The 143,041-nt window shown below is 45.9% G+C and overlaps 3 protein-coding genes and 1 long non-coding RNA gene across 5 annotated transcripts in view; 2 read left to right on the forward strand and 2 right to left on the reverse strand.

The window, feature by feature from the left end:
- Nucleotides 1-6,402: 6,402 nt before the first annotated feature.
- On the forward strand, nt 6,403-103,687 carry LOC125396733 (aldehyde oxidase 2). Its single transcript, XM_087902250.1, has 36 exons — nt 6,403-6,632; nt 9,728-9,794; nt 11,757-11,850; nt 13,015-13,123; nt 15,258-15,384; nt 17,653-17,714; nt 20,256-20,339; nt 25,991-26,071; nt 28,566-28,710; nt 31,121-31,213; nt 36,438-36,589; nt 37,339-37,432; nt 40,674-40,783; nt 43,287-43,471; nt 44,568-44,754; nt 46,563-46,655; nt 48,095-48,264; nt 49,156-49,270; nt 50,667-50,789; nt 57,041-57,137; nt 57,540-57,664; nt 59,498-59,631; nt 62,481-62,568; nt 65,829-65,915; nt 66,038-66,229; nt 69,152-69,379; nt 73,486-73,581; nt 75,554-75,682; nt 76,531-76,605; nt 85,842-85,894; nt 87,326-87,440; nt 91,215-91,280; nt 91,803-91,991; nt 93,924-94,091; nt 101,418-101,492; nt 103,609-103,687. Exons 1-35 carry the CDS (start codon nt 6,576-6,578, stop codon nt 101,469-101,471), a joined length of 4,044 nt encoding a protein of 1,347 aa, XP_087758376.1. The 5' UTR covers nt 6,403-6,575; the 3' UTR covers nt 101,472-101,492; nt 103,609-103,687.
- Nucleotides 103,688-112,294: 8,607 nt separating this feature from the next.
- On the reverse strand, nt 112,295-119,426 carry LOC146889410 (uncharacterized). The gene is made up of 2 exons (XR_015000077.2): nt 118,932-119,426; nt 112,295-112,482 (listed from the first exon to the last, which is right to left on the reverse strand). It is a non-coding gene; the product is annotated as an uncharacterized LOC146889410 (long non-coding RNA).
- A 33-nt stretch (nt 119,427-119,459) lies between these two features.
- On the forward strand, nt 119,460-133,347 carry Bzw1 (basic leucine zipper and W2 domains 1). 2 transcript variants are annotated; one of them, XM_087902461.1, is made up of 12 exons: nt 119,460-119,617; nt 120,588-120,661; nt 123,901-124,077; nt 125,435-125,529; nt 126,861-126,926; nt 127,572-127,707; nt 128,597-128,706; nt 128,821-128,991; nt 129,929-130,075; nt 130,729-130,867; nt 131,259-131,381; nt 131,961-133,347. In XM_087902461.1, exons 2-12 carry the CDS (start codon nt 120,598-120,600, stop codon nt 131,990-131,992), a joined length of 1,260 nt encoding a protein of 419 aa, XP_087758587.1. In that variant the 5' UTR covers nt 119,460-119,617; nt 120,588-120,597; the 3' UTR covers nt 131,993-133,347. The 2 variants fall into 2 exon arrangements, with proteins under 2 accessions (XP_087758587.1, XP_087758588.1); XM_087902462.1 differs by lacking the exon at nt 126,861-126,926.
- A 4,156-nt stretch (nt 133,348-137,503) lies between these two features.
- The window catches only part of Clk1 (CDC like kinase 1), a 9,190-nt gene continuing 3,652 nt past the window's right edge, over nt 137,504-143,041 (reverse strand). The window contains exons 5-13 of the mRNA XM_048428724.3: nt 142,869-142,935; nt 142,063-142,179; nt 141,815-141,981; nt 140,061-140,155; nt 139,836-139,965; nt 138,741-138,823; nt 138,526-138,605; nt 138,197-138,287; nt 137,504-137,854 (exon numbers count right to left, since the gene is read on the reverse strand). Of these exons, the coding sequence (XP_048284681.2) occupies nt 137,711-137,854; nt 138,197-138,287; nt 138,526-138,605; nt 138,741-138,823; nt 139,836-139,965; nt 140,061-140,155; nt 141,815-141,981; nt 142,063-142,179; nt 142,869-142,935 (974 nt within the window). The 3' untranslated portion in view covers nt 137,504-137,710. The remainder of the gene's footprint in view (nt 137,855-138,196; nt 138,288-138,525; nt 138,606-138,740; nt 138,824-139,835; nt 139,966-140,060; nt 140,156-141,814; nt 141,982-142,062; nt 142,180-142,868; nt 142,936-143,041) is intronic.

Consider the following 143,041-nt stretch of genomic DNA (forward strand, 5'->3'; position numbering starts at 1 on the left):
AAGCCTTTGGGGACTCTGGATGTGCGGGGGGGGGGGGGGGGGAGCCCTCTCTGGGCTCCTGGGAGTGGCTGAGAGCTGTGTCTGCATTCGGGCCCCCTCAGTGCAGATGTCTGCCTCCTGCATGTGCTCTGGTTTGAATGCCGCTTGTTTCCAAAGGTGGGCGCTGGGAGCTTAATCCTCAGTGTGGCCGTGTTGACTGAAAGATGCAGAATCTAATCGAAGCAAAGAGTCAGGGGATGGACGCTGAGAGGGAGGAATGGGGGCGTTCCCATGCCTGGCCCCTCCTCAGCTCTTGCTTCCACCCTGCCTGTATGAGCCCTTGTCAGCTATGAAGACAGAGAGGAGGTCCTCACCAGATGGGCAGTCATGTGACCTAGCCTTGCAACGAGGAGCCGGAATAAACCTCTTTTCTTCATGAAGCATCGCGCCTCTAATGCTTTGTCGTGACAACACGAAGCAGACGGAAAGAACCATCCGAATAACTACGCTCACCGTGAACTGTGTACGTGATAGAGCATCTCCCCGCCTAGAAGACCACACTGGGCTGAGCATCAGCCCAGGGTCACTCTTGTGTGGTTCTGGTTTGGGATTAACGGCTAAAGGGTGAAGTCAGAACCACCAAAATAACACAAATCCACAAAGTTCTTTATTTTTTTATTCTTTCCCCCCCCCCACACACACACACATACCCCACCCGAAACAGGGTTTCTCTGTGTAACAGCTTTAGCTGTCATGGAACTCGTTCAGTAGTCCAGGCTGGCCTCAGACTGCCTCTGCCTCCTGAGTGCTGGGATTAAAGGCGTGTGCCACCACCACCCGGCTCCTTTGCTTTTTGGTTCCTTTCTACCCTTCTTACATTGCATCTTTTCCAAGGAAATGCATCTAGGAGCTCTCTTGGGAACGTTATCCTTTCGTCAAGGACCTGTGGACTCAGCAGTAAGGCTTCCCGTTATCCAGCCTCTGTAGGCACAAACGACTGTAGCTGTGTTGTTAGCATGCTTGAGACCAGGTCAAAAGAACAGGTTGGGGGCCAGAGAGGTGGCTCAGAGGGCTCAGAGTGTTTGCTATGCACACATAAAAACCTGAGATTCTGGCACCCACAAAGAAAGCCAGCCAGGGCTCATGCCGCCCCAACCCCAGCACTGTGGAAGCTTTGGGCTTGTTGGCTCCCAGCCTAGCACTAAGTTAGGTGAGAAGGCCTGTCTTAAAGAAATAGACGGAGAAGAATAGAATAGGATTCCCAGTGCTCTCCTCCGGTCTCCATGAATGCACACACATGTGCGCGTGTGCACACACACACACACACGCATATACCACATTTACACCAAAATAGAAAGCACAGACCAGCAGGAGGAAGGCTCACCAGCTGCTGCATCCCACTCCAAGGTGTGGGTGCCTACATGTGCCTTTAAGTATTTAATCTTTTAATCCCCCCCCCCAACAATCTACACTTCCTGGAACCTAGCCCGCAAACTCATTCCCTCTGGACAACAACCATAATCTCATTACATAACACGCTTCGGTCACAGAACACAGAGGAAAGCATTTGAAAACGGAATGAAAGCCTCCTTCTGAGGCTAGCCCTCTGAGGGAACTGTGCTAGGCGCTGGGGGTGGGGCTGGGGATCGGCGGTCGGGGGGGCGGGGCATCTGTAGTCATTCTCAGCTGTGGCTCTTCAGAGCAACGGTGCTGGCAGCTTCCTTCCATGGTCCCTACCGCTGTGTGTCTTTGTTCTATGCAGGGATGTTTTTAGCGCAGTTTGCTTTCCATACTGATCTGTTAATCCTGCTCTACTAATCTGGTCTGTCACCCGAGTTGCCATTCAGCTACAAACTCACCAAGGGGCTAACCCTTTCAGGAAGTCAACATCCTGATGATCCAATCCCCTCAATAATGCTACCATAGAGGGGCACCCCGCACAGGAGCTGCGGGGTTCATGTCATAGATAATAACTGTAACAGAGGATTCTTCGATACAAATCACAAGACCGTTTTAACAGCACACGTTCAAGCACCTGGGTCAACAGAGAAGTTTCACTCACCAAATAGAGCAATCTGTTGAAAAGCGAAGAAGTTTCGGTCTAGGATATAACTGAGTGGGAAAGCACTTGTCTCATAAGAGACTTGGGTTCAGCTGGGTGGCGGTGGCGCATGCCTTTAATCCCAGAACTCAGGAGGCAGAGGCAGGTGGATCTCTGTGAGTTCGAGGTCAGCCTGGTCTACAAGAGCTAGTTCTAGGACAAGCTCCAAAGCCACAGAGAAACCCTGTGTTGAAAAAAGAAAAAAGAGAGAGAGAGAGAGACTTGGGTTCAGTCACCAGCTAAACACACACACACACACACACACACACACACACACACCCCTTTAGTCTACCTTTAAAGAAGTACAGTATTCATTACTGAAGACACAATATACTTTGTTTATTAGACATAGAGAAGTCAAGCTCAAACTGACTTGAAAATCTCCCCACTGCTGGCTTGTGCCCACAGCCCCGTGCAGACCCCTGGGAAAAGAAGCCTTCAGTGGTATTATCCCGACAGTGAGCATTAGACACCTCAATACTGACGTGCCAAGCAAGATGTGCCCGTGGTGTAATGGTGGCGTGAAGGTTATGGGGTCACCCACTGCTTTCTCATTCTATCCGAGGCATGCCCCACATCAGGGAATTCACCGGCAAACCTGGTCAGAAGTCTGTGGCTGCAGACATCACAGGCCCTAGGAGAGAGCCTACTGCTATTAGTTAACTAAATTTATATGTTGTCAAACTGCCTTCTCATTCTCTGTACTCCCAGATTTGTGTTGCCTATCTGTGTTGGACAGCAGCCAACGCAGAGACTATTAGCTGGCCAAAGGGCTGAGAATTAAGTGACTTTTGGGTGCTCGGCCCTTAATGGGGCATCTATATCAAACCTCTCCCACAAGGCCCAGGGAACATTTCAGAAAAGGGAGTAGCACACTGTGAAATGCTGTTATGAATATGCCTCGGGCATTATACCCATGAACTCACAGCAGTTATGGTTGTCTGCATAGTTATGTTACCTTATGGTGTGAGATCAAGCCAACAAAAACTGCTCAATCTTCTAGGACCTCTAATTGGAGTCAGTGGGTTATAAAATTCTGAAAAGTTAAGGCTATACAGGTGGGAAGAGTGGCGTTCAGGACATAGGTGGGAAGAATAGAGAGGAGGTTGGGGTAGTGACAATCCAGATGCATGGTAGACATGTGTGAAATGGTCAAAGAATAAATAAGAGGTTAAAAGATTTTAAAAGTATGGAAAGCAGATGGTTTCTTTATCGCCTTGTCTTAAGTAAGACCTGAGAGTAAAGACAGACTTAGAAATTATATTCATCTCACCCGCTCACCACAGAGCCTTTTGCTCGTTCTAAAGTGGACAGTTTCCAAACTGAGCGGCCGGACACCCTGGAAGCTCATGGCAGGGGTGAAAGCCAGAGGCTTGTGGGCCTCACCCTGACTACAGCTGGACCATTTCCCCCAATCTGTTTCTATCCCAAGACTTCACGCAAACAAAAGTTTTCTTTGCTTGAAAAACACTTCTCTGGAGAACTTAGGTCGGTTTTCAGTTTCCCAGACTTTAATCCATTTGTTTACCTGAGTACTTTCACACCACCTGAATCTAACACCTTAATCCAACTTCAGTGCACAAAGTGTTTCCTCCTCTGAAGGCCTACCCTTGGAGGGTTTGTCATAATGAGTACTTTTTGGATCTCCTCAATACATACGCTTCTATCACTAGCAGCCTGGAAACTCCCATGCATGGCAACCCTGTGTTCTTTGCAGATACAAGTTGCCCTCACCCAAAAGGGAGGGGGCTGAACAGCATGTGAACCCTTAAAGCAACCCCTGCGTCATTTCCCCTTACATGAAAATGACCGTAGGAAGGACAGAAGTCTCCATGGCTCCTCTTCCCAATCCTGTCTCCTCTATTCTCAGTTCTCAGGGGTCAATGCCCATTTACCTTCCAGGGTTACTGTCTCTTCCTCATAAGTCCCCTCTGTTCTGGTAGCAAACAGGAGTGTGGAAGCAACCAAGTAGAGACAGAGGAAAGTCTGTAATCATTGCAGATGTGCGGGAACCTTGTCCAATCATCTAATACTTACTTCACAGACCCTGGGCATGTGACAGAGAACTGAGCATCACATCCCCACCTTCCTGGAGCTTCTGTTCGAGTGGAAAAGGCAAAAGAAAATGGTACCCAGTAACCATGTTAAGAAGCAATGAGAAGGCTGGGCGGTGGTGGCACACGTCTTTAATCCCAGCACTCGGGAGTCAGAGGCAGGCGAATCTTTGTGAATTCAAGGTCAGCCTGGTCTACAAGAGCTAGTTCCAGGACAGGCTCCAAAGCTACAGAGAAACTCTTTCTCAAAAATGAAGAAGAAGAAGAAGGAGGAGGAGGAGGAGGAGGAAGAAGAAAGGAAGAAGAAAAGAAGAAGAAGAAGAAGAAGAAGAAGAAGAAGAAGAAGAAGAAGAAGAAGAAGAAGAAGAAGAAGAAGAAGAAGAAGAAGAAGAAGAAGAAGAAGAAGAAGAAACAGCAGCAACAATGGGAGAAACAGCCTGGAAGACCACACCTTTAATCCCAGCACTCTGGAGGCAGACTCATAGTGACAAGGGTCCTATCAGGTGATCAGGAAATGTTCAGTCCCAAGTCCCAAGAAGGACCCCAGCCGTGCCAAACCCTGAGAGAGAAGTTGAGTCCAAGGGAACAAGATATACCAAGGCCCTAGGCCAGAAAAGAGTTAAGTCTACTCCATAAGCAGGAAAGGGGCCAACATGGCAAAGAACGTGAATGAGGGAAGGAGTGGGTTACGAGACATTCTGAGAGGCGAGCGAGGCCAATCCACAGGCTCTCCATGGCAGGCGTATGGAGTTTCACTAAATGTAATGGGAAGCCATTGGAAGAGACTAAGTAGGGAAATTCCTTCCTAAGCAGAAAGAGGGTGAGTGCTTGGGCTACTTGGGGGGACAAACCCCCACATACACACACAGAACAAGAGCATTCTGAGTACAGAAAGAGAAGCAGGTTGGGGGCTTAGCACACTTACTGAGTTCGGATCTTATACCCCAGGCCTCAGCGAGCTATCGTGGCTTTTTGAACAGCAGGACATGACCAAACAGCCAGCCTGGAGATCCTGTCTCTCTAATTCACAGAGATCTCCAACTTTCCCTCCCAAGACCTTAGCCCAATTTGTTCAGCAAATCTTAATCTGTGTGACTCACACACACGCCCATGTGTCTGTGTAAACCGGGAAACTTGATGAGCTGACCTTTAAAACTGTGAAATGTGGGTGCTGACAGCCACATTCGGTCAAGTGTTTTCTGGAGTGACTCTGTGGCTGGAGGGAGTCACACGTGAAGAGACTGAGAAGGAGGAAGTTCTCAGTCAGCTAGGTGCAGAGGAGCTGGGTGCTTCTGACCTGAAGCCACGTCACACAGTCAATGTTCATCTTAGCATCGAGGTTTTCCTTTAATGTTGGTGCTGGGGCTCAGTACCTCGTGAAGGGTGTTCCAGAAAAGAGAATACTCCTCATCTCTCCTAAAACCAGACCACCGAAGCAGCTACTTGCTTTACCCACACTCAGCAAGCTTTGGGTGTCACTTTAGTTAACCAATGAAAACAGTGAAATTTTAAAGGTGGATGCCCAGTTGAGGGGATTTGTGTCATCGTGGGCTGGGGACTTCTTATTACTTAGGACTGAATGTTTCCAGATCCCGTTGTCATTATGGGTCCTCCAACCTGCCTTTTTTTCCATGGACAGAATTCATTGTTATTGTTGCTGTTCCTCTGTTTCCTTCTCCTCCTCCTCCTCTTCTCAACAAAATCTCCCTGCGTTTTAGCCTTGTCTCAAACCAGGAGACCTTGGCTCAGTCCCGGGTCACTTCTGAGACACCGAACCGCCAGCCTTTTGCCCGGCTAGCCTCAGGACATCTTCAAGCAATGTACTTTTCCTACAGAGTGATCTTGAGCAGAAAGAAGAAGCAGAAAGCACTTAGAGGGGCCAAGGGGGGGGGGTTGACACCCCACACCTTCACCTCAACTTAAGCACAGACTGAATCCAACTCTGTGTTTTCCTGCGAGGCATCCCTTTACCTGGAAAGAATAAGGAAGAAGCTGGGGAAAGTGGGGCGGCAGGTGGGGGGGGGGGTCTTAGGAGGCCTACTGCTCTCTTTCTGAGAAGGGTGGAATAAATACATCCAGGTTGGAGGAAGGATGCCGAATTGAGGCGGCGGCACAGAGTATGTTTAAGCTCAGGTGGTTGTGGATGTCACACCATGCTCTCAGATTTCAGAGAAAGCAAACAAGAAGAGGTTGAGGCGGCCTCCTGAGCGGGCTTCAAAGCCAGGGTTGGTGGGAGGTGAGGGACCGGATTAGAGGAGGCCACACAGGGCTCTGGACTTTAAAAAGCCTCAAAGCAAAAACTCCCCACCCCCAGTTGCTCCTGCCAGGACTGCGGGCTGCCTGCTTCCACTCAGGGAGAAATTCTTTTGGTTCACTTCTGTAGCTGGCATTGGGAAGTGTTTCTGCCCGGAGCCAAGAGGCCAGACTTACTTACCAGAGCCATGCCTTGCCCATCCCAGAGCTCAGATGAACTCGTGTTCTTTGTGAATGGAAAGAAGGTAAGGGATGGGTAGAGTGATCGCTGTCACTGTGGCTTGCAGCGGGGGACCCCTGCCTCCAGGGGGCGCTGAGGAATCTGGACTGAGACTCCCAGTTCAGATTTGGAAACCCAACCTGACTTGCCTTTTCTCCTCTCAGCCAACAAGGGTCCTAGCAATGGGGGGAGGGGGGAAGCAGGAAAGCCTTGGGATTCTTTGCACAGCCCTGGCACTGTCAATCAATTCACTGCCCTCTCTTGCATAACTTGACAAATGATTTCACCTCCCTGAGCTCGGAGGGCTCCTGTCTGTCATCTGCTTCCCACAGCTATTGTAAAAAGGGAAAGAACAAGGGTAAGGACCCGGCATGCTGGGATTTGGAGTCCAGACCAAAGCAACTCCCAGGCCAGAGGGCTGGGATGGATGCCAGGGGCTGGGGCTATGCGCCCAACTTAACACTGTCATTGGTCGGGAAGCAGTACAGAAGCCATGCACCCTGTAACACGGTTCGCGGCTCAAACTCCATTTTAAATGGAAACGGATCCATCTTTGTTTTTCTATGTATCACGTCAGTTTCTCTAGGGCAGCCATTCTCCACCTTCCTAATGGTGCGGTCCTTTAAGACAGTTCCTCACGTTGTGGTCACCCCAACCATAACAGTATTTTCGTTGCTATTTCGTAGCTGTAAGTTTGATTCTGTTATGCATCGTAGCGTAAGTATCTGTGTTTTCCGATGGTCTGAGGGGATCGCTGTGAAAGGGTCATTCGGCAAACCCTGGGGCGGACCAGCCTCGACAAAAATACCACTCGCCAGGGTGGGGGCATTAGGATTTAGAAATATTGGTAAAGAATACAAAGGCGCGAAAATAATAAGACAGAAAAACATAGAATAGTACTGGGAGGGAGTGCCTGTGAATACTGAAATCACCCACGTTTGATTTCCAACTGCTGAAAACACCCCTGACCCCAAAAGGTAGTATTAAGACAAAAAAAAAAAAACCAACAACAACAACAACTGTATTTAACGTGTACAAGGAAATGACCAGACCAATTGAAGGTCGCGGGCTACAGTCATAGTTAAACATTCTGTTACTAGAACAAAACAAGTCATGCTCACACCCTAGATCAAAACATTCCATAGGCAAACCACTCCCTGGGTGGAATCCAATGTTATCTCCTTCAGGGAACTGAAACTTAGTTGGATTCTCAGACTTCTGTTTGAGGTCGAAACAGATCTACTTCTCTATTCCTGAAAAACAAGGGCTGGATATTAGCCACACCTTTGAACAATCGCCTTGCGAGAGCAGACCTCTCTGGTCTAAATCTCGGTGGGACCTTTGTTTGAGGTAGAAACACAATAACCTTGAAGGACTAGAGGAAAGTTCCAACTCTCTGAGGGTTGGCCGAGGTAGAAATAGGCTCACATTTTTGGGCCTCCATAAAACTCCCCCAAGGGGTCACAGCCCACAGGTTCCAAACTTCTGCCCTGTTGAGTCCCCACTATACAGAAGTATTAACGTCTGAGTGCCGTCAGTCTGAAGGGCCCTCTTTCCCTGGGTGGCAGCCTGTTCTGAGGGAATATATAGACATACGGACATGGACAGAGTCTCTCAGTTTCTTTTCTCTGAAAGCCTCCTTCCTGGCCTCACCACCCCCGCCACACACAGGACGCTCATGACTTTTAAAGAGCCCAGAGCCTTCTAGTTGTGAGCTCCGTTCTGCCTTCCAAGGGCACATTGCTTTTCTGGAGTCTTGCCACCTTCCTCCCAGAGCCTTTCAAACCTCAGACCCAGCAAACCTAACCAGGACTCAATCGCGCCAACTGCACCTCAGACGCCGACCCAATGAGGCAGCCAGAGCTATCTGCCGGGCTCCTTACTGACCTGCACACCTTCCCTCCTGAACACAGACTCCCCAGGCAGCCACACTACCTCTGTCCGCGGCTATCACTCACGAGCTGAGTTATAAATGGCTTTTCCATTGGCCAAGGCTTTGGAGACCCAAAGGGCAGAGGGGGTTCCTTCCTCTATCAGCCCCAGACTGAACTGTGAGCCCAGAGTGACATGGCTGTAGTCAGAACCAAGAATAAGAGACAGACAGGAGGGGAGGGGAGAGGAGAGGAAACTCTGTGGTGGGAGTCTGTGGATATGTCTATGAGGGAGGAGGGATCACATTCTCTGTAGGCCTGGGGTGAGAGTAAAGGCCACAGAGAGGTTTTGTTGTTTTTCCATCCATGGGGCACATCCCCAGCTCCAGGGAATAGTTCTCACCTTAGAAGTATCTTCCTATAGATTACTATTCTTTGAGGTACACACTATTCTTTGAGGTGTGCAAAAGCTCTTGTCTCCCTTCTGGGGAGAAAGAAAAGCTTGTGTTGCCCAGTAAACCTTCCTTCCTGGTGCTGTGACTGCCCGCTCTCCTGTCACACAGCACAGCGGAGAGAGGTGTTCCCATGACATCCCAAGGCGAAAGCAAAGTGACCTCAATGGGGAAAAAGGAAACAAGAAAGTTCCCAGGTGACTTTCCGTGTGAACTCCCCACTTTCCAAAGGAAGATATGGGGTTAGTCTAGACCCACTCGGGGACTGGAGAGGGTGCCAAGGCTAACCAGCAGGCCACTCAAATGTTAGGGGACCAGCAGGCTCCAGAGCCTCCCCAAGATAACAATAACTGTCCCCAGTGACTTCCTGCGGCCCCTGAGGTCATCAAATGTGACCTACAGCTGTCCCAGAGATGGCAGAAATGTCCCACCCAGCCTTCCTCCCTATGGGAGAGTTCTAAACAAACACAATCCAAGTTTAAAACACTTCCAAAGACTCCGCTGGGAGGTTCCACGAGGGCAGAGGGCAGAGCAAATGTGGAAAACGCAGAGTGCACGTCCCAAGATACCGTCACACCTCAGTGAGTGGCTCCTGATCCCTGCCCCACAGGAAAGTCCAATGCTACACTGGCCGCGTGAGGCTCCTGCCCTGGGAAAGCCCATGAACACCGTTTGCCCTCAGAGCAGGTCTGGTCAGCTACAACCCGTCTCCTACATCAAACAGATCAAGCAGACCACCGCAGCCATTCCGCTGAGTCATCCACCCAACCCCATAATCCCTCCTGTTTCCAATGCAGGTGACGGAGAAGAATGTGGACCCGGAAGTCACTCTGCTGGCCTTCCTGAGGAGGAGCTGGATCCTTTTGATTGACGTCTCAAGCACGCCTATGCGTGCCTTACAGAGCTTAAGAATTTAGGCCGCTACAGCTGCGGCAGCGAGAGGTGATTGGGCTCTACCGAGCCCATTGGCCCTGGCTTGTTATTTGCTTTTGGCAGTGGCTTGAAGAATATCAGATTAATTGGGCGTGGTTTAGAGAGGAGAAAGTTTCCCAGCATTGTTTGTGTGTGATTGAATAACATGAAATAGAAGCTAAATGATTTGCTTCAGCTCTGCTGAGTCACGGAAGTGTTACATAATAGAGACTCTGGTTGTCTGTGACCTGCCCTTTAAGAAACCAAGTACTCAGGCTGGAGAGCAAGCTCAGCCAGTAAAGGCTAGGCTCACAACCAAAAATATAAGAGTTCGGTTCCCAGCACCCAGACACCAAAAAAGAAAAAAGAACCAAATTCTCAGATGCGGGGATTGACTATGGCAGAGGGGAAGATCTCTTTACTTTATATCTATTTTCTTCTTCCAGATTTTCCCCACCACCTCACATTCTGGATCATAGTTCTTCATAATGATAAATGTATTTTAATTAGAAATTCTGATGGATTGCTCAGGGAAGCCAAAATGTAAATAATGAAACTAAATGGCAGGAATAACATATTGATGAAATTGTCCTCTGAGCAAGTTTTCTTTGGTTTCAACTTAGCCGTCAATATTTGAAAATCACTGTTAGGAATAATTCCTAAAGTGAGCTCCCTGCCGACGCAAAATTCCCAATCAAGCCAAATCAAAACAAGTCAAATTAAGAAATATCCAGGTTTAATGGGAGTTCTGCACTCTAGGGTGGCCCTGAGGGGGAAACCGGGGTTCAGCAACCTCCAGGAGGAAGAAAGGGAGACCATGTGTTCCTCTTTTGGGGGATCACTTAAATACCCAGAGAGGGGTCAGGACCTGGCCTGCTGGGATTTGGAGTCCAGACCACGCCTGGGGGCTGGGATAGATGCAAGGGGTAGGGGCCTACGCTCCCAACTTGACAATCACGGCATTTTATGTTTTAACCAATCAGGACTTTGTTGTGGCAAGTAGGGAGGTAGCCAATCCTTCACACGGTAGGTGTTCTTAGAGCTGAGTGAGGGATGTCTGCGGACTTGTCTCTGAAATGAGGCTCGGGATCTCAGGTTCTCACCCAGGTTCCTCTTCACTTGTGTAAAATCTCTGATCCACGTTTGAAGTTGTGGATCAGCGGCCCCATTGCGGGGGGGGACAGCAGAGAATAGCAAGAAATCGATGAGTTTAATGTCTTTCTAATCACAACTGATCAAATAACGTTATGAAAACACAGTGAAGGAGAAGAATCAGTGTAGAGACAGAGCCAAGGCAGAGCCCGGTTTCGGGATCACCCGGAAAGTTAGAGCCCAGGAACACTCGCCATGAAGGCAAGGATACGAGGTCTGGCGTCATCACCACCTTCAAATGCAATGCAGCCAGAGGAGGGTGGAGTGCCAACGCCTTGCTTATTACAGGACAAAACTAGCGATGCGTTATCATTAAAAATAGCTCTTCTCAGGGCTGGAGAGATGGCTCAGGGGTCAAGAGCACTGACTCCTCTTCCAGAGGTCCTGGGTTCAATTCCCAGCACCCACCTCGTGGCTCACAGTCATCTATAATGAGATCTGGTGCCCTCTTCTGGCCTGTAGGCATACATGCAGACAGAACACAGTATACATAGTAAATAAGTCTTTTTTAAAAAGTAGTTCTTCTCCCCCAGTTACATGATTAGAACCAGAAGAAGACGTAAGAATACCTCCTCCCTTTCAGCAAACAGAAACAAGCCAGAAGGGACTCATATGTCCAGGGCCACACTGCTGATCTGACGGCTTCTCCGACTACGTCTCAACCCACGAGACCTCTCACACTAGGGACACCCTAGCGGGGCAGGCACCTCAGAGGCAAAATTTCCACTTTGCGTCTTTTCTTGACTTCTCCCCCTCCAGTGCGTCTCACAGGAACCAAGTACGCCTGTGGCACAGGAGGCTGTGGGGCTTGCACCGTGATGCTGTCCAGGCACGACCCAGTGTCTCGGAAGACAAGGTAGCTCCCCAGGTCCAGAAGCCAGAAGAGGGATCTGTCTCTGGCATCTATTCTATCCTATAACTATAAGAGACCAGATCCTCAGTGTCTCCCCTTCTTAGATCCCCATGAAAATCCCCACAAATGCCGTGCGCCCTCTACTATGGTCATGTATGAACTAATAGCCCTCTGCTATGGTCATGTATGAACTAATAGCCCTCTGCTATGGTCATGTATGAACTAATAGCACTCTGCTATGTTCATGTGTGAACTAACAGCCCTCTGCTATGATCATATATGAACTAATAGCCCTCTGCATATCACATGTGAAGAACCATGATCCTCCCAAGGCTCATCCATGTTCTCCAGGCTAAGAACCAAAAAAAGCCAATGGTTTATTTCCTACTTGAGGAAACTGAGGCTCAAAATGAAAAGGAGATGTGTTCAAGGCCATATAACCCCGCTGATCAACAACTTGAATACATAGTTTTTCTGACTTGGAAGCTAATGCTCTCTCTCTCTCTCTCTCTCTCTCTCTCTCTCTCTCTCTCTTTCTTTCTTTCTTCCTTATTTGCTTGTTTGTTTGTTTGTTTCTGGTTTTTTTGTTATTGTTTTGAACTGGGACCAATCTTTGAAAGGAAGCATCTGAGTCATGATCCCACCCCTTAAGAGTCAAATTCTAGAACTTGGGCTCCATCCACATCATCGGTCCATACCAAGACTGCTTCAGAACACAGATCACCCCACACCATTAAATGATGTTTTATGGAGGGACCTTAAATTAATAAGGAAACAAATTAAAATGCATTGATGAGGGCAAAAGGCAAATAACCTTTGCTTGTGATAAGGTCATTGCTCTAAGAAAGACTAATAGAAGCCCAGCCACCCTTCTGGCGGCCTGGGACCATTCTTGCTGCTCCTAGGTAGATCTGTTTAAGACTGTAAAGATTTCCCAAAGTTAAGAACATCTGAGGTCACACTGAGGACCCCCAGTTCTCATAGATGGCACACAGTGAGCAGAGAGGGCTCCCACCCCTGTGGTCCCCCAAATCTGTCAATACCCTACAGTCCTCAGTCACCCGTCAGAGACTCTGGGGGGGGGGTCTCCCGCCCTTCACAGTTCCTGGTTCTCCACAGGGCAGTACCGCCTCTTCACCCGGTTTTCTTTGTGTTTCTCATACAAAGACACTTCTCTGTCACGGCATGTCTGGTGCCCCTGTGCTCCCTGCATGGGGCTGCTGTCACCACCGTGGAAGGCGTCGGAAGCATCAAAACCAGGCTCCACCCCGTGCAGGTAAGCGTACATTCTAACCTCCTCGTTCCTGAGCTTCATCTTACCCAATGCATGCAGACTGTGCCACCTCCGCCTTTGAGGTCACGACCAGACACGGGGAGTTTGGAGCTCTTGATGATCAGGGAGATGACATCCACTCAGCAACTTCAGAGAAAGCCGAAAATCCACCTGCATTTGATTAAATGCATCTCTCATTACTGTTTTCTACTTATAGAAATATAATAGTATTTAGATAGTATAATACAATAGTATCAAGATTTTAAAAACATTGCCTGATACCTATTGTACTACAAAATGGAGAAGATATTGAACACAAACTATAGCATAAATGTCTCTGAGGGGCTGGGAATGTAACTGTTGATAGAGTGTGTGCCCTGCATGCATGAAGTCCTTGGGACGACATACAAACCTGGCATGAGGTACGTATTTATAACTCCAGGGCTGGGGAAGTAGAGGCAGAAGAGTCAGGAGTTCCAGGTCCTCTTCCACTACCCAGAGAGCTCAAGCACAGCCTGAAATACAAGAAATGCTGTATCCAAAGCCACACCAGGGCTGGAGAGACGGCTCAGTGGTTAAGAGCACTGGTTATTCTTCCAGAGGACCTGGGTTCAATTCCCAGCACCCACATGGCACCTTAATCGGCCTCTAACAACAGTTCCAGGGACTCTGGTGCCCTCTTCTGGCCCCTATAGGTACTACACACACGATGCACATGCATTTACTCAGAAACACACAAACGCATCAAATTTATATAATATATATATAGAGAGAGAGAGACAGAGACAGAGAGACAGAGAGAGAGACAGAGAGACAGAGAGAGAGAGACGGAGAGAGAGAGGGAGAGAGACAGAGATCGACAGACAGAGAGAGAGTCATACTAAAAAAGTAAGTCTCTAAGGCTAAGAGGATAAAATTTGGAGACTGTTTCCTGTAGCATAGAGGTTTTAGGAGTAAAATCAGAATTTGGATACAAGGTGGGGCCAATCATTCACCCCACCAAAAAAAAAAAAAAACCTCTTAGCCTGCTGCTGCTGAAGGAACAAGGTTGGATTTGAGGGTAGCATGGCATGCACTGGCACCGATGTCCCTGTCATTGTCACAGAAGTTTGGGGAGTCACAGTGAGATCAACCCACATTCATTCCAGGAGCAGCCCAGGTGTCTCTTGTTTTAGCCATGTGAGATTCGATCCCAAAGAGAGCAGCTAAGATAAAGGGCCCAGAAAAGTCTCCCTGAGTAGCTGCTAGGAAGTCATCTAGGACATAGCAAAGTCAACACACTGGAATCCTGGGCATTTTACTCTAAATCTAGAGCCAAGTTTCCCAAGCTCTGGTGTTCCCAGGAGTCACCAGGACCTTGCTGAGAATTCAGATTCTGAGTCGAGACGTTTGGAGCAGGGTCCTGAGTGCCGCCCTCCGTTCCGTTTCCCGGAAGAAACCAGTGATCCCAGACCACAGACCACACTTTAAGTAACAGAGACCAAAATCCTCAGGCTTTGGAAGCTGAGCTCCCTTTGAGCCAATGCAAAAAAAAAAAAAAAAAAACCAAAAAAACATTAAAGAGGGGGACGCATGGGCTTAGCGATGGTCTCCAAGCCAATCAAAACCAAACAGCCTCCTATAAGAACTTAAGAAGTGAAAGATGAAGCCGCGCGGTGGTGGCAGAGGCAAGTGGATCTCTGTGAGTTCGAGGCCAGCCTGGGCTACAAGAGCTAGATCCAGGACAGGCTCCAAAGCTACAGAGAAACCCTGTCTCGAAAAACCATTAAAAAAAAAAAAAAACGAAGTGAAAGATGCAGGTACTCACGAAAACCAGTTTTGACTTACCCACGCTATAATGAGAGAATTAATAGTTCTCTCCTGCCTGGAGAACTCTTCCCACACGGAGAGCTGGCTACACACTGCTAACTCTCAAAGAGAAGGGCCAGAGTATTTGGTCCTGAAAAGCAATTAAAATCATAAGATGTGGCTTCTGAGTCAATGCCTTTGGGATGCCTGAGAAAGGGGTGTGCAGAAATGAACAGAGGTGAGGCACATTTGCCCAGAGAGTGAGTTCTACCACCAGAAGGGCTGAGACCCTGGAGATAACTGTTGGCACCAGGAACGCAGGGCTGTGACCACAAATGTACTACTCCAGGAGAGAATCGCCAAGAGCCACGGCACCCAGTGTGGATTCTGCACCCCCGGGATGGTGATGTCCATGTATGCCCTGCTCAGGAACCACCCACAGCCCTCAGAGGAACAGCTCATGGAAGCCCTGGGGGGTAAGTCCAACCCGGGAGGCAGGCAGAAGGGAAAGGTACTTCCGGTTTCCCCTCCGCCGGCTCCAACGTCGTCCCAGCTCCGCTCAAGTCCCAAGCCACGGTTATTTCTAAAACAGGCCGTGCAGACACGGCAAAAGGTGTCATCTCTGCACACAGCACAGGGGCCACCAGGCTTGTCTCTCTCAGCACCTGCTTCCCAAGGGCCTGAATCCATTTCACAAGCTTGCCCAAAGCACAACGAACCGGCCAACTCGAAACACAGGAAATTCTCCCGCAGTTCTGGAAGCCTTAAGTCTGTGTCAAGCTTTTCCGCCCTGTCTGTGATGTCTGTCAGCTCAGAGGAGAAGTCTTCCTTCTTCACCTCCAGCCTCAGAGGGTGGCGGCTAGACCTTGGCGTTTCTGGGCTCGTGGCTGCAAAACTCTAATCTTTCTCTCTCACCTTTCTGCCTTGGGTCTCTGTGTCATGAATCTTCCTCTTTTTCAAAGGCATAAGCTGCTGGTTTAGACTCATCCCAATCCAGGACAACATCATCACAGCCTGATTCCATCGGGAAAGATCTTCTTTTCCAATAAGGTTCTGGGGATTAGAACATTGTATGTCTTTTGGGGGGCATATTTCAATTCATAATAAGCCTCCCATCTGAAAGACTCTTGTAGATTTGCAACAGGTTTTTTTTTATTTATTTATTTTTATTTTAAGTGCATTGGTGTTTTGCCTGCGTGCACATCTGTGTGAGGGTGTGAGATCTTGGAGTTACGGTTGTGAGCTGCCTTGTGAGTGCTGGGTCCTCTGGAAGAGCAGTCAGTGCTCTTAGCTGACTAAGTTTTAAGTTCATAAACATACTGGATTAATAAGCATCACCTTCGTATGTATCCCTAAACAATCGTCAGTTTGTAGGTTGAAGACAGACAGGTGAGATGAGGGCAGGTGTGTTCCTTATCTGCCAGCTGCTGGTGGGGCACTCCTGTTCGTTCTCTCTCTCTCTCTCTCTCTCTCTCTCTCTCTCTCTCTCTCTCTCTCCTGCTCTTCCTCTCTCTCTCCCTCTCCCCCCACTCTTTTTATCTGTCAGCTGTTGGTGGGCATTCCTTCTCTCTCTCTCTCTCTCTCTCTCTCTCTCCCTCTCTCCCTCTCCTTATCTGCCAGCTGTTGATGGGCATTCCTGCTCTCTCTCTCTCTCTCTTCCTTGTTCTTTTAGCTCTTCTTTCAAGTGGAGAAAATCAGAGCTGAACACAAGCTCAGAGATAGAGTGACTGACGGCCATGTGCAAAGGCCCAGGGCTCAATCCTCAGCAAAATAATAATTAATAACAACAACCAGAGATCATATTAATTCCCCTAACCTTGCCTTCCATGGGTCCCTCTTCAGCAGCTCCTCAGTCCTAAAGCATGGCCAAGCCCAACTTATCATTCTTCCTGTTCTACATGACTCCTTCCAGACCAGGCTCCACCCCATCCTGAAATCCTACTGCTCTGAGAATTCTATCCGTTCTTTACTAACCCAGTAGCTTTCATATCCTTTGAGCCCAAACGTCTCAGTCAGGGCACCCTAGATGAACTCCTCCCCCACGACCCTCAGGCCTTCATCCTTGGAAACAGGAGGATTCCAGACTTAACCATTCAATAGATTGGCTCTCTGGCCTCTTCAATGCGGGGTCTTGCCTGTCTCCAGATGTGCAGGCTCCAGAAAGTCATAAACTAACCTATGTTAGTCATATACTAACATATTGGTTATGTTAACCAATCCATCCAGGTGAGTGGGAGGCAGTACCTTAGCCACACCAGGTAGACCATCTACCGGCACCTTCGGAATTGCCTGAATTTTCTGTTTTAGGATCCCACTGTCTTACATAATTTGAAGTACAGTTATTGTCAATAGCTAGACATCAGGGCTAGAGTCATAGCTCAGGAGCAGAATGTTATCCTAGCATGGCCAAGGCCCTGAGTTCTATTCTCCAGGACTGAAAAGAATGTATTGGATCAATCTCAACTTTTAAAAGAAGCCAGTAGGGTGACTGGAGGTATGAGTCAGTCATTAAAAGTGCTTGCTGCTTTCTCTCCCAGAGGACCTGAGTTCAGTTCTCGGGACCCACATGGGGTGGTTTAGAACCACCTATACCTCCAGCCCCAGGAAATCCAGCACCCTCTTCTCACCTCCAACCAAGGACATCTACACACAGACACACACACACATACCCATAAATAAACAATAATCTAAAACACCAGTCGGTAGAAACAAGAGGCTCACGGTCATGCTTCTCCTTCAATCAGGTAACCTCTGCCGCTGCACCGGGTATCGGCCGATTCTGGAGAGCGGGAGGACCTTCTGCGCGGTGAGTACTCAAGAACGGGTGGGTGGAGACGTGTCCGACAGAGCAAGAATGAGAAGGGCCCGTGGCCAAAGCTGGGGACACAAGAGTGAGGTTTGTAAGACCATCACAACCGACCGTAAGACAGACAAAGTCATGAGGCAGGAGGAGGGGGCTCACTGGAATGCTGAATATTCCTGAAAACCAGATGGGCGTTACCACCACCTTTGGTGGTCTAGATCCATGGAGGGAAGTCAGTTGGGCAAAGCATCTATGCAAGGCAGGCAAGAGGATGCCTCCAAATGCTTGGAGTCAACCAAAGATGTGTTTCGATGAAGAAAGTTCCTTCCAAAAACCCAACCAACTAGGAATTTGCGAACAGATAAGGAAGCTGAAATTGCGGCATCGAAGCCAAAATCCACTCCAACCAAGATCACAGGGTGTGGCCTCCAGAAGTGAGGGTGCTTCCCTGGAGAAAACCAAATGGGTCTCATTTGGCAATTAGTCAGAGTTCAACAGATAATTATAAGGTTGATAATGCTCTTGGCAATGTGGCTAGCATTTGACAGACACTCAAGACGGGCATGTCCGATGACCCTCTGCTGAGAACGGGCTGGATGTGAGCAGGAAACTTAAGACAAAAGGAAAGACATCTTGGAGGACCTGTGGTCTTATCCAGGTGTTCTCGAGAGTCCATAGCAACAGGCGATAAGGTTTTTCTGGACAAGTCTCCATACAGGGCTTCGACTCCACTTTTAGGCCATTTGCAGCCCTTTCTGAGAAAATCAAGGGATGGTCTTAGGAGCCAGCGTCTGCAAACAAGATCAGAGGGTGATCATCGAGCAACACCTTGTGGAGAAAGTGGACATTGGACTTGGGTATTCACACGGGCATCTGAGGCCACTGGAGGGATGTATAGGAAGAGAAATCAGAGGCCACGAGTCAAGATTTCTGTTTATATTTTTTCCCTCAATTCCACACATAGTAGAGATACACCTAGAAATGCACAACAGGCTTGTTCCACGTCTCCAAAGTTAGGCAGGTATTCTGGGCATGTGTGTCCCAGATTTCTATTGCCTCAAGAGGAGACCAGAGTAGACATGCTCAACAGTGAAAGGAACAGACTGTAAACCCAGCAAATCACATCTGTAAGTGTGAAAACATGCACGAAATCCCAGTAAACAGGCTGAGCCAACTCCTTTCCCCAAAGGTGTAGGTGTCATCTGCCTCTCCTGGAACACAGATTCTGGAGATAAAGCCAAAAATGAGTTTCAGTAGCGCCCCCTATAGTCAGACAACCAGGTTCATGATACTTTACTGGGTGAAGGAAATCCAGCCAGACGGGATACCTAAGGCTTTTTATTGCCCTCTGAGCCCAAAGAAGCCCAGCTTTCCTCAGCCACCGCTGGCCTACATCCAACTCTGAGGGTTTAAAGGGAGCAAGAAAATGCTGCTTGCTCAGCCAATTGCTCTTATTTCTTGGACAGAGTTAGCAAGTGACTGCTCAAAACACCAGGGAATACAAAGTTGGGAGGAAGTGCTCCACAAGGCGCAAGGAGGGAGAAGCCATCCGAGGAAGAAAATGCAAGGAGGTGGTTTGCAAGGGATGGAAATGGAGGCACTAAGTGGGAACCCCTTTAAAAATCGCTGTCAGCTCTTCCAAGTGATCTCCCCTTTCGCATGTTGCTTTTCTCTTTCTGAGAGGTTCCATGTGAATGATAAAGAACATGTTCCAAACCTTATATGTGCTACAGCGACTGTATTGTGGTCATCCTGAAAAATACCATAAAAATGTATTCTACCACTAGAAATTACCCTAAATAACTCAGATGTGAGCATGATGTTCTGGCCGCAATGAACGATGTTCACCTACTAATTACACTATAGAAATGTAAGCTATAAGTACACCAATTCCAAATACAAAATGCCAGAGGGCACTGATTGTTTTTTAAGACTTCTATACATTGTGTTGTTCTATATACCTTGTTTATATGACATATAGTTTATAAAAAGTAAACAATGTGGGCTGGAGAGATGGCTCAGGGGTTGAGAGCACTGGCTGCTCTTCCAGAGGTCCTGAGTTCAATTTCCAACAACCGCATGGTGACCCACAGCCATCTGTAATGAGATCTGGTGCTCTCTTCTGACATGAAGGTGTACATGCAGGCAGAACATTGTATATGCAATAAATAGATAGATCTTAAAAAAATAAACAAGCAAAGCAAAAAAAGAATAGCCTTGTGTTATCTGTCTAAGCAGAAAGTGACTTCAGAGGCTGAAGTCTCGGATATATTGTTTACACCTTCAAGGAACATCCTTCTTTGCCTGTCAAAAATATTGTTCAGGGGCTGGAGAGATGGCTCAGAGGTTAAGAGCACTGCCTGCTCTTCCAGAGGTCCTGAGTTCAATTCCCAGCAACCACATGTTGGTTCACAGCCATCTGTAATGAGATCTGGTGCCCTCTTCTGGCCTGCAGGCATACATGGAGGCAGAATGTTGCATACATAATAAATAAATAAATCTAAAAAAAAAATATTGTTCATCTAAAGTACTTCATGTTCTCAGGAGCCAAATGGTTGTCAGCAGAAAGGAACAGGAAAATGCTGCTTGGATCAGAAAGAAGATGATTCCCTTGGAACCAAAAGTGACGTGAGTCCCTCTGTTTTATTCCCTTGCTGTGTGTTTCTTAAGGCTGACCCAGCTCTGGAAGCAGGTGTGTGCATCCGAGGGGCTGCTCCCCTCTTTGTTTGCAGCCTTCCCAAGTACGGACAGGAACCAGGCACTTTGCAGAGTGCTCACACAAAGACCGCAACCTGATTTTCCCCTTCGTACTCTGAAAGGCTGGAACAAGAGGGAAACAAAAACCTCTTAGATGGCAGAAAAGAACTTCTACCGCTTGAGGGATGAGTCACCTCCTCAGCTAGAAACGGAGTTCTAAAGCTGTCCCTGCTCACACTGCTCTCCTCTGTCCCCGAGCTGAGGCAGAGACAGCACTGCCAGCTCAGGAAGCTAAGATAATGACAGCCACCCAGGAGTCCTGCTCAGTATCCCAGCACCCGCTTTACCCTCTGAGAGATGCTCATTTTCACAAAGGTCCACAGCCGAGTTCTCGCAGGAGTCAAGTAGAGAGGCTGATGAGCGCCTAAGTCCTAACCCACCCACCCCATAGACTGTGAGAGGGCTCAGAGCCGCCCTGGGGAAACCGCCCCTTGTCCTCTTCCTCCGTGTTCCTGTCCTTCAGATCTGCTTGTCCACACTCACCTCTCTAAAGAAGGTGTGCGGTGGAATAGAGGGGTGTTACCCGCAAGGAGGCGAGATGCACACCCCCATAATGGCTCACAGATCAACACTTGGTGGAGCCAATACTTCCCAAAATCTACTCCCAACCTTGAGGACTTGGGCATGCAATTGGAGCATCCCTGGAACGCCGGATACCGCTTGGCTTACATGAAGCCCAGTGAGTCTAGATGTATTTCAACAAGAATACATCTCGGTATTCGTTTTCACAAGGAGAAATGCAAGTATAGAGTAAAGCGTCATCCTTTCTTTACGGTAACACATACTAGGAAATAAAATTCTGTGGAGGAGGCCGGGGGCTGGACGAGACACGGCAGTTCACCGGGGCATCCGCTGCCTGCCTAGATGTCTGGCCCTGACGTGCCCTTACCCTTATTCTCTGGCCATTTTCTGTCTGGACAGCTGCTACGTCTTGGCCTAGATCCTATTGAGAACTTTTCATTATTTTCATTATTTTCACTGTTTGGCACTTTGATTCTTTACACTCCTAAAAAGACAGAAACAAAACCCTTCCCCAACCCTAATTTGAGGGAGGTTCTCTTCTGACAAGTTATATCTGATCAAATGAAAAGCCTTTGTTTAGTTTTATAGGTTAGTTCAGATTAAAAGGCCATGGTGCTTAGTGAACCGTCATCTCTTCTAATTAAGAGGTGTCTCCTGTTCAAATCAAATCTTTGTCAATTTTTATGGTATCCATAGCCTTTCTTTTGTGGAAACAAAAGCAAAACCCTTTCCCCACCACAACACATGTCATGGTTTTCATTCTGAGGTCACTGTATAAAGTATATCGACTGATTTAATTCTGTAGTTTTTTCCTACCATCCAATGTCTCTGCACAGCTGTTGTTTCCCATTACCATTTAGAAATTTCAAGTTAATAAAGAATTATGCAATCTATTTCTAGGGTATTTCCAGAAATAGATTGATCATCCCTTTCTGTTTATTTAACATATCCTTTAGACTTCAGTTTGATCTTTCTATAACTGCCTGGCTAGCCTGTAGGATTGTGTGGTATACCTGTAATATGTTTTATATTATAATAAGCAAAAAACTGCTCCATTTTCTTAGACACAAATGCTGGAGCATTGTCTGTCTTTGTACAGGTTATACTCATGATGGACATAGCTTCTAGCAAACATGTGATTAGCAAATCAGCCCTTTCTGAACACAAAGCAGTGTCCCATTGAAACCCTGGATAGGTATTAGTGGTGTGGTGTACATATTTTAGTTTTACGAATTTTACAAAGTGAAACACATTCATCTGCCAGGTTTTCTTCTGTTAGGTGCCCTTTCCTGCAGGCAATGGTGCTTGGCTGTAAAAAGAACAAGAAGGATATTTCCTTATAATTTCCTTGGCTTACTGCCACATGATGGAAAGTCTTTTTTTTTTAAACATTTGCTAATGACATGATTTTTCTTTTTGAAATTCTGAGACCTTCAGCACACTTCCAATCAATACTTGATCGATTTTTCCATTACCTTGTGCTAGAGGACCTGGCAGACCTGTATGAGATCAGATGCACATTGTGTGTATGGGATGATTCCTATTCCTGATTATATCTTGTAACTAAATAAATAATAAAGTCAATTCTGGATTATCTCGTATAAATTCAGAGGTTTTGATTTGCAAAACTACTCTTTCTACATATTGTGAATTGTTAAATACGTTGAGAGGTTCTTTAAAATCCCTTAGTATCATGAAAATAGCAAATAATTCTGACTTTTGGACAGAATAATAAGGGCTTTGATCCAATTTACTTAAATTGTATGATTTGTACCCTGCCTTCCCTGATTTATTTGCATCAGTATGGAATGTACGGGTTCCAATTAATGGTGTGTCACTTAACAATGCAAGGAAGAATCCAATTATTTCTCTTTATGAGTTGAATTCTCTTGCTTTGGGGATAGTTGTTGTTAATCTCTCCCAAAAAATTACTACAACCTCTTTGCCAGGGTTCACTGGCTTCCCATAATTTCTCAATCTCATCATTATTAAAAGGTACCTGTACTTTCTTCTGGGTCTATTCCTGCTAATTGATGAAATCTCAGTTTTCCTCTGAATTAACTCAGAGACCTTTTCCACATAAGTTTTTAATTTTTTACTCAGTTTATGTGGCAAAAAAGATCCATTCTAAGATAATATCTTCCCTATCTATTAAAATTCCTTTAGGGGAATGTTTGGAGGGTAATATGACCAGAATGCAGTTAAGATTTAGATCCACATGTGCTTAGAAAAAAAACATTGTTTCTAGGAATGCCCTATCTACAATCCCTTTGAAGGTGACCTTCTTTGCCACAATTATAGCAGCTGACATTTTGACTTTTCTTCAAAACACTGGAAGTCACCTCTCCTACCCAAGCATCATCATGGTCATGAGACTCAGTTCCTCCAAAGGTGCTGACCTTGCCTTTAACAGCCTAATTATCCATTTGCATAGAGAACTGGCATTTTCAAAAGCCAGAGGTTCAATTATTGTTTGCCTAGCTCCTAAATTTAGTATCATTCTATTTACTGCTGAAGTCAATCTTCGTAAGAAATTTATAAAAACTTCCTTTGGGCCTTGTATAACTTTAGTAAAGGACTCAATGTTTTTTTCCTATTTTTCCAATTCTGTCCCAAACATTCAAAACAGCTGCATGGCATAAATACAAGGTGTGGTCATCATACAGTGGTTGCCTTTCTGTAGTAGCATAGTCTCCTTCTCCAAGAATTTGGTCTTGGGAGATCTCCCTCCCTCTAGCTTTACTCCGTTGTTCAATAATCTTAGCCTCTTCTCTGAACCAGGTATTTAATTGCAACTGTGGACCAGGCTCTAAAACAGCTTTAACCAAGTCTCTCCAGTCTTTAGGGATTCTTCCATTACAAACTGACCACGAGTTTAACATTTGCTTCACAAAATGAGACTTTTGCTTCCTTGAATCTCCTTAAGTCTTTCATTGGCACAAGAGTCCATTTAGCTGTAACAGAGCCTCTGCCATTTGGCAGTTCCTGCAATCTTCCTGGATATATTTTAAGGTTGCTTGTTTGAAATTCTTAGGCTGTTCCTCTCTGTTCTTATAATGCAATGCTGAAATTGGTTCTCCGTTAAATTCCTCTGTCTGGAATTCGTCTCTGTGATCTGTTTTATCATATTTTTCTAAGGCCTGTATGTTAGCACTCAGATTAACCAACTATTTTAGTGATAAGACAAAAAATGATAAAGTTGATCGTGTTTACAATCGACATTACAAAAATCCCGTCTAAATTAGACATCCTCTCATGTATTTGTTCCATGTTCAAACTGTCTAGCATATTATCATACAGAGACCCAAATTCCTCCATTGTAATGGTTTTTCCTATTTTAATGTGGGGGGAAAACTCTCTTTTTAAACTAATTCCTCTCTTCAAGAATTCCCAATTGTCTTACCAACCCTACCGACAATATTGATGAAGACGTGAGGCTGATTGCTGCTGCTCAGAACAGTAAAAGCCTGACTGCATTTCAAGGCAGCCACCTAGTTTGGCAGCATCCCAAGAAGGAGGTTCAGGGAGAGCCGGCAATCCATGGTGGAAGGGGAGAGAGAGAGAGGGAGAGAGAGAGAGGGAGAGAGAGAGAGAGAGAGAGAGAGAGAGAGAGAGAGAGAGAGATTGCTCAGAAAAATCACACATGGCAGGGGACTGTCTGAAGGCAGAACCAGCTAGTCTAAGGTGGGTGAGTCTTGTGGCGTTTGGAGCCCAGGTGCTTCTGGAGTTTGGGTGGCAGTTGGAGACTGTTTCAAGCTAGAGGAAAATGGCATCTTCATGAATTTGTACCCCCAAACGTTGGACGTCAATTGTAGCACCGATAATAAAAGCCCAGAGACAGACATTGGGGTTCATCCTGAAGATCAGAGAAGCTAAGCATCCAAGTCACTAGAGAGCTCTTGTCTCTGTGAAGTCTTCAGACTGAAAGAGAGCAGTCCTGTCTCTTCCCTCCTTATATTCCTCTCTGGTTCAGGGATTAAAGACATGCATGACCACTGCCTGGCCTCTACGGCTGACTAGTGTGACTGTGTTACGTCCTGGTCTTCAGGCAAGCTTTGTTTATTCAAACACAAATGAAATATCACTACAGACATTGGCCTACAAAATCTCATTCTTCAGTCCATCAAAGAGCCTTTAAGAGGAACAAATTATAGTTCTTTCTGGAACCTCACAAGGCCGTAGACAGACAGAAAAAAAAAAAAGACGAGATATGGAAAACGGCAAATGTCAGGGCATTTGAACTAATCATCACAAGCACCCTTCAACATAAGCATTACCTCCATTTACTCTTTAGAAAGGTTAAGAGACTTTTCAGCGAAATGTCGTGGGGGGCAGGGGTTAAAAGTGACCCAGACCCATCAATCCCAATGTCTGTCACCCTCCTCTCTACTCAAGGACACCCACCTGCACCCCACGCCCCATAGTCTCGTTCTCTTATCTCCTCGCAAATGTTTCCTGGCAACAAGTGTCTCTCGAAGCTAAAGCAGGTGTGAGTGAGGCAGGATGTCAGATGGGTCCATTTCCTGGTAGACGAAAGGGAGATTACAACTTTATACAATCATCATGACGATTAAGTAACAGTAATATGTATAAGAGCACTCAGTAAGCAGTGGTGTTGTGTGTTTACGCAGAAAGGTACGTTTAGAGTCATTTTCCCTGACACTGTCGGTTCCCCCCAGAGCGTTCTTTAGGTTGTGAAGGAGGGGACAATAAGCACCGCGGAGGTCCCCAAGCTTCTTCAACATCTGGTCGTGTTCACAGATGTCTTGGCATTTCCCAGGATGCTCTCTCCAAGAGCTAATGACCTTCCTTCCTTCAGTATCATATGAGTGGCTAGTTAGTCTCTCCCAGCAATCACATTCCCCCTTTAAGCTGCTAATGAGCTCCCTGCTCAGGGAAAATGAGAGACCCGCGCATCTTGCCTAATTCTGTCGAGAATTCCAGTGCTCTTTCCAGTTCAGCTGAGCTGACACAACCGTCTGCCTCTTTCTCCTTTGAAGATCTGCACAGAGCTATTTGCGAAAGAGGAGTTCCAGCCCTTGGACCCGACCCAGGAGCTCATATTTCCTCCAGAACTCCTGGTAAGACCGCGCGGGTATTTTACATGCTTGTTTAAACACATCCGATTATAAACCTGGCTTTGTAAATCTACCATGTCCTTCAGGCGGCATGTCAAATTGGAGAAGTAGTGGCATCCAGAAACCTGCTTCTTCCCAGCTCTGGCTGACCTTCCCTAGGCCTTAGCTGGGACTTTTTAACCATCATTCCACCATTATCTTCATCACTGTGTCCCTGATGGCGGCTTTGCTAAGCATCTGCCATGGTTTTCCAAGAACGCCACTACTCTGAGTTCAAGAAGCAGCTTCCTCTCTCCTTCCCCTGCCCCCTGTTTTGAGGGCAGTTTCTTCACAGCCAGAAACAGGGGCGCCCCACTCCACGCTACCTTCATGGGTGTGTTGACCCTCCTTCTCAGGCATCCGTGCCTCTTTCTATAAAATGCTTTCCTCTCTCTTAGTAAATGTTTAATTCTAATTTTAATGATGTCTTTGCCGGTGTGTCTGTGTGCGAGTGTGTGCACCTAAGTGTCCTTGCCCGTTGTAGAGGTGTGGATCCCTGGAGCTGGTATCGCAGGCAGTTATGAGCCACCCTACATGGGTCCTGGGAACCAAAGTAAGGTCCCCAGCAAGAGCAGGACATGTTCCTAGCCCTCTCCAGCACCCTTTTCTGGGAGAGCTCTGGCATGCTTACTCATTCATATATATATATGAATTCATTTATATTATATATATTTATATTCATATGTTACACTATATGTAGTATATTTATATTCATATATTATATATAATATATTTACATATTACATATGAATGTATATATATTTGAATGAATGTGTGTGCGTGTCTGTGTGTGTGTGTGTGTGTGTGTGTGTGCGCGCGTGCGTGCGTATACTCATTCAGCTACATGCCAACACTGTCCTAAGTACCAACTCTATGGCAAGAAACAAAACTCACAAAACACTGCCCTAGGGGAGTTTATAATCTGGTAAGAGACAGATAATAAGCAAAATAAGAGGTAAAAAATAGTATATATAAGTTGGACACAGTGGCACACTCCTTTAATCCCAGCACTCCCAAGGCAGAGAAAGGTGGATCTCTGTGAGTTCAAGGCCAGTCTGATATATATTGTGAGATAGATAGATAGATAGATAGATAGATAGATAGATAGATAGATAGATAGATAGATAGATAGATAGGAGAAACATCACCAAGCAGATAACGAAGCTAGGCTACAGATGGTCTCTCTTTTCAGTGATATGGCCATAGAAGCCATCTCTGAGGAGGCAATGTTTGAAGAAATTCTAGAAGGAAGGATGGAGCCGGTCATGAGGAGATGTGATGGAAAAAACTATCTGGGCAGTGGAGAGTGAGTGTGAAGGAACCAGAAGCAAGATAACAGCTGGCCTGAAACTCAAGGACCGTGCTGAGCCAGCCTGGACAGAGCAGAGCAAGAATAGACGGTCAGAAGCCACCAGGGCAGGTCATGCTGGACTTCCCACTGCTTGGCCTCCGCTCCGTGGAAGAGCCACTGCGAGGGAGGTTGCCTAGGGGAAGGTCACATTCCTACAGACATCATATCAGGATCCTTCAAGCTGCTGAGCCAAGAAGCACCCCAAGCAGGAGGCAAAGGAAGGGAAAAAGGATTGTGCCCCATCAGGGGATGAACGCCATGCAGAAGGGCAGTGGCTAGACTAGGCTAGACCCCTGGTACAGGACTCTGGGCGAGTCTGGGAAGAAAACCACACAGCTTGCTGATGGATGTGATGTGATGTGGAGAAAACAGGAGTCCAGCCTGACCCCGGAGCTGCGCATAGCTAGAGGGTACCAGTTACAAAGACGGATAGACCTCCAGAGCGATGGAGGTTCCTTTGGGGGTTCCATTTCAAGGGGTTGAGGGAAGGGCTGGGCATGGGAACCTCGGTTTGGAGCAAATTAAATGTGGGATGCCCTGACACATCTAAGAGCGGACAGATATCAAGAACTCACTGAGGAATGATTTGAATATTAGAGGGAAAATCCAGACTGAGGTGGTTTTTTCTTTTGTTTTTCTTTGTTTTTCATTTTTTTTTTTCATTTTTCGAGACAGAGTTTCTCTGTAGCTTTGGAGCCTGTCCTGGAGCTAGGTCTTGTAGCCCAGGCTGGCCTCGAACTCACAAAGATATGTCTGCCTGTGCCTCCCGAGTGCTGGGATTAAAGGCACGCACCACCACCGCCCAGCTCAGACTGAGGTTATTAATTTAGGATCATGAGTGCAGCTGCCGTCTTAAAAGTCAGGAAACTGGATTAATGCTGACTTAGCCCATGCTAGGCGATCCGTGGCAGGTGCCAGTTCACAGTATTAATTCTTCCTCAAAGACCATCTGCTTACAAGAATCCAGGCTTTAGCCAGGGGACACAAGGAATATCTTTCTGGGTAAGTGGACCCGAAACCCTGAAGTCTTCCTAGAGAGACACAACACACCCAGGACCTGATGTGACCCAGGGTGACTGCTATACATACCCTATCATTTCTCTTCAGAGGATGGCTGAGAACCCAGGTAAACAAACCCTGACCTTTTGCGGAGAGAGAATTACCTGGATCTCTCCAGGAACCCTCCAAGACCTCTTGGCACTGAAGGCAAAGTACCCCGAAGCGCCTGTCGTTTCAGGCAACACGTCTCTGGGTAAGTGACAGCCATCTTACTTATTCTGTGGTTGAGGCCTGGTTGGGCTTCCCGGTCCCTGCTCCATCCCTGGTCTACTTTTTAGGCATGAAAGTTTTGTCCTGTTTCATGAATCCAGTGATCTCTAAAGTTGATTGGCACATACCCTAGTTATATTCAGAATGACCGAGGGTGGGTAAAACGCTTAAGAAGGTTTCTCTGTGTAGGACTGGTTCTCCTGAAACTCTCTTTGCAGACCAGGCCAGCCTTGAATTCAGAAATCCACCTGGCTCTGTCTCCCTAGGACTGGGATTAAGGGTGTGCGCTACCACCGCCCAGCTGTCCCTTGTTATCTTAGTAAGGTTAAATATTGAGTCGGCATGCGAGAATATTATAAAATATCTGTGGTGTGTTAATAAACACACCTAGTGAACTCCTACATGCATTTTAATAATTTTGTTTCACTTACACAGCTGTAACCCAGTGAGAGAAAGCTTGCCTAGCCTATCCAAGCTCTGGGTTTGATTCCCAACATTCCCCACAAACTTGTAGACCTCTGCAATAAAAGGAGGGGTACCCCACTGCTCCTCCTTTCCCTTCCCTCTTGATGGTGCCCTACAGCTGAAATGTGTTGGTCCATTGGCCAGTCTCTTCCTCATCTTTGAATCCCTAAGCAAGTCAATTAGTTTTGTACATACTGCACAAAGATCGTCACTATTCTTCTGAAATTTGTGTTTTTCAGTCAACACTTTTTTAAAAGATTTATTTATTTATTATGTATGCAGTGTTCTGTCTGCATGTATGCCAAAAGAGGGCACCAGATTGCACATAGTCGTGAGCCACCATATGGTTGTTGGGAATTGAACTCAAAACCTCTGGAAGAACAGCCAGTGCTCTTAACCTCTGAGCCATCTCTCCAGTACAATTCAGTCAACATCCTTGCCCTGAGAATCACTCCCTCTTTTTGCATGTACCTGAGTCCTATTCCATTATAAAGCACAGGATGGTTTTCCCTTCCATCTATCATGGGAAGGCAGCTATTGAAATAGCTTCAGCTATTGCCAGACTCCCAAGGTTTTATAAATGCCATTCTTTTTTTTTAATTGATTTTATTGAGCTCTACATTTTTCTCTGCTCCCCTCCCTACCTCTCCCCCCCTTCTACCCTTTCCCATGGTCCCCATGTTCCCAATTTACTCAGGAGATCTTGTCTTTTTCTACTTTCCATGTAGATTAGATCCATGTATGTCTCTCTTAGGGTCCTCATTGTTGTCTAGGTTCTCTGGGAGTGTGAATTGTAGGCTGGTTTTCTTTGCTTCATGTCAAAAAGCCACTTATGAGTGAGTAGATGTGATATTTGTCTTTCTGGGTCTGGGTTACCTCACTCAATATGTTTTCTAGCTCCATCCATTTGCCTACAAATTTCAAGATATCATTATTTTTTCTGTGTAGTACTCCATTGTGTAAATGTACCATATTTTCCCCGACCATTCTTTGGTCGGGGGCATTTAGGTTGTTTCCAGGTTCTGGCTCTGACAAACAAAGCTGCTATGAACATAGTTGAGCACATGTCCTTGTGGTATGACTGAGCATCCTTTGGGTATATACCCAAAAGTGGTATTGCTGGATCTTGAGGAAGGTTGTTTCCTAATTTTCTGAGAAATCACCATACTGATATCCAAAGGGGCTGTACTAGCTTGCATTCCCACCAGCAATGCAGAAGTGTTCCCTTTCCCCCACAACCTCTCCAGCATAAGTTGTCATCAGTGGTTTTGGTCTTGGCCATTCTTACAGGTGTAAGATGGAATCTCATAGTTGTTTTGATTTACATTTCTCTGTTGACTAAGGATGTTGAGCATTTCCTTAAGTGTCTTTCAGCCAATAAATGCCGTTCTTTTTCCACGCTGGGGATCAAACTCAGAGCCTCATATAAGCTCAGCTGGTTTTTACCACTGAGTCACGCAAACATTCTCTGTTTTGTTTTGATTTGGCTTTTTGATTGCTGCTTTTGAGACAGGGTCTCTCTATGTCACCTTAGCTGGTCCGGAATTTACTGTGTAGGCCAGGCTGGCCTCTCACAGATTTTGAACTCACCTAGCTCTGCCTCCTGAGTCCTAGGATTAAAACTGTGCACCACCACGCCCAGTAATGTTGTTATATGCAGCTCCGAATATCTTATATGCCTCTGTGAAAGAGTATTTTAAAAGCTTCCCCTTTTGGTACAATGTAGCAAGAATATAAGTACAATGTAGAAAGAATATAAGTAAGTGAATCCATACATTGGGCAAAGGGATATATGGGTCATTGCTTTCATATTTATACACATTAATTATCAAGATTTAAGCTTTATATGAATGTTTTTATGAGAAATTTTCAACGTAAAAGAAAAGGCATTTTTCTCGTTCTCTAAAACTCATTTTTTTTTCTATCAGGACCAGCCATGAAGTCTCAAGGACACTTTTACCCAATTCTCCTCTCTCCTGCTAGAGTTCCTGATCTAAGAACAGTGACTAAAAGCAGCGACGGTGAGTTCCTCGTCTTATAGTAAGAGCACCGTGAGCCCCGCACTCGCTGAATCCGCCCGCCTGCGTCTCACGAGACCCATCTCTGACTAATCGTTTCTCCGCTAAGGTGAAAGTGTATCTCCGCTGCCAACCTCACTCTCAGAGCTCCAGGGAGGAAGAGACGAGCTTCCTAATGGTTACCATTAGAGATGGGGTGCCCACTCGCAGGGTTCTAAAAGTGCCATGGTGTCCCAGAGACGACAAAGAGCAAGAGAGGAGAGATGGAGAATATCATGTGCTCCGGTGTTGTAGGAACAATGGCGAAGAGTCAAAGGGGACAAAGACCTACGAGCAAGCACGCCTATCTACTCATGACATCCTTAAACGCCCCCTAGTGCAAAGTCAAACCCTCTATGTAGACAGAAACGTGCAAGATTTGAATTCAAGACACAGGGCAAACCTTTGAGCAAATGCGCCTTACTATTTTCCATTCTTCATCACCCAGAGCTTAGTCCTGGGCTTGCACACTTATCCAGTGGCTAACAGATTAATTCAGGGTGGAACAGGGGTGGAGATGAATGAGTTGGTGAAGAAATTGAAGGTAAGGGATTATAACACCCGATGACACCCTTAACTCAAGCAACAGGGACTCCGTCAGAACTAACAATTCAGTCAAGAATGACTTGTAGGTCACTGTGTGTTTATGGAGGTCTTTGGTGGGCAGGGAAGGGGCTGAAGACAGCCCAGCCACTGTCACCCAGGAGTCCTACCTTCTGGTTTCTATCAACAGCCAAAGGCAGGTTTCAGTGAAAACCGCGAGCCTGCTAATCCCCGCTTCAACCCAGACATTTGCAAGCCATGGGTTCTCTTTGTGAGTTTCGCCAGCTTCCGCGTAGAACAACCCAAGTAGTGCGCTAAGTGGACAGAGAGGAGACAGAAGGACACACAGACTGGGATCCAGATAATCAGCCTAAACCAACGATTGCAGCCGGAAAATGCTCTCCAGCCAAGTGCTGGGTAGCCTTCCTGCTCCCAGCTTTCTCTAACATCAAGCACTGAGTCTCCAACTCTCATAAAAGAAATAATGAGCCGGGCGGTGGTGGCACACACCTTTAATCCCAGCACTCGGGAGGCAGAGGCAGAGGCAGGTGGATCTCTGTGAGTTTGAGGCCAGCCTGGTCTACAAGTTCCAGGACAGGCACCAAAGCTACAGAGAAACACACTGACTCGGGAAAAAGAAGAAGAAGAAGAAGAAGAAGAAGAAGAAGAAGAAGAAGAAGAAGAAGAAGAAGAAGAAGAAGAAGAAGAAGAAGAAGAAGAAGAAGAAAAAGAAATAAAAAAAGAAAAAAGAAATAATGAAGCCGGGCTGTGGTGGTGTATGTCTTTAATCTCAGCACTCGGGAGGCAGAGGCAGGCAGATATCTGTGAGTTCAAGGCCAGCCTGGTGCCTGGTCTACAAGAGCTAGTTCCAGGACAGGCACCAAAGCTACAGAGAAACCCTGTCTCAAAAAACAAAAACAAAAAAGAAAGAAAAGAGAAAAAGAAAAAGAGTGGCTCTGTTGAAGGAGAGGGTCACTTTACCCACCACTCCTGTCCCTGAGCTCCTTATGTGAGTCCCCAAAGGGGCCTTAAATCTTCACTATAACCCAATTCTTCCTCTGTAGATGAAGAACAGGAGCTGCAAAAAGAAAATGCATTTGCCCAAGGCCATCAGGTTACAAGGTCGCCCACTCCCAGTTCAGAAGTCCCACTGCCCTGGCCACTCCCTTCTCCAGATCAGGGGCAGCCTTGCCCAGTGTGATCCCTCACCCACAGGGAAGCCCCGCAGACTCTGACGTCTGAGTAACTCGCTATCCCTGCCTCGCTTAAAGCTGAACCATGACTGCCCTCCAGTGGCCATCAGGAAACTTCCTGCGGTGCAGGGTGTGCCCTGAAATCAGCTGTGCCCACACCAACATCCCCACCCCACCCCACCCCCACCCACGCAGGGATCAAATCTCTGTGACGGACAGCGCCACTTGGTGACGGTTTCTTTAAACTGCACTGCGTCCATATCCCACCCACGGTTGGTTCAGCCTCTCTTTACTATGAACAGTCCCGGCTTCGCTGTCTTTCTACCTGATGCGCAACACGGAGTTAAATTTTAAATTTTAATTTTTTTTAACTTCCTTTTTTTATTTTTCCATTCAAAAATTTACACTTCCTCCCCTCCTGCCATTCCCCCCCCCACTCCCCTCTCACCCTCCTCCCTCCCCCTCCCTCCTTAAGAGAGGGCAGGGAATCCTGCCCTGTGGGAAGTCCAAGGCCCTCCCCACTCCATCCAGGCCTAGGAAGGTGTGCATCCAAATAGACTGGGGTCCCAAAAAACCAGTTACATGCAGTAGAAACAGGTGCCAGTGCCATTATCGATGGCTTCTCAATCCACCCCCATTGGCAGCCACATTTAAAACTCTAAGAATCAAAACAAGTTGAAGTTTCCAATGCCACCAGAATGCAAGTTAAGTTCTGTAACCAGAAAGAAAATCAAACAGAAATCCTGTGGAGGGGCAAGGCGTACGATGAAAATGGCCCAGATGGTCAGTCTGAACTCTTGTGAGGACAGAGCAATAAAGCAGACAGCTGGAATTCCACGCCCTACTGGAGTGTTGAAGGGTCTCTTTTTCCGTCTGTGTGAAAACCAGAAGCAGGGAGCAGGGTGTGGCGGCTCATGGACTCACGCCTGTAATCCCAACACTTGGAACGAGCGAAAACAAGGATCAGGAATTCCAGGCTACAAGCTTCGACTGTCTCAAAACCAAAAACAAGCAAAAAGCCAAAAGAGGCAGGGATGAGCCACTCTGGACTCTGTGCAAAGCCTCTGGCCTAAATAATAGCAAGATGTTTGTGTCTGGTTTCTTCCCTAATGAGGACCAGGGTCTTCTCAGGCACAAGTCATTTGCTCAGCTAGGCTCCTCCAAAGGTATGGTAGGAATTTGGGGTTTGAGTTTTAGTTTATTGTTAAAAAGACTGGGTTTTTTTTTAAGAGGTACACTCTCCTTAGATAGCCCAGGTGGGTCTCAAAACCATGATCACCTTGCCTCGACCTCCCAAGTTCTGGGGGTCACAGGTGTGCACCACTCTCTCTGGCTACAGAAGTTAAAGAGTAGGTGCCAGTCGAACTCAAAGGGATAAGGAATCAACAGACCACTGGTGGGGGGTCTGAGGTAGGACCGGAACTCATTAGAGCATCTTTTGATGAGAGGCTGGAACAAGAGACAGATACTTCAGGCTGCAATTCTGGAAAGGAGGGGCAATTTAGTGAACAGTTTTCAGGTGAGATTTGTTTGGCATGTGGATAATAATAATAATAATAAAAGTTGCTGGTCTTTTCCCTTCCGGGAAGTGAGCTGAGGTTAGTAAAACAGTGGGAGAGCAATGGGGTGTGTTGGCAAAGACAGAGAAATACTATGTCAAGAATATTCAATATTGATAAACTATAGCTATGTAGGAGGGTGGGGTACCCTCAAAGACAAATCAGCAAGAGAAAAATCAAAGCCCAATCTGAAGCCTTTTAGAAAACAGATCTCAGGGATATTAGTAGTCAACGAGCGGGGTCAACTCAAACCCTGTTCACTAAGGTTTCATCATGAAAACTGAGAGCAGTAAAGGATTTATTTCAACCGGTCAGCTCCAGGCGGTTTGGGTGACCACACAGTTTCCTGTATTGGTTTGACCCCTTTTCTCCTACCGAGAAGAAATCCTGAAGCTCTTGCTCACATCCTGCCAAACATCCCACAGGTTTCATTCCAACCGCCGTCAAAGCGTTGGATTACTTTCTGGTCAGTTGGCAAGAGGCATGGTCCCAGTCCTCCTGGGTGCCGACCCATGGCTGTCTTCACCCCTTCCTGTGAGTCCCGAACATCCCCACACCCAACACCACCAACCAATGGGGAGCCTGGGGTTGCCGCGTCCTTGGAATGTGTTGGTTTTGATTGGCCAGTTTCCCTCTTGGAAGTTACAATTATCAGAATTGGAAGATCTGAATCCAGAACGTTACTGATTTTGATTCCTGTTTGGGACTTCTTGGACTAAATTCTTGGGCTGTTAAATGTTGAGATGCTTTCGTACCAGAATATACTGAACAGTCACACAGCACAGGGGTAGTTTGCATGAAGAGGCAAACACAGACTGTTTCATCTCCTGGCTTTATGGAGGCAAGTAAATAGGAACTTGGTTTGTTCGTAACTTGGGGTGAGGACTCATGTGCTTTTGGCTAGAGGTCATCAGAAGTCGTTGCTCTAGGGGGGTCTTGGGGTGGTGGCATCATGTCACCCCATGACATGGCATCACCGTAAACCCTGTGAGAACAGTGAAGCCAGGGAGAGGTCACCATTTTTCCTCACTATTGGTCTCCTCCCTCTAATTTGCACGAAAACTCTTTCCTACCCAAAAAATAGCTTCTGGTTTATTTGAATTTGAATCCCATGACCTAGGGATTCAAACAAACCTTTGCCACTGTGCTAATGTTGTCAGATTCATTCCCCTCAATCACATAGTAATTCTGGTCACTCAGGAGGGTCTTGGGAGGCTCTAGTAGAGTCTACCACCAGCATTTCTCTTCTATCTCTATTTCTTCACACCTGTCCAAAGATAAGTGTGGCCCCAGGTCCTATCCCTGGCTACCCAGGAGATCACCTTGGGGCCTTAAAATCCCTACGTCTGGGATTGGGGAACTTGGCTCTGTTATCTGGGTCTTGCGAGCATAAAGACCTAAATTTGATCACCAGGGTCCACCTAGAAAATCTGGGCAAGATAGGACACCTGGAAATCACAGTATTTGGGAGGTGAAGACAGGCAGACCCCTAGGGCTCATGGGCAAGGGCCCAATCTACTTAATAGGCTCCAAGCCAATGAGAGACTTTGGCTCAATCAGTCAATCAATCAATCAGTCAATCGATCAATAAAAATAAGAGACAGATAAAGCCCGACTCCCAGAGACTGACTTAGCCAGTCTGGGAGCTCCTGGTGACCCCCTGACCAGTGAGAGACTTTGGCTCAATCAATCAATCGGTCAATCGATCAATAAAAATAAGAGACAGAAAAAGCCCGATTCCCAGAGACTGACTTAGCTGGTCTGGGAGCTCCTGGTGACCCCCTGAGCAACCACAGTAGAAAGCATCACTAACCAAATGGTAATTAAGACCCTACCATGGTGATGCCGACTCTGCTCCTTCCATATCACTGATGAAAACAACCTATTTTCCAGGACTGACCATTGGAGCCTGCTGCAGCCTGGCTCAGGTGAAGGACATCTTGGCTGAGAGCATCTCTGAGCTCCCGGAGGAGAAAACTCAGACCTACCGAGCTCTCCTGAAACACCTTCGGAGCCTGGCAGGGCAGCAGATCCAGAACATGGCGGTGGGTTTCCTGCCACCCATCACTGGGCACACACTTGTTGCTCCTTCTCACTGAGATGTCAGGATAAGCACAGGCAGAAGTAGCATGCCGAATAGGTGAAAATAACAGGCCAACTGACAAATTTTTTTAAATCCGCAAATGATAGTGAAATGTTCCATAAAATTCTGGATGAAATTCAACACAATAACTAAGCCACAAAGAGCATCACAGCTTTGCTAATTTTTTGACAAGCCTACCAAAAAGTCTGATTTTATCTTAGGCTCTATTAACAGAAGTCTAGTACCTAAAGCAAGCTGGACAACCTTTTACTTTGTGCTAATGAAACCACAGCTGGAGAACACTGTTATAAGGAGGGAAACGAGACATGGCTGGTTTTCCAAACACACATACGTGTCATGTTGAGCAGTGTGGTGGACATCCTTGCAACCTGGGGAGTCTGCGGAGAACCTTGTCTTTGTGAAAACTCTCAAGATATTCCAGATGACCATACTCACGAGAGCCTACCAAGGAGAGGGCAACAGTTGCATTTAGGGGTTGGAAGCAGAACCCAAGGAGTGGTGGGGATCAGACAATGCAAGCCTAAAAGTTGCCTTCCAATATTCATGGATCCCTGAGTATTGATGGTGGCCACGATCAAGACTCAAGACTCCTCTTGAGTCTTCCAACACCGTAAGAGGATTATAGGCAGATGTCTATACAAAAGGTAGAAGACCTGAGACACTAACCAAGCTGTCATTCTCTCTCCTCAGACTTTAGGTGGACACGTGATAAGCCGGCATTGCTACTCAGACCTGAATCCTATTCTCTCTGTGGGCAAAGCCGCACTCAACCTGCTGTCAGAAGGTAAGCTATGTTGTGAGCAGTTTTTAGAGAGCTTTTTGTCTCTTTTCATTACACTTTTTGGGTTTTATTTATGTGGTTGTTGTTTTTCGAACAAGGTTTCTCTGTAGCTTTGGAGCCTGTCCTGGAACTAGCTCTTGTAGACCACGAACTCACAGAGATCTGCTTGCCTCTGCCTCCCGAGTGCTGGGATTAAAGGCGTGTGCCACCACCGCCTGGCTACACTTTTACATTTTCTTAAAGAATTTCATTGAGTAGTAGCCTGGAGCATAGACTCCCAGTTCACAGTGGGGAGTTCCTGCCATGAAGAAAATACATTGTAACAACAGGCAGAGGTGCTCCCTGTTGAACACACACGCATGCATGACCATATGCTCAAAGTTCATGTGTTAGTTCTGTGTTCTTGCTTGACCAGGGGTGACAAACAAGAGCTGACTTGAGTATAGAGTTTCAGAGTTCTGGCGAGATGGCTCAGAGGTTAGGACCGTCTGAGGGCCAGAGCTCGGTTCCTAGCACCCGCACTAGGTGGATCATAACTACCTACAACTCTGGTCCCTGGGAGACTCAACATCTCTAGCTTCTGTGGAGACCAGCACTCACAGCACAGACCCACAGAGATGTTATATATAATTTTTAAAAATAAAAACCAATCTTCTAAAGAAAAGAGGATGTGATCGGAAAATATGGCTCCACAGTTAAGAGCATGCCCTGCTGTGGCGAAGGGCCTGAGTTTGCTTCCCAGCACCCATGTTGGACAGCTCACAACCGCCTGGAACCCCAACTCCAGAATCAGAACCCCTGGTCACCAACATTCACATGAATATAACCACATATAGATACCTGTACATAACTAAATATAATTAAAAAAATAAATCTTTTTGAAAAGAGAGTGGGGGTTGAGCGTGGTGGCACACACGTTTAATCCCAGCACTCAGCAGGCAGGGGCAGCAGGATCTCTGTGAGTTCTAGGTCAGCCTAGTCTACATAGGGAGTACCAAGAACTGTGTAGAGAAACCCTGCCTCGAGGGTGGACACACTAAAGGGGGACCCAGCCTGTTGCAGAGGGTGTGTTTCTATAGCCTAAGGGAGCAAGGCTCTTGCCTTCAATCTACATCCAATCTGAGCGCGCCCACACACCCCCCACCACCCTCTATAGCATTCTTCTTCAAACACACACAGAAAGCCAAGTACCCACATGCGGAGCGAAAGCCGTGACTCATTTTAACTACTGACCGAATGGAGCCTTTCCTTACAGTAGCTCCCTGCTAACCCACCTACCCTGTTCCCCCAGACCTCTGTGCCCTCACGGTGCTTTGGTCTGTCCCACAAGTTCTAACACCCCCGTGGCAAGAGGCTGAACATTTGCCAGGCTGTCGGGCACTTCACACCCTTCATCCCCAAGCTGTTTAAGCGCTTGCCAAGCTGCCCCTGCCATTTGTCCAGAAAATGATGGGGCGCCAGCTTAGCGGGTCTGTGATACTAAAACCGAAGGTGGGTGGTTGATCAACATTTCTTTTCTCGTGGCTTTGTAGGCTAGAAACTCCAATGTCACATGATATAATATAGCGACAGCCTTATCCTGTCATTTTGTAACAGAAGGCAGAAATGCAAGAAAGGATGAAGGGGAGCCAAAGCTCTCCTTTGTTATAGCGCCAATCTCTGCTCTGACGGTCTCAGACCAGGGATCCATCTCAGGCCAGGACCTGTGCATGTTAGGCAAGGGTTCTACCACAGCGCACCCAGCTAGCTCTGAATATTGTTACAGTGGCTGCTAAATTCCATTAACTAAATAAGACGTTTTACGTGCTGTGTCTTTATTGTTTGCCATGCACAAATGGACAACCTACCAGAGCCGGTTCTTTCCTTCCACCAGCGGTGTCCGAGGGACTAAATCCCAGTTATCAGGCTCCGCTGCAAGTGCCTTTTCCCACTAAGCCGTCTTCCTGGCCCTGAGCGAGCACTCAAACCTTAGCAGATGGGGAACTTCTGTCCGTCTGGTTTCCATTCCCAATCTCCCCTGGTCACCTGTCCTATCTCCGGGGCTCCCAGCTCTAACATACCCCTCCTCTTCCCTCTGGACTACCTGACCACTCATCCAATGCTTCACCTCTGTCCCTCCTACCCCTCAGGAGATCTGGCTCACTGCTACCTCCCAGGTGCAGGGATGCAGAAGCAGCAGATACACCTCTGCAGCTGTGGAGTTCCGGGCTCCCTGCATGTTTGATGCTGTCACTCACAGCTAGGAGTTCAGAGGGGGTGGGGAAAGACTTAGGGGACAAGAAGCCGGCCAATGGCCTTCACTTGAAGACTGTTAGGAGGGAGGGCACAGAAGGTTAAGGATGCTGGCTCATCCAGGCTTTCCTCTGAGGTCGCTGGGCCTGTAGTTTGGGATGACCCCAGTTTAACCCACAAAACGGTCAAAAAGACGAGACTCTGGGGACACCAGCTTGGTGAGGTCTCTGCCCAGGGCCTTCTGCTCTCGTTCTACTGGATGTTTGTAGTTAACTGTTGGTTAACAGTTTCTGCTCTCCCAACTCTGCCAGAGTTATCGCAGACCTCCGTCACTCCAGGGGTCTCAACTCACTGGCATAGCAGCGAGACAAGTGGACAGTGATCAACAGGGTTTTCCACCCAGTTACGACAGTACTGGCGCTCCAACCAACACAGTGCCAGTTGTGCAGAGGTGGCGGGGGCGGCGGGGGGAGATGCAGGGTGGAAATAGAACTCAAGTCATCCCTCAGCTATAGTTTGATCTCTTCAGAGCACATCCTATACCCTAAAACATGCAATCCATAGGTTAAAGCCAGAGAGGACAGTGCTGTGGTCCCAAAGGGTGACGAGCTGAGCCCAGGGCAGATTTGACAAGCTGTTTACTTTAAAGGTGTGTCTGTGTCGGGAACACAAAACTGCGGCGAGCGTGATCTGAACTCTGCTAGCAGCAAAAGTAAATCCAGTGCTAGCTTAAGTCACACCGCAGCCTTGACCTTCCGCTCACGGTTCGCTTAGCTAGCGAACCTCGGCTGAAGGATGAAAACCCACAGGGGTGGCAGGCACGGCATGGAGCGTTGATGCAAGTGCCATGCACCGTGGAGGAAAAGGGGATGCCTTGGCAGAGTCACAGACTCAGACCTCTGCGTCTGTCACTCAGAGCAGAGGGCACACATCTCCACTGGCAGCCAGCCCCCGAAAGCACAGATCCAGCTTGCTTTCCTCGTGACCGCAGAAATGCCGTTTCTTTCCACAGAAGGTGCGCGGCAGATTCCCCTCGATGGATCTTTTCTTGCTGGGTCGGCGAGTGCGGACCTGAAACCAGAGGAGATTTTGGCTTCTGTGTACATCCCTCACTCTCGAAAGGTAGGAAACTGGCTGGTTTGTTTCTCCCGGTCAGACTGGAGTCCAGTCACCCCTAACGTCTGAAGACAGGTGAAAGGAAAGCAATGGTGTCCCCGAAACTGTTTCCTGACCCTCCGCAAACTGGTTCAGCCACAAGCCTCTGGGGCTGTCCTGAACAAGTAGCTCCAGGGCGTGGGTTTTGGTGGTGGCTGCAGCTGTGGGGTGTGACCGGCAGAAGGCCTGTGGTCATGCTCCCCACGGGCAAAGGCTGAAGATGGAGCTTCTCCACCTGACACACAGGAAGCTGGAGTCCTAGCTTGGCTTTCCCACCCCCGAATTCCTGCCAACCCCAACAGCTCTACAGAGACTCGTGGCCCCCAGATGTTCCCTGACCCAACATACTGGGTTTCTTTGGCCACCCGGCCAACTGTGGAGGTGGCCTAATGCCCTCACTCTGTTCCTTAGGCTTTTCTCCAAAGCTGTGCTTGACTCCAGAGAAGTGCTAAAACCACACACATGCACACACACACACGCACACATGCACACACACACACATGCATGCACACACGCACGCACACACATGCACACACACGCATACACACACGCACACATACGAGTGCGCAAACATATGCACACTCATGCATACACATGCACACGTGCACACACAAAGCAGTGGCAGGTCATAATGAAATTTTAAGTTACGTCCCAGTTACGGATGATCTTTGGTAGGCCCTCCCTTCGGAACAGAAACTTTGACATGCCTTCCCATCCAAAAGTGCAAAGGCAGAAGCTAGAAAACTGGTATAGCGTTGGGCTAGAGAGAAGGCTCAGCAGCTGAGAGCACTTGCTGCTCTTGCAGAGGACTGAGGTTCAATTCCTAGCACCCACATGGATTCTCACAACCACCTGTAACTCTAGTTCCAGGGGATCTGATGGCCTTTCCTCGCCTTTGTGGGAACCTGGCACACACATGACACACAGACATCCCTGTGGCAAACCACCCGTGCACATAAAGACAAACAAATAATACATAAGGTGTTCTGTCAAAAAGAAAAATGAAACATTGAGCGTGAGGAGCTTGGAGGCAGCTTTTGCCAACTGGGGAAGTGATCATTTCAATAAGGAAATGAAGCAGGGTTTGAGCCGAAAAGTTTCTGTCTGCAGAAGTTTCCTCCATCCTCTCTGAGACAAAGAACCCAAAGACTGGAGAACACCAACAACAAGGCCTCTCGGTGGCTTCCACAGTTTCCTCAACAGAGCTCTGGTGGCCTCCACTAGACCATGGTCCTTGGAGATATCAGTGGCCACCAGCATGGACTTTTAGAAGGACGCCATTATCACTATTGGGGATAGAAAACGGCTCGGCAGCTGCTGTTTGCTGTTCCTCCAGAGGACCTGGGCTCAGATCCCATAACACACAAACACACACACACACACACACACACACACACACATACGTCAGCTCACAATCATCTATAGTTCCAGGTCCAAGAGATTCAGCATCCTCTTCTGGCTTCCAAGCGCAATGCATATATGCAGACACTCATACACATAAACAAAATAAATTTTTTTATCTTATAGATTTATTTATTTTATGGGTGTGTGTCTCCTGCATTTAGGTACATTCACCATGTGAGTGTTTGGTGCCCTAAGAGAATGGAAAAAGGTGTCAGATCCTCTGGAAGTGGCATTACACACTGTTGTGAGCTGTCGTGTGGGTGCTGGGAACCAAACCCAGGTCCTCTGGGAGAGCAGCAAGTGCTCTTAATTGCTGACCCTCCTCTCCAGCCCCAACAACTTTTTTTTCTTGATTTTCAAGACAGGATTTCTCTGTAGTTTTTGGTGCCTGTTCTGGAACTAGCTCTTGTAGACCAGGCTGGCCTCGAACTCACAGAGATCTGCCTGCCTCTGCCTCCCGAGTCCTGGGATTAAAGGCGTGCACCACCACTGCCCGGCCAACTTTTTTTTTTCAAGACAGGAATTTTTTGTGTGTGGTCTTGGCTATCCTGGAACTCACTCTGCAGACCAGGCTGACTTTGAACTCACTGAGATCCACCTGCCTATGCTTCCCAAGTGATGGGATTAAAGGCATGTGCCACCACACCCGGCTCCAACTTTTTCTTTTTAAGGGTATCTGGAGATAGTGCTCAGTTAAGAACACTTACTGCATTTACAGAGGACCTGGGTTCTGTTCCCAGCACCTACACAGGGCACATAGCTGTCTGTAACTCCAGCTCTGAGACCTTGCATGTCCTCCTCTGGCCTCCAAGGGTTCCTAGACACATGCAGAACAAATAACTCACACAGGCTCATATACAAAAATAAAACTATAAATAAATGAATCTTTTTTAAAAACATCATTCTCACTCTGCAAGAAGGCAGCCCAAGCGTCTCCCATTTAGCCAACTGCCCTCTGTGTCCCATTACATCCATCTAAGTGATTAATTAGTTAGAGGCACCAAGAGGGAACCCAACTCTTTATTCTGACATATCCGATACGCCTGAATGGCTTCTGTCTCCGCAGTGGGAGTTTGTGTCTGCCTTCCGGCAGGCCCAATGCCATCACAACGCTTTGCCCGACGTGAATGCTGGCATGAGAGTCCTGTTCAGTGAGGGCACAGACACCATCGAGGACCTGAGCATCGCCTTCGGCGGAGTGGGGCCCGCCACCGTCAGTGCACACCGATCCTGCCAGCAGCTCCTCGGCAGGTCAGTGATGAGCGCTGTGCTTTAGAGGGAGCCTTGATGATGGGAAAAGCAAAACTGACCCTGACAGTTGTTGATAAAGCCCTGGAATGATGGAAACTCAAACTTGTTGGGGGAAAAAAATCACTGCTTGTTCCTTCTTTAATTTTGTTGAATTAATTGTGATTGGATGTTTCTCTCCTGCCCACCTGTTCCCAAATACCTGGCAGCTATTTCCCAAATAATTGACCCAGAGGTTTATATAAATTATAAATACTTGGCCAATAGCTCAGGTTTATTACTAACTAGCTCTTACTTTTTGGGTTTTTTGTTTGTTTGTTTGTTTTTGTTGTTTTTTTCGAGACAGGGTTTCTCTGTAGCTTTGGAGCCTGTCCTGGAACTAGCTCCTATAGTCCAGGCTGGCCTTGAACTCACAAAGATCCACTTGCCTCTGCCTTGAGTGCTGGGATTAAAGGTGTGAGCCACCACTGCCTAGCTAGCTCTTACTTTTAAATTAACTCATATTCCTTATTTACACTCAACCACATGGCAGTACCTTTATTACCATGGCACGTTCATCTCTTGTTCCCTCTGCGTCTGGCTGGAGACCCAGACTTCACCCTTTCCATCATTCTAAATTTGATCTGCCTGCCTGGCTACTGGCCGATCAGGGTTTTATTAAACCAATTCAAGTGACAAATCTTTGCAGTGTAACAAGAGGATTATTCCACAGCAATTAATCCCACGTTATTTGGCTCCAATTAAGCCACTTTTTTGGTGAGAGACACAAAAATGGCCCAGGCCTGAGTCCAACCTGCAGGTGATGTTTTTCTCATACGGGGCCCCTTTCCACCTGCAAATGAACACTCAGCGGGCGCTCTCCAAGTAGCGCCTATTCTGTTCTAGAATATTCTGATTCTAGAATACGCTTGTAGTGGGGAAGGTTCTTTTCTCACCCAGCTACGCTTCTCGTGCCGCTTGGAGCAGATTCCCGGGCTTTAATTTTTCCAAAGACTTTGTTAACACGATTTCTAAGAGAAATCCTGGGGACTCTAAAATGTCCGTTTCGGTGCAATTAGACTGCCCTTTAATCGGTCCTTCTCGGCTCCCACGGTACCAGGCACTGGAATGCGCTCCTGCTAGATGAGGCTTGCAGGCACCTTCTGGAAGAAGTCTCCCTCCCGGGCTCAGCTCTAGGGGGCAAAGTGGAGTTCAAGAGGACTCTGATGGTCAGCTTCCTCTTCAAGTTCTACCTGGAGGTTCTGCAGGGACTGAGGAGAAAACTAAAGCTGTCCTCGGAGTCGGCCGTAAGTGCGGTGGGGGACAGTGACAACCGCCCTCTCGCATGGTCATGGGCTCACAGCTCTGCCGCCAGAAGGCCTCGCCCAAGGTGCCATCGGGAGGCAGGGTGAGGTCTCCTGACTCACCCCTGTGATCCCAGCGCACAGGAGGCTGAGTCAGGGAGGTCGCAGTGAGTTCAAGGCTTGCCCGAGCTACAGAGGGAGACCTGTCTCATTCAATAATAAACTAGAAAAGAGAGGCACCGTCAGAGTTGCTTCCTCCTGAGCGCTGTGAGGCCCTATTCTGCACCTTGCACGTGGCTTCTAGTGGCACGGCCTAGCTTCTGCTGGCTTGCCGGTGACCTTTACACAGAGCTGCCCCTGTGTGCGTGTTTAGGCCCAAACTTCTCCTTCCAAGAGGACGCCAGTCATAATGGCAGCCAATTCTAATTCTTTACCCCCATAGTCATATCCCACCCTGTTTGGAGAGGTCACACTCTGAGTTTCTGGAGGTTTGGATTTCAACATAGCGATCCAGGGACATGAAATTCAAACCATAATACTGGCTTCTCTCAGCTTCTTGCTGCCAGGAGTTCCTAGCTTTGCGGCTGCTTGTGCCAATTATCCTGTGGGGAGCCTGTTATCATTGTCTAGAAGCCCTTGATCTGGGGTAGCCTTTGTCAGCCTGGCCCCAACGGAACTGATAAACCACCGTCAGCTCTCAGTGTTTATTGTGCCCCCCCCACAGAAACGCTACATAGTATCTGTCTCCACTCTTTTTATTTTTTTTCTCTTAAAATAAACTTTATTGAGGCATAATTTATAGTAAGACAGGAGACAATAAATTATAATGTTACCCACCTGTTTTAACTTAGCACGCAAATGTCTACCTTTGGCAACACCAACGCTAACGAAATGAGCACGTTTTCATCACCCCAAAGAACCCCCTCACCCCCTCTGTGTCCTCCTCCCCGCCCCGTCTGGACAAACACTGGTCTGCTTTGTGGACCTGAGGCTTCAATGTGCTTCGTCTAGAATTTCGCAATCAAGGTGAAATGTGACGTCAAATTTTTATGCTTCAAAATGTCAAAAACTGATATAGATAGATAGATAGATACCTAGACAGCTTTCTAGATTTTCTGGTTACAACCTTCCAGAAGAAGTTACAATATTTACTGTCACACCTGTTCTCCCTGCCTTGTCCTCCCAGTCCCAACCCTTCCCCCACCACGAGCACAGGTCTCACCCTTCCCTATACTCTGTTCCTCAGCCACCCCCGCCCCAGGGTCACTATTCCCAGCCCCTGAATTTCAGAGGGAGACCCGCACTTTGTTTCTCAGACAGGGTACCAGAGCAGTCTTCCCGCCTCAGAAAAAAAAAGATCCTGGAACAAAAACATTCAGATTTTTTTTTCATTTTGTGAACTATAGCTTCAAACTTATTCTGGGATGGCTTATCCAGCCTACACACACACACACACACACACACACACACACACACACACACACACACCATCACCACCACCACCTTCTAACTCACTGGTAGACCTTACACACACACACACACACACACACACACACACACACACACACACCACCTCTGAACTCATTGGCAGCCCTTTCTGTCCAGGGACGTGAAGATCAGATTCAAACCAATCAGTCATCCAAGCTCTGGCTTGGATAGGGGGTGAGGGGGCATCAGGGTCATAAAACGTGAAACCCTGGGGGTGAAGGGTAACTATGCCACCCCTCGGTACATTAGGCGCCATCCCACATAATCCAAACCCAGCTCGATCCAGACTGACCAGTGTGTCTCACTGTGCCGAGTCTTTCCAGGACAGCCAGCGTTCTCCAGTGATTGCAGACCGGTTCCTGAGTGCTCTGGAAGATTTCCAGGTCACACTACCCCAGGGAGTCCAAACATACCAGGTCAGTGCCTTTGAGTTCACTGAAACCCACACCGAGAGAGATAAGATGGTAAGAAATCGCTATTCACAGGGAGGGTTTTCAGTTCTCTCTAGGTGTTCCTAGTCAGGCGCCTCTGAACCTGGCGCTGGAGGAGCACAAGGCGCCACCAGAGGGATTCGTGGGCAGTCATCATCTCTTTATTTTTTATTTTTTTAAAAAAAAAAAACAGTGAAACTAATGTTGACTCCCATAGGACATCTGCTAATGTCTGGAGTTTTTTTTGTATGGTTTATTTAACTTTATTTTATGTGCATTGGTGTGAAGTGTCAGATCCCCTGGAACTGGATCTTCAGACAGTTGTGAGCTGCCATGTCGGTGCTGGGAATTGAACCCGGGTCCTCTGGAAGAGCAGTCAGTGCTCTTAACCACTGAGCCATCTCTCCAGCCCCTCATCATCTCTTTAAAGAGTTATTCTGCTGGACTTTGTTTAGTGCCTACCAGAGCCCAGGAGCTCCATCTCTAGCCGGAATTGCAAATGTTTAATCTCGAGTCAGTAAATAAGAGACCTGTGAGTGTCTAAGTTCGCCCTTCTGGAAGGAGGACAGCTTAGAAATGAGCTGTTCTTGCTGGTACATAGCCCTCCCCACCCTACGCGCACACACACACACACACACACACACACACACACACACACCCCACTGAATGAAAAAAAGTAAATAAAGTCAAGACACTCAAAAATGTGGTTGAGGAGAAGGTTCACTGTAGCTATGAGGGAGACCTCAGCCAGAGACATCTGGAAACATCCAAACTGAACCAGGCTATGGGAGTGGAGGGGGGAGTACTCAGAGAGAAGTGGAGGGCTGAGGTTTACATAGGAATCAGAGAAGTTGGGGGAGGGACATGAAGCTCAGGGGCTGGAGGAGTTGGGGGCAGGGAGGTGCCTGCTGGGATGACTTGTGAGTAGGGATTGAGGGAACCTGGAGGCCAGAGCCTGCTACATAATATAGGCTCCTCAGTTAGCCATTTGTCCTGAGTTTGAGACCTAACACACACACACACACACACACACACGCACGCACACACACACACACCAGTGCAGCCTCAGAGACAAGCTCCAGAACAAACTCTTTCGACATCGGTCTGGGTCTGGAGAATTCCTTTCCCGTTCCCACCCTCTGCCAGAGGCCCCATGAATCACCACTCCCAAAAGGCCGAAACTGTCAAGTAGAGGGAAGGGATTCGGGGCTACCACAGACAGAGGAAGCGGAGGGCCCATTCACCGATTTCAGAGGGGTTGCCACACAACTGAAATGACATCACGACGTGACCAGGATGCTCGTTATCACCGTCATCACCGGCTCCTCCATTTGTCCAAGGGAACTGTCCTGTGACTCCACCCTAAGCCACCCAGGCCACCTGAGCTAAAAAGGTTCCTGGTCTAACTCTGTCTTGCTCTGTAGAGAGTGGACCCCCGCCAGCCTCTCCAAGATCCAGTTGGCCGTCCCATCATGCATCTGTCCGGTCTTAAACATGCCACAGGGGAAGCCACATTTTGTGACGACATCCCCAGAGTGGATGAGGAACTTTTCATGGCTTTGGTGACCAGTACCAGGGCTCATGCAAGAATCATGTAAGTAAAGGAAGACTTTTCAAGATGCTTTTAAAGGTCTACCTGGGGGTCGCCTCAACTGTGCCCTCTTCTGCAGTGAATGCCCTGACCCAGAGAGCCCCACAGGAGGAAGAGAGCATATCTAGAAATGACCGTGGGGGTGATGGGGGAGTACAGGGGGCTGCAGACATAATGTGCAAAGCCTGGGGTTCGGTCCCAGCACCATATAAAGCCAGTGCAGCTGTAAACCCTGTAATCCCAGCAGGTAGAGGCAAGAGGATCAGGAGTTCAAGATCCTCCTCACTTACATAGCTAAGTCCAACCCCAGGACTACATGAGACTGTCACACACACACACACACACACACACACACACACACACACACACACACACCCCAAAAAGTTATGGTTCTTTTGTTTGCCTTCTAAGTCATAAAACCTCATGCCTGGCAGCCCCATGCATGGCTCAGAGCCACTCTGGTAATGCTGAAACACCAACTTCATGATTGAATAGGAAACAAATTCTGCCCCACGCTTCCAAAGTCTTGTCTCCACACCCCTCTTCGGCAGCTAAGTGTTACCTCCTGGCCCTGCAGCAGGTCTCCCAGATTCTACTCCATGACGGTCCATGCTGGTTGCTCAGGCTAGATACATTGTTCCATGTTTTTATTGTCAACGATACTAGATTCTACTTCATGACTGGTCCACGCTGGTTGCTCAGGCTCGATACATTGTTCCATGCTTTTATTGTCAACGATACTAGATTCTACTTCATGACTGGTCCACGCTGGTTGCTCAGGCTCGATACATTGTTCCATGTTTTCATTTTCAACAATACTCTATGCCTTCCTTTGGCTTGGAGGCCCCTCAAAGTTTGCTGATGTCTCCTTCTTAATCATCTCCTTATCTTCAGCTCCATCGACTCATCTGAGGCCTTTGCCCTACCTGGCGTGGTTGATGTGATAACAGCAGAGGACATTCCGGGTGCCAACGGTGCCGACGATGACAAGTTATTGGCTGTAGATGAGGTAGGAGTGGGACACGTTTCCCCAGACACCCGTGCAAATTGTCACCCCAGGACTCCTGGCAGTCAACTGCCCTTGTCTCCCGGCTTTTTCTACTACTGAGATGCAGAAGTACCAGGGCCCTGGCTCCTCTCTACCTCGATGCCTTTATCAACCTTGCCTTTCGGAAGTTAGGAAATAACATATTAAACAAAAATGCATCGTAAATCTGATTTAGCCACTATGTGCTTTGGGGTTTCTTTACTTGATAAGGAGTTGATCCTGTCAGGATAGAATGCTCTAGAAAGATCTAGAAAGGAGGAGAGGGAACCAGAGCCACACCCTCTTATTTATATGGAACTCTAACCAGGTCTTATTCTCCTTCACTCAGTTTCTATTAAGTTGTCTTGGCTGTCGCTGGCCTTGTAATTCCAATTCGACAATCATTTACTGAACCCCCCCCCCGACTTAGAGCCAGAGCGCCTCGGCTTCTGTTCCAGCATTTCCAACTTCTGTGTATCCTTAGGGACCACCATGTTCAAAGGAGGAATGATCATAGCGTGCTTCACCGTAGCACAGGAGTTAGACAAGTGAATACCCAGGTACCTAGCACAGAGGTTGACTATGAAGACTCTCACTGAGTTCTGCCTTCTCTCACATCTCAGTGAATTCCACACACTTTCTCCTCCCGTTGTGAAGATCAGTGGGGCCTTCTGTTTTGTTTGGTTGGGTTGTTTTTTGTTTTTTTGGTGTTTTGTTTTGTTTTTTAATCCACCAGAAGAGGTTGACTGTCATTTATTAGTCTATTGGGGCTCCCATAATAAAACTGTCTAAACATGGGGCTGGAGAGATGGCTCAGTGCTTAAGAGCACCAGCTGCTCTTCCAGAAGACCTAAGTTCGATTCCCGGCACCCACAAAGCAGTTCACAACCATCTATAACTACTGTTCCCCAGTATCCAGTGCCCTCTGCTGGCCTCTGTGGGTACTACATACATGGGATATTGACATGCAGGCAAAATACCCACACACATAAGATAAAAATAAATAAATCTCAAAAAAATCTTCCTTTTTATTATTATTATTAAATTTATACCCAAGTACATATGACTCCACTGTGGCTATTTCCATTCAACAAGGACATGGAAGATGCCAGACCCTGGTGAGGTTGAGTCTGGCTTCTGTTCTCTTCACTTTAAAATTATTTAAGTTAGTTCCTTTATCGTGATCATGGTGTGGAGTGTGAGAGGCGTGGCGGCCAATGTGGTGGTCAGAGGACAGCTTTATGGGGGTGTGTCTCTCTCCACCTACCTTTACATGGGCTCCAGGGATTGAACTCGTGTCTCCAAGCCTCTACGGCAAGCACCATTGCACACTGAGCCGTCTCCCTGTCCTCTCTCTGCTTCCTGACGTACTTTACAGGTGCTCTGTGTGGGCCAGATCATCTGTGCCGTGGTTGCAGAGACCGATGTGCAGGCAAAACGAGCAACCGAGAAGATAAAAATCACCTACGAGGATCTGGAACCTGTGATTTTCACCATTGAGGTAGGTCACCATTGAGGGGCTGGTCAGTCTCCCTTTGGAATGGGAAAGTTGGGCTGGAGAGATGGTTCGGTGGTTAAGAGCAAGAGCACCCAGATTCTCTCCCCAGCACCCACATGATGGCTCGCAACCATTTCTAACTCCAGCTCCAGGGGTTCTGACACCGACTTCTGGCCTCTGCAGACTTCAAGCACATATGTAGTACATAGACATATATACAGGCAGACACTCATACACATAAGGTAAAGATAAATCTTTTTTTTAAAAAAAAGAGTGTAAGGTCAAAAACTTGCTCTGGAAAAATCATTTTGCTCTGGAAGACATTACTTGTATGAGATGAAATTACCTTTGGCTCCAAAACACAGGAAATAGCAATCAGAATAGAAGTTTCTCTCTCACATTCAAAAGCCTAGAAGTAACCAGGCCTAGTGGGAGAGGCCTGTGAGTCTGGCTGTGTGGTCCTGTGATTCTGGCTGTGTGGTCCTGTGAGTCTGGCTGTGCAGCCTGCTGAGCCAGACGAATCACACCCAGGCAACAAAATGTAAGAAGAAAGCTGAGTGTTTGCCTCCTGACGAAAGACAAAAGACTAGACGTATCAGTGCAAGGCTTATATGGGATGATAGTCTGCTTGTATACTTCATACAGTATGTTCTGTGCCGATATACAGAATCCCCAAGACTGGGTAATGTATAAGAAACGGGGATTTATTTTGTCGTGATGCTGGTGTCTGAGAAGACCCCGAACGGAAGACTTGCATCTAAGCCTGCATGATTTCAGGAAAGTGGGAGGGAAAGAGAGTAAGAACGAGAGAGAAACTTACTTTCATAACAAAGCTATGGTTATTACAATAACCCGTCCATGAGAGCAAAGTCCCCCATGACCTAATCACTCCCAAAAGCCCCACCTCTCGAGTCTGTGGCCCTGGGAGTTAGGATGGGACCCAAGTCAAAGCTTGTGAGCTGTGTGTCAGGATTCAGACTCTTCTACCCGGCCTCTCTGTAACACTTGGTTTCCATCCTGCAAGCCACAGGTTTTTCTAAAACAGCTACTGAGGCTTCGGCCGTTAAATCTACGCTCCAGGCAGTAAAAGGAATGAGAACAGGGTGCCCCTAATGCCTTGAAGAACATTTCCCAGACAGGGCATGGGAGCAAATGTCTTTGATCCCAGCATTTGGACAGCAAAGGTAGGCAGATCTCTCTGTGAGCTAGACATCAGCCCAGTCTACATAGCAAGTTCCAGAAGAGCCAGGGCTACAAAGAGAGACAGTTTCCAAAAACTAAAAAGTAAAAATAAAATTAAAAAAAGATCATTTCCCGGTCCTTACAGGGAGGTGTGTCTGTCCATTGCACACGTCTTTCTGTTTCATTGGCTAAAAGTCCAGCATCTGTCATACCTAAGGCTGAGAAAGAGCGCTAGGAAGCACAATCAATTCCAGGTGGCTTTGTCAATTCCAAAGACGTGGGACCCTGTGCCTGGAGGAGGGTGATGAGAGTGGATGTTGGGAACAATAATAAATTATTAGGATCAGTAATTTATTATAATCAATAATAAATGTGATGAGAATGTCAGGATAGAATTCTTTAGAAATTTCTGCTCTAATTCCTGGTTCTCGGGGATAGGATTCAAGTTACATTTCTGAAGAAAATAGTGGAGCAAGACTATAGAAAACCCAAGTGTGCACTGATGTGTTAGCTGTGCCATTGCCTTAACAAACGGTAAACACCTTGTAAAGATGGACAGGCTCTTTGGGCTCACAGCTTTTACAAGTTTTAATTCATGCTTTGCCGGGCAATACATTGTAACGGACACACATAGGTGAACAAAAGCACTCACCTCCTTTCTGGGACTAGAAAGGGAGAAAAGAGAGAGATCAGCTGGGCAGTGGTGGCGCACGCCTTTAATCCCAGCACCCGGAAGGCAGAGGCAGGCGGGTCTCTGTGAGTTCGAGGCCAGCCTGGTCTACAGAGCGAGTTCCAGAACAGGCTCCAAAGCCTCCCAGGTGACCTCATTTGTCCAGGATTCCACCATTCTCATGTTGGGACCAAGCTAAGGAGGAAGTGCCAAGCTGGGGGCTGAGCCTCTGACGCTGCACAGACCCAAACTATAGCAACTTGAACTTGCAGCCTCTAACTCGGCAACAGCCAGATTCAGAGGATTCAGGATGAGGCAAAACAGCTCATTTCTGAGCTTGCCATATAGCACAGTTGGCGTCCACAGGCCCCGGGGAACCTTGGGAACAGCCTTAAAGGTAACTAAGTGGTACCAGCTTTTCAATGTACAGACTTAAGAAACCATGGTTCTTAGTCTTTCCGCACCAGGCCACCTCTGCTTCAGTTCCCACTTGACAAGTTTGACAGGAATGCAAGCTTTCTTGGCTCGCTCTCCTGCCTTGGCTTACACTAGAATCCTGACGTGGGTTTGTTGGTGGTGCTTTATTTTCATTTGAACTCTACTTTCCTAAATGGGTAATTGGCATCCAGAGGATACACCATCACCTATCCCAGGACTCAAACTATTTAGATATCTAAAGGTTCCTCAGAATAAGAGTGTCTAGAGTGAGCAGAAAAATTTTTTATGACCAAACACAGGATATAAAAGTCATGTATGCCAATAGTAAGTCTTCAGCTATGCATTAACCTATTTACATGAATACTGATATAAATATGTGTTGCATATTATAGTGTGGTATATACAAGATACACATCATTAAAATTTATATAAATATAGCTGGGCGGTGGTGGCGCACGCCTTTAATCCCTGCACTCGGGAGGCAGAGGTAGGTGGATCTCTGTGAGTCTGAGACCAGCCTGGTCTAGAGAGAGAGTTTCAGGTCAGCCTCCAAGGCTACACAGAGAAACCCTGTCTTAAAAAAAACTATATAAATATATTTATAAGAGAGAGAGTGTAGCATAGAGGTCCTAGATCCAAGCTGACAGATCTGAATTATGGCTGCTCCCCTTTTCCACATGTGTGATCTTAGGCAAGAAACTTACATGTGTGTACCACAGTTTTCTCACCTGTAAAAGGAGAGTAATGAGATGCACCTTTTCAAGTCCTCATAGCAGTAAATGCGTTGATGAATAAATAACAAAGCAGTCTCTGGCTCACAGTGCTCACTCCAGATAGCGCATCTCATCAGAGGGTCCAGTGTCTTTTGACACACTAATGTCATGGCAGTAGACATACTTCTGTGATTGCCACTGTAACTTATTGAGGTCAGAGTGTGTGCTGGATACTTTTATGTCAGCTTGATACAAGCCAGAGCTGTTGGAGAGGAGAGAGCCTTAATTAAGAGATGCCTCCACCTGTCTTTACTGGGCAGAAATAGAGGAGTGAATTGGGGAGATGGGAGCAGAGGGAGTGGGAGGAAGGGACTAGGAGAGAGAGGAGGGAGGGGAAACTGTGGCCAGGGTGTGGAATGGATAGATAGACAGACAGACAGACAGACAGAAGATAGGTTAGATGATAGGTAGGTAGGTAGATAGATAGATAGATAGATAGATAGATAGATAGATGATAGAGAGATAGATAATTGATATATGATAGATAGGTAGATAGATTAGATAGATGATTGATAGATTGATAGATGATAGATAGATAGATAAGATAGATGGTAGATAGATAGATAGACAGATAGATGATAGATAGAGAGATAGATAATTGATATATGATAGATAGGTAGATAGATTAGATAGATGATTGATAGATGATAGATAGATAGATAGATAGATAGATAGATAGATAGATAGATAAGATAGATGGTATATAGATAGATAGATAGATGATAGATAGAGAGATAGATAATTGATATATGATAGATAGGTAGATAGATAGATAGATGATTGATAGATGATAGATAGATAGATAGATAGATAGATAGATAGATAAGATAGATGGTAGATAGATAGATAGATAGATAGATAGATAGATAGATAGATAGATAGATAGATAGATAGATAAGATGCCCCCATAAATCAGAATGCAAGTGAGCCTGTAAGGCATTTTCTTAATTAGTGATTGATGTAGGAGAGCCCAGCCCATTGTGGGTGGTGCCATCCATCCCTGGGCTTGTGGTCCTGGGCTCCATAAGAAGGCAGGCTGAGTAAGCCATGGGGAGCAAGCCAGTAAGCAACACCCTTCCATGGCCTCTGCACAGCCCCTGCCTCCAGTTCCCACCTGTGTGAGTTCCTGTGAGGATGAACAGCCATGTGGAAGTAGGACCCAGATAAACCCTTTCTTCCCCCAACTTACTTTTGGTCATGGTGTCTCGTCACAGCAATAGTAACCCTAACTAAGACAAACTGTTAATTTAATTAAATTGGCAGGCCATGGTGGCACACTTTAATCCCAGCACTTGGGAGGCAGAAGCAGGTGGATCTCTGTGGGTTTGAGGCAAACCTGGTCCACAGAGTGAGTTCCAGGACAGCCAAGGCTACACAGAGAACCCTGTCTTGAAAAAAACAAAACCAAAAAAAAAAAAAGTAAAACGCTCAAGTGTGGTGTTTATTTTCCACTGCTTTAAGAAGTCAGGTAACGGTCCTTAGGAAAGATGTCTTCTTGTTTGCAGAGCACTGGGCCTTGTGTACACCAGGCCAGTGCTGTCAGTGGGTCACTCCCCAACTGTAAGCAAGATGTTTCTAGAGACTAACCTGGGCTTGCCTGTTACCTGTCTCCCATATTTGCAGCCTGACTTTGAGGGTTATTTTCTCCTCTCTAAGCCCCATTTCTTCATCTTAAAAATAAAGGTTATAATAGAAGTAATGCAACTATATATGCATATATACTGCTATTGTGTAGTGTTTCTGTTGGGTGTGACATTATTTCTGGGGAAATGTGAACAGGCATCTACTCGTGCCAGACAGGGGCCCAACAACGACAGGCTGAAGTAATGATATCCCCGAAGTCCAGCTCTTTTCTTTTTTTTTGATTTATTTATTATGTACACTGTGTTCTGCCTGCATGTATACCTGCAGGCTAGTAGAGGGCACCAGATCTCATTACAGATGGCTGTGAGCCACCATGTGGGTTGCTGGAAATTAAACTCAGGACCTTTGGAATAGTAGCCGGTGCTCTTAACCACTGAGCCATCTGTCCAGCCCTGAAGTCCAACTCTTAAAGCAATGGATTTATAGGGGTTGCTGGCACATGAGGGTTGGCTTGTAGGAGCACCAGGAATGACTCAAAGGCAGCTGCCCCACAGAAAGTCCTCCCTAGCATGGGTGATGGCTCAGAGAAGCTGGTCAGTTTCAGGGACTTCCTGGAACCTCTGTGTTATTTACTTCTTGAGTCTTTTTCTATTCTTCTTCTTCTTTTTTTTAAGATTTATTATGTATACAGTGCTCTTCTTGCAGGCCAGAAGAGGGCACCAGATCTTATTATAAATGGCTGTGGACCACCATGTGGTTGCTGGGACCTGAACTCAAGTTGAGAAGAGGGTAGGAAATGGAACTGAATGGTTGTGAGCCACCATGTAGGTACTGGAAATTAAAACCAGATCCAGAAGAGCAGTCAGTGCTCTTAACTGCTGAGCCATCTCTCCAGCCACTACTCTTGAGTCCTTTGTTTAGTTTTTGCGTTTTGTTTTGTTGTGTTTTGAGACAGGGTATATATAGCTATGTAGTTCCAACTGTCCTGGAACTATGTAGACCAGGCTGACCTTGAACTCACGGAGATCCGCCTGCCTCTGCCTCCTGAGTGCTGGGATTAAAGGCATGTGCCACTACCACCTGGCCAGTATGATTTCTTGAGTCCTTTGTTTTATTTTGTTTTGTTCTGAGAAAAAGGTCTAGAAGAAAGACAAAGGTCTAGAAAGGCCCTGTTGAAATATGTCACATACCCAAAGGGATGACAATGTGACTGTCCTACCCCTATCAGAGCGCCTCAGCCTTCTCAAAATCCTGAGTGAAGAAGAGGCTCCTGCACATAGCTACCTAAGTATCTCTGGGAGAAGTGGAAAAGGGGAGCTCAAAGCCTCCCTTTCTGGCACCTCACACTGCATCTGCCATCCCGAACCACCCCTCTGAGTCTAGACCTCAGTTCTGAACACGCTTCCTTCTTGATGCTTTCTTCTTCCTTCTGGGCTGATTTCTGCACATGTGGAAGACATTCCTTCCGATATCTTGTCTACTCTGGAGCTCTTCAATGCTTTGGCACCTTTGCTTTGTCCCACAAGACAACAATACGGGGAGTGTATTAGCAGCCAGCAGCAAAAATAAAAGGATGACTGGCTTCGTGTTTTCGTCCTTTTACGTAGGATGCCATAAAACACAATTCGTTCCTGTGCCCTGAAAAGAAGCTCGAACAAGGGAACATCGAGGAAGCGTTTGAAAACGTGGATCAGATAGTTGAAGGTAAACAGTCCGGTAAACATTCCTAGGTCATTCCTTGATTCCATTCGGAACCAGCCATCAAGCGCATATGATTGCTCCTTGGGAGGCTTGCCCCCAGAAGTCCCGGAGCTTCCCCAAACTTAGACTCCTTCTCAGAACCCCCGTGCATCCGTGCCCCGGTGTATCCATGCTGTCTCTGGAGGTGAGAAACCAGTAACAGACTAAGTAGGAGAAAATTCCTTAGTTTGATTCGTCAAGGGCAGAGCGATGAGACAGATCCCCTTGATTGTCATGAGGTAAAGGTTCCTCAGTGGGTAACGCTGCAGGCGGGCGGTTCACATTCCACTTCCGTGATGCCATGAGGCCCCATGATGGCAGCTTCCAACTAGCACGCACCTCCAGGCATGTCCCCACCCTTCCCAGGAGAGGTCCATGTTGGAGGGCAAGAACACTTCTACATGGAAACCCAGAGAGCGCTCGTTATCCCGAAGACAGAAGACCAGGAACTGGACGTGTACGTGTCCACCCAGGATCCAGCCCACGTGCAGGTAAGCTCCTGAGGTACCCCACCAGCGCCTGCCTACCACCACCGTGGCAGTCAATCTCCATAGCGAAGGTGGCCGCCATTGCACTAACAGAAACTTAGAATCTAAACGTTGGATATCTGTGGTGCAGCTAAGACCCCGAAGCCGTTTTAAATTTTTCCTGTTCTCATCAACAATAAAAAGAATGATCCTGAGGCCGAGAGGTGGTGGCGCACGCCTTTAATCCCAGCAGTTGGGAGGCAGAGACAGGCGCATCTCTGTGAGTTCGAGGCCAGCTTGGTCTACAGAGCGAGTTCCAGGACAGCGAATTTCATGCATACATACAACCTATTTTGATTGCTTCGTCCCCCACTCCCCTCCAACTTACCTCAGACCTCCATCACATCCCCCCTTCTAAGTCCATGCTCTCTCTTTCTCTCTCTCTCTCTCTCTCTCTCTCTCTCTCTCTCTCATGACTCTCTTCCAGCAATGTCAGCTAGAGGTGGGGTCTCATGATCCCCTCGCCAGTCTATGTTGGAATTGTGATTGGCTTGTACTGGTAACTCATAACCACAGTATTCTTGACTACAACAGCTTTGTCACGTCCTGGAGACATAATTCTTATGAAAAAAGCATCTCCTGTATTTCAGGATGTCCTTGAACTCACTAAGCAATCAAGGTTGATCTTAAACTTTCAAATATGCTGCCCCTCCGATCCCAAGCATTACAATGACAGACATTCAGGATTGTACAAGATTTGTACAGGGCTGGGGATCAGGCCCAGGTCTTCATGAATACTAGGCAAGTTCATGCCCAGTTCGAGTGTGATCACCTCAAATTAAAACCCTAAATTTATTTGCGTTAGATTTAGACGTCACCCTGATTGGGTGACGTCACTAAATTTTTCCTATGCTCCATTTTGTTATCCAAAACAACCATTGTAGACAATTTCTAGAGTCAAGAGATCACGTTAGACCACATTTTCCTTCCCAGATGGAAAATGCTCTAAGCTTCAGTCACAAACTCACCACCCTCTTTAGTAGGATGTCTGGAGTCTACTGTTTTTGCCTTTTTGGATCCTCAGGCCCAGACATTTGACCAGACGTGCAGCTTCCAATAAGAACCCAGGATTTGATGGTTTTCTTTCTAGTTAATACGGTATCTACTCAAAGAGTTGTTTGGCCCAGAGATGGGAGTGGTGGTGGCACTCACCTTGGTGGATCTCTGAGTTCAAGGCCAGCCTGGTCTACAGAGGGAGTTCCCAGGACGGCCAGGGAAACACAGAGAAACCTGTCTTTAAAAAAAAAATCGCCGGGTGGTAGTGACACACTCCTTTAATCCCAGCACTCAGGAGGCAGAGGCAGGCGGATCTCTGTGAGTTCGAGGCCAGCCTGGTCTACAAGAGCTAGTTCCAGGACAGGCTCCAAAGCTACAGAGAAACCCTGTCTAGAAAACAAAACAAAGCAAAACAAAAATCACTGAAGGGGAAGGAGAAAGAAAGAAAGGAAGGAAAGGAAGGAAGGACGGGGGAGGGGCAGGGAGAAAGAGGGGGAGAGAGGGAAAGGAAGGAAGGAAGGAAGGAAGGAAAGAGAGAGAGGGAGGGAGGGAGGGAGGGAGGAAGGAAGGAAGGAAGGAAGGAAGGAAGGAAGGAAGAAAGAAAGAAAGAAAGAAAGAAAGAAAGAAAGAAAGAAAGAAAGAAAGAAAGAAAAGAAGGAAGGAAAAGGGAAGAAATGAGCGGATTCTGTCGTCTCCGCTCCCCTACTGTAGCAGATGTGATTGGCTGCTGCCACGTAGCTCTAGTTCAAAAACCGGAACACTTTGCCGTTATTTTTCTCTAAACCTCCTTGTCTCTCACAGAAAACAGTGTCGTCTACCTTAAACATCCCCAGCAACAAGATCACCTGCCACGTGAAACGCGTGGGCGGAGGTTTTGGAGGAAAAGTGGGGAGACCAGCTGTGTTCGGGGCAATTGCTGCGGTGGGGGCTGTCAAGTAAGTCTACCTGAGGAGCCGGAAGTGTGGGAGGGGCTGAGTTTAGAGGAAATCAACTCCTGCCGCAGGCGGAGCCGTTGGTCCCTAAGCGATGCAGGCCCCCGTCTGTTTCCTGACAATACATAAATATTGCACACCTGCCCAGCTACCTTCTTTGGCTTTGCAAAAGTCTACTGAATGCATGACTTTGAGGAAGGCAGAAAGGTGGGGTAGTTGATCGACTTCTTCCAGAACTGCAGGGTCAATTCCTGAGAATTTGGGGAAAGATGAATCGCTTAGATGTGGGGCGTGATGCCCTTCCCCAGTTCATCATGGCCCCCTAACTCTCTTTGCTGCTTCCAGCCCAGAGTAGGGTGGAGTGAGGACAAAAGGCTTTTCACCCTGCACCAGCTCCACGCATACTCTCTCAGTGGACAGGTGGGCTTCGGGCTGATCTCAGGGAGGATTCACATTTTTGCTATCCATGGCTCAGCATTTAAGTTTAGCTAGCAGTGAAGGTTCAGGTCCTTGTTCATTGTCTTTGACTGGGTGCGTTGTCAGTGTTTGAGAACAAAGAGAAGAAGGAACAGGAGGGGGAAGAAGGGAGGGAGAAGGAGAGAGAAGAAAGGGAAAGGGAAGGAGAGGAGAGGAGAAGAATTAGAGGAGGGGAAGGAGAAGAGAAGGAGTAGGGGTGGGGTAAGGAGCAGGAGGGAGAAGAAAGGGGAGGGGAAGGAGAAGAGAAGAAAGGGGAAGGGAAGGAGAGGAGAAGGAGTAGGGGTGGGGTAAGGAGCAGGAAGGAGAAGAAAGGGGAGGGGAAGGAGAAGAGAAGAAAGGGGAAGGGAAGGAGAGGAGAAGGAGTAGGGGTTGGGTAAGGAGCAGGAGGGAGAAGAAAGGGGAGGGGAAGGAGATGCTTTCACTACTTTGTCTGAGTTCCAATCAATCTACAAAGCCTCAATGCCCTGCTTCCCTTGACAGCCTCTGTATAGCTCACAGCAAAGCACTGCACACGGGACCTGTGTCTGCATCCCCACTGTGGGGTAGAGAGAAGCAGGCTGAGATCTCACCTCCTCTCCTGTCCTCTGTCACAGTGGCTCTTGCACACTCACAACAGACCTGTGCCTTCTGCCTTTCACGTGTGGCCACACACACAGCGGCTAAGTAGAGCATCTAAATCCCAGTGCTGCGCCTAGCCACTATGAGCCCCGACATCAGTATATTCCAAACTCACCCCCTGACCCCACTGTGCAGCCCTGTGTGGGACCAATGCCTCAAGATGCATCCTGCCTTAGCACACAGCAGTCATGCATTAAGTAACCTGAGAACAGTCTTCCAGATCTCCTGAGAGCAGGAGTCCCCTGCGGTCATAGAAATTCCTGACTCAGGAACACATTTTAAAAAAAAATAATTTTTTTAAAGAAAGAAATTCTGCCAGATCCCAGGCCTTCTGAAACAGAATTTGCAGAGAACTAACTGTATATGTAACCGGTGTTTTTCTATTTTTCGACCTTAACATTGCATTTACCCATTGATACTTTCCCCTTTGTAACTAGTAGCAGCAGACATATGCAAAGTATCTGGATCTGAGTGAAAGTCAAATTTGAAGCCCTAGGAACAGAACTTAGCAGTCCTGGGACATCAATCCCTTGAAGGCATACCTTCAAACCCTGAGTTGCAAAGCACAAAGACAGTCATAATTACTCGGGCGCTAATTCATATCTACCTTGCCTAGAAGACTTTGTGCAGATTAGTAGAGACATTTGGGATGGATGGATGGATGGATGGATGGATGGATGGATGGATGGATGGATGGGTGGATAGATGGGTGGATGGATGGATGGATGGGTGGGTGGGTGGCTGGATGGTTGAATGGATGGATGAATGGATGGATGGATGGATGGGTGGGCGGGTGGATGGATGGATTGGATGGATGGACGAACGGACGGACGGATGGATGGATGAGTGGGTGGGTGGATGGATGGTTGGATGGATGGATGGATGGTTGGATGGATGGATGGATGGATGGATGGATGGATGGATGGATGGTTGGATGAATGGATGGATGAATGGATGGATGGATGGATGGATGGATGGATGGATGGATGGATGGATGAGTGGATGGATGGATGGATGGATGGATGGATGGATGGATGGGAGGGTGGATGGATGGATGGGTGGATGGATGGGTGGATGGATAGGTGGGCGGGTGGGTGGGTGGATGGATGGATTGGAGGGTGGGTGGATGGATGGGTGGATGGATGGGTGGATGATAGGTGGGCGGGTGGGTGGGTGGATGGATGGATTGGAGGGTGGGTGGATGGATGGGTGGATGGATGGGTGGATGATAGGTGGGCGGGTGGGTGGGTGGATGGATGAATTGGAGGGTGGGTGGATGGATGGGTGGATGGATGGGTGGATGATAGGTGGGCGGGTGGGTGGGTGGATGGATGAATTGGAGGGTGGGTGGATGGATGGATGGATGGATGGATTGGAGGGTGGGTGGGTGGATGGATGGATGGATGGATGGCAGGGTGGGTGGGTGGATGGATGGGTGGGTGGGTGGGTGGATGGGTAGATGATGATGGATGGATGGATGGATAGATGGATGGATGAATGGATGGATGGATGGACGGACAGACAGACAGACAGATGGGCGGTGGGCAGATGGATGGATGAATGGGTGGATGGATGGATGAGAATTAAATAAGTGGTGCAAATGGATGGGAGGGTGGACGGCGGGTTAGTGGGTTTCACATGTTGTACACAGATGTGGGTAGCTAGGAAAATAAGGAGCTGAATGAACAGATGGGAAGGTGGGTAGCCGAATAGACAGATGCGTGGAGGGACGAAGAATGCACACCTGTCGTCTGCAGAACTGGCCATCCCATTCGTCTTGTTCTGGATCGAGAAGATGACATGCTAATAACTGGGGGAAGGCATCCGTTATTTGGGAAATATAAAGTGAGTACCACCCATGAAATTACGAAAATGCCTCATTTTGTGTGCGCGACTCTGTCCCTTTTCTGTCATTTTGATTTTGCGAATTCTAAAAGCAATCGCGATCTAAAATAGCAAATGAAGACGGTACATGTTTTGGATAGCCATGGCATTTTTAATGTATAGGTGTAAAAAAATATAATGATGAAAATAAAATCTTAAATAATGGCTAAAAGACTCTGTTTGAGGGACTGGGGCCATGGTTCAGTAGAGAGAGCATTCGCTGTGCAAACCTGAGGACTGGAAACGGGATCCCCAAGACCCACATAAAAGCTTGAGAGAGTGGGGTTTCCTGCCTGCAGCAGTGCCCAGGAGGAGGAGACGGGATCCCTGAGGCAAGTTGGCTAACTAGCCTAGTCAGCTCTGTGAGGCCTAGGTTTGTCAAGAAGCCCACCTTGGTAAATAAATTGAAGTGCAAATCAAGAAATATATCTAAACCAGGTGGTACAGGACTAATCTCAATACTCAGGATACTGAGGCAGGCAGACCTCTGTGAGTTTGAAAACAGCCTGGTCTATAGAGTGAGTTCCAGGACAGGCTTTAAAGCTACACAGAGAAATTCTGTCACAAAAAGCCAAAATAAGAGACCTGACATTATCCTTTGGCTCCACACACATGTGGGCACACATACACATAAAAAAAGCATTGTTATACAGAATGAGGATTTATATTTTTTAGTGATTACTCAAAGACAAAGAAAAAGAAAAAGAGAGATGCCCAAACTTCCTAACTATAAGAATAACACTGTAGCCAGGCAGTGGTGATGTCACACGCCTTTAATCCCAGCCCTCGGGAAGCAGAGGTAGGTGGATCTCTGTGAGTTCAAGGCCAGCCTGGTCTACAAGAGCTAGTTCCAGGACAGCCAGGACTATTTATTACACAGAGAAACCCTGTGGGGAGAGAAAGAGGGAGAATAACACTTTGTATTAGAAATGTTTCAAAACAATTTGATCATTTTTGTGGCAAAATAATAGTTAACAGAAACCCATGAACAGGCAAATTTAAATCCTACAAATAAAACTCCCTCCCTTTTTCTTCAATTGCAGTCGAAACCAGGTTTAAAATGTTGCTAATAGATGATACTGTTTTTTCAAATTTGTAGCTTAGTCCTTATAACAGTTCTGTTGTGATACAAAGTTCCAAACATACTTTCTTTAGAACTTGCTTGAGGCGTGCACATCTGATTTTCCACCCGGTTTTACCATTGCCTTAGATTGCCACACCGTTCTGTTACCTAGATTGCTATTTACAAAGCACTTTGGTCACCCAGGAAGATGAGTTCAGCTCATAAATTCTTCGACCTCTGTGCCCGAAGCTTTTCCGTAACAAGAGATATTATGATTCACCTCCATGTGTTCTGGGATCCCAAAGACTTTCCCACGAGGAGAAAACCACAGACTAAATTAGAAAGAAAGCCAGTACAGAATGACAGAGACTAAGACTGATAAAAGGGGCAATTACCTTCTGAGAAATGAGCAAGAACTTGCCCAGACCCAAATAATAATACAGAAACTATATCAATTACAACACTGCTTGACCAACAGCTAAGGTTTCTTATTAACTAACTCTTACCTCTTAAATGAACCCATTTCTATATATCTATGTATTGCCTTGAAACTCGTAGTTTACTGGTAAAGTTCTGGCAGCTTTGGTGTCTTTCTGACTCTGCTTTCTTTTCTCCTCTATCTCTGCTTGGAATTCCTGCCTTTCTCTATGATATACTGCCATATGCCCAAAGCAGCTTCTTTATTAACCAATGGTAATGAAGCATATTCACAGCATACAGAGGGGAATCCCACACCATCTCCCCTTTTCTATCTAAATAAAAAGGAAGGTCTTAACTTTAACATAGCAAGATTACATACAACAAAACAATTATTAAGCAAGAATTATAGTTACAATATTTGGCAAATTAAGGAAAAATTCTCTATCATTTATCCTATCTTTGTGAGTCTCAAGTTTTATATCTAATCTATCTTTTATAATTATAACTATCTTTCTTCAACTCCATCAAAGACTCCAGAAGGATATATTACCTAAGTAAACAGAAAGTGCTTTGTAAGCAACTTCCAAAACTCTAGAATTGACAGAGATGTCTCACTGCCTGTACAGTCACCCCAAGTTCTTTTGTACTGTTGGGGGATCCATCTTCGGCCTTCAGGCCCATAGTATCTGGCAGACTTTTCCATGAAGCATGAAATTTGAAAGACTGTTTCGCCTCTATTGGCAGTTTGTCAGTCACTTTCTTCTGTATCCTGCAGAATATCTGGCAGACACTTTCATGAAGCAGGAACCACGAAGGACCATCTTACCTTCTTTAGGAAACTTCAACAGTCATTTCTCTGTAGGTCCTGTATGTCCAGTTCATACTCCATAACATCAAGCAGTCTAGGCAAGAGCAGTTTCTTTCCTGAATGGCTAACAAACTCCATAAAGAGCCTCTTCGATGCCCATCATCGTCTTGAAGTAGGTTGGTGCTGCCAGGAGCAGATGAGTCTCATTGTCATGAAAAGTCCTAAGTTCTTAACACATTTTAAATGCCATATTCTGTAGGTCTTTGAAAGATCTGAAAAAATACCTATCCATCTGAAATATATCTCTGTATATCTAGAAAGCCTAACATGATTACAAGCTTGACTATTACAGGTGACTCTCTATTAACCTGTATTTCTTAATTATACATTACACTTTTTAAAGAACTACACAAACACAATACCTTAATCAAGAACAGAAATATACATATAACAAAATTGACCTTAAATTCATATCAATAAACCAAGATTCATATTCATATCAATATACCAATTTACCAGTAAGGATCCGGGCCTCTGTCTCCTTTGGCAGCTACACGGCATCTCTCTGACTCTGCCTTCTTTTCTCCTTTATTTCTGCTTGGAAATCCCACCTTGCTCTATTCTGCACTGCCATAGGCCCAAGCAGCTTCTTTATTAACCAATGGTAATAAGACACATTCACAGCATACAGAGGGGATCCCACATCAAGTATGGAGCCAGGGTTGTCCGTTGAAAGGAAGGGACCCAGTAAGACGTGGATCAGGAAAAATCTTCCTCAATCAGACACTGAAAGACAAGTCCATAGCAGGCAGGGTGCCACACCAGAGCAAACTGGGGGCACAGTCTGTCCTTGATATCAGGGGACTGTGGGGTGACTCGTACTTGGTGAGTACATCTTAAATCAGTACAATGTCCATTGTTTGGTGACAGGTGGGATTCATGAACAGTGGACGGATCAAAGCCCTAGACATTGAGTGTTACATCAACGGAGGGTGCACCCTGGATGACTCAGAACTGGTACGTGTACCCGAAACCAACTGTGCTCTTGAGAGTGGATAAGATGGAGATTGTCTAGATGAATCTTTACGGAAAGGAAGGTGGTGGCGTCTAATGTGTGTGGGTATCTCCTTTTACTTCAGGTAACGGAATTCCTTGTGTTGAAGCTGGAAAATGCCTATAAAATTCGCAACCTCAGACTCCGAGGTCGCGCGTGCATGACCAATTTACCGTCCAACACAGCCTTCCGTGGGTTTGGCTTCCCACAGGGAACCCTGGTCACAGAATCCTGTATCACAGCTGTGGCTGCTAAATGTGGGCTTCCACCAGAAAAGGTAAGGTGATAACCGGGATTATAACTAAGGCTGGTGGTAAGGAATCAGAGGAGACAGGAATTAGCTAGTGGCCCCAGGAAACACTAGAAAACTGTACAAATTAACCCTAGCTCAGAGGTTTTTTGTTTGTCTGTTTTTTGGTTTTTCAAGACAGGGTTTCCCTGTGTAACAGTCCTATCTGTCCTGGAACTAACTCTTCTAGACCAGGCTGGCCTCGAACTCACAGGGATTCACCTGCCTCTTCTTCCTGAGTGCTGGGATTAAAGGTGCACACCATCATTGCTCAGCATGGCTCAGAGTGTGGGATAAGAGCTTTATTTTTTTTTCCATGACTATGATGTGGACACGCCATCCTTTACTTAGCCACTCCACCATTTGCGTATATGTTGTTTGCTACTCGGTTTAAGCAGTTAAAATGGTGCTGGGACTGGAGAGAAGGTACAGTAGTTAAGAGACATCTTGCTCTTCCAGAATTTACTTCCAAGCACCCACATCAGTGGTTCACAATCACCTGTAACTCTAGCTCCAAGGGATCTTGTGCCCCCTTCTGGCCTCCACAGGCACTGCACTCACGTGCACAAGCCCACACTCATAGGAACTTGCCATGAATACCCTGATACATAGTACTAGGGGTTCAGCATATCTTTGTCCTTTTTGGGGGGAGTCTGTCTATTGAACAAACTCATAAAAACGGAATGGCTGGCTCACTTGAAAGCTTTTTGGAGATGTCCAAAATTTTTACCATTTGAAAATATGATTCTGTACAGTAAACCAGGAGGTCTGGGAGGTATAAAGGAATTGGGCCAGAGACAGGCTGACTCCAGCACCCACTGATGATGGTGTCATCCGCTCCTTGATCTTTCGGTCACATACCTGTCCTCTCCCCATTTCTAGTCTCTGCTCCAGCAAGGACTCTGTGTGTCCCAGCTCCCAAACTCCTTTGTCCCTAAATTCAATGGGGACCTCCAGGTTTTCATCTCATTGGCTGAGAGCTTCCTCCCCACCAGAGAACACCTAATACTATATCGGAAAAGTAATAGATTCCCTACAAGAAATCACAAAAAGTACCCACGGGCGGGGTGGCACATGTCTTTAATCCCAGCACTTGGGAGGCAGAGGTAGGCTGATCTCTGTGAGTTTGAGACCAGCCTCGTCTACAGAGTGAGTTCCAGGACAGCCAAAGTTTACACTGAGAAATCCTGTCTCGAAATAAACAAACAAAAAAGGTGCCCATGAGTACAAAAGAGGACGGCATTACGTCAGGATGAGGAGGGGAACTCAGGAAAAAAGAAAATATTCCTGGAGAAGATGACACTTGAGGTTCACTTTGAGGAAGGTAGATGGGAAGGCAATCTAAGCAACTGGGACAGCATGGGCAAAGACAGTGGACCCCCTTGTGATGTGTGTGGGCCTTCTGTCTATGTGTTATTTTCATTGGTTAATAAAGAGACTGCCTTGGCCCTTTGATAGGACAGAAAATTAGGTAGGCGGGGTAAACAGAACAGAATGCTGGGAAGAAGGCAATGAGGCAGATGCCATGGAGCCAGCCACCAGGTCAGACATGCTGAATCTTTCCCAATAAGCCACCACCTCATGGTGCTACACAGATTATTAGAAATGTGTTAATCAAGATGTGAGAGTTAGCCAGTAACTAACTCTCTAGAGATAACAGGCCAGGCAGTGTTTAAATGAAAACAATTTGTGTGTTGTTATTTCCGGGGCTAAGCTAGTCATGCGGGACGAAAAGCAGGTCTGCCCGCGGCTCCTTCTTGTATCCCACATTCCTTGGCTATAGAATGAGAACAAGATGATTTACTTCATAGATTTCCTGAGGACAAAATTAATGTTTACTAAGATACTCATCTTTTGAGGGCTGGGGAAATAGCTCAGTGACAGGGTCTACCCGGCGTGCACAACGCCCTGGGTTTCAATCCCAGAGCCACACATAAAAATGTTTGTGGGGAACGGGCATCGTCTCAGTCCAGTGTTGTTGCGGCCAACAATACGGTAACGTTTTGGCTTCTGTTAGAATAAACTGGAGAGAATGAGAAGCTCTCAGGCATTTCCAGCAGGCTCGCCACTGGGTGCTGAAAATGCCAAAGATACGAAGCAGATCCTGATCCAACACAAATTTTAAAAGATTTAGCCATATATTTTAAATGCAAAGGTTTGATGACCTGTTCTTGGCTGTTATCTGTTCTGCGACTTCTTTCTAGCAGAATGAGCCTCACCTATGAAGGTAGAGCCTGGCTTTAACTCACTCTTTACCAACCCCGTTCCATCCTCTGAACCCTAAAGTTTGAAGAGAAAATGGTGGGCCAATAAGATGGCTCAGTGGGTAAAGACGATCGCTGCCAAGTTTGACAACCTGAGTTTTATCCCTGGGGACAAGATGGTAGGAGAGAGCTGACTCTCATGGTTGTCCTCTGACTTCCACATATATGCCAAGGCATGTATACATACAGACACATACGGAGGAGGGGGGAGATGCAGAATACGATAGATGATAGATAGATAGATAGATAGATAGATAGATAGATAGATAGATAGATGATAGATAGATAGATAGATAGATAGATAGATTATAGATGGTAAGTAGGTAGGTAGGTAGGTAGGTAGATGATAGATAGATAGATAGATAGATAGATAGATAGATAGATAGATAGATAGATAGCCCAACCTCCCCAATCCATCACCTTGCCTTTTAGACTAGCTACTACCAACTGCACTCTACTTCAGACAGAGAGAGACCCCGGTTGGTACATTAACGTGGAGATGAGAACAGCCCGGTCATTCTCACAGCTGCACAATGAGGAAACATCTGTCCTCCCCACCAAAGCGCATTACTCTTCAGAGGAAAGGCTTTCTAAGCCCCCAGATGGCAATTCCACAGGCACTGACAGAATTTCACGCTTGTTTCAGATTAGGGAGAAAAACATGTACAAAACAATCGATAAAACCATCTACAAACAAGCTTTCAGCCCTGAGCCCCTGATAAGGTGTTGGAACAAGTGTCTGGACAAGTCTTCCTTTCACGCCAGAAGGACACAGGCGGAGGAGTTCAATCGGAAGAACTACTGGAAGAAGAGGGGTATTGCTATTATCCCTATGAAGTTTTCAGTTGGCTTTGCCGCAACAAGCTACCACCAGGTAAAGTTCATACATGGCACATGCTAAATGACCCTCATGTCTAACACAGTCTTGGTCTGACCGGTGTGTACCCATGTTCAGAGCATGCTGCATTCCCCCAGAGCACCAGGCCGTTCCCTGAATATACATAGGAGAAATATCCAGAAGTCCCCTGAGTGGTTGCACGTGGCAGTAGGGAAAAGGTCACCATGGCAAGGAACTTTGGTGATGGCTGGGAGCGGGTATGGCCCCGGATTCCATGTTATTCAAAAGAAACAGGAGCCTGCGGGGCCATTGTGTGTTTTTTGTTGAGAAAAGGGTGTCCCGCCTGCAGGAATCCTTGGGTTACCTGCCACATCTCAGGCAGGAAAGTCATTCTGCTGATCCTCTGTTCACCTACCTACCCGGCACTTCAAGCCCCCTCCCCAGAAATCTGTTGGCTATGATGGGGAAGAGGGGGTGGGGCCCAGAATTGTCCCAGGTGAGCTGGCAAAAGGAAGAGGCAAGTCATCCATCCACAGGTGCAAGGGAAGCAGAAAAGCATCACACGCATGGACAAGACCTCCAAACAGTACCAGACCTGAATCCTAGTGGGTCCCGGGAATCTGAACACTGGTTAGGAACCTAGGAAGAGCTGTTGATTACTCATTGCTATCAGTCAGGTCAGAAAACCCAGCAAGAATTGCACCAGCAAGGAAGAGGCTTGGTGCAGCAGAATGCTTTGTGTGTGTGTACCGTTGTTTGTTCCCACTACTGATGACAATCTTCGCCCAGTCACGCGCACACACACGCATGCACATGTGCACACTTGCCCTGTGAAAGGAAATAAAAGAAGCAGTTGATCCAAGCCCTTAGTGAACTGGAGTCAGGAGACCCTGAGATACCCTTGGCCTGCCGTTTGCTAGGCATGCGACTTTAGAGTTCTTCGGCCTTTCTGAAAAACTTCAGCTCCCTCACCTGTAAAGTGAGACTAGCAATGACATTCTCTTGTGATTAGTAAGGTCAGGCTGAGAAAATTGTTAGAGAGCACTTGGCAAGATTCCTGGAATATTCTAAGCCTGTTCCAGGAGAGCCCAGACACACTTCTCAGGGTTCTTGCTCCCCTGACAGGTAGGACTTCTGGGTCATACCCCTGCCTGGGCCCAGTAGGACCATTCCACAGAGACACAAGGTTGTTGTCACGTCTACCAGCTGGGCTGAATCAATGGCAGACACACAGCAGACCTAAGACAGCCATCCATGCGGTTTTTCTTGGCCACCAAATGTTATCTCCACCCGACCGGCTTGAACAGCAGCTGGGAGGTCAATAGATCAATTCAATCGTTGTACTGACTGCCCAGTGTTAACCTAGACCGCGCAAGGATGGGGTCCCACAGACGATAACCCATGTCTGACACTCCCTGCCAATGGTGTGCCCAGGCCAGTCACACCTCTGCCTAAATGACTGCCAAGGTGAGAGTTTTTCACTCTTCCCAGTTAGATACAATGATTTCCTAAAGCAAACACAGGAAAAGTCTTTTCCATTTTATTATTATAACGCCTTATAGAAACTTCACAACTCAGAACCCACCGATGGAAGAGTTGCCCAGGGCAAAATACTAGGGAGGGACCGAGAAGTTGTCTTCTAGGTATTCACAGAACTCAGGAAGGTGGGGTGAGGCTGAAGTACCCCCTCACCGCCACCACCACTTACAAACACACGTGCACACAGGATGACCCCTCACCCTCAACCATCCGGGCACCTCTAGGGAGTCTTGTTAGCAAAGGAAGTACCAGGCCAGGAACCAGGAACAAAACTCAACGCCTAGTCTCTCAAAATGACTGTACACCTCCTTTTGTGATCGATATACCCCTGGCCACTTGTCACCTAAACCACAGCCCCCCTGCTGTCACCCTGGGTGCCAGTTTCTTATCTGTGGTGACATAGGAAGCAGGCCAGGTGCTGACTTTCGGCCTCCAGCTTCCTTCCCCACACTGATGCACCCAAGAACCCCTCAGTCAGGCATGGGAGGTGTCATCCCAGGTCAGCTGGTGACTCACAGGACTGAAACACCCCCTCCCTAACCAGGCCGCAGGCCACAGCGAGTAAATACTATCATCAGCACCATGCATCTCCAAGCTCGCCCCCCACCCCTGCTGCCCAGCCATCCTGGAGTTTCCTGGCATCTCCAGACTGGGAGGGGAATCACCGCCTTTCCGTTCTATGTAGCGTCTCTGTGACCCCAACCTGAAGTTCTCTCTAGGACACAAACTCACATAAGGCCACCGGCCCTGCTTGGAGAGGCTCGGAACAGAGCTTGCCATGTCCCTGGGGTGTCCCGTGATAGCTATAGCAAAACTGCCACATGCTGGGCGGATCAAAAAAAAAAAAAACGCATTCCCTCACAGTTCTAGAGGTTAGAAGTTCAAACTCAAGGCATCAGGAGAGTCGCTGCCCCTCCAAAGCCTCCGGAGAGGAAGCCTTCCTCGGTTCTTCCGGCCTCTGCTGGCTCCTGGCCTTCTTGGCTGAGGCAGTATCCACTGGCTGCTTCTATCTTCACAGCCTGATGCTACCCCGGAGTCTTCTGATAAGGACAATAGTCATTGAATTTAGGGCCCCCTTCTACCAGTCTGGTCATCTCAAACAATCGCTTCTGCAAAAGCGATGTCCAACCAAGGGCACATTCTGGGGTTCTAGGAGGACACGAATTGGAGCGGCGTGAACCATGGTTCCACCTAGGCCTTGAAAAGAGGACATGTGGAGTAAGTGTCGGGTCTTGCCCAGATAGGGTTGGACGTGGCAGAGACTCTTGAATGAAGATGGGGGCGGGGAGGGTCCTAAATACTGGACAGGTAGAGACCAGGCTGAGCCAGTCAGGAAGTGAGGACAGCAAAGTCGGAGCCAGGGTCCAGGAGGAGTGGTGGTGACCCAGGGTCAAGGCAAGAAGAGACAGGACTGCCACGGGGGAGGAAGGATGGGAGACCAGACCCCAAAGGACCTCTGTGACAAGGAGCGGGGCTTTCAGTTGCAGACAAGAAGGAGACTCGCTCACCCCGTTCGCTTCTGCCTCTGGACTCCGTTGTCACTTCAAGGGACTCTGAGAAGCACCAGAGGAGTTGGGTCTGACAGGCAGCCCTGCTCTCACAGAACCCATATTCCACACCCTCACGCCCCTGAGCATTCCGCCCCCACAGTGACTGGTTCCCAGTCTGTGTCCCCACCATCTTGTGACTCGCTTAAAGGAGAACCTCCCCTTGTTCATGCTTATGTGTCTAAATGCAACTTAGGGAAGGAAAATAATTGATTCAGTAGCTTCGCAATCAGCCCTTAGTTTCAGGCAAGGGGATGACTTTCAGATAGTTGAGACTAGATGGGAGTGGTGGCTCATGGCTTTGATCCCAGCACTTGGAGTACTAAGAAGGTGGACCTCTGTCGGTTCAAGGCCAGCCTGGTCTATATAGCGAGTTCTAGACCAACAAAGCCTACTTAGTAAAAAGATTTTGAAGAAAAAAGAAAGAAAGAAAGAAAGAAAGAAAGAAAGAAAGAAAGAAAGGAAATAAAACAAAAAAAAACAAAAAAGAAAGAGAGAGAGAGGAAGGGAAGGAGGGAGGGAAAAAGAGAGAGAAGGAAGAAAGAAAGAAAGAAAGAAAGAAAGAAAGAAAGAAAGAAAGAAAGAAAGAGAGAGACAGCAGAAGAAGAAGGAAAGAAGGAAGGAAGGGAAAAAATCCAGGTTCCTAAGTAGGAAAAGTTCTTTGCAGTCAACTTTTGCATAGAGTAGAACTAAGTCCCAAGGTCCTACTGGGAAACATGGCGTCTCTCACCTCGCTGCTCCAGAAGTAGATTTAGAAATTTATTTTTCTAAATTTTTTTAAAAAAGCATCTTGAATGTTTTGCCTGCATGTATGTCTTCGCGCCGTGCACACGCACTGCGCATTAAAACCAAACGCAGAAGTCGTCTCACCCAAAACTGAAGTTATAGACAATTACAAACTTCCACGTGGATGCTGGGAATTGGACCTAGTCCTCTGGAAGAGCAGCCGATGCTCCTCACCGCTGAGCCATCTCTCCAGTCCCCGCCTCATCTCTGATACTGAACCTCCCTAATTGCCAGCCCGCACTGAGCTAGGCCTGCCCGTGTGTCTTACAGGCCGCCGCACTCGTCCATATCTACACGGACGGGTCTGTGTTGGTCGCACACGGAGGCAATGAACTGGGGCAAGGGATCCACACCAAAATGCTACAGGTAACGTCAATAAAACCCAGCCATCCATCTCTCCACACACTGTGTCCATGGCTAAGGCAGACGATGACGGTCCATTCAAATTAAAAGACCTGCACGAGTTGAGAAAGCTTCTTGCATATAAACTACGGTGGACAATGTGACAGAAATCCCATCCGTACACAAATGCTCCAGGAACTTGGCCAGGTCTGGGAGGTGGAAGGGGTTATTAGTAAACCCACCACTCATGATCCTGCAGAACGCCAGTATAGATCACACACACACACACACACACACACACGCGCGCACACACACGCACATATGTGCTAACAGAGAATTGGAGACGGCAAATGATTCAACTAGCAACATCCGGTAACTTCTCTTCCCCCCCCCCTCCTTCTTTCTTCCTCTTTTTCTTCTTCCTTCCTCTTCTTCTTCTTCTTCTTCTTCTTCTTCTTCTTCTTCTTCTTCTTCTTCTTCTTCTTCCTCTTCCTCTTCCTCTTCCTCTTCCTCTTCCTCTCCTTCTCCCTCTCCCTCTCCCTCTCCTCCTCCTCCTCCTCTTCCTTCTCTCTCTCTCTCTCTCTCTCTCTCTCTCTCTCTCTCTCTCTCTCTCTCTCCAGTAGTATTGGGGCTTGAGTCTAGGGTCATGTACAAACTGAGCAAGAGATTTAACACTAAGCTATAATCCCTGCTTCTTTTTCATTAAAAAAAAATGATCCATGTCCAGAGTACTTGCTTGCACACATCTTTAATCCCAGCACTCTGGACACAGAGGCAGGTGGATCACTGTGAGTTTGAGGCCAGCCTGGTCTACAGAGGGAATTCTGGGACAGCCAGAGCTACACAGAGAAACAAATAAAAAGATGTATGTGCTTGTGAGTCCTTCGGTATTCACACACACACTCAGACAGAACATGGCCTGTGTGGAGGGCAGACAATCTGGGGAAGTCAACTCTCTCCTTCCACCATGGGGGTGCTGGGTATCAAATTCAGGTTATCAGGCTGGGTGGCAAGTACGTGTATCCGCTGAGCCATCCAACCAGCACTGGCTTATGATTTTAAACAGCTGGGATCTCAGAAGAAAAACATAGTCCTTTGAATTGGATACATTGAACGTTAGTACGGACTCTTCAGATTGTTACAGTGCAAGGCTGTAGCTTTTCACCACCTGGCCCCTTAGGTCCTCTTTACAACAATCAGCCTGCTTAGCCCATGGCACAGAATTGCTGCTAGTGACCCCCCGACCTCCAACCCACTTCCTAAACAATCCCTGTGGAAAGGTTCCTTTCTCAGAGCAGCTGCCTGTCTGCTTTAGAAGCGACTGGCCTTGCAAGAATCTTAGACTTTCTTTCGTGCAGCAGATGGGGCCCAGAATTCATTGGGCCCGGATCTTGCACATCGCCCTGTGTGAGCAAGGAGCGGGATAGGGCTGGGCTTGCCTGAATTGAGTAGGTCCTTTTGGAGCATGTGCAGCGTGGGGGGTGGAGTGACAACATAGCCATGGGTAATGACACAGGCACTTGGGAGGGAGAAGTGAATAAATGTTTGTGAGTTCAAGGCCAGCCTAGTACAAAATGAGTTCTGGGACAGCCAGGGCTACCTGCTTCAAAGAAGAGGAAGGAGGAAGAAAGGAAGAAGGGAAGAAAAAAGGAAGGAAAGAAGAAAGGAAAAAAGGAAGGAAGGAAGGAAGGAAGGAAGGAAGGAAGGAAGGAAGGAAGAAGGAAAGGATCCCAAAAGCTCAACAGGTCAAGGTGCTTGTCACCAAGTCTAACTCTAACCCAGGCCCCATGTGTTGGGAGGAGAGAACTGAGCCCTGAGCTCTGTCCTCCGATGTCCACAAGGATGTCACAGCGCACTCGTCCACTCATACACACAGTCATACAAGCAAACTGAAAATATCACAAAAATTGTCTTTAGTAGAGATGTTTTCAATGTGACCAAGATGGCTTAAGTCTTCCTAGGAATGACTGGATTTGAAACGTGTCCCTTCTCCCAGGTGGCCAGCCATGAACTAAAAGTCCCCATGTCTTACATGCACATCTGTGAGACCAGTACCGCCACCGTGCCCAACACAATCGCTACGGCGGCGTCGGTCGGCGCGGACGTCAACGGCAGAGCTGTGCAGGTGACTGTGGCCGGCTCCTTCCCTGGTGAACTTTACCACATCTCCGGTTTGCTTATCTGCATACAGACACAGTGTTTCTTTGTTTTGGGGGGGTTAGGGTTTTTGTTTGTTTGCTTGTTGTTTTGGTTTTTGGTTTTACGAGACAGGGTTTCTCTGTAGCTTTGGAGCCTGTCCTGGAACTTGTTCTGTAGACCAGGCTGGCCTCGAACTCACAGAGATCTGCCTTCCTCTGCCTCCCGAGTGCTGGGATTAAAGGCGTGCGCCACCACCACCCAGCTTTTTAGTTCTGCATTTTTAAGATTTACGTTTTATTTTGCGAATATGGGTGTTTTGCCTGCGTGTGTGTCTTAAAATCAGTTTTCTGAATGTTTTCACTTCAAACCCAAAGCCAGGGCCTTTAAATAGCGATTTCATAACAGACAGGGGAATAGTTAGAAGGATGGGTGGAGAGTTGGATGTTTCAGACCCAGAGGGACAAGGACCTGTCACTGTAACAAGCACAAATTTGAATGAAAATATGATGTTTATTCCATTTATTTTAATAACCAAGAAATACAAAATAAAGATCAAAGATGTAATAAAACAAAGAAGAAAAGGGAAGTTAACCCTGGCTATTTATGGAAGAGGATCTGAGAGTAGAAATTTGGGGTATTTTCATAGGAAGTGAAGCAAGATGGGAGAGTAGGTCCTGTAGCTGATGCTAACCTCAGGGGCTGGGCTGTGCATCTTCTGTGCACAGAAGGACAAGGAGCAGGTGCCCTGTGCAGTGCACGCTCGCCGACCTGTGGTCGCTGAAGAGCCTTCACCACAAGTCCTAACCACAGGGCTCTCTTCTTCATTCCTTCAAGAATGCCTGCCAGATCCTTCTGAAGCGCCTGGAGCCCATCGTGAAGAAAAATCCAGACGGTACATGGAGGGACTGGGTAAGCGTTCCTCTTTGTCTGTTACCGTATCGGAGATAGCGATCCAAAGCAGTACTGAGTGCCACAGAAGGGGGCAGACACCTCATACATCTGTAGCATAGAGGCTCTCAACCTTCCCTACACTGCGACTCTCTAATATAGTTATAGTTCCTCCTGTTGTGGCGACCCCAAACATAAAACGGATTCATTGCTACTTCATGACTGTGATTTTGTTACTGTTTGAGTCATGTTTGTAAACATCTGTGTTTTCTGATGGTGTTAGGTGACCCCTGTGAAAGGGCCATGGGGTCGTGACCCACATGTTAAGAACTGCTGCTTTGCCGGGTAGTGGTGGCACTCGGGGTACAGAGAGAGGCAGATCTCTGAGTTCAAGACCAGTCTGGTCTACAAAGACAGCCAAGGCTACATAGAGGAAACCCTGTCAAGAGAGAGAGAACAATACAGATTTATTTATTTTTTTATTTTGCTCGTGTGGTTTTGCCTGCACGTTTATTATTTGTGTGCAGTACATGTGGTGGCCAGAAGAGGGCATCAGATCCCTGGAACTTGAGTTACAGACAGTTGTGAGCTGCCATGGGGGCTGCTGGAAACTGAAGCAGGGCCCTCTCTGCAAGCTCAGTGAATGCTGTTAACTCTAAGACGTCTGTTGTGGGAGTAACTTCCGCTGCCTCAACCAATAATCACTGAAGCAGGAGCCCACAGTGCAGCGGGGAGCGACTTCCGCTCCGTCAGCCAATAGCTGCTGAAATACCAGCCCACTGGGGCGTGGTATATTTCTCTCTTAAAAAGAGAAGCAGTTCCGGATAAGGCCCTCTTGGTTCCGGTGCTCGGTTTCAGCTGCTGCTCCCGGCTCCTGCTCCAGCGACTAGGCTCCCTTCCTGACGGTTTATGGTGTATGTAAGTTTTACCCCCCGCCAAATAAATAACCCCTTAAAACATAACTGGTGTGGGATTGATTCGTTAATAATTGGCGCCCAGCGTTTGGTTTAAGAACCGCCCCACCCCCCCACCCCCAGCTCGGCCTCCCAGGATACACAGGTCCGGACAGTCTCTGCCGGCTTACTTTGCCCTGTTCGGCACGGATTTTTAAATTTCTCCTTGCAACGTGAGTCAAAGAGCTCACAGCGCAAGCTCCCTTTGAAGTTCCAGCAAGCTGTTTGAAACCCATAACTGATTAGGAGTGCTGAAAGCAGCTTGACCCTTAATCCCAGCACAGGGACACGGGGCCCAAAGCACTAGGCCTCTTTAGCAACAGCGCAGTGGCTGTGTCACGACCCTCTGCATCCGGTTGAACAGAGCAGCAGGGCCTTGTTTATTGCCTTGTTTTTTGGCCACTAGAAGCTCTCTGACCTTTTGTGATCTGTGGATTTAACCTCTGGATTTGAGTGTATATATTCTAGAGTTTACTTTCTCAATCAACACCACTGCCACGTGGATTCAGGTGCGCCCCACCTCCTACTGGCAGGCAACGGTCATTACAGGTAAGATTTTTCTTTTCGGTTGAAAATAAATACATACATACATACATACAAGTACAATTTCCTTTGATTGAAAATGTCGGAAAATATTACTATCCAAAAGTTCAATGGTTTTTTCAGTTGCGCTATGGAGGATATTCTGAAGGATGTCTCAGATATTCCTCTTACTTTGTTATTCCTGGGATCTGTTGCTTTTCTGGTGTTTGGCTATTTTATAAGAAAGATACAGTCCTTACAGACTGAATCTACAATGCTGAGGGCAGAGATTAAAACCTTAAGAACAATTCAGACTGATACCAACCTCCTCAAAAAAGAGTTTGGAGATTTCAAGGAGGAAACTAGATCAGAGTTTGGAGTTTTCAAGCAGGAGACTAGATCAGAGTTTGGAGTTCTCAAGGAGGAGAATAGATCTTTGTTTGATATGACTCGGTCAACTGGCCAAAATATCAAGAAGGTACAGTCTGATATTGCTTCTTTAGAAGGGAGCGTCACTGCCCTGGAGGAGGGGACAACCAAAATGACGCATAACCTCCAGTCCATGACTGTAAGTGCTGAAACATTAGCTGAGAGGATTATAACCATTGAATGTGAAAATCGGACTTTATCAAAAGGGTATGATAGATTAATTGACAGGATTTCCATACAAGAAGGCACAGTACATGCCATGAGGATTATGTCCAAGGAGGATATCGTGTCTCTGACGGATAAGCTCCATGCCTTAGAATCGTTAATGAAGGCTTTGGAGCATAATACTGGACAGGAGATTCAGGACTTACAGAAGGCAATGGTGAGCAGATTTAATAAGATTGAGGAAATCATAGACTCTGATGAACAGGAGCAAAAGGTAGAAAGGCAACCTTCACCTCAAAAAACTCTCAGTCTACATAGAGTTATACCTGCCTTTCCAGTAATAACATCAGAAAAGATAACTGGCTCCAAAAACCCTAAGGTCGTTAAAGAACATACATGGGAGCCTATACGTATGAATGATCTGAAAGAATTTAAACAAGCAATTGTGAATTATGGACTACATTCATCCTTTGTTAGGGAGATGTTAAAATCCTGGGCTCTGAGCAACAGGGCCACCCCTAAAGATTGGAACCAGCTCACATCAGCTGTCCTTGAGAACGGACCTTTATGGCATTTCAAATGCCTGTTCAAACAAGAGGCCAGACTTTTACAACAACAAGAATCAGCGAAAGGAATTGAGGTTTCTCTAGATCAAATTCTAGGGGAAGGACCTTACTCTGATCCTCAGGAACAAGCTCTTTATGATGAAAACATTTTATCCATATGTGCTACAGCAGCTCTAAGGGCCTGGGACAGGGTTCAAGACTCAGGTCAGAGAGTAGAATCATATGTCAGGGTCAAACAGGGTCAGAGAGAACCCTTTAGTGACTTTTTGCAACGACTAACTAAGGCTGTACAAATAGGGATACCTGATCCAGAAGCAAGAAATATAGTAATTGAGTCTTTGGCTTATGAGAATGCCAATGTAGAATGCAAAAGGATCCTGGGGCCTTTAAAGCTCAGATCAGCGCCTTTGGACGAATGGGTTTTACATACAATGAATGTTGATACATTTGATTATGGCAATGAAACATGGGTACAAGAAGCAATTTCCAAAGGTAAAAGGAGACATCAGATTACAAAATGCTTTCATTGTGGCAAAATGGGACACATGAAAAGGGACTGCAGACAATGGAAGTCCAGGAATAATGCCTCTTCTAGGAATAACAGGAATAGGAGGACTCAGCCTTCAGGTTTATGTAGGAGATGTGGAAAGGGCAGGCATTGGACGAATGAGTGTAGGTCAACAAGAGATAAACAGGGCAACCCGTTGCCATCGGGAAACTCAATAGGGGGCCTCTCGAAGGCCCCCATGGCAAATGTGGTCCAGTCATTTCCGATCACTGCAGAGAACATGCCTCTTCAGGGAAATTAGAATGCCCCATGCCTGCTGTTAAAAGCAATAACGGCCTGAAGGATGAGTTAAATGTGGTGAATGAATCAAGAAATCTAAGAGGACAAAGTAAACGAATATTCTGGCAGACTTCTATAAATGAACAAAGGCCACAGCTAAGAGTGTGTGTAAATGGCAAACTTATTACTGGCTTACTGGACACAGGTGCGGATGTAAGTATCATTACACCAGAGTCTTGGCATCCGCATTGGCCTCTTCAGGAGGTAGATATTCAGTTCTTAGGAATTGGAACCCTATCTCGAGTAAGACAAAGCACGAGATGGGTCAATTGTATAGGTCCAGACGGACAAATAGGAAAACTAAGGCCATATGTAGCAAATATTGCAGTGAATTTATGGGGCCGTGACCTATTGCAGCAATGGAATACTCAAATTAACATTCCTGCTGCTTCCAGAGCTCATATTTCTGAGGACAATATTACAAGATATTACAGATGGCGGAAACCAGCCATTAGAGCTATACAAGAACACAACACAATTGATGGCCCTTCAGAGGTACCAACAGCCATGCCTCTACAATGGTTGACTGAGAAACCAATATGGACTAAACAGTGGCCTTTAGTTGAGGAAAAGTTACAGGCTTTAGAACAGCTGGTACAAGAGCAATTAGATGCTGGACATATAGAAGAATCTACCAGCCCTTGGAACTCTCCTGTGTTTGTTGTTAAGAAAAAATCTGGTAAATGGAGAATGGTGACAGATCTTAGAGCTATCAACAAGGTTATTCAACCTATGGGCCCTCTGCAATCTGGAATTCCTCTGCCCTCCCTGTTACCAAAGGGATGGCCTCTTATAGTTATTGATCTGAAAGATTGTTTCTTCACTATACCATTACAAGAAAAAGATAGAGAAAAGTTTGCCTTCACAGTGCCTACCTATAATAACTCTCAGCCTGCAAGGAGGTACCAGTGGACCGTCCTCCCACAGGGAATGTTGAACTCTCCCACCCTGTGCCAATATTTTGTAAGCCAACCATTGAAAATTATACGCAAACAATTTCCTAAGTCCATAATATACCACTATATGGATGATATCCTGATATCTGATCAAAACAAAGATACCTTAGAAAGGCTGTTTGAAGAAGTAAAACTAGTATTACCTAAATGGGGATTGCAAATTGCTCCTGAAAAAATTCAGAGAGGAGATTCTGTTAATTATTTAGGTTATAAAATAGGCTTACAAAGAATTAAGACTCAAAAGGCACAAATCAGGAGAGACCGGTTACGAACGCTTAACGACTTTCAAAGATTATTAGGAGACATTTCCAGTCTACGACCAGCTGTTGGGATAACACCTGATCTAATAATTCATTTAAACAAAACCTTAGATGGTGACAAAGATTTGAATAGTCCCAGAGAGTTAACAGCTGAAGCAGAAAAGGAACTGATGATGGTTGAGGAAAAATTACAGGAGGCACATGTAGATAGGGTGGATCCAAATTTTAGTTGCGTTCTAGTTATATTGCCTTCCAGAATTTCTCCTACAGGAATTTTAATGCAGAGGGAAGATACTATTTTAGAATGGATTTTTTTTACCACACAAACCAAGTAAAAAATTAAAAACTTATGTGGAAAAAGTCTCTGAATTGATTATAAAAGGAAAATTGAGACTTCGTCAATTAGCAGGTATAGACCCATCAGAAATTATAGTGCCTTTCACTGCTGATGAGATAAAAAAGTTGTGGGAAGACAATGAACCATGGCAAAGAGCTTGTGCTAATTTTTTGGGAGAAATCAATAACAATTACCCAAAAAGCAAGAGACTTAACTTTATAAAGAGAACTTCTTGGATCCTCCCTCGAATTGTCCGTGATGCTCCAATAACCGGAGCCCATACATTTTATACCGATGCTAATAAATCAGGGAAAGCAGGTTACAAATCAGAAGAATTGAGTAAAGTGGAACAAAGTCCTTATGATTCTGTCCAGAAAGCAGAATTATATGCCATCCTTATGGTGCTTAGGGATTTTAAAGAACCTCTTAATATAATTACTGACTCACAATATGCAGAAAGAGTTATTTTGCATATTGAAACTGCTGAATTTATACCTGATGATACAGAACTGACCTCATTGTTTATCCAGGTACAAGACATGATCAGAAACAGGCTCTGCCCTATGTATATAACGCATATCCGATCCCATACAGGTCTGCCAGGTCCTCTAGCACAAGGTAATGCAGATATTGATCAATTATTGATTGGTAGTGTGCTGGAGGCATCTGAATTTCATAAAAAACATCATGTCAATAGCAAAGGCTTGAAAAAAGAGTTTTCTATTACATGGCAACAAGCTAAGGAGATTGTAAAGAAATGCCCTACTTGCTCTTTTTATAACCAAACACCATTGCCTGCAGGGACTAATCCAAAGGGTATTAAAAGGAATGAAATTTGGCAGATGGATGTGTTTCACTTTCCAGAATTTGGCAAGTTAAAATATGTACATCACACCATTGACACTTATTCAGGCTTTCAGTGGGCAACCGCTTTAAGCTCAGAAAAAGCTGACTCAGTAATCACACATTTATTAGAAGTTATGGCCATTATGGGTATACCTGCACAAATAAAAACAGATAATGGTCCAGCTTATGTATCTAGGAAAATGAAACGATTTTTTGCTTATTATAATATTAAGCATGTTACAGGTATACCATACAATCCTACAGGTCAAGCAGTTATAGAAAGATCAAATCGTACTATAAAGGATATGCTAAACAAACAGAAAGGGACGAAAGATACCCCCAGAAATAGATTGCATAATGCTTTATTAACCTTGAATTTTCTTAATGCTAATGAGAAAGGAACAACAGCAGCAGAGAGGCATTGGATAATGGAAAAAACTTCTGAACTAAACCAACCTGTTTATTTCAAAGACGTGCTGACCTCTCAATGGAGGCCAGGAGATGTGCTGCGTTGGGGAAGGGGTTTTGCTCTTGTTTCCACAGGAGAAGAAAAATTGTGGATACCATCAAAATTAATAAAGGTTCGATTTGAAGAGGAGAAACCTCTTGGAAAGGAGAAATGACAGCTCATCCACAATGATGATATTCATAGTTGGTAAGAAAAACATATAGAATGGGGGCAGGGTTCTGTTCTTATCTCCACAGGAAAACACTGATTTTTGAAAAGTTCAAGGGACCCTGGATATCTGAATACTGACAGATGGAAAATAATGGCACAATAAGGACTATCAAGAAAACTGAATAGGTTCTGTAAGTAAAATATACTAAATCATATTTCTAAATTTATAGAGCTGGTTTTAGAGTTGGACTCTGGCTCAGTCCCTCTCTAATTCCAAGCCTGTTGTTAAAAGAAAAACCCAGAATTTCTGGAGTTTCTGTCTCATGTCAAGAGCCATGATATGGGACAGAAAGAAATATGAGTTTAGAAAACATTTTTACTTTTCTTCATATCTATCATACCTTTCAGTGAATATATCTATCATGTCTTTCATTGAATATATGTATGTCTGTATATGTCTATACGATTAATATACGATTATATATTATTATAATCATATAATATATGATATTAATATATGATTAATATATATGATTAATGTTTAATTTTTCCACAATGAACAATAAGTTTTTCCTGCAGTGACATTTGAAGTTTCCAGGAAGAAGATGGGGCCCCATAACAACAACTCCACCTGGTTGATATGACATCATGATACTGATAGCGCTACTACAAGACCTGTTTTGAGTACCAGCTGCACAAGACGATTCCAACGTGGTTAGCTGAAATGGTGCACATCTTGTACAACATTCTGGCCAGACCTCCACAAAATACTCAGACTATTTGCAATTTTAAAAGACATTGATCTTGAAATTTAACCATCATTTTACTTTCACAGGATCCCCCAGAAAGAACGTCGCCCCCATGACAGCTGGAAGTAATTCTAGAGAACGACGTCCCCTCTCCCAGTAAAGTTTGTCCTTGGGTTTAGGGACATCATTTAGGGGTTGGTTATAATTAGTATAGGGTTGAGGGTTGGGGGAGGAATTTTATAAGTGCAGGAATCCAAAAAAAAAAAAAAAAAAAAAGAGGGATAATTGGATTATGGGATAATAGCTTTGTACTTGTGAGTTATTGTTTTTAGACAAATATATTGGTATTGATTCTTATATATTGATACAAACTTAAATTATGTTGACTATTTTAGGCATGCATGCTTCTACCTCTGTTTAAAATATTTTTATGTATTGACATATATATATTGTATTGATATATGTATATTTTACCATATTGCATTGTACACTTCTACCTCTGATTAAGATACTTATATATTGTTTATGTATTGATATATATATTTACCATATTGCAATGTATACTTGCACATTGTTTATATTTGGAGGTCATATTGTCCCCATTTATTGCACAGTTGTTTACTATTTCAGTCTTTAAGTTAGATAGATATTGAGAATAATATAGATCAATAGTCATCTAAGTTTGTCATTTATAATTAGACTAATCAGGTTCTTTAGATACATAAAGATTATATTCAGTATAGATAGATAATCTTCAACCTCTTCAAAGAGCTGTAGAAAATGGCCTTTAATCTAACTCAGAGTTCTGTGGTAGGGAGACACAATCCTTCCTGGCAACACTGATCTATTCCCGAGAGAATGTTGAGCACCAAAGACACTCCACCTGGAGCCTTTCTTCTTGGTAGAACTGGCCTTTGGGTAAAGAAATGCCCATACCTCAACTACTGACAGAGTTGCAGAGTATCCGTAAATGGATAAAACAGGACTGTCATATCCTGCCAAGACAGGATAAGATAGTTTTGAAAAGTTCCTTGCCTTTGAAAATGGTATGTCAGTTACGTTAGGCCTTAGCCAAAGTTGGTTGCTTCAACGCTGCAAACGTGATTTTGGGTGATTGCCCAGGTAGCCAGTTGTCTCTGTGATTTGTTACATGTTCTGGAAGTTTGATTGCACTTCCTAATTACTTAGGTAACATTATTTCCCTTCTCAGATCTTTGATGGGATTGAAGATTATATAAACGTAGTTACTTTCCTTTTATGACGTGGCCAAGTTATTTCTTATACAAGACTTAAGCTAGTTAGAATAGGATATTTGTATTTATTGTATATAATTGTGTAGGTTTGTACTTACTGTATATAATTTCGTAGTAGGCTTAGAACTCTCTTACTTAAACAAAAGGGGGAGGTGTTGTGGGAGTAACTTCCGCTGCCTCAACCAATAATCACTGAAGCAGGAGCCCACAGTGCAGCGGGGAGCGACTTCCGCTCCGTCAGCCAATAGCTGCTGAAATACCAGCCCACTGGGGCGTGGTATATTTCTCTCTTAAAAAGAGAAGCAGTTCCGGATAAGGCCCTCTTGGTTCCGGTGCTCGGTTTCAGCTGCTGCTCCCGGCTCCTGCTCCAGCGACTAGGCTCCCTTCCTGACGGTTTATGGTGTATGTAAGTTTTACCCCCCGCCAAATAAATAACCCCTTAAAACATAACTGGTGTGGGATTGATTCGTTAATAGACGTCTCTCCAGCCACTCTTCCAAGTAACTTTTGGATTTATTCGCTCTACCATGGATAAATCACAGGATTTTAATTTCTAGTGTTCATGCCAGGCTTTCGGACTCAACCAGGGGAAGTTGTCAGTATTCTAGCTGAGAATAAAGAACTCTGAGGGTTGCTATCGGAGCAGGGCAACCGCATCAGGGAGCACGCGTCAAGCTTTACACATGAAACATGCTCGTTTTCCCCTAACAAATAGTGAATCTACTCAATCTCTCTTAAATATGCCCGTTCCACAGATAGAAGCAGCCTTTGAACAGAGAATCAGTCTTTCGGCCACTGGATACTTCAGGTAAAACTCAAACAACATCTTGGCTTAGCTACAAGACTCTAAGGTAATCGGATTACTTTGGGCCTCAGTCCTTATTCATAAGAAAGAGTGTATTATATAATTATAGGAATTTATTTCTGGTCCCAAAATTCTGTGAATTCACATAGGCCTCTGTGTGGTGTCATTAAAGAGATATTGGATAATTAATAACCCACATAGGATTGAAAACACTCTGATTCATCTAAGATTATTTACAATTATTTACTATTTGTTCTGGTGCTGGGGATTGAACCTAGGACCTTGTACATGCAAGGCAAGCGTTCTAGCGCTGACCTACACCCTCAGTCCTTACTGTTCTTTGTTGTGAATAGTGACATCATCCCCAGAACTAACTTCTCACTCAGCCTTACCAGTCTCCCTCCTTAGTCATAAAACCTTCCTCCCTGGGGGCAGGCTTTGGAGGTGGGGTGAGAAATCTTTTGTCCTCAAATAGGCACTGTTGATCATTGGGGAGTCTCAATAAACCCATGTTAATTTAATACATGAAGCAAAGAGAAGAGCTGACTATCAAATTCAAGACGGATACACGGCACAATGGTTCCAATTTAGTCTACACACGCCTGCACAAAAAGGAAACGCTTGTGGGGAAAGGGAGAGGAGATGCCATGACCAGTCCAGTGTAGCCCCAGAAAAGCCCGTTCAGTCCTCCATGTGAGCACATCGTCAGGGTGGGAGCATGGCCCAGTGAGAGAGGCTCTGGGTTCAAACTGAAGCTCTGCAAAAATTGATACGAGGATAAAAACAAGACCTGAAGCCGTCGGCTGCATCTTCGTGTGTAAATGAATGAATAGGATCACCGGGTCTTCTTTATCTGCCTTGCTATCTTGTCACCAAGTCCCCTGTGGCTTGGGTTAGCACATTCGATGGGCACTTTCTGGGGACACAGCCCCAAATTAATGGGGTTTCCCAGTGTCAAATAACTGTCAACGTGGGAGCAAACATCACTGTCGTCTTCGTCTTTGACATCCTTCCCACAGCTCAGGGCACATCCTCTTTAAGACAGAGGAAGGTAGCAACCATGGTGAATACAAGACAGCAGCTTGAATGATCTAAAACAAAACAAAGACTAGTTGAGGGAGCTGGAGAGATGGCTCAGAGGTTAAGGACACCAGCTACTCTTCCTGTGGTCCTGAGTTTAATTCCTAGCAACCACAGGGTGACTCACAACCATCTATAATGAGATCTGGTGCCCTCTTCTGGCACTGTATACATTTTAAAAAGTAAATAAATAAAAATCTTTTTTAAAAAAAAAAAAAAAAAGCTAGCTGAAATGAGTATCAGCCAGCTCAAATGTTATTGTAAACTATGGGTTTTTGGTGTTTTTTTTTTTAAGCTATGGCTATTGTTTGTGGTTTCTGCCCTCCCCCATTCTAAAAGACTTTATTCTCTCAGGGGCTACAAGGCCTTCATGGACTGGGAGAAGCAGGAGGGGGACCCGTTTCCGTACTACGTCTACGGAGCTGCCTGTTCCGAGGTTGAGATCGACTGCCTGACAGGAGCTCACAAGGTCAGTCGGGCTAACCCTGCCCCGGCAAGTGAGCGAGCGAGCGGGAGCAACCGCAGAATTGCCCGGCGCAGAAAGTGGCCGGCCCAGGGTCCTTGCCTAATCGACAGGGGGGGTCAGGGAATTCTTTCAACGCCATGGAGATTGCAAGAGGTCCAGTCGCCTCTGGGAACTGTCGCGGAAGCTAACAGCATGGCGGTCAGAAAGGAGTGTCTACGACTGGCTGGATGTGATTAGAGCGTTAGGTATCATTTCATTCCAGACGGCAGAGCTGTTTCCCAAAGTCTTCCTCCAAAGCGGGTTTGACTCCTCAAGGAAGGACAAGCCTTGACGTAGCCATCAATCCCACCCCCCTCCAGGGCAGTGCAACGTCCCAAGGAACATACGGGCGGGCGGGCGGGCGGGCGTGTGAAAAGGAGATTGGGCCGGTTGTTGATCATCAAGAAGAGCCACCTCCTGAAGGCAGAAAGCATGTCTAAACAAATTCATTCTACCACAAATGACAAACCCTGTGACTTATACTTCAGATACCACTCTGGAAATAAAGACGGCAGTAGTATCGAATAGAATAAAATAGAACCCAAGTATAGGAAGTTGTTGCGTTAGGAAAATTATAATGGCCATACCATATCAAAATACTTCTATGTATTTAGTGTTAGTTAACTTCTCTTCCACGTTACTAAGGGGAAAAAATGGTTTTGGAGACAGGGTCTCAGGTAGCCCAGGCTGGCCTTGAACTCGAATTTCCGATCTTACTTCTCCCATCTCTGAAATGCTGGGCTACTAAGCATGTGTAGGCATGTCCAGCTTATGCAGGGCTAGAGACCACACTCAGAACCATGACCCCCGGCCCATGAATAAGACTGTTTGAAAGAGGCGGGGAATGAAGGCCGTCTGGAAAGAAGTGCCCTCCTAAGTTTCTCTTTCTGGTACATTACATTACATCAACCTGTGTTTGCCTCTATTATTTCTTTTCCTGAGGAGGGCGCTGGCACTTGCGGAAGTCAGAAGACAGTTCGTGGGAATCAGCACAGTCTTCCATAAAGGTCCTAGGGATCAAACTCCCATTGCCAGCAATGGCAGCAAGCACCTTCAACTGCTGAGCCAGTTTGCTGGTCTCTGTGGTTCCATTGGTTTTTTTTTTGTTTGTTTGTTTGTCTGTTTGATTTTTGTTTTGTTTTTTTCCGAGACAGGGTCCAGATTTAGCTGTCCTGGAACTAGATTTGTATACCAGGCTGACCTCTAACGCATAGAGATCCATCTACCTCTGCTTCCAGAGTGCTGGGATTCAGGGTGTGTGCCACCTCTGCCCATTTTTATTTGAGATCATTTTAAAGAGAAACACTCATGTGGTCACAGACAGTCTGCAATTAGTTTAGGTTGTTTCCCGGTGGTTTTCGCACAAAGGCACACACAGATAATGGTATTTGTGCTTCAGTACTAGAGGTGAACCTGGGACCTGCCTCAGGCTCCCCTCAAATACTCAGATGCCAGTGTCCCTGCCTTCCTGAGACTCTGCCTAAGTAGAAAGTTGGTTCGGGTGACAAGACCTTCCACACCAGCAGGTGTGTTGCCAGATTTAGCAAATAAAAAATACACGTTAGCTAATTAAACTTGAATTTTAAGGAAACACCAAATACACTTCCAGCAGAAATATGTCCCATGCAGCCCTTGGGACATCTTAAATGTGTCAGCTCGACCTAAAGAATCCCTAAAGAAAGGAACACAGGACTCTTCTAGAATTTATGGAGTCAGAAAGTTAAAATTTGGCCTTTTCTGTGCCTTCCAGTTTGTATGTATAACTAAAGGTCCAGAAATTTCAGTGTGATGTTAAACTCTTAAGAACAGTCTGTTCTTTGATGAGACAAAACTTCTTCCATTAACCAACAAGAAACCCAGAGACACTAAATCGCCGGCCCACTGTGGCCAGTTCTGTGAGGTACTGTCCTCTGGGGATGTACGTTGCTGGTAAACAAAGGTTTCCAAATGCTGAGTGGCCGTCTCCTTCCCTTGTCCCGTACCCACAGCAGAAACTACTGCAAGTGTCAGGGTAAATGCACCGTGGGGAGGACTGAGGCGTCTCCAACCTCCTTTCCTGCCCGGGCTGAGAAAGAAGGCTGGGCCTGAGAGACCAGGGTTCGAGCCCGGAGACAATTGCCAACTAGGAGATGGTGGGAGACACCTGTGATCCCAGCATTGCACAACTGAGGCCAGAAGAACACAAGTTCAAGACCAGCCTGGGCTACACAGCAAGACTCGGTTTCAAAAACAACCAAGAGAAGTCCGGTTGAGAGGACAGTCAGCTAGCATGAGTGAAGCCCTGGACTGCGTGCTAATCCCTTTACCGCATAAAACTAGGTGTGTCGGCCTGTGACTGTAATCGTGGCCCTGGAAAGGGACCAGGCAGAAGGATCGGAAAAGGCCATTTGCAGCTAGGCTCCGGGCCAGCCTGCATTACATGAGACCCTGTTCAAAGGAAGTGAGAAAGAATGGGAAGACTGGAAGGAGAGAGAGAAAAAAGGAGGGAGGGACTTCCAATCCAGAGACTAGAAAGGAGAAGCCAGATATTAAACCTAAACACAGAACAATGTTATCAGAATAAATACTTTTGAATGATAAGCAAAGGAAAGCCCAGCAGTATTCCTGAGATAGCCCAAAGACACTTAGGAGCTTTCTGAGGCCCCCAACAATTGTTTGTGTGCATGCACGCGCACACAAACACACACACACACACACACACACACAGTGACGAAACAGTCAGGTCAGGTAGCTTCACTGTCTCTCAGAGAAGGAAGCAGACCCACAAAGACTGAGAGTCAGAACTGACCTCAGTCAGTACCTTGGCCCCTTTTAAAATCTTGCCCCTAAACTTAGACACACCATGTACTAGATGATTTTCTCAGTAAAATGGCCACAATGCTGCCCACATCTGATTTTTTCAAGGACTAGATATGCTCACAAATCCCACTAGAGCAATGAAGCCAGGTAGAGCAAGGTGGCCAAGCAGACTCAATGATTTACCGAGTGATTCACTCGCACACACCAACATGCCCTGGACTTTGGAGTCGCTTAGCAGGAGCCAAAACAATACATGCAGACCTTCCAGGCCATTGCCAGGCCTGGCAACCACATGTGAAGTTTGTCAGCCGTCTTCCTACTTCTAACGCCAGTAAGGCTCAGAGTAGCAGTTCTGGACTAGCAAGAAGCTCATTGAAATTTCCTTTTTTTCTTTTTAATTTATTGAAAGGGAGGTCACATGTTTGCCATAATACACACGTGGAGGTTAGAGGATAACTTTCAGAATTCAGGTCTCTCGAGGCTGGAGAGATGGCTCAGAGGTTAAGAGCACTGACTTCTCTTCCAGAGGTCCTGAGTTCAATTCCCAGCACCCGCATGGTGGCTCACAACCATCTGTAATGAGATCTGATGCCCTCTTCTGGAATGCAGGTATACATGCAGGCAGAACACTGCACACATAATAAATTATAAAGAAAACAAACAAAATATATTCAGGTCCCTCCTTCCACCATATGGGTCCAGGGTTTGAACTCAAGGTCACCAACTGGAGCAGCAATTGCCTTTATGTTCTGAGCTAACCTAAAGACAGTATTTGTGTGTGTGTGTGTGTGTGTGTGCACATGTGTGATACTAGGGACCAAGCCTCAGGCCTTGTGTGTACTAAACAAACACACCAGTACTGAACTATATCCTTCACCCCTTAAAATAGTTTAATTTTAATTCGAGTTTTTATAAAGAGGTAATTTCTGTTTGGCACAGAAAATCAGAACAGACATTGTCATGGACGCCTGTTGCAGCCTGAATCCAGCCATTGATGTCGGGCAGGTAGGTGCTGGCCTGTAACATGAGGGCCAGCTTGTTGGGATTTCCGTCCCGCCCGGTACCCCAACAGCCGGCAAGCAACAAAGGAAATCACACACAAGACTCCATAAGGTTATAAACTGATTGGCCCATTAGGTCAGGCTACTTATTAATTCTTATGACTTATCTTAACCCATTATTCTTATCTATGTTAGCCACACGGGCTCAGTACCTTTCTCAATGTGACAGCTTACATGTTGCCTCTTCGGTGGTCTGCCCAGGAGTGCCGGAGGGACCTTCCTCCTCCATAACCTTATTCTATTCTCTTTGCCCCGCCTCTACTTCCTGTCTGGTTGACCTGCCTAAACTGCCTGCCTGGCCAATCAGCGTTTTATTAAAATATGATTGACAGAATACAGATAATTCTCCCGTACCACTGGCCCACCTGGGAGGAAGCCCCTTCCTGAGAGTGATTAAAGGGGAAATAAGGTGCTTTTCACAAGGATACATTGCCAGAAGACTTAAATTCGCCATTCTCCCCTTTAGATAGAAGGTGCATTTATTCAGGGAATGGGCCTTTACACCACGGAGGAGCTGCACTATTCCCCAGAAGGGGTCTTGTACTCTCGGAGCCCGGAGGAGTACAAAATTCCTAGCGTCACTGATGTCCCTCAGCAGTTCAACGTGTCCTTGTTGCCAAACTCTGAGACCCCGCTAACCATCTACTCCTCTAAGGTAAGCGTATACACTTAACCCTCCGTGCCGCAGCAGCCCAGGGAGCGTGGCCAGCAGAGGCCGCCAGACAAAACAAAAACTGGAGGCATGTGGTTATCTGGACTGGAACCCTTGGAGACCAGTCACCTAGGAAAAACTGAGATCTAAGAAAGAGAAATGAGCGTCCTGGAGCAATCATGGGCCCAGGTTTCATTAATACCATCTCTCCTTAAAATATAAATTGCATACACACATATATAAATATACATATTTACATATATAAATATACATATATATGTGTGTGTGTATATATATATATATATATATATGAGCTTGTACTTTTTGGGAGAATAACATTTTTTATTTAAAAACTTTGTCTAGTTATTTTCTTTTCTTCCTTCCTTTCTTTTCTTTCTTTTTTTTTGTTGTTGTTTTGGGTTTTTTGGATCTTTTTGGTTTTATGAGACAAGGTTTCTCTGTGTAGTCCTGGTTGTCTTGGAGCTCACACCTTAGACCAGGCTGGCCTCGAACTCACAGAGATCCGCCTGCCTCTGCCTCCCAAGTGCTGGGATTAAAGGCGTGCGCTACTACTACCCAGATGTCTATTTCTTTCTTGGTTTTTTGAGATGCATCTTAGGAGACCAGAATGACCTCAAACTCACTGCCTAGGCAAGGATAACCATGAACTCTTGTTCCTCCAAACTCCGCCTCCCAAGAGATGACCAGTGTGGGCCACCATACCCAACTCTCATCTCAGAATGAGAATATAATATTGTGATCTGGAGGAAGGGTTCCAGCTCCATCAGTAAAACCCTTGCCTTGATAACACAAGAACATGGATTCTATCCCCAGAACTCACCTAAAAATTACGAGTGTGGTGGTACACTCTTATAACCCCAGCGTTAGGAAGACAGAGACCAGACAACTTCTGGGCTCTCTGGTCAGTTGGTCCAGCCTAATTGGTGAGTTCCAGACCAGTGAGAGGTTCAACCTCAAAGGAGGTTGAGAGCATCGCCAAGAATGGTAACTGAGAATATTCTCTGTGAAAGGACAGGAGTTGGCACAGGACACACAGAGACCAAGTTCTCAACACAGAGGGGATTGATTCATTTGCCCCAGAGGGACAGAGGGCAGGGAATAAGAGACAGGAGACAGAGGATGAGGGAGAAAGGGAAGAAGCAAGTGTTGTGGGATATTTGTTCCCGGTGTTGCTCGATTTAATTTTAAAAAAAAAAAAAGCTATGAGCCCGGCGGTGGTGGCGCATGCCTTTAATCCCCGCACTCAGGAGGCAGAGGCAGGCGGATCTCTGTGAGTTCGAGACCAGCCTGGTCTACAAGAGGTAGTTCCAGGACAGGCTCCAAAGCCACAGAGAAACCCTGTCTCGAAAGGAAAAAAAAAGCTATGTTGATTGGTAGAATACAAAGGTAGAATAGCCAATAACTAGGCAGGAGGTATAGATGGGACTTGCGGGAAGAGAGAGGAAGTAGGAGGAGAAGCTCAAGGTTTGCAAGAAGACACAGGGGACATGGAGGAAACGGGATTGGTGGCACACGGCAGAACATAGAGAAAAAAATAATTGTGTTCATTTAAGTTATAAGAGCTGGTTGAGGACATGCCTAAGCTAAGATCAAGCTTCCATAATTAATGATAACAAGTCTCCGTTTCATTACTTGTGAGCTGGAGGCCCAAAGAAAAAAATCTGACCACAAACAAGAGGGTAGGATATTTGCCCAGAGGATGAAGGAAGGACTGTCTCTAGATAGAAAGGAGACAGATGTGGCTCATAGGCAAATGGCAGTTTATAAAGGGAAAATGGGAAACCCACGTTAGCCACGTTAATTAGGGCAGACAAAGGGGGATTTTTGATGGCTGTACTCTGACTTTTGATGGCTAGCAGGGGTTCAGTCATACATCCTACTCTCCTGAACGCAGACAAATGTGTTTCCGTGCAGGGCCTGGGGGAGTCTGGGATGTTCCTGGGGTCATCTGTGTTCTTCGCCATTGCCGATGCGGTGGCTGCAGCGCGAAGAGAACGAGACCTCGCCGAGGACTTCACAGCGCAGAGCCCAGCAACGCCAGAGCGGGTGCGCATGGCCTGTGCGGATCGGTTCACAGACATGGTAGGCTGGCGTTCTGTCCCCACAAGCTCAGCTCTGCTTCCTGAGCGTTTGTCTTCTTGCGACAATCGTGACCTCGCCTGTGTCTAGTTGATCGAGCTATAAAATGTTCAGTAAGTAAGTCACGCAATCGAACGTGGGGGCGCGTTTTTCTTCTCAGCAGCTGAGGCAGGAGAGTCACCAGCAGGGGTTCAGTCATTCATCCCACTATCCTGAACGCAGCGACGAGGCTTGTCGTCTGCCTCCGATCCCCAGTGTCTCCTCTGTGGGCAGAGGCAGGGATCTGACCCTGGGGTCTCAGGGCGCCGCCCGTGTAGTACAGTTCTGATCTTGCTCCTCACGTGGCCACTGCAAGCTCGCCTTGTCTCTTACCCCAAGCTTGGGCACATGCGACCTTCAAAACAGTATTCTCGGTCCCATTTTACAAGAATCAGGCTCCTTTTTCTAGAACGGAAGCAGAGAAAGGAAACTAAAGACACGTAATAAGGAACTCTTCAGAAACTGCCCTGCTTGCTGAGGGTCCTGTTCTCCCGCCTTCTGACCGCCTGGCTCCTTGCAAATGGGTTCCTGCATCTCCACAGATCTAGACCCCTGCTGGCAACTCGCCTGCTTCAGCTGCTGAGAAGAAAAACGGCACCACCACGTTCCCTGGTTGTTTGGCAAAGCTGTCACATAGAGTGGGGAGAACTCAATCATTTAGCTTACTCACTATTCAGGACAAGGTAGCTAGGCTCTGAGGAACAACTTTCTGCCAGGTCTGAGGATTCCTTGTTGAGACCTTGTCAAAATGTCCTCGTGGACGCCAGTTGTTGCCCATGTATGAGTAATCTCAAATTTTCTAAAATATCCATAAATGGTTCCGAAGCATCCCCTCATGGTAGAACCTGTATTTGATATTGTAGCCCTTATTTTAATAGAGTTATACATTGTATTGTTTCAAAAGTAACACACACTATGCTTGGTGGCACTCACATTTAATCCCAGCTCTTGGGAGGGAGAGGCAGGGTCTCTGCAGTGAGTTCCAGGCCAGCCTGGTCTACGCAGTGAGTTCCAGGATAGTCAGAACTACATAGTGAGACACTGTCAAAATAAATAAATTAATGAAAGCAAAAGTAACACACATCTGTTAAATATCAAAGTCTGGACAAATGGCTTCGTACCTTTTTAACATATTAAAGCAGATCTGACTGCCAGGTTCTCCCAGCATTCCTCAGTCCCTACCTGAATATAACTGGTACACCCCGCCCCTACCTTCCAAGTGCTGGAATTACAGACCTGTGCCACCGTGCTGCGCTGTCGACCACAGTTTATTTTAGTTGAACTATGTATGTTGATCTACAACTAGGAGTGTAGTTCAATAATAGCATCTTTGCCTAGCATATGCAAAGCCTTGGGCTTAGTCCCCAGTACAGAGAGAAGAAAAAAAAATGTCAAGGGGATGTATAACACACAATGTTATAACCAGCGCTCAAATAAATAATTTTTGTTTTCACTCAGAAGGCATGGACGGGAGGATTGTGTCAAGTTCAAGCCCAGCCTAATGTACCGAGTGAGTTCCAGGCTAGCCAGAGCTACATAGCAAGGCCCTGTATCAAAAAAAGGAAAAAGGAAAGAAGAGAAAAATAAAGGCTGAGGTGGCTCGGAGGTTAGGAGCGCTTGCATTTCCAAGACGCCACGTCAGGCGGCTCACGACCGCCTGTAATGCCGGGTCCAAGAGACACGACACTTTCTCCTGGTTTCTGTGGGCACCTGCACTCTTGCACATAGAACATAAATACTAGCGTGTTTCTTATTTTAGCCTTTGAATCCTGAAATAAAACAAATACAGCTTGTTCTGATGACTAAGAAAGTGAGAAGATGGGTGTACTAGAACACAAACCTTGGAAAGTGCAGGCCCTCCTCGTTTGGTTACTTCTTCCTTGCCCTTAGAGAAATAGCAGCTTACCTGGATCTTTTTCTAAAACAGAAACGATGACTAAAACACTCAATACTTTCCCCTTGGGATTGAAGAAATAATACACATAAAAATACCGTGTAAATACAAGTTGCTCCATAAGCGCTAGAGTTAAGTTCTTCCCTAAATACCTGTAGCCGTTAATGACCTTCTAAACATGCCTCTCCTAGGAGGCTGAAATAACACCTCCACATTAAACCAAGCTGACCTGCTGAGGCCAGAACAAACAGCAACTTAAAAATAAAAAGCCACATTTTCATGGGTAAACTAGACATTTTGTTACCAAAACACAACAAAAATCCCATCTAGTAAGCTTTTTTGCATACATAGTTTCGTTTTTTCAAGGCTCTTGCTGTGTTTTGCTTTGCCACTTGCTTATTTTATGTGTACAGGGCAGGAGTCAGAGGAAAATGTGCTGGAAGTTGGTCTTCTGTCACCACGTGGGTACCAGAGATTGAACTTGGGTCGCAGGCCTTGGCTGAGCGAACCTTCATCCAGTAAGCTTTCGCCCCAGCCCTACACAGAACTTTACTTGTTTGAGCATTTGGGTTTGGGGCCTCTCTTGGAATTAACCTCTGGTGAAAAACAGCTGTTCTGAGCAGTTCTGAGTGGTCTAGCACAACGGGAGGCATTATATCTCTTTGGGGGTGGGAGAAAGAAAACTGTGTTTTGTATGATCATTTACAATTCCACAAGAAAAAAAAATTCCCTTAAATAGATAAAACGAAAGAGACATAAAGTTTCAAATTAGTACTTCTTAGAAACAAGATTTTAAACAAAAATCTTTAAAAGTTTTAAAATGAGTTTTTTAATTAACGTTCTCCCCCCCCCTCGTGAGTGTGTGTGTGTATGTGTGTGTGCGCGTGCACACACACACACACACACACAAGCACACACACTCTCCTGCCATGGCGATTGTGTGGCAGTTGGAGAACAACTCTCAGGAGGTGAATCTTTCTGTAGGTTCCAGGGACTGACCTGCAAAACCATCTTGCCAGCTTTAACTAAAGATTTTTTTTTAAAAAAAGAAAAAAGAAAGAAAAAAAGTTGTTAAAATTTTCAGACAGACAGAGAGGATTTCATACCCTTAGAAATTAGAGGGGGAAATTGCTAGCTTGAGGGATTTGGAGATAAGATTCAGAAACAAGCCTGGGATAATGGCACATGCCTTTATTATCAACACTTGGGAAGCAGAGGCAGTAGATCTCTGTGAGTTTGAGGATAGCCTGGTCTACAGAGCGAGTTTCAGGACCGGCTCCAAAGTTACAGAGAAACAAGAAGGAAGGGAGGGAGGGAGGGAGGGAGGGAGGGAGGGAGGGAGGGAAGGAGGGAAGGAAGGAAGGAAGGAAGGAAGAAAGGAAGGAGAAAATAAAAAACTTGGGAACCACAGGGCAGAGGTGGCTCAGCCTTTAATCCCAGCACTTGGGAGGCAGAGCCAGGTGAATCTCTATGGGTTCCAGAACAGCCTAGTCTACAGAGCCAGTTCTAGGACAGGCAGGGCTACATAGGGAAATCCTCTCTCGGGGGGGAAAAAAATGGGGGATGTTATTATCAATAGGGGAAAAAACCAGCTACAAAGCTGTGACCTGTGTGAGGGTTCCGGGTGAGAGGTGGGCTTGCCCAGACTCACAACGACCTAAACTCAATCCCCAGCGTCAGGGAAAAGGAGAAAAAAAAAAGACAGGAAGAGAAGATGAGCTCTCTGGGGTGGCACAGCAGAAACACAAGAATGGTCAGTGAACAAGTTGTTTCCGTTCCGGGAAGCTAAAATCAAACCGCCCAGCCTAGTGACAAGTTTGCAAACAGGGCTTTAGTTCAGGCCACGTTTTGAAGAACAGCCTTGGCCTTGCTGACTCATGGAGGAGCCGCCCAAGCACCACAAACTGGGCAAGTCTTTTCCTTAGATTAGTTAGTTCTCCATTCCAAACAGCCAGGGCTGGCCAGAGACGGAGGAGCCATGCTGCCGTGGAAGAGACTGGCCTCGATTCTGAAGGCTCACTCTTCCCCTGCAAACCCGGAGGGGGGGGCTCTCCAGGCACTGAATCCCCTTCTTCTTCAATACTTTCTCTCTCTCAGTAACAGTAAATGGGTCGCCTGCTTAGTTCTCTAAAGGGAGCCCCTTCCTCCCAGATGGCAGAGGAGAGGCGGGTGAGAACATAATGTCCTTCGCAACGCCCCATCTACCTATGCCAGTCGCTCAAGGTGAAGGGTGCTGGGTCCTCAGACTGTCCCCAGCTCAGATTCCTCTGCACCAGTCCTGCAGGACTGCATTCCATTTCCTGGGGCGCATACACTGCAACAAGTAGAAACATGCAGCCTCCTGTGTGTTCGGTTACAATCTTAGCCACAGAAAATCGACAGGGCCTTAGTCTCAGTCATATGGATTCTTCAGGGCAGGAAAACAAAACAGATTGCATGACTCTGTACAGACTTTTCAGGGTAGAGTCTCCCCCGTACTAAAGCTACTCACCTGAGGCATGTGTGGACTCATGGATGCACATAGACTCATGGATGCACACAGACTTATGGTGACTAGGCCCTTTAGAAAGTCGTTTTCGACTTCTGTACCTGCTGCTTACAGCACAGAACACGCAGGCATTGTTCTGAGTCAGGAGCATGGAAGAGTACATAATTTAAGATTATAGCCGTGCGTTAGCTTAGAGTGTAAAAGTTGACTGCATGGGAAAATTCAAGGCAAGGTTAACTGTTACATTGTTCCCTGAAAAGCAGGGGAAACAAATTGGCTGAGTTCACAATAAGGTCTTAAATCAGGTGACTTCAAGAAGTATTATTAACTCTGGGTGTGAGCTCCTGCAATCATCCCAGCCTCTTAGAACTTAAGAGATACATTTTATCATAATGCATTGCGACAGGAATATATCAAGGATATACTAATATACTATAGGCATATAATATATGCATTATTGTGTGTAATTCTACATACAACTTACCTATGTATTAAACGTCTCACCAACATATTAAATCTCCACCCAGAGCGCTGAGTTTCAGTAGTATAATGCGCCTTGGGACGTCAGGAGTGCCTCTGTAGCTGCGCAAGTGGGTAGATTTTCTGCAGCCTGGGTCTGTGTGAGTCCAGCCTTCCTCTTGGCTAATGTGTTTCTCTCATATGCTGATTTTGCATCCTTCACACTAGGTCTTTCAGACCTCGCTGGCTATCAGAGTCTCTTGCCTCACTTCCCCGTGCAGATTTTTTTCCACGTTTATGTATGTGTGTGCATGCTCATAGCGGCCTTCCTTTACCTCCGAGCCGTTTTATCAGTCCAAGTCCAGTTTTCATTGGAAGTCAGCGACACAGGCAAGCAATGACTCTCATAGCTGACGTTGTTCCAGAAATATCAAGTGGGGTATGCTGAAGACTTGGGAGTTCTCTCCAAGAAACCGTGAGGACAAAACCTTTCTTTGGAATAAGTGGGTTTGGATAGCCCAGACCTGCTGAGAAGAAAGAAAGGAAGGAAGGAAGGAAGGAAGAAAGAAGAAAGAAAGAAAGAAAGAAAGAAAGAAAGAAAGAAAGAAAGAAAGAAAAAGAAAATTCGCCGCAATTTTATCTTTCAGGATGTGTATACAAGCTCTAAGTTTGTACTGCCTGGGCTGGGCAAGACACTAGACAAAGGTCCTCGGTCTAGTCTGAGGTAGATTCACTCTTCTGGTAAAGACTCAGTTTTCAAAACTCAGTTCCCGGTTGGGTGTGGTGGTACCACCTGTGATCCAACACTTGGGAGGCAGAAGCAAGAGGGTCATCACAAGGTCGAGGTCAGCCTCCTCTACATGGTGAGTTCCTGGCCAGTGGGGACTTATAATGAGCACCTGGCAAGATGGCTTGGTGGATAAAGACTCTTGCTACCAAGCTTGAGAACCTGAATTTGATTCCCTAGGCACATGGTGGAAGAGCCGGTTCCTTTGAGTTGGCCTCTGACTTCCACCCACACACAGGAATTAAAAAAAAAATTTAATTAAAAAAATTTTTAAACAAGAATCAATCCAACAACAACAATAACAACAACAAAACAGTTTTTTACTTTCTCCAACCTTCTAGGCTGCCTTCTTGTTCTAGGGTGGAGATCAGAAGTCAGTCTACCCTCCTCCTCTTGTCTGAGGTCTAACCTACTCCCTCTCCTCCTCTTGTCTGGGGTCTAACCTGTTCCCTATCCTCCTCCCCTTGTCTGGGGTCTAACCTACTCCCTCTCCTCCCCTTGTCTGGGGTCAAACCTGCTCCCGACCCTCCTCCTTGTATCTAGGGTCTAACCTACTCCCTGCCCTCCTCCTCTTGTCTGGGGTCTAACCTACTCTCTATCCTCCTCCCTGTATCTGGGGTCTAACCTACTCCCTACCCTCCTCTTCTTGTCTGGGGTCTAACCTGTTCCCTAGCTTCTTGGGCTGAAAGTGCTTCCTTTCTTAGTCTGGGACTTAAATCACCCCATGTTGATCTTGGCAGATAACTCTCCTTTGCCTCCTGCCTATGGTGTGGGAGAATTATCTGTATTCTGTCAATCATATTTTAATAAAACGCTGATTGGCCAGGCAGGCAGTGTTTAAATGAATACAACTTGTGTGTTGTTATTTTCAGGGCTAAGCTAGCCATGTGGGAGCCGGATGGGATGAAAAGCAGGCCTGCCCGCAGCTCCGCACTATATGCCTGGACACCCTCTGCTTCAATTGCCTGAGTGTTGAGATTATATGCATGTGCCCCATACCTAACAGTGCTACACTGTCTTTTAAAAGCTAATCCCAGCACACAGGAGGCAGACGCAAGCCTCTTTCTGAGTTCAAGGCTAACCTGGTCTATATAGTGAGTTCCAGGACAGCCAGGGCTAAACACAGAAACCCTGTATCAAAAAACCACAGAGAGAGGGAGAGAAAGAGAGAGAGAGAGAGAGAGAGAGAGAGAGAGAGAGAGAGAGAAAGGGGGGAGGTTATCCTTTGATGCTGACCTTTAGCTTGGTTGTGTGGTGGATGATGTTGATAAAAGTTATCGTTTGAGAGGAATGCCAGGGTCCAGTTCCCCAGGAACCAGAAAAACCCTGCTTCTCTTATTAGAAGTTTTTGAAACCCTAAAATTTGATATAACCAGGTATGGTGATGCTTGCCTATAATCCCAGCACTCAGGAGGCAGAGGCAGGTGGACCTCTGTAGGTTCCAGGCCAATCTGATCTATATAAAGAGTTCCAGGCCAGTCACAGGCACATAGTGAGAACTTGTCTCAAAAGAAAGAAAGAAGAAAGGAAGGAAGGAAGGAAAGAAGGAAGGAAAGAAGGCAGGAAGAGATTTGATATGATTTCTCTGATCAAATATTATAGTAGCATATGCATCCTAGTACACGTGTTACAGTTTGGTCTTTTATTTCTTTTCTTCCTTAGATCCCAAGAGATGACCCGAAGACATTTAAACCTTGGTCTATACCTATAGCTTAAGCTGCCATCCTTTCCTAAGAGGTAAGATCATTAAACTAAATGACAAAACCTCCAAGAGAGGGGGAGGGGGTTTTCAAACTATGTTCCATGGCACCCTAGATTTATGCAATGTTTCATCAAATCGCTGTATCTCTGCCGACATTTTAAGTTGCCACATTGGGCATTCCTGGCTTTGAATAATGACGATGCCGGTCAGGAGATTATAGCCAACGCAACAGTTTTCCTTTTTCTTTTTAAATCAAATAAAAAAATGAGAATGTAATAGATCAAGACATTTTAAACATTCTGTTCTCTGATTTGTGAGAGATACTTGCAACTTAAATGCAAAACTGAAGCCCAATCTACTGGTTTCTGGCATTCTGACTAACTGCTGCCCTCTAGAAGAGTCACAGACATATTTGCGGACCGGGGTTGGGGGTGGGGTTCAGCTACTTCAATTTTGTGTGGCCACCTGAAGGCTTTGGAGAGTGTCACTGAGTGTTGTCATCGTTAGAAAGTCAAATTCCGGGGGCTTAAGATTGCTCCATGGGTAAGATGCTTGCCAGACAAGCCTAGAAATCTGAGTTCAAATCCTCAACACCCATGTAAAAGTGGTGGCGTCTATAAACTCAACACTGAGAGGCTAAAATGGCTAATTCTATTCAATGAAAGATCCTGGTGGCAGGGGGTGGGGTGAAAGGGATGGAGAGATAGCTCAGTGGTTTAAGATCACTTATTGTTCTTTCTTTCTTTTTGAGATAGGGTCTCACTATGTATCCATATCCATGGTTGGCCTGGAATTCATAGAGATCCGCCTGCCTCTGCCTCCAGAGTGCTGGGATTAAAGGTGTGGGCCACCCTTCCAGCTCACTTATTGTATATCACACACACACACACACACACACACGGAAGGGGGGAGAGTAGCTCTAAAAGGCCAGATAACACATGGCTATCATCCTAGTAATTGAGAAGTGAGGCAGGAAGATCAGGAGCTGGTTTGCATAGCAAGTTTGAGGATAGCCTAAGCTACATGAGACCCTGTCTCCAAAAGCAAAACGGAGAAAAGAGGGAGGGGGAAGGAGAGCGATCTCAGTGGTTAAGAGCATGTGCTATTATTCCCCCAGAGCTGAATTCCCAGCCCTCAATGCCTGTAACTTCAACTCCAGGGGATCTGAAGCCTCTGGCCTCCACAGGCACACACACACACACACACATACACACACACACACACACAAATGCCCATGCACAAACACAACCTTGGAAGAACTTTTGATTAAAATCAAACCTTGGAAGAAAGGACTATGTCATCATCAGCGAACTGCGTCATCAACTTTTGCGCAGTCTTGAAAGTTAGGACCATCTGCAGATGGCAAGACAGATGTAGAGAAAAGGCACTGGGGTTGGAGATGTAGCTCAGGGATGAGTGCTTGGTTAGGCAGGAGGTCAAGGGAGACGGAGAGGGGAGGCAGGAGGGGACCGTGAAGAGAGAAACAAAAACAAAAATAGAACCTCTCGTTATTTTACCATTTACCACTATTTCCGTGTTGGGATTTTTTTATACTGTATAATTAAAATATAACTACGTATTTCATTCTTCGTATCTCTCACCTGTAATTTCAACTCCCTGAATTCCTCAGAGTAGCTCCCGCGTTTGCTTTATAAGCAAATATTAAACATTGGTGGTTTACCTCTCTCTGGGTGTGGCTTGTCATCTCAGCGAGTGAAAGATGGGGACAAGAGGACCTGGAGTTCAAGACCAGCATCAGCAACATATTAAGGTCCAAACCTGCCAGAGCTACATGAGACCAAGTCTCTAAAAACAGAGTTGGCGAAGTGGCTCAGTTCAGTGGGTTAGGGTCCTGTTACGTGAGTTTGGCCTCTCGGAAAAATGTGGTCAGAAAGAGCAGACTCCATCAGATTGAACCAAGCCCCACAGGCAGTCCTCTCACCTCGAAACCGGTCGTCAGGCGAGGTGCCCCCACCACCCGTCCATCTCACCAGCTTGCCTCCACCACCCTCTGTTATTTTTTGTAGACGGGGTCTCGTGTAGCCCAGGCTGGCCTTGAACTGCAGATCCTCTGGTCTCCAAGAATCTTTTTTCTTTAACTTGAGGGAGTTTTTGTGCTGTTAATAACTATTCTCTTTTCTCCTCCCCTAGATACTTCAGGACTCAAGGGAAAAGACACAGAATCCTAACTGGACTCCAGACTGATACTCATATACTCTAGGGTGGGAGGGAAGGGTGAGCTATGCCACAAAGTTTAAAAGTTTAGAAACACTATTCAAACCTAACTGCATCAGCAAGATGAATCATTTCTTACAAATGAGTTACTTAGTGTCCTCAGCCTAGAGGCCACCCGGCAAGCACTGCAACGATTGAAGCATGTTTGATGATTTGTCTCTAAAAAGACTGAGTATGTGTTGCTGGAGAAGGACCGAAAAGGAGACCAGGTGGCAGCCGCCATCTTTGCCTGGAAGACCCTCCCTGCAGATAAACACGTGATGACTTTGCCCAGTGATTTGCTGATGCAGGAGCCACTGAACCCCAGCAAGAGCGTGGTTTCTGCAAGGTTTAGTTTGCTTTTCACCAGGGATCGGCTGTGGGTCTGCGTACATTGGTTTAACAGAAACGTAGTGGGATTTTCCTTGTGTTAGATGATCGTTCAGTACTTGAGCATTCCCTTTGGAATTTGAAGGAGAAAGAAAAAGATAGTATATAGACTTTTGAAAGGAATGTCACAAAGTGTTTCCTTTTTTTTTTATTTCTGTGGGTTTTTTTTTTTTCCTGAGGGGGAGAAGGTGTTTGTTTTGTTCTTTGCTTTTTTGCTTTTGCTTTTTATGGAAAGCATCTGATCTGATAGGAGAGCCCGAGAAATACCGGATGACTTGGTTTCCCATGCACTGGCATAGGTAACAGAGTAAATGGATCATAAATTGAAATCAACTTTGACCTGGGGTTTAAGATATTTGAAGTTAAAATGTAGGTAGGTGATGGGGGGCGGTTGTCTAGTATGTCCTATGTCAGTCCTGAGTTTGATCCCCAGCACAACAAAAAGCAAAACTAAAAACGATAAATGATAAAATACACAGGGTCCATGGTCATCCAATCTGGGTTTTAAAAGCATTCAAAGGAGGAGAAACAGCATCTAAATTAACCAGAGAGTCGAGGGGAAGGCTGACAGTCAAGATTCTTAGGTCCTAGTGGGCAGTCCAGAAGGGGGCAGAGAAGGTGAAGTTGAGCTGAGAGCAAGGGATGTCTGGTACAGGGTGGATGAGAGGTGCAGGGGGCTGGGGAAGGAGGCTCTGTCACTCAAGGCCACAGACACGTTGGCTTGCAGGGACCAGGGCGCAGCTGTCCACAGGTCCATCTGCCAGCTTTAGCGGGTCCCCTGCCTCAGGAGTCCCAGGGAGAAAGCAGCAGAAGCTCAGAAGACAGACTGGAGCAGGTCAGAGGCAGGACAAGCTAGGCAAAAGGATAAGAGGGGCGTTGAGATTTTTGGAGGGCTGAGGTGAAAAATTCAGAATTAAGAAAACAAATCTAAGCCTTTTAAAAAACAAATACCTTAACTTAAAATCTAATGATAATTTTCAAAATTTGCTTTATCATTTATATTATTAAAATGGTTATCCATATAGTTGGGTTTTTTTTAAAAAAATTGGTTTCTTGGGGATAAGGGTAGTTACTGGAAATGTATTTTCTTTGTAATGGGTGAGGACTTCTAAATACTAAAATGAGTAAGGCCTGCACACAAATTATTCCTGTAAATTGATGTAATAGAGCCTGCAGAGTATAAATCTTAATAAAGTACTTTTTAAAATCCTATTTGCTTCAAGGCCAACCTGGTCTACATAGTGAGTTCTAGGCTAGTCAGTGCTATTGTCTCAAAAAAGAAAAAAAAATGACATTTGAAGTCATATACTTGAAACTTGTTCTCTGAGTTTATCAGCAGCCCGAGACACAGGAGACAGAGCCACACACAGCAGCCCAAGACAGGAGACAGAGCCCCACACAGCAGCCAGAGACACGGGAGACACAGCCGCACACAGCAGCCAGAGACACGGAAGACACAACTGCACACAGCAGCCTGAAACACAGACATACACTGATGCACACAACTGCACACAGCTGCACACAGCCGCACACAGTAACCCATGCATTCTTTCCAAAGACCTCAGCTCAGGGAAAATTAGGATTCTTGATGTTTGCTTCAGAAAGCAATTTAGGATGAACGGCATGAACCAGAGTTGGAGTTTATTAAGTTTTTTTTTCATTTACTTTTATGTGTGAGTGTTTTTCCTTTGTGCATTCCTGTGTATGGCATGCATGCCTACTGCCCTTGGGAATCAGAAGGCGGCACTGGATCCCCTGGAAGTGGGGTCACACATGCTGTGAGCCACCAAGTAAGTGGGTGTTGGGAACCGAACCTGTGTCCTCTGAGAGCAGCAAGTGCTCTGAGCCACTGAGCAACCTCTCCAGCCCGCCCCCCACCTTTCACTCTTTGTACCATCAGAAACCACTCATCCTAAATACCCATAGAGTACTGTCAAGATCAGAGCTACCCTCAGAATGACCACATGTCACAATATTGGAGAAAAACCTAAGATTAAAAGAAGAAGGAGGAGGAGGAGGAAGAGGAGGAGGAGGAGGAAGAGGAAGAAGAAGAAGAAGAAGAAGAAGAAGAAGAAGAAGAAGAAGAAGAAGAAAGAGAGAAAGGAAGAAAGAAAGAAAGAAAGAAAGAAAGAAAGAAAGAAAGAAAGAAAGAAAGAAAGAACTGGGCCAGCAAGATGACTCAGCAAATAAAAACAACTGCCACCAAGCCTAAAGACCTGAGTTCTATTCCTGGGTACCTCATGAAGGAGAGAGCCAACACAGGTTTTCCCCTGATCTCTACATGTGTGCTTTGGCACGTATAACACCACCACACATAATTAAATAAATGCTTTAAAAAAAAGATTTATTTATTTATTTATACAGTGTTCTGCCCACGTGTATGTCTGCAGGTCAGAGAAGAGCACCAGATCTCATTACAGATGGTTGTGAGCCACCATGTGGTTGCTGGGAATTGAACTCGGGACCTTTAGAAGAACAGCCAGTGCTCTTAACCTCTGAGCCATCTCCCCAGTCCCCAATGCTTTTTTTTTAAGCACCTAATTTCTGCCCCTGTTTTGTTTTGATTTTTTTTTTTTGAGTCCTCAAAAATGAACTCACTATGTAGACCAGGCTGCCGGAACTCACAGAGATCCGCTGGCCTCTACTACCCAAGAGCTTGGATTAATTAAGGTCGTGCACCACTACACTCTGCTAGCCCCTGTTTTAATATTTGCTATTTTCCTTTTCTCTGTTTAGGTGATTTTACCCTCTTTCCTACCGTCGGCAGCGGCTTGATGCCTATGCTGATAAGAAACAAATTATTTGGGGAGAGAGGATTGACTTTTTGAAGCACATTCTACTATGCAGCTCACGCTGGCTTAGAACTTGTGGCGCTTCTCCGTCAGTCTTCTGAGGGCTGAGGTTGCAAGCCCCTGTCACCATACTCAACTACGAGGAACTGTGATTCCTTTCTTTTTTGCACTGGACTCTCAAGAAGCCCAGGCTAGCCTTGAACTTGTTCTGTAGCTGAAAACACCTTGAGCTTCTGAGTCCTGAGTGTTGGGATCGCAGACAAGAACCAGTACACTCCAGTCTTATGTGGTGCCAAGAAGGGCCAAGGCTTCTGGCATTCTAAACAAGAACTCTTCCTCCTAAGCCATCTCTGCAGCCTGGAACTGTAGCTCTCAACTCACATCTTGGACTCTACGGATCCTCCTATTTCTCTGCTTCCCAAGACCTGGGCACATGGGAGATATTTGCACTCTCGTCTTTCTGAGCCTAGGTTCTCTGAAAGGGTTTTCTCTGACAAAAGAAAACAGCCTGCTCCTAGCTCCATTCCAGAATAGCAATTAATTAATTAATTAATTAACTAACTAAGAAATTAATACTCGATCCATCTTACATAATGGGGAAAATAACCCAAAAGATATAGTTTCCAATTTTTACGATGCCAAAAAGTCAAAGAGACCTGGCAGAAATAGTTGGAGACAGAAAATAATGTTCTTCTCACACAACCTGGAAAGCCAACGCCAAACTCTCTGAATACAAAACAGTAGCTCACTCCCTTCCCATGCAAGGGTCACCATAACACAGCCCTCCTGTTCTGTTCATTTTTGATATCAGTTTCCAGCTAGTTGGCTTTGCTCCAAAACATTCTGCACATCGCTGCCTGGATAGCCTTCCTCAACATATATAGTCACCCACACCCATTACCACTGGGTAAAAGAGGATGGGTGGGGGTGACTTTGTCCAAAGGTGCTGTTCCTGTTGTCTGTGTAGTGGTCACCAACACAGGAGGCCAGCCAAAAACGAGTCATTTTCCCCAAAGAAGAGACAAGGGAAGTCACCCACGTTCCGCCCTCCGTGTTACAGTTAGGCTGTTGGGAAAGGGAGAGAGTAAGCTAGCCAGTTTGGCTCTCGAGCAAGGTGCACAAGGCTAAAGGGAGTGTCTCAAAGGAAACTTCACAGTTCCTGATGACGAGAGACTCTTGCCGCTGTCTGGGAGGCTCCTGGGCTCTCGTGACTTCGTCCCTGCCAGGCTCCTGTGAGCCTGCATTCATTCCCCACAGCTTGCTGCTATCATGCTATCACCAATGTCCATGTGTTGGGTAGCTTAAGCCTCCCTCCCTCCACAGCTCGAGAGGCTGGGAGACTGTCTCTCCCCCCCCCACACACACGCACTATCAGTGAGACCATGGGTTCCCAGGCAGCATCTTTCCCAGCCTCTTCCGGCGGCTCCTAGCGCTCCTTGGCATTCTCTTCCCGAGGTTGCATCACCGGTCTCTGTCCCCATTACGACACAACGGTCCCAGTGCGTCTTTGTGCAATTTCCCCTCCGCCCCCCTTTTTCATAAACACGGCATTCATTGGACTTAAGGCCCACCCTCGTCAGCATGACCTCATCTTGACTCTGTCTGCGAAGACCCAGTTTCTGAATAAGGTCACACTCTAAGATTCCAGGTGGTCGTTAAGTTTGGGGGGGAAGGGTGGGACACTTTTACACAATGTATAGACCCTGCTGAGGCTCACCAATACAAGGACAAGTGAACCTGTCTTTTGGCGAGTCTTACAGTGTTCCTGCTGATCCAGGGGCTGTGGACTGTCTGTGTTCATTCTTCACCAGAATGAGATTTACCGTGCTTGATTAAGGAAAGCCAACTGAAGTACTCCACTATGACGCAAAATGTGGGTTCAAGCCGAGTGTAGCGGTGCATGCCTTTAATCCCAGAACTCGAGAGGCAGAGGTAGGGGGATCCCCGTGAGTCAGAAGCCAGTTTAGTCTACATAGTGAGTTCCAGGACAGTTAGGAATGCTAAAAGAGACTGTCTTGAAAATAAAACAAAAGCTCGCTCCGGCTTGTGCAGCTCGCGTTCAGGCGAACCGGGAGAGCCAAGGAAGATGAAAGGGGAGTGATGGCTGAGAGGAAGAAACCAGGCTCGGGGGCAGGGAGTGTGGACTGGCTATAGAGTGCTTGTCAGCACGAAGTAAAACAAGATGTGGGGTCGCAGCCTGTTACCCCAGCACCTGGGAGACGGAGGCAGGAAGTTAAGGAGTTCAAGGCTATCCTTAGCTACATAGTGAGGTTGAGGCAAGGCGGGGCTACTTGAAACCCTATCTCTCAAAGAAAAAGGAAAAGAAGGAAGGAAAGGGAGGGTCCTAGAACATGTCACTATTACCTCTTCTTCACCTAGAAGACCAGGCACAGACCCTGCTAGGGAGTTCTTCCAGTGCATTTCCCGACAACACTCACGTCTGTTCTGTTCACCTTTTTTTCTTAATGTCGCTCTTCCTAGGCTTCTCAAACACTCTGAAGCCATAAAACCCCAGTGTCCTTTATTTAACCGAGGACTGTAAGTTCTTCACAGAACTCGTCCTAAAAGTATGTTGAAAGTAGATGTTGAACTATTGTATCGCACCCCGTAAATATGACAATGATGTCTCCTGCAAAGGGAATGTGACCGGAAGTCAGAGTAATGGGCACAGAAAACCAGTGGCGGATTTCACTTCGGCACTGATTAGTTTCCTGGCGTCGTTCTGGGTGAGACTTACTGGTCAGTGCCCTCCAAATACACAGTTTTCTGCCCTGCTCAAGCTCTCAAAGCACATAAGTGCCAGAAGATCTGGGAACCCCTCCCAGACAGGACTTCGTCTCCGTGTGTGTGTGTGTGTGTGTGTGTGTGTTACTGGGCATTAAACCTAGGACGGTGTGCATTCCACCAAATGAGCTACAACCCCAGCTCCTAAAGACAGTTTTAATACTGCATCCGAGGACCGGAGCGATGGCTCAGACAGCAAAAACCCTTGCTAGACCTGACTAACCTGAATGACTCCCAGTAACTGTGGCGGAAAAAGAGAAGCAGCTCCTCCAAGGTGTTCTCTGACCCCCATAAACGTGTCGCAGCGTGTGTACACACATACTCTCTTATCCAAAGTGTTTATGGGGATGTCTTCTTACTCCGTCTTAAGCCTTGCCTTTCCTGCTGGAAGCTGGCAGAAGACACTGGAGAAATCCCCACGCAAGACTACTGTTTGCGTATACCTCAAGACCAGGGGGTTTTAGGCCATAAGGCATTTCACACCCGTGAAGCAGGAAGCAGGGCCCTGATCTGGCGCTTCCCATGCTTCCTCTCCTTCCTCTGGAGAGGAATGAGGAGATCCTTTGCCAGAGGCAAGTCTTCATAAGGAGGTCTCCACCACCAGAAAGCTACACATATTTTTTATTGTTGTTATCATTATTTTGGTTAGAGACAGGGTTTCTCTGTATAGCCCTGTCATGGAATTCACTGTGTAGACTATTATTATTATTACTATTACTATTTGGTTTTTTGAGACAGGGTTTCTCTGTGTGGGCCTGGCTATCCTGGAACTCACTCTGTAGACCACGCTGGCCTCGAACTCACAGAGATCTGCCTGTCTCTGCCTCCTGAGTGATGGGATTAAAGTCGTGCTGAGTATTAAGATTTTTAAAATGAGTGGGACTCAAGCCTGTCATCCCAGCACTCTGGAGGCTGAAGCAGAGCGTCACTGTGTGTCAGAGGCCTGCCTGGGCTACATAGTGAGACTCTGTAAACTAACAGACCCTCAAATATCTCTGTTCTTTCTCATCAGACAAATTGGCACTGAATTTACTTAATGGGAATCAAACACCTTTTGGAACAGGACATCGATCAAGGACACTGCAGTTATTTCATTCAGAGAAAAACAGCTCTACACACAAAGTTTCATTAAAAAGTATACAGTGTATTGAAACTAATTCAGAAGTGATCCTTTCCTCTGCAGATGTAAGACCTATTGTGATTCCCTGATTACAGGGCCAAGTGGTAGCAGTGATATATACACTGTAAGTACAGTACTTTTACTTTTGTGTGTTAGTTTTCTGTCACTGTAACAAGTAGCAAGTTGAGAAGAAAAGTTTTTTGGTTTTTTTTTTTTTGTCCCAAGATTGTGAACGTTTCTTTTTGGTTTTATTTTGAAACCGGTTCTCACTATATAGCTCTTACTGTCCTGGAACTCGCTATATAGACCTCAAACTCAGAGATCTGCCTACCTCTCCCTCACTCCACCTGGCTAATTGTAAAGGTTTCAATCAATGGTTGATTGAGACAGTAGTAGGCAAAGATCAGGGCAGGCGCTATAGTGAAGTTCATTTCATGGCCACTGGAGAAAGAGAAAGGATAAGAGAGAGAGAGAGAGAGACAGAGACAGAGACAGAGACACACACAGAGAGAATATATATGGTAGGTTTCCTGAATTTCTAAGCCCCCCCTCCAATTACTTCAGCCTATTTAAATTCTAAATAAAAGTGTACACTTGTTTAAAGGACTGTATTAACTGTGGTTGAAGGGATGGTTCTGAAGTTAAGTCTTGCTACTCTTAGAGAGGGCCTTGGCTCAGTTCTCAGCACCCATGGAGACATTCCTAACCATCCAGTTCCACGGGATCTGATACCCTCTCTGGGCCTCTACAAGAAGCGGGCATGCACATGGTACACATACATACATGTCAGTCAACACATTCATACATGTAAAGATAAATCTTTTTAAAAAAGGGAATTGAGCTTTACTAGATTGTTCAAGTTATTAAGCAATGTTTGTTTTTTGTTATGTCAAACCTTGATAATTATAGTATAACTGCATGGCAAGAGAAAAAAGTGTTTAACACATCTTTTCATTTACATAAAATTCAAAAGCTTGTTGTATTTTAAAGATTTGTCATTACAAACATTTTGTGGAATTCTGAACTGTGGCTCAGTAGATAGAGCGCTTGTTCAGGACACTAAGTCCTGGGTTCAAACCCAAGCATGGAATAAAACCAGGTACGGTAGTGCATGTTTGTAATCCCAGTCCTGGGGAGGCGGAGGCAGGAGGGTCAGAAGTTCAAAGCCATCCTCGGCTATTTAACAAGTTTAAGACCAGCCTGGTCTTTATGAGACCTTGTCTTAAAAAAACTTTTTTTTTGATGGGGTGGAACCGTTGAATATATTTCTAGTCATAAATTCACGTAAAAGTGTTCCCAGTTAGACAGTCAATGATGCAGTTTTTAAACCGGGGCTATAAGGAATTTTACAGTCTTCCTCAAAGTCCAAAGTGTAAGTCCTATCCATTTCCCAGATGGCAGGGAAGAAACAGTGTGTTTTTCCAAACAAGTTCTTGAAGCAATCAACACTAAGTATTACTTGCTCTTGAAAAAGAATCACCTATGCATCCACCATCCTCCCCGCCCCCCAGTGAAGAAGGGCCGTTAGGCTCAGATGTTGCATTTAGCACCTTTTATTAAAGTAGTTCACAGCTTTTGATCCAAAAGTACCATAGAGACAGCAACAACGGCAGAGGGAGGCTGGCAAACCCTCTCTCCAAAACCAGCAGCATGGGCAGAAGCCTCGAAACCCACCACTTCAGCATTAGGGGCCGAGGATTAGCTCAACGTAGAGCAGTGAGAATCCTGCAAAGAAAAAGGAATGAATCAGCTAAAGACAAACAACAAACCGAGGCGTGTTTATTCTTGAAATGCCACTAAGCTAAATGGAAGAGCTATGGATCCGAGCCGGTAGCACTCGGAATGCAGAGATATGCGGATCTCTCTGAGTTACAGGCCAGCCTGGTCTACAAGAGTTAGTTTCCAGGACAGGCTCCAAAGCCACAGAGAAACCCTGTCTCAAGAAAGAAACACATACATATAAATAAAAATACAGCTTTGAAAAAAAAAATTAGTTTCAGTACAGGCTCCAAAGTAACAGAGAAACCCCATCTCAAAAGAAGAAAAGAGCTACGGATCTGTAGCTCTTTTGTCCAGAAAGAAATAAAGGTTTCCCTTTTGTGGGGTGGGCGGGACAAAAACAAGACAGCTCTGGCTGTCCTGGAACTTTACAGACCAGGCTGGCCTCAACTTCACGGAGATCCACCTGCTTCTGCTTCCTGAGTGCTGGGATTAAAGATGTGAGTCACCATTGCCCAACTAAGATTATAGGTTTTTGTTGAAATAAAAAAAAAAAAACATAATAATGAAACCAGAATTTTTTTTTCTTTGTAAACAATAACAAAACTGGCAAACTTTTACCTAGCTGGGATGTAACTCAGTGGGTAGAGTGCTTGGCTAGCATGTTCAAGGCCCCGGGTTCAAGTCCCAGCATCACATAAAACTGGGTCTGGTGTGGCTGGAGAGGGAGCATGGTAGTGAAGAGGGCACACAGCTTTCCCAGAAGAACAGAGCTCGATTCCCAGCCTCTATGTCAGGCAGCTACAACCATCTGTAACTCCAGCCCCTAGGGCTCTGACACCTTCTCTGGCCTCTAAGGATGCCCCCCCATGCCACAAGCTTTAAAAAAAAACAAACAAAACAAAGTTGTGTATGGGGGTACACGCCTCCAACCAGTACTTGGGAAGCTGAGGCAAGAGGATCAAAAGTTCAAGGTCAAGGCAAGGTCGGGGCTAGCCTGGAATACATCAGAGCCTGTCTCACAAAACTAAAAGTAAATTTACTAAAATAAAGGAAGAAAGAAAAAAAAAACCACACAAATTATCAAAACCAGAACTAAATAGCTAAACAACTTAGATGGAATTAAAAAAAAATCCTGAAAAGTTGTAAATTATCAAAACTGACTCAGGAAGAAGTAGAAAAACCCAAAAAGACCAAGAGCAAGTAAAAGAACGGAATTGGTAATTAAGATCCACTCACAAAGGAAAGGCCACACCCAGGCAGGTTGACTCACTGGTAAATTCTCATTTATGTTTCAAAAAGCCGTAACATCAGTCTTGTACAAACATGCTGCGAAGCGGAGGGTAGGATTGCCCAGTAGATAAAGATGTTTGCTGCCGAGCCTAAGAATCTGAACTCCATCTCCAGAACTCACGTGGTGTAAGGAGAGGACCAGTTCGTGAAGGTTGCTATCGGACTCCACATACACTGTGCTATGCACTTCCTCACACAATCCGCACAGACGCAGACACAAAGTCAATAAATGTAATCGGTGTTTTAATTCTCTTGTCTTGTTTTGTCTTGTGTTTTTGGTTTTTCGAGACAGGGTTTCTCTGTAGCTTTTGGATCCTACCCTAGAACTAGCTCTTGTAGACCAGGCTGGCCTCGAACTCACAGAGAACTGCTTGCCTCTGCCTCCCAAGTGCTGAGATTAAAGGCGTGCACCACCACCACCCGGCAGTATTTTAATTCTTAAAATTTTTATAAAGACTGTGCCAATATTTTAAGACTAGGATTTCCATTCATTAAAACCGTATTTTAAGCAGGGTAGGCGATCTGAGTTTCTTGAATTGAAGAAGAGTTCAAGCACACCCACATTGCCGCTAAGGACGGGGGTGGGGGGGATGGAGGGATGGGGGGGATGCGGGTGGGGGCGGGGGGATAGCAGGTGGCTGGGCAGGTCACAGGAAGGGACCCTGACACTAAGCAACTCCCTTCTTATCCTTGGCCAAAAACATAGAAAGAAGCCTTGGCTTCTTATCTCCATCTAAAGGAACCACAGTTGAGGCCAAATTTGAGGGTATGACCCAATCTGCGGTCCAGACAGGTCTCCCTTCTGGTAAACAGTTTTAGAATTGGCTCTCTAGATGCCTTGTTTTATTTTGTTTTGTTTGCCCCCCTCCCCCCTGGTGCAGGAGAATTGATTGTCTGTATTCTGTCAATCATGTTTTAACTGTTACACCCTCCCATGGTGAAAAGAAATCATAGCAAAACAAAAATGCTGATGTGATAGCATTTGTCTTTAATCCCAGTACTTGGGGAGGTAAGGTAGGTGAGTTTCTGTGAGTTTGAAAGCAGCCCAGTCACAACTCAATGGTGAATTCCAGGTCAGCTAGGGCTACATGTAGTGAGACCCTAGCACAAAAGAGTAGGAGGAAAAGAGAAGAATAAAGGAAAAAGAAAATAGGCTATATCTGGTCCCTAATTTTAGCCCATATTCTAAAGAGAAAGCTTTCCTCCAATCAAAGGACTATAACCTACTTCTGGCCCTTAGTATGGCTGAAACAAACCATTATTCGCCTTAAGAGTTACTCCAGAGCTGAGTGTGGTGGCCCATGCCTTTAATTCCAGCACTTGGGAGGCAGAGGCAGGCAAATCTGTTCCAGGACAGCCAGGGTTACGTAAAGAGACCCTGTCTCCGTAGACAAATAAGCAACCAAACAAAGAGTTAATTCTTCTGGGCCTGTCGATCACCTGGGCTATCCCTCAGGAAGGCAGCCATACTAAGGAGATTGGAGAAACAGTTGACATCATAATGAGATAGTGTCTTTTCCTTCGCAGGAACCCCACTTCCAGAGCCATTCCTGTGTAGCTCTAAGCTAGCCGGCTTCTCCAAGACCAGTTTCAGGAAAACGTTTCTCTGTCTCTCTCTTTCTCTCTCTCTCTCTCTCTCTCTCTCTCTCTCTCTCTCTCTCTCTCTCCTCCTCCTCCTCCCTCCTTCCTTTTCTCCCTCCCTTCCTCCCTCCCTCTCTCTCTCTCTTTCTCTCTCTCTCTCCTTTCTCTCTCTCCTCCTCCCTCCTTCCTTTCCTCCCTCCCTCCCTCCCCCTCTCTCTCTCTCTCTCTCTCTCTCCAGAGCCTAAGCAGGCTTTCTCTGGCATTTAGAGTTTTCTCATGACTTCTCTGAAGCTATCCCCTCACCGTGCAGCCAGCTGCTGGCGTGTCTCCATTGCTGAACATGTTTGCCTAACCAAAAGACATGGTTTTCTCTCTTCTTTATCTTTCTCCTGCCTGCAGCTGATTATTGCAGTCTCTAATAAAACCGTCCCCAAGCTTCCTGCTGAGTTCGTTTATCAGTTCTTTTATTATGGAGACTAAGAACCCAAAGAGGGAACCCCAGTGTTCCTGGTAACAGATGGTGCCCAAAGTGGGACTCTCTAAAATTTTCAGTAACACTGTAAGATTCAGTCACGAAGGTGGCTAACGTTGTTTATCAGAAACTGCATTATTTTCACGATGGAGTAGACGAGGTTAAATGTTACAGATCTTCGTGTACGCCTTGCTGCTTTTGTAATTTTGGGCATGGTGTATGTGGACGTACACTGGTCACAGTGTGCATGTGGAGGCCAGAAAATGACTTCTGGTGCCCCTTCCAGCATGTGTGATCTTGGGGTGGAATTCAGTCAGCCTTAGTGGCATACCAGATGAGCCATCTCGCCAGCTCAAGATCTTTCTTTAAATGTTTAATTTTAAGCTCTCCTATGAGAAAATTATCTCTCCCCTTAAACATCCTTGTCACCTTGGATAAAGCCTGTGGTTGGAATAATGGCACTGTCTTTCTAGAGTCACTGTCTCCAGGTGTTGCCTGCTGTGCACTGCTGTGCACTGCTGTTAACGAGTAAGACTCGGTCATGACCATCAAGACTGTCCGTTTAAGCAAAAGGCCCGTTACACACATAGCTGAAAGAGCAAAAAGCAAGTGCAACTTTCAAAAGTTTGAAAAAGGAACACATTCAGATTAGATGCAGCCGTCGAGGAAGGGCAGAGGAAAAGAAGTCGCCGAGGTAGCTGGACATAGTAAGTAGGACTTTGACAGAATCCGAGGAAAGATCTGTCAAGAGGAGGGGAAGACACAGTTTGTCCTGGCTGACAGGCATGGAGTGGAGCTGTTTGGGAAGGTTTTCTACCAGAATATTGTTTACAAATAATATTCCCCACACTAGCCTAACTAGATGCCTACTCCATAGATACAGCTGAAGCCATTCAGACAGGCTGCCTGCAATATCCCAATAAACCTAATCCCCTCCCAGCCTAGGAGATGCATCAGAATATGATATTTTATAATAGGAAACACTTGGGTGTGTTCCAGTGTTTTGTATATGTACATGTATGATTATATGCTCCTGGGTGTATGTATATACATGGGTGTGGATGGTTGCATTTTCCTGGTTTTCCACCCTATTTTCTGATATAGGATCTCAATCTCTTTCTCCTGATAGGAGACAGGATTTCATTGTGAAACTCTGGCTGACTTGAAACACACTATGTAGACCAGGATGCCCTGGACCTCAAGATTACAACCTGAGTGCTGGGATAAAGGTGTGTACTTTTGCCACGCTTGGCAAAGTAGGGTCTCTTAATTGAACATGGAGCTTGAATGCACGGCTTGTCTAGCTGGCCACCATACTCTAAGTATTTCCTTCCTCCAATTCCCTGTCCTGGGGTTATAGGTGGACTGTTACAGACACCGACTTCTATGTAGTAGGTTCTGAGAGTTTGGATTTGAGTCCTCATACTTCGTGCCCTACTTTACATCTCCCAAGCCACGTTTTAATTTTTAACGAACGTAACTTTTTAACTCTCGTACGAGTCTTCATCAGATTGTTCCCTGCCCGGGATGGTGGTAATGACTGCTTACTGGACATCAGTGGTACAGGAAGTAAGGGTGGAAAATGGTCTTTCATGCAGAAATTTGGACACTGATGAGAAAGAATGCGGGCTACATTTAGGAAGTTCACCCAGGAATGTAAGGAACCCACAATTAGTTAGTGGGGACAGAAACATGAATCAACCAGGCTTGGTGACTGGTGCCTATAATCCTAGCACCCGGAAAAGCTGATGAAGGAGAATTACCAGCTCAAGGCCAGTCTTGGCCACATAGTAAGGCCCTGTCTTAAAAACACAAAGACAGGATGTGATCACGAGGCTACTGGGGAAGACAGAGAATCGGGAATATGGCAAATGCAGACGGAGGCTTTATGAGGATCTGGGCCTGCCTAATTTGTCATCTCTGTCTCTAGCTCTAGTGTGACCGGGCAGTTCACTACACTGGTGAAGCCAGACTGCCGGGTTCCGGCTGAGAGCTAGCTCTTCCACTAACAGCTCTATATGACCCCGGGCAAGTTAACCAACCTTTGTGCCTTCTTTTCCCAACAAGGTAAGACGAACCATTGTGTCAAGGTCACGGGGCAGTATCAGGGGCTCAGTGCAACGGCACTTAGGAGAATGTCTAATGATACCCAGACACGTACACACCACACAAACACAGCTTTTTCATGTCTAGTACACAGACACGTACACATTACACGCACACAGGTTTCGTGTCTGATACCCAGACACGAAACACACTACACAAACACAGGTTTTTCATGTCAGATACCCAGACATGTAGACTACACACACAGCGTTTTAATTAGTGAAATATTGTAACCTTAACAAATCTGAAACAAAAATAGTATGGGGAAGTGATAGTTAATGACACAAAATACAAAATGATACTTCCATTTGTAATGCCAGGGGTTAGAGGGATAAACGGGGTTAGAGGATAAGGGTGCAGAGACTTAGAGCCCTGACCCCCACCTTCTGCCTATGCTCCACAGCTTTCTCAGGTTCCAACAAAGTTCAGTTCCACTGGCCCCCTGCAGCAGTACCTCCAAGAAGTTAGGCTCTTCCTGCTAGGTTATCTTCCCACCTCTGTTCCTACAGTTTAGAGAGAAATAGCGCCTAGATCCAACAAAGAGCAGCTCAATGGCTTAGAGGTGAATCGGAAACTTCTTCAAATGCGGTAAATGTTAAGTCCCCCAAGAACGTAGGCGCCTTGTATGTGTGAGTAAGAAAGACTGAAGGTGTGAGACAGGAATCGTGGTTGACAGAAATGCAGACTATTGAGTAACCCGCATACCCAGAGCAAGGTTCTAAGGAGTCCTGGAACACGCTAAATATTAAGAGACTATGAATGACTGGATTTTTCTATAACTTCAGGAAACGACTCTAAGAAGAAAATTTCCATTCAAGTTGATAGGCGAAGGCCGTGGTCCGAGCAGTAGGAAGGCGAATAATAAATACACGCAGATTTTTATCGATATGTCTGGTAAGAAAGAGAAGTTGGGACGGGGAAGGTGATTTTTAAGGATAAATTCTGATTTCAGGGTCTGACGTCCGCGAGAACACACCTCCCGAGGGTCCTCACAGTGCAATACCTGCATCTCGGAGACTCTGGGATGCAGACACATCCTGGGGTCCTGCCCCAGAACCAGTGACAAAGCCCACGGGCGGGGACCTCGCCATCAGCTTTAACAAGTCTCCAGTCCGCCGCGGTCAGGGGCGGGGTGGCGGGCGGGCATGGAGTCAGCCTCGCCCTCAGCCGTCTGCACAGCAGAGCAAGGAAGCCCAGCTCCAGACCGGGGCGGACTGGTCCATCTCGCGCCCGTCGAGGGGCGTCTTCCCCCTTCCATCCCCACCCGGAGCGGAGAGGCCGGACAGAGAGAGAGAGAGAGAGAAAGAGAGAGAGAGAGAGAGAGAGAGAGAGAGAGAGAGAAAGAGAGAGAGAGAGAGAGAGAGAGAGAGAGAGAGAGAGAGAGATTGAAAAACGACCCTGATCCAAGCATCCATCATCAGGGCGGCGTAGAACTGCAAAGCGGAACGGAGAGTCCTAACCCCGCAGCGACGGCCACCCGGAGCCGGTGCCGCGTCCCCCACCTCACGTCCCCCAACCCCCGGTGCGAACCGGCGCAGGGTCGAAATCTCGCGAGAGCATGCGGCCGGGGCGGGGGGTGGCGCCTCTTCCTCTCCTGCTGCTCGCGTTAGTTCCGGTCGCAGAGGAGACAGCGCCGCAGTTGCCGCCAGCTCGGGGATTTCTGGCTCTTTTCTCTCCGCCTTAAATTCGGTGAGGCGAGCGCGGCGCAGGGTCGTGCGGGGAGCGGCGGCGGGCGCGGCGCCGCCCGGCGGAGGGCGAAGGGTGGGCGGCGACGCGGTTCGGCGGGGGCCCGGCGAGGCCTGGATTCGTGGCCGTCTCTGGGGCGAGCGGGAGGGCGAGCGAGGCCGCGGGGCGCCGGGGTGGCGGGCGCGCCCCGTGTGTGCGCCTCGGCCGGCCTGGGTAACAAAGCCGGCGCGGCCTCTGTTGGGTGATGTAGGCGTGGGGTGGGGGGTTCGGCGGGCGGGGCGCAGCCACCGCCACCACCGCCGCGGCCGCCGCCTCCGCCGCTGCTTTTTTTCGCGGGAGGGCGGGCGGATGTACGGGGCGGCGGGGGCCCCGGCGCGCAGCGCCTCGGCGCCTGTGGTCCGCTCGGCGCGGCGGCCACCACCGCAGGCGACGGGGTCAGTGGAGAAGGGGTCCCCACCCCCCTCCTCACGGAGTTCCCCCGGAGCCCCAGCGGGTCGGGGCCCTCCGAGGCAGGGAGGCACGGGAAAGGGTGTGGATGCGGGGAGACACGTGCCCGGGGGAGGAGGCAGCGGCGGCTCGGGCCGTAGCGTTTTGCGACCGGCTCCCCGGTTTTTTGCAGCTTGGAGAAAGGGTGCAAGCTCCAGGCGCCACTTTGGAGTGCGGGGTGGTGCGGCCGTGGCGAGTTCTAGTTACTTAGAACGAAGTGGGCGATCCTAAGTGTGGGAGAGACTTAGCAATTAGGCTCGTGATAGGCGATTTGCCACACTACAGGGTGACGGTGTCGTTCCACGACTTCGTTAAAGGGGTTCTTGGAGAGGGACGCTTTCACTGCACTGGCTCCGTTGCCCAGAACGGAAAGAAAGTGGGCACGGTTTGTTAGCTGTGGTTTTGACCTAAGGTTTGATACTTTGTTTTAGAAGTTAAAACAAAGATGGAACAGACGCTTTTTAAGGCCCTGTTTCTCTTTTCCTAGGGTGTCTTTTATGAATAATCAAAAGCAGCAAAAACCAACGCTATCAGGCCAGCGTTTTAAAACCAGAAAAAGAGGTAAATATCTACTAATCTCCCTTAAGCCTTCAGACATTTTGTATCTCGGTTTCTCTCACAGTCAGTCAACTGTATATTACTAAACCTCAAGAGAAAATAGCAGAAACGAGTTTCTAGTTAGCTGCTTGTAGAATATGGTTCCCATTGTAATTTTTTTTTTAAAGTGTTTCAGATTTTCTCCCCCCCCCCCAGGGTTTCTCTGTGTTTCTTTGGAGCCAGTCCTGGAACGAGCTTTTGTAGACCAGGCTGACCTTGAACTCACAGAGATCTGCCTGCCTCTGCCTCCCGAGTGCTGGGATTAAAGGCGTGCGCCACCATTGCCCTGCAAGGGTTTCAGATTGTAGCTCAGGCTGGCCTCCGAATGTTGGCACCAAAGGCATGAGCTCTTGCTAGCAATGCAATTTGAGGTTTGAAGCAAGGGCTCTGTCTTTAATCCCAGCACTTAGGGGACAGAGACAGAGGCAGGCAGATCTCTTGTTCAAGGCCAGGCTGATCTACAGACTGAATTCTAGAACAGCCAGGGATAAACAGAGAAACCCTGTTTCAAAAAACTTAATCAACCAAACGAAAGGTTGAAGTGGTGTTCTCGGAAAACCCACATTGACTAGGCATGGTGGCACATCTTTAATTCTGGCAGTGGAGAGCCCAGTAAATGAAGGTCTGTTCAGTGAGTTTTAGACCAGTTTGAGCTATGTGATGAGACTCTGTCTCAGGATTTAAAAAAAAAAAAAATCGAAGCACACATTAACCTGTTGAATGGTTTGTAGGAAACTGAGACTGCACTGACTACTGGTCTTAGGCGTCTGGTTTCCCACCTTTCATAGACGGTTTGACGTACACGTGATAGTATTTTTTTTTGTGCTCTTCACACTTTGTCCCCCTGTGATAAAGTCGAAGTGTATCTTGTTCTAGTCTTTGTAGGTGTAGGTTTAGCAAGTGAATGGTCTTCAAAGCAATTTGTCAGTAATGAAGAAAAGTATGTATTCTCAGAGTTTGTAGATTTCTGGCTTCCTCCTAATATAATTGATAGTAACAAATGACTTTTATTAGTAGTATCTGGGAGGTGTTGCTTCCTTAAGGTCAGATAAAGATCATTCACGCCTGGTGTGTTGAGGCATGTGCCCATGTGCCCGTAAGACTGAGGCAGAAGTCACCATCGGTGACTGGAGGAGCCTAGGATACAGAAGACCCTCTTTTAAGCCCTCCCCCTGCGCCCCCCCCAAGAACAAAAGTAACAACAGCAAAAAAGAAGAAGAAGAAGAAGGATCTTTGGCCTCCTGGTTCAGGGTATAATCATCTGGGACCTAAGGGAGTTTTGAAGGCAGGGCTTTCAGTAAAATCAAGAAAAAAATAATTTCTTTATCTAGTAGTATATTAAAAAAATCAGCTATCTAGCCTCGGCTGGCAAATGTGAGAATTCAGATGCTGTCACCAGGCATAAATTGGCAAAGCAGGAAATCACAGGGCAGGGGTCGCCTGTCAGTGAGGGCCAAGACTCACAGAAACTGAGGCGAATGAGAACTAAGGGAATGTAATGTAGATGCTGAAGACGGCTGGTTTGGGCCTGGAAGAGATGTGTTCCTGTAGAGTGTCTGGGTTGGATTTCGTTCCGGTGGGTTCTCCACGCAGCCTGGCTGTCCTCAGGCTCACACACCCGCTGCCTTTGTCCTGAGTGTTGGGATAGAAGGTGGATGTCACCATACCCGGCCCAACAATGAAGTGTTTAGACTTCAGGGCGCATAACTACTCTAAACTACTAGCCAGTGTAGTCTTTCAGTTGTGTAATTTCCTTTCTGAAAAGATTGACCTCTTAAGCTTATTACTGTGTTTAAAGCCAGATGAATAGTTAGATTGAAAAGAAAAGCCAAAGTGTTGTGGACACATAAAAGGGGAAGGACTGGAAAGATGGCTCAGCGGTTAAGAGCACTGGCTCCTCTTCCAGAGGATCCAGGTTCAATTCCCAGCCCCACATGGCAGCTCACAACTGTCTATAACTCCAGTTCCAGGTGATCTGACACCTTCACACCAGTGCACATAAAGTTAAATAAATCGTTAAAAGGGAGTGGGAAGAGAGAACCACCAAAAACTTAGAGAATACTATGGTCATGCATGCAGCTACGAAGCAAAACTTTGTCTCAAAACAACCAGGCAGTGGTAGTTCATGCCTTTAATCTCTAGTAGAGATTTAATCTGAAGGTAGAGATAGGGAGATCTCTGAGTTCAAGACCAGCCTGGTCTACATAGTGGGTTCCAGGGCAGTCAGGGCTATTAGAGACCCAGCCTGGGGAAAAACCAAAACAGAACTGGGGATGTAGTTTTGCAGAGTGCTTGTCTAGCATTTATAAGGCCCTAGAATCTGTCCCAGAGCTTAAGATATGGAAGTTGAAGGATCTTAAATTGAAGGTTGTAGTGAGTTCGAGGCCACCCTGAAGCAAGTGAGACGCTGTCTCAGAAACAACCAGAAAGGTACTGAGGAGAAAACTGAGAAAAGTGCTTGCCGCACAGCATGCAGACCTGCACTGGATCCCTGCCCCCCTGAAAGCCTGTGGCTCAGCATTGGTGAGGCAGAGACAGGAGGATCCTGGAACCTGCCAGCCAGCCAGCAAGGCTAAATCAGTGAGCTCCAGGTGCAGCGAGAGACTGTCTTATAAGATGGATACAAGTGAGGTGGATACCCACCTAATAGAGCTGGGGCTGGGCTGTGGAAATAACTCAGTAGCATAGCATATACAAGACTGGATTCTTTTACCCAGTTCTGTAGCAGGTGGAACTACAAAGTTAGGCAGATTACTGTAACCCTGTCTGGGGAGAGTGGGGGAAGTGGGGCGGCTGGGCGGGACTTGTGTACACATTTTCAGAGGAATAAAGTCTACATGGTATAGAAAGGCTAATGTTAGAGGATCTCACTAGATAGAGCAGGGCTGGGATTAAAGGCGTGTGTCTCCACAGCTGGTACGGGTTAGTGCTCAGGAGAGCAGCCTGTGTCCATGGGAGCAGGAAGCCCTAGTACATTTGGCTTGCAGAAGTGGAGCAGCCCCCTGGTACTGGCCAGATGGGCTGGCCTTGCAGAGGGGGACACTGAGTGTGATTAATCTTTCTCCTACCAAGCTTACTGGTTTCAAATCTTGGATACTTACCTTTTCCAGCTATCGAGTTAAACGAAACACAGTGATTTGGTTACCTAGCTTCATAAGGCACTGGTTGTGCCGGCTACGATAACTTTGTTCTCCTCTCTGCAGATGAAAAAGAGAGGTTTGACCCCACTCAGTTTCAAGACTGCATTATTCAAGGCTTGAGTGAAACTGGTACTGACTTGGAAGCAGTAGCTAAGTTTCTTGATGCTTCCGGAGCAAAACTTGACTACCGCCGCTATGCAGAAACACTCTTCGACATTCTGGTGGCCGGCGGAATGCTGGGTAAGTGTCTGGGTGTTGGGTGTAACACACAGAGGTAATGGAAAAGCCAGAATGAGCTTTTGACAAACCCAGCGAGAGGGTGTGATTTGGTTTTAATGTGTCTACCCCTGTGGGCTGGGAGTTGGGAATTTTGAAATAGGGCTATTACTTAATATATCTTATTTTATGTGCATTGGTGTTTTGCCTGCATGTATTTCCATATGAGGCGTCAGATCCCCTGGAACCGAGTTACAGACAGTTGTGATCTGCCGTGTAGGTACTGGGGAATTGAGCCCAGTGCACTTAACCACTGAGCAATCTCCAGCCCAGCCCCCAAACCTATTAAAGTGTTTACTAAAGGAATTTTTGTGTGTGTGGAGGAGGAGTCTTTTTGAGATGCTTTTTCTATGCATCCCTGGCTGACATGGAGGTCACTGTATAGGTTAGGATGCCCTCGGGTTGACTAGACTTTTCCTCTTCCCCCCCCCCTTTTGTTTTGGGGCATGGCTTCATTTAGGTAGCCCTACTGACCTTGAACTTGATACATTGCTGAGGGCTCTTATGTCTTCCAAGTACTAGGGTTAGATGCTTGGGCCACCAGGAGCAAGAAACTTTTCAAAGATTGTAAAGAGAATAGTAAGGTAAACATCTGGCCTGTTGTCTGACTTTGATGCTGTCAGCACAGTCTTCTTGGTCTAGGTCCTGCAGATGGCACACACCCACTGGCTTTTATCTAAGATAAGAGCTCACCTGGATGTAGCTCAGGCTACCCTTGAGCAGGAATTTCTCTTGTCTTAGTTTGCCTTCTTTATTTGTTAGAATATGGGAAATGGGACTTTGAGCCAGTTATGGTGGCATGTTGGTGATGCAGTTATTAGAAAGATCATGATCTGAGCTGAGGGGCAAGACCCTTCCTTAAAGGTATAGGTCATCCTCTGTGGAAGTTTAAAGAGTCATTCTCTGTGTGGAAAGTGGAATATAATCAAAACCAGATCTGAACACTTCCACTTGGCCTGTTTGGCACTATTAAATGGTTCATTCACTGCGTTTGTTTCACCAAACATTTGTACATTTATTTTGTATGTGCGTGTATGTGGGCGTGTGTAGATAGTAGGTTCCTGCGGGCTTGGTGGCGGCACCTCTGCTCGTTGTCTCTGCTCTACTCACACCTTGTTTAGTTGTTGTGCAAGTTGTTCCTTTTATCTGTGCACACTGAGCCATCTGACCATTTGAAACTTAATTCATCTCCGAGTGCTACTGTTCTGCTTTACACTGTTACTACTTTGTTTTACATTAGAAATCCTTAGTAGTGTGTGGGGCTGAAATGCTCACCCATCTAAGATGAGGGCACTGCTGTTGACTGTTGACTGTGTCTCAGCCCCAGGTGGTACACTGGCAGACGACATGATGCGCACAAATGTCTGTGTGTTCGCAGCACAGGAAGACCTGGAGACCATGCAAGCGTTCGCTCAGGTGAGTGAGACTGTCCGTCATAGCTGCCATCCGTCTGGGTGACCCAGGGGTGGTCTGCTTGGTGTGGGTTACAGGTATTAAGATTTAAGGGTTTAGATCTTGATAACATATATTAGAAACTTCAGAAGAATAAAATAGAAAACAATTTTTTTTTTTTTTTGAGACAAAATCTTAGTATGTAGCCTTGCTAGCCTTAAACTCAGATCTGCCTTCCTCAGCAAACCCAGCCTTTGTTCTTTTCTCTCTTTTGGGTGGAAAAATTATTATGGAGTGTGACATCGAGTGCAGGTGGCCTTAGAGACCAGAGGCATCAGGTCCTCTCTGAATCCATAGTAACAGGCAGTAGTGAACTTGTCCGTGGTTAGTGCTGGGGAGCACACTCCTGTGAGAGCAGTGCATACTCTAACTTCCATGTTCACTCTCCAGCCCCAGATGTGCTCCTCTGGGATCACTCTCTAAGAAGGGTGCACGCTTTCATCCCAACAGCAGCAGGCATAGCTCTCTGAGTTCCAGGACAGACAACGATAAACCAGCTTGGATGACACATTTCTATACTCCCAGCACTTGAGAAGTTGCAGCAGGGGCTGGAAAGATGTCTCAGTGGTTGAGAGACTGGTCTTCTAGGACCGGGTTCTATTTCTAGCACCCACACGGCAGCTCACAACTGTGTCCCCCATTCCAGGGCCCCAAACCCATGGCAAAACACCAGTGCGCATTAAAAAAGAAAAAAATGAGGCAGAAGAATGGAGGGGAATTCAAGTATACAGTGTGTTCACTGCCAGCCTAGATAACGTGAATGCCTGTTTGAGTCCCCTAGCCCACCTCCACACAAGGAAGATAGTGACTTGGATGTGATCATTGGTGCCTGTATTCCCAGACTCAGGAGACTGAGATCAAAAAGAGCTAGGATGAACAGAAAAGCCAGTTTTCTGATTGGGATTGCCATATTGAGCCATTCTTTAGACCGTCTTGGCGTTTTGAAGAAAAAGTGAGTTCATTGATGCAGACTGGACTGGACTGGAGCTTACTTTGTACCCAACCTAGGCTCCAACTTAGGAACCCTTGGGCCTCAGCCTTCTCAGTGCATTCATCGTCATAGTTAAATCTTTGCTGCTTGTAAGCAGAGAACTTCTTGTATCTAGCCTGGAATTTGTGTCTGTGTCTAGGAAAATAGAACTATATTTTATGATGTTACTTTTGAGCAATAATTAGTCTTTGTTTAACATAAAGTTATTGGAGTGGTTTTAAGTGTTCTTAGTTTCATTATGTGGTGAGATTATCCAGTAGAAAGGCTTCTTTTTGGTCCTAGAAATGTCTTTGATCTCTTTTAGGTTTTTAACAAGTTAATAAGGCGCTACAAATACCTGGAGAAAGGTTTTGAGGATGAAGTTAAAAAGGTACGAGGAGGAGTTGGGTGCAGCATGGCCTGTACTTAGCGTGTGCAAGACCAAGTTCAGTCTTCTAGCCCCAGATCAGAAAGGAAAAGGGACAGATGGGGAAATACTAAGTTCCAAGTCAGCCACGTGTTGGGTGTAGTTTTAGATGTTTAAGTAGGCTACTGTTGAAATCCAATTTGGGGGATCTGTTAGTATGCTGAAATATTTGAAATTCACACATTGTCACTTAGTGTTTGAAACAAATGGGTGTTGTGTTGAAACAAGTAGCAGTTAATAACCCAGGGATTAGCTGGGTGTGGTGGCTCACGCCTTTAGTCCCAGCACTCAGGGGCAAGTAAGATCTCTGTGAGTCTGAGGACAGCCGGGGTTACACACAGAAAGACCCTGTCTGAAAAAAAACTAAAGCAAATCTAGGGGTTGTTTAGAAGCTGGAGGGTGAAGGCATGAGATCTAAAGAGATTGCTTGTATTTGAGTCCTAATGCCAGATGCCTCATAATAAATGCAGCAGGAAGAAGTCTGACAAAGGGTTAATGAGCCTTATGATAGATCCAAATGTGAATGGGTGGGCCTCAGAGCTGATGTAGTTTCTTTTACTGCTTCTAGCAGAGTGCAAGGCTTTCTAACCTCACGTTTACCTGTTACAGTTACTGCTCTTCCTGAAGGGGTTTTCAGAGTCGGAGAGGAACAAGCTCGCCATGTTGACTGGAGTTCTTCTGGCTAACGGAACCCTTAACGCATCCATTCTTAACAGCCTTTATAATGAGAATCTGGTTAAAGAAGGTATTAGCTTCTGGCTGCTGTGAAAGCGTGGCTTACTGTTTGTGTGTGCCTGTGAGGGGTCTGTAAGCAGAGCGTATGCTTGGAGCTGGGAGGGGGTTCGCATGTTGCTTTGGTGATGTGTGCTTTGGGGTGCATGGAGTCTCTCGCTAGGCTGGCTGGTCATTGACCCTCCGTGTCCCTAAGTGACACTGTCATGCTCTACTGTTTTTCCTCCTCCTTAAACACGAGTTCTGGAGATTACCTCCTCAGGTACCTGTGGCCCTTAGTAAATTCTCTGAATTAGGCATTCATTTTGGAGACTGAGAGGAAAGATTGTGAATTTGGTATCAGAATGAAAATAACAAATCTATATCAAAAAAATTTAAGATTTATTTTTATGTATGTGTTAGTTTATGTGCACCACATGCATGCAGAAATCCTGGGTGACTAGAAAATGTTGGGTTTCCAGGAACAAAAGTTATGGGTGGCTATAAACTATGTAGGTGGTGGGATTCGAATTCAGTGCTCCTCACCATTGAACCAACTAGCCATCTATCCAGGCCCTTGAAAAGAAAACGTTTTTTAAGCATTCCTTAGTGTGGGTGTGTCTTTAGAGTACAGGTTGAAGCCAGGAGTTAAGGTGTGCTTTCTCCCAGCCGAGCCTTGATCCTGTCCCTACAGTCGTTCTCTTAAATGCCTATTTTTTTTTTCCTCCATACTCCCAAGTTGCTGGGGATGTGAGGTTCCTTTAATTCTAAGAGTAGCACTGGCTAGCGTGTAACTTCAGCTGAGGTGACAGAAAATGACATGGCGTGAAGTGGTTACATTGGCACAGGGGAATGGAAGCTCTGGCTGGACTTGGAGAAACTGAGGCAGGTACTTGGGTTAGATAAGCTTCTTTCTTTTACAGGGGTTTCAGCAGCATTTGCTGTAAAGCTCTTCAAATCGTGGATAAATGAAAAAGACATCAATGCAGTTGCTGCCAGTCTCCGGAAAGTCAGCATGGACAACAGACTGATGGTTTGTGCCTTTTCTCCAGTCCTGCCCTCGATGACGTGATGATAAAAATTTCCTGGATTTCATCTGAAATCTTCTCATTCGGTGTAGAGACCATCTAACTGATTGCTCTTTCAGGAGCTGTTCCCTGCCAATAAGCAAAGTGTCGAGCACTTCACCAAGTATTTCACCGAGGCAGGCTTGAAGGAGCTTTCGGAGTATGTCCGCAACCAGCAGACCATCGGGGCGCGGAAGGAGCTCCAGAAAGAGCTTCAGGAGCAGATGTCCCGCGGGGATCCGTTCAAGGACGTAAGCTCCTCTGTGTACACCGCTCTTTTTTTAATGTACATGTCTGCTGTCTGCCACATATGTGAGTGCCTGGTGTCTGAGTGGGTCAGAAGAGGAGGCTTCGTTCTCCTTGGAACCGGAGTTACGGGTCCTGGGGCAGCAGCAGTGCTCTTAACTGTCCATCCAGCCCTGTTTAGGCCATCTTTTTATGGCTACATTTTAAGTTTTACTCGCGACCCAGATATAACTTTGAAGACTTTGTAATGATAGGCCAGGGGTAGACATTTTTCATTTGGAACAAGTTTTGTTGTGGTGGTGGTGATTTGTACATTTATTTAGAAGGCTGGGCATTTGTACACTGATTTCCCGCCGTGTGGATCTGGGTAGTCAATCTTGGGTTGTCAGGCTTGGTTGCGGACCCCTTACCTGTTTGCTGCGGCATCTCACCTGCCCGAGTCAGTTCGTATATAAAATAGCTTGAGCCTCAAGGTTCTGGCCCACGGCGATGGTCTTCTGTTTGTGTGCAGTACGGGTAGAATTTGCTGCCGGTTTCATGGAAAGGCTTTGTTTGTTCCCAGGCATGGGTTCACCATAAAGCTCTGTCTGGCCTCGGACTTCTTTGTAGACTACATTGGTCTCAAACTCAGAGATCTATCTGCCTCTGCCTCTCTACTGGGGTTAAAGGCACCACCCCGCCTGGCTGTAAAGTTTTTAATTTTACTTTTTATGTGCATTAGTGTTTTGGCGTGGATGTTGGGTCCCCTGGAACTAGAGTTACAAATAGTTGTGAGCTGCCGTGTGGGTGCTGGGAATTGAACCTGGGTCCTCTGGAAGAACAGCCAGTGCTCTAAAAGCCCCTGAAAAGGCTTTTTTATGCCTTTGAAAAATGTCTAAATTTGATGTGTAAAGTATGTTTATAATAAAAGTAGCCTCTGTTACTTTTTGGATTATTTTGCAGATAATTTTGTATGTCAAGGAGGAGATGAAGAAGAATAACATCCCAGAACCAGTTGTTATTGGGATAGTCTGGTCCAGTGTGATGAGCACTGTGGAGTGGAACAAAAAAGAGGAGCTTGTAGCAGAACAAGCCATCAAGCACTTGAAGGTACTGGGGTTGCTCCTTGGTGGAGCAAACTGTTACTTCAGGTGGTGGGTATGGACCCTCAGTGGGTAGTCATCCAAGGAGCTGGCTGTCAACATGTAGGCCATGACCTCTTTTAGGGGTGGGTTAAATGCTCCTTTCACAGGGGTCACCTAAGACAATCAGAAAACACAGGCGTTTATATAACAGTTCGTAACAGTAGCAAAGTTACAGTCACAAAGTAGTAACAATTTTCTGGTGGGTCCTACAATGGAGGAACGAAGGATCTCAGCAGTGGGAAGGTTGTGATCTGGTGCTCTAAAGGATTCACATTCGTGGCGCCGAGGGCGATCCACCGTAAGTAGACATTAGTGTTGACAGTGCTTTTTAAGGCTGACTTGGCTTCATTTGGTTCATAAATTAAAAACAATAACAGGCTTAAAAGTAATTTAAGCCTTGATTTGGTACTGCTGAGGAGTCGAGACACGGGAAGGTCCGCTGGAGCACACTCGCCTAAACGGAGCTCAGTTGTGTTCTTGTGCTCTGATACTTTTTAGTCCTGTCTTCCAGTGAATTGATTATAATTCACTGTGGTTACGAGGAGTTGCGTTCTGTATTGTAGGAATTCTGTAATGGATAACTACTGTAATGAGTAAGCCGTTGTTTGTTTCTCAAAGCAATACAGCCCTCTGCTCGCTGCCTTTACCACGCAGGGTCAGTCTGAGCTGACCCTGTTACTGAAGATTCAGGAGTACTGCTATGACAACATTCACTTCATGAAAGCCTTCCAGAAAATAGTGGTGCTTTTTTATAAAGGTAAGTCTTCAGTCTTGTAAAAGTTGTCTTAAGTCCTTTAGAAATGAGGAGTGTCTGGACACGAGCTCCCCGTAGTCACAAAGTAAAGTAGTCATCTGTACTAAAATTGGGGGTTGTTCTGTTTGTGTTTGAGATAGGCCTGGAGCCTACAGGAAGATCCACCTGCCTCTGCCTCCCAAGTGTAGTGCAGCAGAATTGGGTGTTTTTACTTGGTACATTGCTGTTAGAACACTTGTGAGGCTTGTTGACAAGTTAAATAATACCACAAGTGAAAATCTCTCCACCCTACCTGCCTTACCCCACAGAAAAACAGGTGCCAAGTAGGCATTTGTACCTAATGTGCTTTGGTAGAAAGAGTGTGCTCCAGATTCTGCTTTGTCATTATTCGTAGCTGAAGTCCTGAGTGAAGAGCCCATCCTGAAGTGGTATAAGGATGCACACATGGCGAAAGGGAAGAGTGTCTTCCTTGAGCAGATGAAGAAGTTTGTAGAATGGCTCAAAAATGCTGAAGAGGGTAAGTCTTCCTCTGTAGATTGCTTGGAGATTGATTGTAGCGTGTGGTTTGTGTTGTCTTTTTAGACAAAACTTCATGGTGTAGCCCTGAATGGCTTTGAAGTCGTTGCTGTTCCCTTGCCCCCACCTCCCAGCGGCTAAGTTACAGGTACAGTGTACCTGCTGGGTATCGGTGCAGGGTGGCGCTGAGAGACCTCACACAGGCTTCTTTCCTCCCCTGCCACTCTGTCTGGGGAGGTTTCTGCTCTTTATATTCCCAGGGTTATCTCTTTCTGCCAAGAGGGGAAATTAGACTTTAACCATTGTAATATTCTTTAAAATTTTATTATATTTGTATTTAGTGTATGTGTATGAGTGTGGTCGCCACGTGTGGGAACAAGTTTCCTTCTGCGGGGATCAAATTGGGGCTAGATCTTACCATGGGGTCTTACACTAAACGGTAGGGAAATAGAGATTTTTGAGCTGCGTAAATGTCCACATGTTCTCAGTTGATGTTGGTCAAATTCTTACATGACTGTGAAGTTTTAAGTACTGGAAGCTGGCCTCCTGAAATGATGCTCGACTGTTTCCTCTCTCCTAGAGTCTGAGTCTGAAGCTGAAGAAGGTGACTGAATTTTGAGACAACATCCTCAGTAAAGCAAACAGGAGTTGTAGATAAATGTCATGTCTCATGTGTCCTGGTTCTCACATCTTCCTACCTCCCTGTATCGAGCATGATATAAGGGCTTTCATGGCAATTTTTATTTTAACTTTTTATGGTTCCTGGAAACGGTGGGTTTGGTTTCTGAAGCCGTGTGTAAGGAGCTGCAGGGCTGTAGAATTGAACCTGATGTCAGTTACCTTCTACCTCCTGTCTTTTCTACTGTAATGATGTGATGTGAGGCCTTCCGCAGTGAGCAGTTCACTTTATTCCCTGGGTTTTCTATAGAAACAGTTTTCGAGATATGATTTGGTTAAAAATAATTTGTTACAAAAATTCTGTTTGCAAATTAAACTGTAAAAGTATCCAAAGTCTCAAAAGGCAATGATTTGTGTGATAATTTAGTATGTCTAGAGCCCTGCTCATCAGTGAAGATCCTGTAGACAGTTGAATCCATAACGTGAATTCCGAGTGTTTAGACCTTTTGGTTCTATACAACCATTTTATTGTCCTTTATTTAGCCCAGATGTTGTATGCTCTCTGGCTCCATCCTTAGGAAAGCTATGGAGAGCAAACCTGAGTTTGAGAACTCACGCATGGCAGAGGGAGGAAGAAGAAGGCTGAGCTTTTTCCTAGAGACTTGTGTGTCCACTGCGTCTTTGCGGGTGGATAAAGTCGAAGCTCTTCACCCAGCTTTCTGCTCAGGACACAGCTGAGCACCATGAGGAAAGGGACCCAAAGGAAGCGCTCGCTGGTCACTGACCTGGAGCCAAGGGGAAAGGCGACACAGCCGTCTCCTGCCTGGCTGCACGGGCCTGGCTTCCTTTTGCTATATTCAAACACCTAGTAACACCCTAGTTGCTATTTTTTTAATTGCCATGAGCCAAATACTTTCTTTAAATGATTAATTCATTTACTTTAATGGCTGCCTTTTTCATTGCTTTTCTTTTTGCTATCCATCTGTAGTTGGTAGGGGGAAGGCTATAGGTGAACATTCTGAGTTTTTTAATTGGTAAAAGAGAATAGACTAGAATAATGCCACCAGAGACTAAGTGAAAATTGCCCATTTTTGAAGGTGCCATTCTTAGAAGCCAATAATTTGGTATTTAAAGCTTCTCTTGAGAGAATACCATGTAATATAATTTGAAATAAAGGTATATTAGCCTTGAGAACATTATAGCAAAATCATTGATGGGTGGGGTGAATTTGTGAAATGAATGACTTTATAAAGTTTCATGAGAGGCCAATGTATTCCCTAGATTCTGTGTAGTCGTCGCTGTTCCTTTGTAATTTGTAGTCCTTTAAATAAAGTCCATCCTTACATTTAGGTTTTATACATCAGTCTTTTTCTTTACCCCCAGCAAATCTCACTGATCCCTAATGGTGTGCGGTATGCTGTGCTTCCCGTTGTCCCCTGTGTAAGCGTTAGCAGTTCGTCCTGTCTCTGACTCCAGTGTAGCTGAAACTACATTGCCCTTTCTACACCCCGATCCTCGCATGTTACCGCCATTCGAACGCACCGTTTATTATATATATACTGTGTATAGTGAAAGAGTGTGGAGTCTTCCAGAACTACATTATGATCTTTGATCATAGATTTTCCCTTCATACACAGTAGTGTTTACTTATCAATAATAGCACATGGGTAAGGCACCTGTGAATATAATGTAAAGGGAGCGATTTATAAAATGATTCTCATTTTGAATTTCAATGCCAACCTCTGGCCTCTAATATGTAATTCCTAGTAGAGATGTTGAAACTGCATTTAACCATGATGGGTAACTGTTGATTGACTTCCTGAGCTGGTGTCAGTCTCTTGGATACTGTACTGTGTATTTAGAACTGATGAGTGTCACCTCACTAGGACTGTTGTCCTTAGAAGTACTGTTCTTAGAAAACCTCCCGATACCAAGATGCCACATCTTTTACTTGGCACAGTGATGGTGTAAGGGGGAATGCATGTGACCAAGGGATTAACCACAGCTGTGTGCAAGCTTTTCATTATCAGAATCCCCAGACCTCCCAATAAATTTTAATATAGATACATTATGTGCCGTGTCTGTGCTTTATACATAGAATAAAAGTTTTCATAGCCTCTGAGAACAAACTTACCATTGAGAAAGTGTTTTAATATAGCCTAAAGTAGAGAGGTTAATGTTTATTATTAGTCAGTGTAAAAAGCTTTTGATTTTTTCTATCAAGGTTGCTGGAAAAGCCCTCCCCCACACACACACCTCTCTCCCTCCCCTTCCCCCCACTCTCCCTTCTCTCCTCTCTTGATACTGGATATTGACCCAGTCTTGGTACAGATAGACTGCCATTGAGCCGTCTTGAGATGGTCTTATTAATGTACTCAGGGAGCCCTGAACTCCTGGTCTACCTGTGACGGGCAGTTCATGATCTGTATTTTAGCACCAGGCAAAGCCTTTTCCCTTGACCTTGGTGCTTTGTAAGGCTTTGCCAATCCTTGAAGCCAGATGAGGTGGGCATACCAGTAATCCTAGCAATGGAGAAAAGGCCTGTAAACTTGCTACAAGTCTGAGTCTAGTCCTGGCTGGCCCGAACTCTGCCTCTTTCTCCTCAGTGCTGGGATTAGTATGCATTTACCACACCCAGCATCAAACAGGTTCTCAATTTGATCGTGGATTGGGGACCAGGTATGCATATATGATCCTGTGGGTCATTCCCATCCAGACAACCACACTCAACATCTGTACTACAGCAGCCTGCTCTCAGAACCCAGAAACTTGGATCGATGTGAATGACAAGCCAACATTTGAGTGCACATTACTCCATTATTTGTGTTGTGAAACTTTATCCTAAGGTACTACATAAAATAAGCAACTGTGAAGTCTTAAATTGTTAGGATTTATAATGTGTGTGTGTTCAGTATTAGTCTTTTGTTAATTTTTTTTCAAGGTTTTTTTTTGGGGGGGGATGGTGTTCTCTGTCTAGCAGCCCTGATTGTCCTGCAGTTTGCTTTGTAGGTTGGCCTCGAACTCAGATCACTGTGTGCCACCACATCCGGCTCTTATCAGTCTTAAATACTTAGTCAGTGTACTGAGGCCTTACTAGGGCTACTGTGAGCATGGAGACACATGCTTTAACCCAATACACAGGAGAAAGTGGCTGGCAGATCTGAGTGCAGGCCAGCCAGGGGTACAGTTTGTCTAAGAAAGGTGGAAATAGGCGAATAAAAATTTTCAGTAGGCATGGCTTAAGCAATCTGGAAAAATCTGGTGCTTTTGACTGGAAACAAATTTAGAATTTACTCTTTCTTGAGAAAAACATTATTAATAACTCTTAGCCAGCTTGGTGTAATTGGCGGGCTATACTTCCGCAGGGGAACCTTTTAGCTATGAGGCATTAAGTGTAATTCCTACTACTGCCAAAAGGCTTCCAGACTCCACTTCCATTTAACTATGGGCTGTGTCATGAGATCTGCAGGAGCCTGACCTGGAACTCACTCTGTAGACCCGGCTGGCCATGAACTCAGAGATCTGCCTGTCTGCCTCCTGAGTGCTGGGATTAAAGGTATGCACCACCACCACCTGGCCTCCAAGTATTTCCAATTAAATGGCAAAGATACTTCACAAATGTGCGAGGTTCTGTCATTCTAGTAGCTGTACTGTGGAGCCCCATGTCAGAGATCAGTGCTGGGCATATAATCCCAGCTCCCAGAGGCTGAAGCAGCCTGGGCCTAGAAGAGGTGGAAAAAAACGCGTAAGAATTCCTTGGTGGATTATCCCAAGAAGTGAAAGCTTGACACCACCATAAAATTTGAATTTATGGATTTGCTACAATTAGCAAGTACTATTTGAGTATCAGAGAAATCCCCATCAGTGCTGATTTAAAAATAAGTTGGCTTGGAGAGGTCACCAAATGGCTGTAAGACATGTAGGGGTTTCCCGGTTCTGTTCACTGACAGTAGAATCAAAGACATACACCATACCTGGCCTCAAATGTAATTTTTCTAGTTTTTACACCATTCTGAGCCTTCGTGTTGATGCTGGGAATCAACCCAGGTGGATTTTGGCCTTTCGAGATTGGGTTTCTCTATAGCTGTAGAGCCTTCCTGGAACTAGCTCTGCCGACCAAGTTGGCCTCAAACTCCCTGCTTCTGTCTCCCAAGTGCTGGGATTAAAGGTGTGTCACTAATACCCACCTTTAAGTATAATTTAAAAAAAAAAATTTAAACTCTTGAGATTGAAATGTAGTTCAAAAAAAGGTAGTTCAGCGCTGAATTTAGCACAAATGTGACCCCAGGTCCAAAATCTCATTGTAGGAACACTATCACAAAGTGTCAGTCATTATATGTGAGCCCTTTCCCGTGTGAAACCCTTTCATATATGTAACAGTACATACCGTGACCTTGATTTAGTGATATGGTTCCTAATGTACCTAAAACTAGGGTTTTGGTGTTGTGTGCACGCACACCCATGCAGAGGTCACAGCAGGCAGCCGGGGGTGTCTTGCTCTATCCGGCTTCACCTTACTGCAGACCTCCACAAACATCTGAAGGAGTTCGGTTTCTTCAGGGCGCTCTGGATCATTTCCACCACCCAAGAACCTGCCTGGGTGCCCCACACAAGTGCTGAGCATTTGAACTCAGATTCTTGTTCTAGCGCTTGCACAAATGCTCTTGCCCACTGAACCCCTTCCCCAACCCCAAGGCAAGGACTTCAAGGATTAAAGAATACCCAGGTTTACCTTTACAGGGTAGGAGAGAATTTGCAATTTTAAAAACCCTTTAAGGTATTTTCAATTCACAAATTTTAAGATTTTTGTTTTTGTGTATCCATGTAGGAATTCCAAAGATCAAACAAACTCAGGTTGTTGAACTTATTGGCAAATGTCTTCATGCACTGAGTCTGGCTCAATTTTCAATTTTTGCCCCCAAGGCAGCTCTGGAGCTCTGGAGCCTGTCCTGGAACTCACTTGGTAGACCAGAATGGCGTCAAACTCACTCATGGAGATTCATCCACCTGTGTTCGCCTGGTATTAAAGGCATGCGTCACTACCACCTTGTCTCAATTAAAAATAAAGAAACAAAAACCCAACACACCCAAACCAAAAGATAAATGAGCACAGAGAGCTGAGGCTGTGTCCCACAGACATAAAACCCAGATAAAGCAAAGCATCACGCCTCATTCTACCTCCCTGTGTAGAGAGCCACCGAGGCTCAGCCTCCAGCTTCCACAGGCAGTAGTTGTAAAATATTCTTAGTCATGAAGATAAAAACAAAAAACCTTGCTTTACTACAGGAACCTTGATTCAGAATAAAGCATTTCCAGACTCTAACTGCAGAAGCCGGGCAATGGTGATGTACTTGGGAGGTAGAGGAAGGTGGATCTCTGAGATCCAAGGCAAGCCTGGTCTGCACAGTGAGTTCTACAACAGCCTTAGCTACAGAAGAAACCCTGTCTGGGGGGGATGGGGGGACACAACTCCCTAAAACAAAAGACAGCACACCAAACTGTACAGACTTTTATAAATTCTTAAGCACAAAGTTTATTCCAAATTAGTCATTCTATGATTACTGAAAGATGCTTGTTGTTTGGCTTGGCCATGTATTTAATAAATCATATAAACAATAAAAACACTAAGAAATGTACAAAGCTATACAAATAATTTAGTATTTACAACTGGACTGATGCAGTCTGTAAGATCTCTCTCAGAGCATGCTGACACTATGTGTCTTTTCTAAGGGGGGAAAAGAAAGGGTGCTTTAAGGCTTCCCTCAGAGTAATCCTCTTGGCTGGGTCGTACTCCAACATTTTCCCAATGAGGTCAAAGAGAAGCTCGTGTTCTGCATCCTGAGATAGCATAAACTCCTGGAACAGAAAACATTCTTACCATCTGCTGCACACAAAAATCAGAATCATGGGTTACTAGCCGCCTCCTTCTCTAAACCATCATTAAAATGTCTCTAGAAGAAAGGGGGGTGGGGGATAAGCCATGTACAATACACAGCTGTGAACCTAGGAGGTTGATTAATGGCCTGGACTACACATTAATAGACTAGCAAGACCCTGTGTAGAAACAAAACTTAAAACAAGAGATAGATTGTAGGTCAGCGGGAGACTATGGAGGGCCAGGGTTCAACCTCTACACCCCTAAAGTGGGGTCAAAGCGGGAACATGCAAGTCCTGGTTATCTCGACTGTCCGAGCTTACCTTCAGAGGTTTACAGCGCCGTGAAACGTATCTGCCAGCAGAACTGTGTTCATCCCAATCTAATCGATCACGATGGAAATATTTACGTTTCCTGAAACAGTTATAAACATTCACATTGCTATTTTACTATTTTTTCGAGCCTAAAAAGATATGAAGTAGCATCAAGTACTAAATTTTTCCAGGTTAAATCCTTTGAGAGATTTAAGACCGTGGCTAAGCAACAGAAATGCTAAATTATTCACCATCAATAATGTAATATGCTATTTAACTGAAAAAGAAATTTTTTAAAATAGCGGTATTAAAGATGCTATGACTCAAGTAACACATACCTGGTTTTCTGTATCATGTGCTTTGGCAGTGGTCCAAGAATCCTTTCCATCATTGCTAAATGTTCCCTGCTATCGTGAGTCTACAATAGAAACATTTGTTAACCCATGATCCGTATAAACCACACCCACTCTACAACCCAACTACTCAGAAGTCACAAGGCAGAGTCATCAAAATGGCAGAGAGCAAAACAGTGTCAAAGCCTGAAGTCACTCACCGGAAAAACTGTAAATCCAAGATAATACTCAATAAGGATACATCCTATACTCCAGACATCACATGGTTGAGACCACCCTAGGGCTGCAAAGCAAAGCAGTGTTAGGGAGAAACCTCCACATCCCCGAAAGACGTTTCAGAGTACAACTGCAAAGACCAAGTTCTGAATATAGTGTGACATCCTGTCCTCTAAGTGTAAGTTGCTGGATTCCATCTTGCACTTTGACTTTTGTTCACAATACCCCAGTATCCCTGACTTATTTTGGTGCATGGCAGACAGTAAGTCAGACTCTGGAGACTTACCTGTCTTGAGCAGGGAGGAATTCCTGACTCGACCCTCAGGTGCCGGGATTATAGACAATCACACCTGGATTTGTCTGAGCCAATTTTCTCTGTCTGTCTCTCTCTCCCCCTCTCCCGGTAATTTAACTTTATTTTATGTGCATTGGTGTAAAGGAGTCAGATCCCCTGAAACTGGGATTACAGACAGTTGTGAGCTGCCTTGTGAAGTCCTTTGGAAGAGCTTGACCAACAAGCAATCTCTACAGTCCCTGGTCTGAACCAATTCTAAGATGCACAATTAACAACATAGTAACAATTATTTTTGAAGGCTAAGCCACATGCTAGCTCCATAGCTGGTAAGTAGAGATTTCAAGATTTTTTTTTTTTTCAAACAGGATCTCAGTATGTGGCCCAGGCTGGTTTCTAATTCAAGAGAACTACCAACCTCTGATTAAAGGTGTATGCCACCATGCCCAGCAATTTGAAGACACTTTAACATAATTTTTCCTTTCGGTTTTTCAAAGAAGACAGGGTTTCCCAATAGTTACAGCGCCTGTCCTGGAATTCACTCTATAGACCAAGCTCTGGCCTTGAACTCACGAAAATCCACCTGCCTTTTGTACAAAGTGCTGGGTTCAAGGTGTGTATGATCACCGCCTGGCTTAACATAATTTCTAATACTGTTTTTCTATTTTGATAATCCTGGGTATTGGCAGGTTAGACAAGAGCTGTACCAGAGCTACCTGATAAGACTGTAAACTGAATGTTGGCTATCATAAAGCAATGTGGGCTGTTAAAGCATACAAGCACTGACCTAAAATAACTTCGGGTGCTCGGTAGTGTCTTGTAGATACCAACGTACTGTGATGTTCATCATCATACGTTGCACTTCCAAAGTCTACAACTTTAATATCTGGATTTATGACGGTACGTTCATCACGCTTCTGAAAATCGTAAGCGACAAATGAAAAGACAAACTATCGAAACAAAGTATTTACAAGCACCACGACAATGTTACAAGGACCACGACAATCCTTACCATTTTGGGATTATAAGCCTCCGTGTAGTCAGATTGCACAAATAAGATATTTTCAGGCTTTAAGTCTGTGTGAGTCAATTTATTGCTGTGCAGAACTGGAAAGAAGCACAGAGTCACTACAGTCTCACAAACAACACGAAACCACAGGCCTGACATCGTAAATTATGCTTAGAATCTTAGTACTCAAAAGTTGAGGGTATAAACATCCTAAGTCTTAGTTTAGTGACAAGGTCTCTCTATATAGCCCTGGCTTTCCTAAATCTTACTCTGTAGACCAGTCTGACCTTGACCTCAGGTATTCACCTGTTTTTTGAGTGCTGTGCTCCCTGGCTGAGACTGTAGTAAACTGGGCAGTCTGCTAAGAGTACTGGTGAACTTCAGTTCTCAGCACCCTTATCAAATGGTCCAAGGAGATCTGACAGTGATTACCTGCAGTCATGTGTGTGTTGCGCACACACGAAAATAACAAATAATAACCCCCAAACCTCTGGTGTCTTCCTATGTTCTGTAAGACATAATCTCCGTTTATAAGAAAATTTACCAGAGGTGTGGGGAAATACATGCCTGATAATGAGTTGTTTATCTATCCACAACACTCAGGTGGTTCATACTAGGGCAGGATCCTGGACCTGAGGTTATACGATGAGACTGAAATTCATCATCCCCCAACTCCTGTGACACTGGCTGTGGTGGTAGCATACTCTCTAATTTCAGCACTAAGACAGAGCACAAGACTAGCTGGAACTGCAGTGAGACTATGGCTACCATCTGTAATCGCAGCACTTAGAAAGGTCAGAGGGCTGCCAGAGGCCAATGGTAGCAGGAAGTTCAAAATTATGTTTAAAACTATGTAATGAGAAACTCTGTGGGGGAGTCTAATGAAGCGGAGATTTGTTTCATTTAAAATTTCCAGAGCTCACACTAAATCAGTCTTAAGCATATACCTTTCTTTTGGTTGACAGGGTTTTTTAATGCGGTAGTCCAGGCTGGCCTCAAATCAGATAAAGCCATAAATGGCCATCTACCAAGGTAAATTACAGGCATAACCCCACCATGCCCAGTTCACATAGCGCCAGAGAGCAAACCCAACACTTTGGACATGGTAAGCAAACACTATCGACTTATCACACTCCCGACCTCCTCTGGAGATTGAACTAAGGATGCATGCCTGCTTAAGTCACATCTCAGACTATGCACTATATCGCTATTTATACAGTTAAGAGGCACATTAAATCTTTTTTTGTTTCAAGACAAAGGGTTTCTCTGTGTAGCCCTCGCTGTCCTGGAACCAGTCTCTGCCTCAAAGTGTTGGGATTAAAGGTTTGCCACCACCACTTGGGCTTTTTTGAAGATTTTTGTTTGTTTTTTCAAGACAGGGTTTCTCTATGTACCTTTGGAACCTATCCTAAACTGATCTACAGACTCAGAGATCTACCCTCCTCTTCCTGCCTGAGAACTGGGATTAAAGGCGTGTAACACACCACCACAAAGCTTGAACAGATTCTTCACAAGCTTTCTATCTTTTAACCACCATCACCCACCCCACAAATCCATTCTATTCTCAGACTAAACTTTCAAACCCCTCACTAAAAGATCTCATCTTTTAGTCTTCTGTGGTCATGGGGACAGAACAAAAAGGCCTCATTTCTGTACTGAACTACAGCCTTCAGCCCCACCAGGTTCTCTTTTTAAAGATCCAAATTAATCTGACATTAGTTTCACACTAAGGTTTGGAAGGCATGTCAAGAACTTACAATTAACAGATCTGCAGATCTGATACGCCATCTTCCTAATGTGATCCATTCGAAATGGCAGAAAACCGTTTTCCTTAATGAAGTCATAAGTACTGAGACCCAGAAGTTCAAACACAATGCAAATGTGACCACGATGCTCAAACCACTCCAACATCTGCACACAGCGGCTATAAGCACATAAAAAAATAACTCAATAGAGCTTTCAAATCTACCTGAGACTATTTCCCAAGTTTGAATTTGATACTTACAAAGTACTGTGGGGATCTGTTGTATTTAAGTGTTCCAGAACTTGTATTTCTGATCGAGCGGCTTCACAGTATCTATCCACATTTTTAACTATTTTTACTGCTACATGTCTACCTCCCCTGTTAGAGAGAATAAAATCCAAGTTAAAAAGGTGATAATCCAAGCTAGGTTTTTAATCCCAAGCACTGTGGAGACAGAGGCAAGAGGATCTCTAAGTTTGAGACCAGCTTGGTCTATAGAGTTCCAAGACAGCCAGGGATAGAGGCCCTGTTTCAAAAAGAAAAAAAGCAGATATTGCAATTCGAAGTTAGCAACAAGATAACCTTTCACTGTACCAGAATCAGTAATTTACTGATTTACCATTTACTAAATTAGTAATTTACCATTTAGTAAATTTACCATTTAGTAAATTTACCATTTACTAAATAAGAAAGATTAACCATATCACTACAAACTTATCCTTTGTTCCTTCAATTAAGGAATATATATTCTTTAATTGGCATATATATATATATATATATATATATATATATATATATATATATATATATATATATAAAAATACTATTTAGTTGGCTTTGTTTAAAAAATGTAAGAGACCAGGTTTTATGGTAAAGACCTTGGATCCCAGCACTGAGTTCCAGGCCTGCACAGTAAGACCCTGTCTCAAAACCAAACAAAGGAAAAGCAGTACCTTTACCTATGAATTTCTTACAACCTAAGTCAAAAGACCCAAGCTAAAAAGTTTGTATGGGTGTCAGCTAAACTAACTTTCTCTATGGAAGAACCCCAAGGCTCTGAAACTTACGCTTTATGATCGATGCACTCCACTACTTTCCCAAAGGCTCCTTCACCCAGAGTATCAACAACTTCATCTAAAAAAGAGAAATACATCTCACTCATAACAAGAAGTGGAAACAACGTACTTAAAGCTATCAGTGCAGATTATTCTAGGAGATGCTACAAATTTCCTCATCTTTA

Source organism: Myodes glareolus, chromosome 27 (genome assembly GCF_982192425.1).
Source record: "Myodes glareolus chromosome 27, mMyoGla1.1, whole genome shotgun sequence".
Taxonomy (NCBI): Eukaryota; Metazoa; Chordata; class Mammalia; order Rodentia; family Cricetidae; genus Myodes; species Myodes glareolus.

What these genes read in the sequence shown, in the direction of transcription:
- LOC125396733 (XM_087902250.1), top strand. Translation starts at nt 6,576, where the DNA reads ATGCCTTGCCCATCCCAGAGCTCAGATGAACTCGTGTTCTTTGTGAAT. An exon ending in AGTGACTAAAAGCAGCGACG is followed by an intron (nt 31,214 to 36,437) that starts GTGAGTTCCTCG and finishes CCTATTTTCCAG; the next exon opens with GACTGACCATTGGAGCCTGC. An exon ending in TGCCAGCAGCTCCTCGGCAG is followed by an intron (nt 43,472 to 44,567) that starts GTCAGTGATGAG and finishes CCACGGTACCAG; the next exon opens with GCACTGGAATGCGCTCCTGC.
- Bzw1 (XM_087902461.1), top strand. Translation starts at nt 120,598, where the DNA reads ATGAATAATCAAAAGCAGCAAAAACCAACGCTATCAGGCCAGCGTTTT. An exon ending in TTTTAAAACCAGAAAAAGAG is followed by an intron (nt 120,662 to 123,900) that starts GTAAATATCTAC and finishes TCCTCTCTGCAG; the next exon opens with ATGAAAAAGAGAGGTTTGAC. An exon ending in AAGCCATCAAGCACTTGAAG is followed by an intron (nt 130,076 to 130,728) that starts GTACTGGGGTTG and finishes TGTTTCTCAAAG; the next exon opens with CAATACAGCCCTCTGCTCGC.